This window comes from Lycium ferocissimum, chromosome 2 (genome assembly GCF_029784015.1).
Source record: "Lycium ferocissimum isolate CSIRO_LF1 chromosome 2, AGI_CSIRO_Lferr_CH_V1, whole genome shotgun sequence".
Taxonomy (NCBI): domain Eukaryota; kingdom Viridiplantae; phylum Streptophyta; class Magnoliopsida; order Solanales; family Solanaceae; genus Lycium; species Lycium ferocissimum.
The window spans coordinates 39,667,570-39,794,535 of record NC_081343.1 but is presented as its reverse complement, the minus strand read 5'-3'; the positions used below and the strand labels follow the sequence as shown (position 1 = coordinate 39,794,535).

General features: G+C 36.5%; 7 protein-coding genes, 1 long non-coding RNA gene and 1 pseudogene across 12 annotated transcripts; 7 read left to right on the top strand and 2 right to left on the bottom strand.

Moving 5' to 3' along the window:
- The first annotated feature begins 17,375 nt into the window (after positions 1-17,375).
- On the top strand, positions 17,376-25,026 carry LOC132037006 (protein FLX-like 2). The gene is made up of 5 exons (XM_059427441.1): positions 17,376-17,565; positions 18,798-19,380; positions 20,467-20,612; positions 20,719-20,819; positions 24,227-25,026. Exons 2-5 carry the CDS (start codon positions 18,818-18,820, stop codon positions 24,797-24,799), a joined length of 1,383 nt encoding a protein of 460 aa, XP_059283424.1. The 5' UTR covers positions 17,376-17,565; positions 18,798-18,817; the 3' UTR covers positions 24,800-25,026.
- A 919-nt stretch (positions 25,027-25,945) lies between these two features.
- LOC132036989 (uncharacterized) lies at positions 25,946-32,644 on the top strand. Of its 3 annotated transcripts, none has more exons than XM_059427422.1 (8): positions 25,951-26,283; positions 26,383-26,531; positions 27,449-27,582; positions 28,581-28,722; positions 29,996-30,133; positions 30,222-30,776; positions 30,961-31,140; positions 31,312-31,674. In XM_059427422.1, exons 1-8 carry the CDS (start codon positions 26,244-26,246, stop codon positions 31,447-31,449), a joined length of 1,476 nt encoding a protein of 491 aa, XP_059283405.1. In that variant the 5' UTR covers positions 25,951-26,243; the 3' UTR covers positions 31,450-31,674. The 3 variants fall into 3 exon arrangements, with proteins under 3 accessions (XP_059283415.1, XP_059283405.1, XP_059283397.1); XM_059427414.1 differs by lacking the exon at positions 31,312-31,674 and adding an exon at positions 32,096-32,644 and having other exon boundaries at positions 25,960-26,283; XM_059427432.1 differs by lacking the exon at positions 30,961-31,140 and having other exon boundaries at positions 25,946-26,283.
- A 6,283-nt stretch (positions 32,645-38,927) lies between these two features.
- Positions 38,928-42,954, top strand: LOC132036979 (protein trichome birefringence-like 19). The gene is made up of 3 exons (XM_059427404.1): positions 38,928-39,356; positions 39,461-39,822; positions 42,115-42,954. Exons 1-3 carry the CDS (start codon positions 39,032-39,034, stop codon positions 42,883-42,885), a joined length of 1,458 nt encoding a protein of 485 aa, XP_059283387.1. The 5' UTR covers positions 38,928-39,031; the 3' UTR covers positions 42,886-42,954.
- A 14,603-nt stretch (positions 42,955-57,557) lies between these two features.
- Positions 57,558-61,668, top strand: LOC132047583 (protein trichome birefringence-like 20; annotated as a pseudogene).
- A 7,222-nt stretch (positions 61,669-68,890) lies between these two features.
- On the top strand, positions 68,891-73,462 carry LOC132036966 (protein trichome birefringence-like 19). Its single transcript, XM_059427388.1, has 2 exons — positions 68,891-69,530; positions 72,497-73,462. Exons 1-2 carry the CDS (start codon positions 69,042-69,044, stop codon positions 73,295-73,297), a joined length of 1,290 nt encoding a protein of 429 aa, XP_059283371.1. The 5' UTR covers positions 68,891-69,041; the 3' UTR covers positions 73,298-73,462.
- Positions 73,463-74,330: 868 nt separating this feature from the next.
- On the bottom strand, positions 74,331-76,053 carry LOC132036973 (uncharacterized). The gene is made up of 3 exons (XR_009409723.1): positions 75,361-76,053; positions 75,136-75,234; positions 74,331-74,502 (listed from the first exon to the last, which is right to left on the bottom strand). It is a non-coding gene; the product is annotated as an uncharacterized LOC132036973 (long non-coding RNA).
- A 28,610-nt stretch (positions 76,054-104,663) lies between these two features.
- LOC132047581 (uncharacterized) lies at positions 104,664-105,719 on the bottom strand. The gene is made up of 2 exons (XM_059438607.1): positions 105,465-105,719; positions 104,664-105,257 (listed from the first exon to the last, which is right to left on the bottom strand). Exons 1-2 carry the CDS (start codon positions 105,717-105,719, stop codon positions 104,664-104,666), a joined length of 849 nt encoding a protein of 282 aa, XP_059294590.1.
- A 5,458-nt stretch (positions 105,720-111,177) lies between these two features.
- On the top strand, positions 111,178-119,446 carry LOC132036946 (probable isoprenylcysteine alpha-carbonyl methylesterase ICMEL2). Of its 3 annotated transcripts, none has more exons than XM_059427377.1 (11): positions 111,178-111,550; positions 112,942-113,018; positions 113,747-113,816; positions 113,887-113,967; positions 115,320-115,394; positions 116,159-116,260; positions 116,837-116,974; positions 117,547-117,612; positions 117,718-117,861; positions 118,038-118,128; positions 118,723-118,758. In XM_059427377.1, the coding sequence occupies exons 1-11, from the start codon at positions 111,312-111,314 to the stop codon at positions 118,741-118,743; spliced, it is 1,104 nt and encodes a 367-aa protein (XP_059283360.1). In that variant the 5' UTR covers positions 111,178-111,311; the 3' UTR covers positions 118,744-118,758. The 3 variants fall into 3 exon arrangements, with proteins under 3 accessions (XP_059283360.1, XP_059283352.1, XP_059283345.1); XM_059427362.1 differs by lacking the exon at positions 118,723-118,758 and adding an exon at positions 118,810-119,446 and having other exon boundaries at positions 111,183-111,550; XM_059427369.1 differs by lacking the exons at positions 113,747-113,816; positions 118,723-118,758 and adding an exon at positions 118,810-119,446 and having other exon boundaries at positions 111,179-111,550; positions 112,947-113,018.
- Positions 119,447-120,567: 1,121 nt separating this feature from the next.
- LOC132036935 (transmembrane ascorbate ferrireductase 2) lies at positions 120,568-124,075 on the top strand. Its single transcript, XM_059427351.1, has 4 exons — positions 120,568-120,714; positions 121,837-121,885; positions 123,276-123,475; positions 123,601-124,075. Exons 1-4 carry the CDS (start codon positions 120,571-120,573, stop codon positions 123,904-123,906), a joined length of 699 nt encoding a protein of 232 aa, XP_059283334.1. The 5' UTR covers positions 120,568-120,570; the 3' UTR covers positions 123,907-124,075.
- Positions 124,076-126,966: the final 2,891 nt, after the last annotated feature.

The window sequence follows — 126,966 nt, the reverse complement described above, 5'->3', positions numbered from 1 at the left end:
GGGGAGATTGAGAGTGACAGAGAGGACTCGAGGTTTCTGCCGGAGATTGTGAGTGTTTGTTGCCCGAGGTTTCTTGCCGGGAACGATGGAGTGTTCGATGCCCGAGGTCTTTGCCGGGATCGTGAGAGTGTGCTCGTGATCCGAGGTTATATTCCGGAGCGAGTGGTACATGGACTTCGCGGGTCCCCCATGGGTCATGACTATGAGGCATTGCCATAGCATGTGTGTACGGGAGTGGAGTGTGAGAGGTGACTATTGCATTGCATAACATTTACATAGCACGACATTGCATTGCATAGCACTCCATTTGAATGGTCATTCATGTCATTGCATGGCACATTCTCTGATTGATTCTTGATTTGTGAATTACTGAGTTGTTGTTTGTGAGTATTTATTTTAAAGGCTGGATGGAATCGAGGTTTATAGAATTCTCCCTAGGCTTATAATCTGAGATATTGAGATCCCTTGTGACTATCGTTAATGCAAGACTTTCTCATGTGCTAGATGTGTGACTGTGTTTGATTACTTATCTGCTTACTTGTTAGTTGCTTCTTGTTTATATGCGTGAACTAACCATTGTCGGCCTATGATACCTACGAGCCTTGTGTTGTGCTCATACTACTCTTCACTCCTTCTGGAGTGTAGAGTTATTTTCGGCGATGTTCGGAGTCTCACGACCGTTTCGAGGCATTCGTCAAAGGCGTTTGGGTGAGCTATTTGAGATATTGCAACCCGAGTCATTTTGTACGTCTTCGGAAAAATTGGAAACAGTCGGAATGGTAGGAATTAAGGTTTTAATTGATTCTACTTAGTGTGCATGGGATGTTTAAGGAAAATATTGACGCGAAAATATTTAGGAAGGTTAAGGACATTGTAATGTATTGATTTTGTTTGGTTCATAAGTTGGTTATGAAAATTTAGACGTGGAAATATCGGAAAAGACTAAGGGCAAAATTGGAATGTCGAAAAATAGTTTCATGAATTACCAAAGTATGGGCTAAGGAAATTGGGCTTGGAAAATTGACAAAAAAAAATAAGAACAAGTTGGCCCAAGGGACAAGAGTGGCCGGCCCAGCTATGGTCTTGGCCCAAATCCATTAAGCTAGTCATGTGAGCTAGCATGTGACAACAACCATTTATTATATAAGAGGTGAGGTTCAAGAAAATTCAAGAAACAAAAGGAAAAAAAAAAGAAGAACAAGAGCAAGAGAAAGGGGATGGCATTCGGCCATGCCCCTCAAATTTCAACCCCATGAAATCTCTTCCCAAAAATTATTTTCTTGCTATATTCCTACTAATTCAAGGTCCCTCTACAACGTGGTGCAATTATTTCGGAAGATAAGTCGTTGGTTTTATCGATTCAACACTTTGGACAAGTGAAGAAGATTGAAGAAAAAGGTAAGAATTCATCTTTTCTAATTATGTTTTGAAGGTTTGTTTGTGTTGTGGAATATGTAAATGAGTTGAATACATGGAAATATGGAAGTTTGTATGGTATTTAGATAGGTATGCATGGCCGTGTATGAAGCTATGTTGTATGGTTGAGATGAATTGAATATTATGTTGTATTTTAGTTATGGTGATTGTGGAATTTGTATTGGAAGTGAAAGATGGACAAAAATTTGATAAGGTGGAAAATTGGCCTATGGCCGTGTGGTACATGGTAGGAAGAAACATGTTGGATTTATTTTGTTTAATGTGTTAGTTGCGTCGTCATGATCGTCGCAAAGTAAAGGAAGCATGTATGAGTTAAGATTGCATGAAAATAAGATGTAGAGAATTGCGTCGTATTAATGTGATTTTATGATATTAAGATAATGAGGTTGTTGGAGTGTAGATTATTGTTGTTGGAAATGAATTAGTGTGTAGGAAGTGTGTTGGGATGAGTTGGTTGTGTATTTAAGGATTTTGGATCGATTATGGAATTATTGAATATTGGATGTAAGGTTTGAAATATTCTCGGCTTGTGTGTAAATGATTTCAAATTAGTATGTATGTATGGAAATATTGATGTTGACTTGAAATCGTGAAGTTGGAATGAAAGTTATTGTATTATGTTGGGAAGTGGACTAGTTATGTTATATTGAGTTGTATTGTGATTGTTGATGTTGTTGTTGGGTTGTTGTTGATTGTTTTGAGCCGAGTTCAATTCTCGGGGTGTCATGTTTATAGGGGAAGTGCTGCCGAAATTTCGGTAGCCAAATAGAAACCAAAGATTGAAATGTCCATTTGCATGAATAGTAACTGGTAAGAATGACCATTTGCAGATTTTCGACGAAATGGGATTTGATCTTTGGCGATCGTGAAGAGCAGGAAAGGTATGTAAAGCTACACCTATTCTTTGTTTGGCACGTCCTAGACCTACTAGGCCGAAAACAGACCTTCGGGGATAATTCTGCTCTTAGAAATTTGAGTTTGATTTTTAGTACTATTCATTCAGTATAATTGAATCATAATGCTTTCTTTGGGATTTAAGAATGCTTCAACCTTCGTATCTTTTGCAAATGAATCCGAACCGCTTTGGAACTTTCTTAAATAACTTTATGGAGTCCAATGATTGAAATTTATGTCCGCCACCTCAACGAACCGAGGTGGGCCCCCTATTTCCGATTTACTCTTTTGTATTTACGATTTGTCTTCGAGCGGCTTTAAGGAATGTTTTAGCTACTAAACAAAAATCGTTTTAAATATTCCATTAAGTCCTATGAAACGTTTTGACATGTACTTTGGCTCTGAACGTTCTGTTCTGACATAATCCACCGTGATGTCCGAAAGGTACGTACTATGACTCCGTCCGATTTCACTAATTTGATTTGCCATTTGATCCGCCTCATCGAGTCTCTGGATATGTAAATGTTATTTTTATCGCATTAGTTTCTCACTACTCCACTCGTGGATGCCTCAATGTTTCCCACACCGAGCCCGGCCGGATATGTTCTCAAGCGTATGTCTCCGCATTGTTCGCCGCGTCCCGGTGTGAGGGGGGCGTATATACGTACATGGGTTGTGGTGTATGATGTGCCATGTACGCTTATTCTGATATCTGATTATGTGATCTGATGTGGCCACTTGGTATGTTATGATTTGTTCGGAGATATTTCTTACTCTGAAGTATGCTGTGTTGGCGCGGGACCGAAGGAGCGCCCGTTCTTCGTTCACCGAGTCCCATAGCGGGGCCGGCTTTGCATATGTTTTCTGCATGCATTACTCATGATATTTCTGGTATGTATTTTGATCCCCTATGTATCTTATGCCTCCTCCGCACGTTCGTTCGATTTTGATTTTATTTATTACGTTCTCTCGCTTTACATATTCGGTACATTTTCCGTACCGACCCCTTTCTTCGGGGGGTCGCGTTTCGTGCCGCGCGCACGCATTTACGATCGATTTGTGGAGCCGCTCGCTTAGGTTATCTACGTCACTGTGGAGTGCTCCTTTGTCCGGAGCCCGTATTTTGATATGAAATTTTCGCTACATATGTATGTGTTTATTCGGGGTACGGCGGGGCCCGTCCCGTCATATGGCTATGTTTTGTTCTCGTAGAGGTCCGTAGACATGTAGTGTGGGTTCGTATATGCTCGTGAGTGTTGCGTACGATTATGGCTTATCTATGTTTTGTGACGGCCTTATCGGCCTTCGTGCGTCATGCCCGCCGACTCCCGTTAAATTATTATTTCGCTTATTTGTAATATTTTGCTAATTTAGGTTAAGGTACGTACGAGTGCCCAACTAGGGCACGTGTCGCGGCCTACGGAGTTGGGTCGTGACAAAAGTGGTATCGCAGCGGTTAGGTCCTCGGAATGTCTACGCACCGTGTCTAGTAGTCCCGTTTATGGTGTGAAGCGCGCCACATTTATAAACGTGAGGCTACCGGCATCTAGGAATTGTTGACCTTCTTTCCGTCTTAGATCGTGCGATAGAGCCAAGTCATAGGAAATAAAATTCCTTGCGTGAAGCTTTACATACGGCGGAAAATGGTAAGTGGTGACGGGAACGGTCACACGGTAAGTCCGAATATATTTATTCCGTTACCCGAAATAGAAGATTCGATGGTTAGAATGGAATACGAGCTCGTATATTCTCGTACGGTATTATGGGTATTTAACGGCGTACGGATTTCGAGTAATAAGAAATTGCAAAGGTGACTACGAAGGTCAAGAAGGGTAAAATAGTAATTGTACAAGAAAGGACGTGTTGTGAATATGCCTCGGGATCCGTAAGGCCTCGTATTATGTAATAAAAAGATCGTGTGTGGAAACGGATGTAATTGTACCGACATTAAAGGACTCGAATCTGTCGAAGTTGCGAAGTTAAGCGTGCTCAGGGGAGGAGCAATTTTAGGATGGGTGACCCCCCTGGGAAGTAAGTGGAAAATTTTACAAACTTGGAATTTAAGGGGATAAATGGAAGTTTGGGGTAACCTAAAGGAAACGGGAGTCTGTGAAGCAGATAGCACCCTTACAGAAGTCGCGCAGACCGGAGCAGATTAATGAGGAAAAAGAAAGAAAGCGCAATATCGCTTGGAAATCAAGGTAAATCAAGGTAAATTTAAGTAGCGATTGTGTAAATGTTTATAAGTAGAATGATAATGAGTGTGTATATATGTATGTGTGTATATATGTATGACTTTTTCCGGTGATTATGTTGGTCGAAAGGCGAGTCCTAACGACAAAAAGTTGCCACTAACGGAAGGCATTACGAAACGGAACATAAGGGGTGAAGAGAAAGAAAGTACAGTATAGCCTCGGGATTTGTATAGGCTTGAACAACGTTGGAATTATTTTGTGGGATAGTCGATAATAATCACGTAGGTGTGTGTGAAAGCGTACGATATTCTGCATACAATTGTATCGGTAGGTAAGTAATTCCCAGCCACCGGTGCTACGGTGTGGGAAGCCGGTAATCGGATAAAGACATTGAAGTTCGAGTAACAAGGAAAGATATGGTACAGGTGTTGTAAGATAAGTTGCTACTCTTTCCACTATGGATTAAGGTTGGGAATTGAAGTATTGGAAGGAATTAAGGACAAGGAATATGATTAAGTGAAACCTTCGAAGGAGTTGACAGGCAAGGTAGGAAATCATGGTGTAACAATGAGGAAAGTAAGTTTGTAATCAAGCGAGGAGTATAACAAGACAAGGAAATTTCCGTAGGTCCCTAAGGTAGTAGTAAAAGTAGCTTAACCCTGATCGCGACTCTGTATGCCAAATTTCTGCGCTCCCCGACCTCGATGAACTCTGTCTATTATACCTCTATACTTCCGACTCCGACTGCAAATCCGTCTGATACATCTCTGTGCGATTGACTCCGATTATGAATTTGTCCGACATACGTCTGCACGTCTGACCTCGACTATGAATCTGTCTGGTATACGTGCCGGTACGCCTAATTCTGATTATGGGAATGCTCAATGTGCTTCTGTACGTCTGGCTTCGATTTTGAGTTTGCTCAAGACAATCGTCGGAACATGATTCTGTCCGTTGTACCTTCGTGCTTCTGATTCCGGATACGACCTCGTCCGACGTCCGTTTGATCCTCTGACTCCGACGCGGATTCCGTTCGCCGTACACCCGGTTGGAGACCCCGAACAGCCCTAATAAGGGGGTGGCGGAGAATGACAGAGGAAGTTAAAAGATGAAGGCTCTTGTAAGTGTTCCGATCAAGCTTAAGTATGTGTGCGGAAAGATAGAACCCTCCCCGAAGTGCTATGAAGCCCCATAAGGTCAGTTGAACATTCGAGGACGAATGTTCTAAAGGGGGGAGGATGTTACACCTCGCATTTTGTACGTCTTCGGAAAAATTGGAAACAGGTCGGAATGGTAGGAATTAAGGTTTTAATTGGATTCTACTTAGTGTGCATGGGATGTTTAAGGAAAATATTGACGCGAAAATATTAAGGAAGGTTAAGGACATTGTAATGTATTGATTTTGTTTGGTTCATAAGTTGGTTATGAAAATTTAGACGCGGAAATATCGGAAAAGACTAAGGGCAAAATTGGAATGTCGAAAAATAGTTTCATGAATTACCAAAGTATGGGCTAAGGAAATTGGGCTTGGAAAATTGACAAAAAAAAAATAAGAACAAGTTGGCCCAAGGGACAAGAGTGGCCGGCCAAGCTATGGTCTTGGCCCAAATCCATTAAGCTAGTCATGTGAGCTAGCATGTGACAACAACCATTTATTATATAAGAGGTGAGGTTCAAGAAAATTCAAGAAACAAAAGGAAAAAAAAAGAAGAACAAGAGCAAGAGAAAGGGGATGGCATTCGGCCATGCCCCTCAAATTTCAACCCCATGAAATCTCTTCCCAAAAATTATTTTCTTGCTATATTCCTACTAATTCAAGGTCCCTCTACAACGTGGTGCAATTATTTCGGAAGATAAGTCGTTGGTTTTATCGATTCAACACTTTGGACAAGTGAAGAAGATTGAAGAAAAAGGTAAGAATTCATCTTTTCTAATTATGTTTTGAAGGTTTGTTTGTGTTGTGGAATATGTAAATGAGTTGAATACATGGAAATATGGAAGTTTGTATGGTATTTAGATAGGTATGCATGGCCGTGTATGAAGCTATGTTGTATGGTTGAGATGAATTGAATATTATGTTGTATTTTAGTTATGGTGATTGTGGAATTTGTATTGGAAGTGAAAGATGGACAAAAATTTGATAAGGTGGAAAATTGGCCTATGGCCGTGTGGTACATGGTAGAAAGAAACATGTTGGATTTATTTTGTTTAATGTGTTAGTTGCGTCGTCATGATCGTCGCAAAGTAAAGGAAGCATGTATGAGTTAAGATTGCATGAAAATAAGATGTAGAGAATTGCGTCGTATTAATGTGATTTTATGATATTAAGATAATGAGGTTGTTGGAGTGTAGATTATTGTTGTTGGAAATGAATTAGTGTGTAGGAAGTGTGTTGGGATGAGTTGGTTGTGTATTTAAGGATTTTGGATCGATTATGGAATTATTGAATATTGGATGTAAGGTTTGAAATATTCTCGGCTTGTGTGTAAATGATTTCAAATTAGTATGTATGTATGGAAATATTGATGTTGACTTGAAATTGTGAAGTTGGAATGAAAGTTATTGTATTATGTTGGGAAGTGGACTAGTTATGTTATATTGAGTTGTATTGTGATTGTTGATGTTGTTGTTGGGTTGTTGTTGATTGTTTTGAGCCGAGTTCAATTCTCGGGGTGTCATGTTTATAGGGGAAGTGCTTTGCCGAAATTTCGGTAGCCAAATAGAAACCAAAGATTGAAATGTCCATTTGCATGAATAGTAATCGGTAAGAATGACCATTTGCGTATTTTCGACGAAATGGGATTTGATCTTTGGCGATCGTGAAGAGCAGAAAGGTATGTAAAGCTACACCTATTCTTTGTTTGGCACGTCCTAGACCTACTAGGCCGAAAAAACCTTCGGGATAATTCTCGCTCTTAGAAATTTGAGTTTGATTTTTAGTACTATTCATTCAAAGATAATTGAATCATAATGCTTTCTTTGGGATTTAAGAATGCTTCAACCTTCGTATCTTTTGCAAATGAATCCGAACCGCTTTGGAACTTTCTTAAATAACTTTATGGAGTCCAATGATTGAAATTTATGTCCGCCACCTCAACGAACCGAGGTGGGCCCCTATTTCCGATTTACTCTTTTGTATTTACGATTTGTCTTCGAGCGGCTTTAAGGAATGTTTTAGCTACTAAACAAAAATCGTTTTAAATATTCCATTAAGTCCTATGAAACGTTTTGACATGTACTTTGGCTCTGAACGTTCTGTTCTGACATAATCCACCGTGATGTCCGAAAGGTACGTACTATGACTCCGTCCGATTTCACTAATTTGATTTGCCATTTGATCCGCCTCATCGAGTCTCTGGATATGTAAATGTTATTTTTACTGCATTAGTTTCTCACTACTCCACTCGTGGATGCCTCAATGTTTCCCACACTGAGCCCGGGCCAGGATATGTTCTCAAGCGTATGTCTCTGCATTGTTCGCCGCGTCCCGGTGTGAGGGGGCAGGTATATACGTACATGGGTTGTGGTGTATGATGTGCCATGTACGCTTATTCTGATATCTGATTATGTGATCTGATGTGGCCACTTGGTATGTTATGATTTGTTCGGAGATATTTCTTACTCTGAAGTATGCTGTGTGTTGGCGCGGGACCGAAGGGAGCGCCTCTGTTCTGTTCACCGAGTCCCATAGCGGGGCCGGCTTTGCATATGTTTTCTGCATGCATTACTCATGATATTTCTGGTATGTATTTTGATCCCCTATGTATCTTATGCCTCCTCCGCACGTTCTGTTCGATTTTGATTTTATTTATTACGTTCTCTCGCTTTACATATTCAAGACATTTTCCGTACCGACCCCTTTCTTCGGGGTCGCGTTTCGTCGTGCGCGTACGTACGACTGATTTGTGGAGCCGCTGCTTAGGTTATCTGCTCAGCTGTGGGAGTGCTCCTTTGTCCGGAGCCCACATTTTGATATGAAATTTTCTGCTACATATGTACGTATTCGTTCTGGGTACGGCGGGGCCCTGTCCCGTCATATGGCTATGTTTTGTTCTGTAGAGGTCTGTAGACATGTAGTGTGGGTTCTGTATATGCTCGTGAGTGTTGCGTACGATTATGGCTTATCTATGTTTTGTGACGGCCTTATCGGCCTCGCGCGTCATGCCCACCGGACTCGTTGGATTAGTATTTCTGCTTATTTGTAATATTTTGCTAATTTAGGTTAAGGTACGTATGAGTGCCCAGCTAGGGCACGTGTCGCGGCCTACGGAGTTGGGTCGTGACACTGCTCCTCCACCAACGGTGAAAACATATCCACTCGTGGATTTAACTTCAGATGATCTGGTGATCCAGTTTGCATCGCTATATCCCTCAATTACTCAGGATATTTATTATAATGCAAAGCATAGTTTTGGGTGTGTTTCAAATACCCCAAGACTCGTTTCATTGCCATCCAATGAGTTTGATTGGGATTACTCGTGAATCGACTCAGCTTGCTAATAGCACATGCTATATCTGGTCGTGTACAATTCATAATATACATCAAACTTCCCAAAACTCGTGCATAGTCCAATTGTGAGTCACTTTCACCTTCATTCTTTTGAAGTGCAAAACTTACATCAATTGGAGTCTTTGCAACATTGAAATTTAAATACTTGAACTTATCAAGTACCTTTTCAATATAATGTGACTGTGATAATGCTAGACCTTGTGGAGTTTTATGGATCCTAATTCCTAAGATCAAATCAGCAACCCCTAAGTCTTTCATGTCAAATTTGCTAGCGAGCATACGCTTCGTAGCATTTACATCGGCAATATCTCTACTCATTATCAACATGTCATCAACATATAAACAAACAATGACTTCATGATTTGAAGTATTTTTAATGTAAACACATTTGTCACACTCATTAATCTTAAATCCATTTGCCAACATTGTTTGGTCAAATTTCGCATGCCATTGTTTGGGTGCTTGTTTAAGTCCATAAAGTGACTTAACAAGTTTGCACACTTTCCTTTCTTTACCTAGGAACCACAAAACCCTCAAAGTTGTTCCATGTAAATTTCTTCCTCCAATTCTCCATTTAAGAAAGCTATCTTGACATCCATTTGATGGATTTCAAGACCATATACTACCGCAGCTGCCACTAACACCCGAATAGATGTTATCCTTGTTACCAGTGAATATGTGTCAAAGTAATCAAGACCTTCTTTTTGTCTATAACCTTTGACCACAAGTCTTGCCTTATATTTGTCAATAGTGCCATCAGCTTTCATTTTCCTTTTAAAAATCCATTTTGATCATAAAGGTTTATTCTAGGAGGAAGATCAACCAATTCCCATGTATGGTTGTTCAAAATTGATTCAATCTCACTATTGACTGCCTCTTTCCAAAATGCTGAATCAGAAGAAGACATTGCTGCTTTAAATGTTTGAGGCTCATTTTCAAGCAAGAATGTCACAAAATGCGTCCAAAGGAAGTAGATATCCTTTGACGTTTGCTACGCCTTAGATCCTCTTCACTTGGTTTACTTTCCTTTGGTTCTTCTTGCGGCCGTTTAGATCTTTCACTTGACGACTACATTCAGTTTTTTATACGGATAAATGTTTTCAAAGAATTCAAGATTATCCGATTCGATTACCGTATTAACATGAATTTCGGATTGTCCGATTTGTGAACCAAAAACCGACAAGCTTTGTTGTTTGTAGCATAGCCAATAAAAACACAATCCACAGTTTTTGGTCCGATTTTTACCCTTTTGGGCAAAGGAACTTGGACCTTTGCTAAACACCCCCACACTTTGAAATATTTCAAGTTGGGTTTTCTTCCTTTCCATAGTTCATATGGAATAGATTGTGTTTCGCTGTGGGGCACTCTGTTGAGTATTCGATTAGCTGTAAGGATAGCTTCCCCCCACAAGTTCTGCGGTAAACCGGAACTTATTAATAAAGCATTCATCATTTCCTTTAATGTTCGGTTTTTCATTTTCGCAATTCCATTTGATTGTGTGTGTAGGGGGCAGTAGTTTGATGAATGATTCCATATTCTAAATATATCTCTGCAAAAGGAGATTCGTATTCTCCATCCCTATCACTTCTAATCATTTTTATCTTTTTATTCAATTGATTTTCCACTTCGTTCTTATATTGCTTAAATGCATCAATTGCTTCATCCTTACTATTAAGCAAATACACATAACAATATCGAGTGCAATCGTCAATAAAAGTTATAAAATACTTTTTCCCACCGCGTGATGGTATTGACTTCATATCACATATATACGTGGGATTAAGTCTAAAGGATTTGAACTCCTATCAATAGACTTATATGGATGTTTAACAAACTTAGATTCAACACAGATTTCACATTTTGATTTATTACACTCGAATTTAGGCAATACTTCTAAATTAATCAATTTTCGCAAGGATTTGTAGTTGACATGTCCTAAACAAACATGCCATAAATCATTTGACTCCAATAAGTAAGACGAAGCTGAATTCTTATTAATACTGTCAACAGCCATTACATTGAGCTTGAAAAGGCCCTCGGTGAGGTAGCCCTTTCCTATGAACGTATCATTCTTTCTTATTACAATTTTCTCATTAACCAAAGACGCACTTAAACCCGTTTTTGACGAGTAGTTCGGCTGAAACTAAATTCTTCCTAATTGTTGGAAGGTGCAGAACATTGTTGAGAGTCAGCACCTTGCCGGAAGTCATCTTCAGAAGTATCTTCCCATATCCTTCAACCTCGTCGTTGCGTATTTCCCATAAACAGCCTCCTCTTTGGGTCCGGGGAGCATAGGTTGCAAATGCTTCTTTTACAAAGCGCAAACATGTCGAGTAGCACCGAATCAAGCCACCACTCCTTTGGGTTTCCAACCAAATTGCACTCCGATAGCATTGCACACGTATCATCCATGTCATCATTCTTCTCCACCATATTGGCTTGTCCCTTTCCCTTGTCCTTTTTCGAGACGACAACTGGGGCTTTGGGCTTGCCTTCCCACAATTATAGCAATTGCCCTTGAATTTTTCTTGTTTTGCTCCTTACTCTTTCCAAAAGGTTTCTTCCTTTTCTTATTCTTTGGAGCAGCTTCTTCAACGATGTTCGCTCCCATAATCATTGAATTTCCACGTGACTTCTTTTCAGCAATTTTATTATCTTCCTCAATCTTCAAGCGAATGACAAGATCTTCCAACATTTTCCTTACGCTTGTGTTTTAGTATAGTTCTTGAAGTCTCTCCATGTCTCTCCAGAGGCAACTTCTCAATCACAAAGCACCACTTGAAATGCCTCGTCGATCACCATACCTTCAAAGAATAAGGTCATGGATAAGGACTTGGAGTTCTTGAACTTGGGTTCCAAATGTAGCTTTCCGTCCGTCATCTTATAGTCAAGAAACTTGGCAACCACGAATTTTTTCAAGCATGCATCTTCGCCTTTATACTTCTTTTCGAGTGCAAGCCATAATTCTTTTGAAGTTTTGCAGAACCGTAGACATTATACGTATCATCATCTAGTGCACTAAGGATGTATCCTTTGCACAAAAAAAAATCTCGTATGCTTCCAAGCCTCGCAATCATAAAACGCCGGTTTCGCATTCCTTCTTCAAGAAAGGGTGAGGATTTTCATTTGTGAACTTCGCATGCCTAGAGTAGTCACGAAGAACATTCTTTCTTGCCATCCTTTGAAGTTGATACCGTAAAACTTCCCGGTTTCTCTGCCGGTGCCATCGCGTGTGCAAAGCTTGGACGGCTTGACGATGCAACATTTGTCGCCCAACAATCACGCCAACAAGTTAGTACCAACGTAGTACCAAATCGCACCGACAAATTAGCCCATTGTGAGCATTAACATCACTTTCTGTTTCCATTCTTCACCGTCAATAATTGACAAACGTTTAATAAATGGCAAATGAAACAAAACAAGCACGTATAAGATATATATATATATATATATATATAATTTTTTTTCCTTTTTCCAGAATCTGTTTCACGATGAAGTTTTTATGTTCTTCAAATCGCGTCACTGTTATGAACTTTAATAATCCAACGAAGTTTTTATGTTCTTCAAGTTGGACTAGAAAAATTCCAACGGAGTAGAAAACCAGAAGGTTTTAGTCTCCAAAACAGAATACAGATTAAAATATATAAGCACTAATTTCCTTAAGATTGTTATTAAATCTGTATTGCAAAGAATACTTTGAACCAGTAAGTTAGACTAATTCCTGAAACGTAAAAACGAATTTGTCCGCTTCGCAAAATCGTAGAAAATGAAATTAACGAAACTCGAAAAAATAATATGAACAAAGATATGGAAAACCAAATCGAGCCCACTAAATTCACAGCAGTCCTTAAGGAAATTATTCCCCTCAATGTACCCGAGGTTTTGGAATCTTTCCTCCCAGGATAGAACGATTTACTCACCAAAATAGCGGTACAACAAATTCTGGTGACTACGAACCACTCGAAGGTAGTATATCACACGAGAGTTTTTAAGAAGTGCAGAGAAGGAAGAAGATGAATATCAGAAAATTTTCGTAAGGAAAAATTCTGAGGATCAACAGAAATATATAGGTTGTTTGGGAAAAGGTTTGCAACTTTTCAGAAAAGTTTGCAACCTTTCAGAAAAATTCCGTTGAAAAAACAGAGGGAAATGTTTTAAATTAATTCGGGAAAGAAAGAAAACGGGTCGGGTCGCGGGTCAGGATCTTTAATTAATTAATTAAATAATAATTAATTAAATAATTAAAGGAAATTTGGTCCAAAAAGATTATCAATCAATCAGATCATTTGACCAAATCCAAATCCAAATCCAAATCCGGTTCGAGCGATTTACGACGCGCGGGGAGACCCTCTTCTTGACCCTTTAGCAACACGAAGGAGTGCTTCTACTTTTAAGAGAGAACTTTTCTTTCCACCACCTATGAGGACAAATGCTTATTTCATAAAGCAAGAGGGAACAACTCATTTTTCCCTCCACTTCTTTTCCCTCCATTTCCCATTCAACCTATCAATTAAACCCAACACCCCCCCCCCCTTCCCCCCCAACCCCCCTTATTTTTTTTAGGTTAAAAAAAAATGATACCAAGTGGTCATTTTTAAGTTGTGTCCATTAAAAGAATGTTTTGCAACGACTGACTTTATTTCAATTAGCAACCCAGAAAAAAAAAACATTTGATAGCCCTTACTGGCCTAATAAGTTGAGGTGTCAAAACAGGCTGGTCCAGTCTAACCCAATCCAGTCCTACAGGGTCAAAAGAATTATATGGGCTAGCCCTTTCAACCGAAAGGCCTGTAAAATGACAGTCTAATCCAGCTCTAAGCGGGTTGTGTGGGCCAGGATAGGCCACCCCTTTAAGTTTTTTTTATTCTTTCGAAATAGCATTCTTTAAGTAATTTTCAGTACAATTTGAACAAGAATTTTTTTGCAACCTGAAATAAAATCCTCTACCACCCCGTTCTTGCACGAACTCTTATTACAGAAACAAAATAAATTACTTTATTTGTTCCACAGTGCAACCTTGTAAACCCGTTGAAACTATTTTAAATTGAACCTGATGGTGGTAGTTTCTCTTCTTCTCTTACACGAATGGTTAGAACCAGCTGCCATAGCCAAAACAGTAATAAGATTAATATTGCTATTCATATTGAAGTTGTGGTAGTAAGACATGATTAACAAGCCCGTTGATCAATCGACTAATCCATGATTAGATTGACTAGCCCCTTTTCTTACCTCCTGGATTGAATAGCATTTGTGTGTTATCAAGAATTGATCCTCCACCAGGTTGAGGTTGAAACGAATAATCATCGTTGCCCTGTGGGTTCTTTCGTCGCAAATCCAAGTCACATACAAAAAAAATTAAACATAATATAGTTTTTAAGACTAAAAAGTATAGTTCCAGTTTTTAATTTACTACTTAGTAGTAAGTACATTTTTTTTCATTACTTTTAATCTTTTCGTCTAATTTACTCATATTTTTTAAAAAAATTAATTAATTATTCTTTTCTGGCTTCAAGGGCTGGCCGCAGCTCAACCCTTGAGGCTGACGGGCCAAGAGAGGCTAGGCTATTGAGCTTCACTTCTAAATGGGTCAAAGAAATCTTAACCCAACCCTACTTAAATAAAGAGTTGGGTTGGGTGGGCCAAGCCCATTTTGAAGGCTCTAAATAAGGTCAGGGAGAAGTGCAATATTCATTTTTTGCGCCCCTGTTTAAAATTTAATCAGGGCTTGCTAATAATTTGAAGTCTAGAAAGCATTTCTAGAAAGATATTGTCCGCTTTTCCTCCTCCTCCTCTTCTTTTTTCTAGCTTCTTCCATGCTTATATTATATCGTTTTTTTTTTTTTGGTTGCACACACAAAAGAGAGACTGAGCGGAGAAACTACCTCATCGAAAGTTTTAATCAATATATATGTGTATATAATCTGAAAGAACTAGAATATACCTACATATATTATATATGACATGACATCGCTTAGCACTAAGTACTCCATGGCTTGCTGGTTAAACGCCTCGGTTAGGTAGCATTAAACCCAAGTTTAATTGCTAAAAAAAGATAGCTCTTGGCAAGACTCGAAATGGCTCTTTGGATTTGAACCCTAGACCCTTTCCCCAAAACATCAAACAAAACCAATCAACCAACGTCCACTTTGAATAGTCGTTAGACACTAAATAAGTTTAACTAAATTTCAACTAGATTAGTAATGCTAAACCTAAAACCGTAATGTTCAAAAAATTATTCATTCTTCCCTCTAATTTGTTCAATTTATTCTTTTCTTTAAATATTGACACCGCTGACAATAAATCCTACGTACGCCACTGAGCATGAAGATCACTCTTTCATAATTCAATCATACGATTAAAATAATACATAATTAACCTTCAAGTTTTGAATGGAAAACATGTAGGGATACAAAAACTGAAATTCTGAAGACGGAGAACAAGGATGCTGTGCTTAACGGAGGAGAAATAGTTCAATTTAAAATGGGCAATTCGCAAAATTGCCCTTCTTTTGGGGTGGTCTTTAAATTTTGCCCCTCATATTTGAAATCTTTAAATTTTGCCCTTCGGTAAAACCTATGGGTTCTAAGTTCGAACCCCCACACAGTCAAAATTTTAAAAAAAAATTCGCAAGGTAGAGTTTAAATTTCGCTATGCCCCCACCGCATACACTTGCGAAGGAATTACCAAAGTTATGCGGACCCGAAGATACTTATGCCTTATGGGCGGATTGGATAAGTATGCCGGTCCGCATAACTTTGGTAATTCCTTCACAAGTTTATGCTTGGTCCGTGATAACTTTGGTAATTCCTTCACAAGTTTATGCCGGTCCGGATAAAAGTTTGCCCATTAAAAGTATGCCCCCACGCATAAACTTGTGAAGGAATTACCAAAGTTATACGGACCCGGCATACTTATGCCAAGTCTGCCATAAGGCATAAGTATGCCGGCTCCGGCATAAATTTGGTAATTCCTTAACAAGAATATGCCGGGTCCGGTATACACGCGACCCAAACCTTGCCTTGTAATTTTTTTTTTTAATTTATGCTTTAGCAGGGATTCGAACTCAGAAACTCATGATTTCTGCGTGAACGCTTAGAGTTGCAATGCGAAGGGCAAAAATTAAAGACCAGCAATATGAGGGGCATAATTTAAAGACCACAAATATAAGGGGCAAAATTTAAAGACCACCCCAAAAGAAGGGCAATCCGCGCAAAAAAATGATTTAAAATGGATACAATGGGCTTACAAGGTTGCACTGTGGAAATAACTGGAGAAAGTCAGCTGATGAGTTAGTTTGCAGGATTGCCTTCGCCGGGGTGGTCTTTAATTTTTGACCCTCAAATTGGTGGTCTTTAACTTTTGTCCTTCACTAAAAATCTCTTAGTTTCGGGTTCGAACCCTCGCTCAATAAAAAATTTTAAAAAAATTTACAAGGTAGAGTTTGGATTCGCAAGGCAGAGTTTTGAGGCAAAACTCTGCCTCGTGAATCCAAACATCTGTCTTGCATGTTTTTTTTTTTACGAAATTTCGTGTTCGAACCCACAACCTCGGGATTAAGTCGGTGCCAAAACTTAAAGCACCACCAATCGAAGGGCAAAAATTAAAGACCACCCCAAATGAAGGACAATCCGCGCAAAAAAATGAGTTTTAATTCTTGCAATTGAGTCCATTTCATGAGATGAAATTTCAAATCATTCAAAAAGGCATAATTTGGGATTCCGAATCATGATTTCAATTTTCTTAAATGTAAACGTTGACCCATAAGTTTGTAGTTTGTAAAAATAGATTCATAAGTTAGTATATATATATATATATATATATATATATATATTTAACAATCATGTTTACCAACTATTTTTATCAAATATTAAAAGATCTACAAGTTTGTAGTATATTCGTAACATAACAAATTTACTCTTACGAACCATGTAAGAGTATTATATTAAAGAGTAGTTACGCTACAACTCATTTAATTTTTTTATTTTATTGAATTAATTAGTTTGATCAATTGATATTGTTTTTTTTTTAAAAAGTCGTCTAGTAGCGTATTAATTTTATTACGAACTATGACTTACTCATTGGTAAGATTGTATAAGAATTGAGAAAGTTTTGGTGATTTTCACAACTCATAGAGTCTTTATGTCTATAAAAAAAAAAAAAAAAAACTTAAGAAATCTAAATTACATGTCCAAACAAAACTTTAACTTTAAATCATCGTCATTTCATCTCATAATTTTAAATCATGTTCAAATGACTCCTTTAGTTAACTTTATTATTTTAAGTTTTCCTATTCCAGTTTAGTCCTTGACTCCTAATTCACGTATATTGGCTCCTAATTTCATTCAATGAAAAAATATTCTAGTTAGCCCTAGTTCTTCTCTTTGCGTAGTCGTAGTGTAGCTTTATCTTTGCATCAGCAAAAATCCCTCTGACACACGAGCTCGTTCTCTCCAAAGCCCTAATTTTTTATGATTGCTCCGATTGGAAGCCCTAATTGAAGCAGATTTCGAAGCCCCAATTTGTGTAAAGGTAATCAAGGCTGATTACCTTGAAAGAACCTTTTTCTTTCTGTTGTTATAAAACCTTGTACTTTGACAATTTTTGGTTTATGTAATGTACAACTTTTTCGTGTCTTTTCTAAATTTGGTTACGCATTTAGTTTTGCAAGTATGGTTGTAGTTATCATTTATCATTATATCTGTGTAGTGCATTTAAATTGTGAATTTATGGTGCACTTATTCTCAGCTTCACTGCACTCATTGATGTCTGTTTTAAGTAAAAAAAATTTGGTGCATTTGTTGCATAAGTTTGGGAGAAAAATCAGGTGCATTTGAGTTAATTCTGGTGCACTTATTTATGCAGCAAAGTGCGTTTTTTTGGGTAATCAAGAGAAAGAGATGAAGAGAGAGCTTATGTAGAAAATTAGGGCACGGGGTTTATCGACCAAAGATGTTATGAGTAATTTCTAATTTCATTAGCTGCAATTTTGATGAATGCTTTTGACTGGGAATAGTCTTTACAGGTTATTGACTGTACCTGTTAAGAGAGATATATCAAGGACCAAAAGAAAGTAGCCCCAATAGATTAATGACTATTTTGGTCATTTTCTCGAACAAATATCAAGTATAAGGATTATGGTTGAGTTAATTATCTTGTGTGAAACAATGTATATCAATCTGATCATTTGGGATGTTGTGTTTTGCTATTCACATCCAAGGTTGTTGAATTGTCTGTGAATAGTGGAGTATTGTTGGATGGTTGATTGAACTAATTTTCGTCAACCTTATACTATGAAACTTGGAGGTATAAAGCTGTTTTTTTTTTTCTTTTTCTTTTTCCCGGAAATAGGAAACATATAATTTTGTGGCATTGTTTTCTCAAGTCCCGGGAATGTAATAGTTTGTCCTGGAGAATTGTCTGCTTGGCCTTTTAAAGTGAAGGAGATGTAGCATGTTGACTACTGGGATTTTGACTTTTTAGAGTTTTTGGATTTGCTAACAGGTCAGTATATGGGTTACGTGCTATAGGAAAGAAAGAGACGAACAAATGCGGTGTCAATTCCAAGTGCTTCATCTTTTTTTTTTTTTTCCCCTTTTTGAAACCATGTGGCAATGCTACTTTTGGTTTCCTGCATTCTATCATCTCCAGATATCCTGTGAAACAAGTTTTATCTTTCTTGATTTTTTTGATAGACTGTATTGAAATTTGAGACTCTTTTGGATGCCTTCTAAATGCTTAGTAATTGTACATCTTGTTTACAGGTTCCTGGTACGATCTCTCGATGGGAAGCAAAGGTCGAGGGCCACCTTCCAACCTTCGGCGTCCACCTCCTGGCCCCGGCATGATGTATCCTGATTCTTTTGGTCCTCCTATGCGCAACCCACCACCAGGTGATTTCCCTCCTTTTGACAGGCTACCTCCTCCAGAGATTATGGAACAGAAGATTGGCGCCCAGCATCTTGAGATGCAAAAACTTACTACAGAAAATCAGAGGCTCGCTTCGACCCATGTAACTTTGAGGCGAGAACTAGCTGCTGCACAACATGAGCTGCAAATGTTGCATGTTCAGATAGAAACAATCAAGGCTAACAGGGAACAAGAGACTAAAGGCCTTACAGAAAAAATCTCTAGGATAGAGGCTGAACTTCAAGCTACTGAACCTATCAAAATAGAATTGCCGCAAGCACAAGGTGAAGCTCGCTCTTTGTTTGCAGCAAGGCAGGAACTTGTTGCTAAAGTGCAAATGCTGACTCAGGATCTTCAAAGGGCTCACACAGATGTGCAACAGATTCCTCCTTTGTTAGCTGAGCTGGAGAGCCTAAAAAAGGAGTATCAGCAGTGCCGGTAATTCTTTTGATAACTCTCTACTTTATTGTGCTGAAATGCAACTGAACAAGTAAGGATCTTCTGACGTAATTAGAGCTGTAATGGATGTCCAGATCCTGGTAGGAAAAGTTACACTTTGTGCTGAGATACATTCATATTACACTATCCTTTAGAAACCTTTTAGTGTACACCATTTGTTACTCCGAAAATTCAACAACGTAAATAGTTGTATACTTGTATGTCTTTTTTCAAAAGTAATGCTCTATGACTCCTTTTTGGGCCTAAATATCCTTAAAGATTAATGAACTTCCAATGTATATGCAGGTTGATTTAGGGACTTCCAAAATATTAAAACATCTAATGCTTCTAGCTATTAGTTGTGAACTTATATATATATATATATATATATATATATTTGAAACCGGTAAATAGTGATATTATAAATGAAAACAGCCGAACACTAAGACTATGCCTGTGAATTACGTAAAACATTATATACCAATGGAAAATTGTGCTCTCTCTCTCTCTGCAGGGCCCATGACCCGCTTCACCCCACCCATCCAGCCCGTTGTGACATGACTTGCTAGTTTTGCACCTTCTATTTTCAGGTCCAAAGCTAATATGAGCAAATCTATCCACCTGTGAATTGGTTCTAATATGAGTTTTCCCCAAGGATCATAGTTCTGAATTACCCATAGGTTTTTTTTTCTTACCAAGCCGACATCATAATCACGGATCAGATTCCCTCCGCTAAATTAGAACAGAATTTTTCCAGCTGAATGACGTGACAAACAAATCATCATGGGGCGAGTATTTGTAGAATCATATGGTTATGTGGAGGAACTGAGCAATCTCTCACTGTAGTAGTCACTACACAAATTTGATTAAAGGATTTAACTCAGTGTGGGGGTTAGTTCATTTTAGACTTATAGTAGTTATTTGAGGTTAAATGATTTAGGAGGCACTTCAAGGATGTCTACACATAGCTTATCATATGCAAGCATTGGAGAGGGGAGAGGAAGTAATTTTTGGTAATGCTTTTCAATGGATGCTAACTTCTTGTTTGATCGAATGATGTCTGGTATTGCGTAATTCGGTTGACAGGACTACCTATGAGTATGAGAGGAAATTGTACAGTGATCATCTTGAATCTCTTCAAGTGATGGAGAAGAACTACATGACTATGTCCAGAGAGGTGGAAAAGCTTAGGGCTGAGTTAACCAACACTTCTAACTCTGACAGACAAACAGGTAGTGCATCTGTTTAGCCGCTTCTGTCTTTTTATTTTTTTATTATTGTACTGGACATAGTAGTTGCTGAAAATTTATTGTTACGTTTATGTTAATATGTATGCAGGTGGGCCATATGGTGGTTCAACTGGATATAACGAGAATGATGTCGCCAATAATTATGCTATAGGACAAAACATCTATGCAGATGGCTATGGAATTTATCAGGTTTTTAATCTGTTATTCTTCATGTATTCGTTAGTTCTACGTTTATTCTCTCTGAGTTGAGGAAGTTGAAGACTTATTATGTAGTTTTAGATGCTATCTTTATACTTCAAGTTCTCTAAATTTTGTTGGTCAGAAACTCAGAATTGATCTGGTGGATATTGGTACTGTGCATGTAACTAGTCAGTTTACCTGCACTTCGCGCGGTTAAAATAGAAATGTGAACTTACGATATGATCTTGCTATAAATTTATCGTGATATAACTTATAAGATTTTAATGTTTATACATAGAAATATAAATATTATTCCAATTAATTCCAAAACTCTCCATGTCACCTGATTCAAACTATTTTAGTTAAAATTAAAGCCTAAGAATAAAAGATATTTTTTATCTGACAGTCGATATTGAATTTCACTAATTTTCAAAATATAATGTTCAAAATTAATAGAAAGTATCGATTAATGGACTCCAACTCCAACCGACACCAAAAATATCATTTTATCTATAGACTACAAAGAAAAAGAACGAAAAACAATTTTATTAAATCCTCAAAATAAAGAAAAAAGGAATAAAAGACTATCATCTAATTGAAAAGAAATTAAATTATCGGAAAAGATTAAAGACACATCGATGAAGGTCAGCATCATGAAGCTTAGCCTCAGATTTTTCAGCTGGAAAAGTTCTTTGTTGATTGTAATATATTCATTCCCTAACTGCTTTCGATATTCACGTGCCTCCTCCCTCCCTATTTTCTAGGATAAAAGGGAAGCCCGGTCCACTAAGCTCCCGCTATGCACGGGAAATATTGTTAATAGTCATATTGATAGATAATTAAACTGAGAAAAAAAGATCATGCAACGTTCAATTGAATGCTTAGCAAAAATGCTTAATCCAACATTAGAAGTCAAATAAAGAGTCAAAGATCATTGACTAATAGTAAATGATTACTGTCCTCTTACGCAAAGTAAAATGACACTTCTGTATTCATGGAACAAAATTAGCTTCTCCTCAAATAAAAAAAAAAATTATCTCCTCAAAAAAAAAAAAAAAAAAAAAAGAAGCTCCTTTTGAAACACCACCTTAGAGAACCTCCTTTAATTTTTTCCATATTGGTGACATGACATATTAAGTGTAAATTATATTCCTAGTTTCTAAATAGGTTTTACTTTTTACTTAAGTGAGGAAAGCTCCAAAAGCTGATAAAATATGGCAATAGTTATCAATGACATAATTAATCCATTAAAGTATAATTAATTACTTTCCATTCCTAAATCTCCTACCCTATCTTTATTTTACTTATTATATGCTAAGTTGCACGGACTCTTTACTTTCAATGCCGTACCTGTGTCAGATTCTCCAAAAATCCACTACTTTTGGAGAATCTGGCATGCACCCGTTGACATTTTTGAAGAGTCCGAGCAACATAGATTATAGTAATAATTTTATAATTCATTATCAAAATTAATATCCTCCCTTCATTATGTCAAAAATGTGTTTGCCAAAAGTGCTGTATAGTTTCAGTAAATTTTCCCAGAACATTTGAGATTAGCTAGAATCAAACTGGCCAACAAAATAACTAAATATAATCACATGGAAAATAATTTATGTAGGATATTCCGACATGTTCATTGAGCAGGAATTATAATACTGTCATTCTAAAAGAACACGAACTTTGCTAGGATATATAGGAGTTCAATATTTTCATTAAGGGATTCAAAATATACAGAAGTAAACATACGAAGAAGGCAAGGGGATTCAAGCTCCACCCATGGATCCACTTATGATATCAAAGTTTGATAGACAGTTGGACACATTGACAAATACAGATGCTAACCTATATTTGGGAGTTTAGACTGCGTCTTCTTAATCACCAACTCACAACCACTAAATTATGGTACAAATTTCAATAGTAAGCCAGCGAAACAGAAGAATTTATGTTATCATCTTGTACAACTGAAAAAAGGAAAAGAATTTTAAGTTGTAGCGAATTTTGTGCGATCCCATATGATAATACTTATTAAGACAGGACAATTTCTGTAAATAGTAATCTTCAGAGAGCAACGCAAAGGAAGAGATACAAAGAAAGCATCCTGTATCTCGTTGATCTTAATATTATACTATAATATATCTTAAGCTTCAATTTTTATCAGATAAATACTAAAGACAAATTCATACCACTTATACAAAAAAGCCTATCAAATTACAGCGAAAGAAAAATTGCCTTTAGCAGTTCATAAAGATTTGGCAGCATCTTGATCTCTAACTTGATTGTGTGTAGTGATAAGTTTTCATGAAGAACCATATTAAGAAGAGCAAGAGGAAGTTTTTTTTGCTGGCAAGTGAAAGAAAGAAGAGCGAAAAAGGAATTGAAAAGAGGGAAGCATTATGAAAAGAAGAGGAGATTACGTACGTCTAGTATGGACGAAAGCATAGGAAGAGATATAGGGCAGTTAACAGTTTTAAAAGAAGTAGACCTCTGGAAAGGAAGTAATGTGTGAAATTCTAAAAGACAGGACTTTTGGCTTCTTAAAAGTTAAAACAAAACAAAAAGAGGGGAAAGTAATGGGAAAAAGCAAAAATAGGAGAAAAAAGATAAATGTGTTTTCTAGTCTTAGGAACTGCCACATCACCTCCTTCATGTCCCTGCTTTATATTGCTATATAAATATAGATCTTTGTGTTCTCTTTTTTGATCAAAACTATTTGGTTTGAAGATACAAAGAATGGGAGAACGGGGGAAAAAAAACAAGGGGAATGGAGCTGTGAAGTGAAAATTTTAATAATTAGTTTACCTACATAGATTTTGACTCTTAAAGCCAGGGTGAACCTCTCCTCTAACATTAGCAACTCTTTCTGATGAGTGCCTGAATAATTGCTGTGGAATCATCACTCATGGATATTTTAAATTTGAACTTCCTTTTCCATTTGAACATTTATAATTCCTAATCCACTAGTTTATTTGGTTGTCAGGCGAGCCATCTGAATTTGATTGATGTAGAGGTAAAAGGAAAATTTCCATTAAAAGCACTTGGACGTTTCTTGAAACCACGTTAAGCCTTTAAAAAGAATAAACTAGATTGCTGCAATAACACATTTGATTGTTATCTAGAACTATCTCCTAACCAAATAGTGTAATTCCAAACTTGCTATTGTATTCATTCTTTTGCCCAACCTATTTTGCTGAGTAGAGATGTATGGTTCATTTATTTGAAGTCCAATAGCATGAAGTTCAAAATAAACGGATAAGAGGACTGAAGTCTCTTTATCAAATATTAAAGAGAGATTGAAGTCCCTTGTTTCACCGGAACTGTGTCTCCTGTCTAAATTCTGGATTAAATGAATGTTCTTCTTCATTATTATTTGTCGCGAGTGCCAAAACCTGACCTTATCTCTACATTTTACATGGCAGGGCAGAGGCCCCCTACCAACAGGGACTAATGTTGGAGCAGCTGCTGCGGTTACATCTCCGCAAGTTGGAGCTCAGTCTGTGCCTCCGTCAAACAGGCCACCTTATGATGCATCAAATATGTCCGGTAATGATGCACAAAGGGGAATCAGAGGACCCGCTGGACATGGTTATGAAGCACAAATGGGACCAAGTGGTCCTGGCTATGATGCACAGAGAGGATCCGGTTTAGCAGCTTATGAAGCTCAGAGGGGGCATGGATATGATACAATGAGGGGACCTGGGTATGATGCTCAGAGGGCTGCGGGTTATGAAGCTTACAGAGGACCTGGGTATGATGGATATGGAGCACCTGTTTATGATGCTCAGAGAGGAGCTCGTTATGATGTGCAAAGGGGAGCCAGTTATGATCCCACCAAGGCCTCCAACTACGATGCATCATCCAAAGGCGGTGTTGCAACTCAAGGACAGGTAGCACCTACGGGAAATACCCCTCATGGTCAAGCTCCCTCACCTGGTCATGTTGGTCCTGGGTACGATGCATCAGCACAAGGTGGAAATCCAGCACGTAGATGATTTCAGCTCCAGTTTTGTGTTAATTCTTGAGGAATATTATTTATCTTGAGCATTCACTTCAATTTTACTATTAGCAGTCTCCCTAGAGATCTATTCACTGCATGAAGTGACTTGAGGCTGGTTAATGCAAAAGAAGAAAATCTTGCTTGTAGATGAGCTGCGTAGTAGGTTCAAGTTAACTATATTTGATCTTTCTTTTAGGAGTCTCTACGAGTTCATATTTCACATTTAATGATATTGTCTAGTACCATATTGTCTAGTACCATCTAAATTGAGGTCGGTTTACTTGCCAAAAAAGTTCACAGAAGCTGATGGTGAGCCTTGAGCTCAACAAGTTATGCAGTGAAAATGGAAGCTCTTCTGGGCAATCTTTTATTGTGCCTAATACGTTCTCTTAGGCATGATAGTGTGTTTTGAAGTAGATGACATTGAGTAATGCTTATGGATGATTGGTATATTTGACAATAGATATCTCTAGTTGCTAGTCTTGAGAAATAGTTGAATCTATAAACACCAGAAAATTGTACCAGTAGGAAATATAGTGAATTTTCCAGCTAGAGATTGGTAATCAAATTGGAAGACATTGCACTACGTTAGTGTTTGTTGCTACTTGTCCTTAAAGTTTTGGTTGGATTTTTTTTGATATATATTCCTGTAAACCTTCATGCAAAGATGCTTTAGATGTCGATGTCAATGGTGTTATAATGATTAGAGTTGCTTTAAGAAATTCTCTCTGAAGAATACAGTATATATACGACCATTTCTCCTTTATTTTCACTAATTTAATCATCCATCTGAGAATGTTGCTCTCTTTCGTTAAATATAAATATTTGATCTAAAACATATTAAAACTCAAGTCTTCAAATTTCCTTGGCTGTTTCCTAGATAAAATTTCCTGTGTATAATTTAAGCTCATTCTTCATATATGGCCATGCGGACAAAAATAGTACTAAGAGGCAGTCTAATATTCACGACGTGACAATTCAAATCGCAGTGCATTTAAATGCTAATTTAGGTGATCTCATGCTCAATGTTTGCATAATTGGTATTCCATACCTGTTGTCAGCTATGCGAAAAATGGTACTAATTGAGAAAACATAAAACTTTTGTCTAACACCATGGGAAAAGAAAAAGGGGTACTCATGTACACTTCGGCCATCTAGTTTACCAAACATAGCCAAAATATACATTGCCTGTACACTTTGGTCGTATAGATAGTGTATATGCATGTATAGTATACATATATACTTTATACATGCCTATACCCTTTGTCCATATATTGCAAATTAGATGGCTGAATGGTGGTATTTGATTATAGAAGAAAAGTCTTACTAGAAAGGTCGGACCACGAAAAACCCGAAAATATATTTTCATACTTTGATTCAAAACCCGCGTGCTTACAAATTCAAAAATTTGCCTTTCCCGGCAAAGGCATTACGCTTCCATGGAAGAAGAGGAGGATGCGAATCAACGGCATAACAAAGGTAAAAATCACTTTCTATACTTTGCGAAACATCATTAATGTTCTATATAGGGTTCAATTTTATACAATATTTCTGAAATTCATATTCATTTGTACTCAGTGCACGTGCGTTTACCGATCCGAGGCATGGAATCAGTAATAGCTACAGTGAGTGGATACCATGGTACGGAGCGGTTTAATCTCATCAAATTGATAGATAAGAGCGGTGCAAGTTATGTCGGCTCAATGAACCAATCGATTACTCATTTGGTATGTGAGGGTTTCACTATCCCAATTCAATTATTTACCAGAAAGTTGAAAAATGTTTACTCTCTTTGTTATGTAAGAAGCTAGGAATTTTATTGAAGAAAGCATTAAACATTTCGTGCTCCATCCGTCCCAATTTATGTGTCTTACTTTCCTTTTTGGTTTGTCCCAAAAAGAGTGTTTTTTCTATATTTAGTAAGTTGAAAATTCAAATATCTTACATTGCACACATCTTTAATTTAGGATTACTAGATTCAAAAGTCTCTTTTTAATCCTTAAACTTTGTGCCCAGTCAAATTAAAACACTTAAATTGGGATGGAGGGAAGTATTTCATTAATAGTGGAAGACAACATAGCATTTTGGTTCAACAAATCGCGACACTATAGTCCCCAAAAAAAAGGTATTGCAAGAAGATTTTTGGGGGCAATGGATGGTCTAATGGGCAAGAAGCCACAATTATAACCATGGTATCACAAAATTAATCTCGGTGTCTATTGTTGCCTGGTTGGACCTTCACTATGTGTGAGGAAACTATCTTTAAATAAATCTAATTATAAGTATAATCTGCTTAGGTTGATTTTTTGTGCTAAACCTGGAGGTTTGGTGGTTTTGTTCACCTTGTGAGCTGCAAAAAATAGACATCTACCGAAATTACTCAGACAACCGTTCTGATTTTCTTCTTTACAAGGTTAAATGTTCTGCCAATTGGAGTATAAGAAATACTATATAAGTTTCTGCTGCCCCACCTTCAATTGGCGTGTCCTTTGGGTATTTAACTGTTCTTTTCTCATAAATTCGGTGTTTTCTGCCAATATGGTGCCATAACGTGAGAGCCATTCCTCAAGATAATGCTTAAATTTAGACAAGTTGTTTGGTGAATCCATGTGGTGTTAATGTGTATGCTGCTCCTGTTGGTTAGGTGTGTTGGAGATTTGAAGGGAAGAAATATGAGCTTGCCAAAAAGTTCAGAATATCAATAATCAACCATAAGTGGGTTGAAAATTGTATTAGCGAAGGAAGACGTCTTCCGGAGGCTCCCTACACATTTCAATGGTATACTCCTTCCGTTTCACTTTGTCCGGCACTATTTCCTTATTAGTCCGTCCCAAAAAGAATGGCCCATTCCTATATTTCCTTAATGAGTAGCTTCTATGGCCATACTAATGTTATGACATGTTTAAGGACACAAGTTATAAAAGGTTTATAGCCACACAAATGTTATTAAGACCGCAAGCTTCGAAAGTCTGCCTTTCTTTATTAAATTTTGTGCCAAGTCAAAACTATAACAAACAAAATGAAATGGAGAGAGTTTAATACTGGCTTACTGGTTACTGCAATGGTTTCCTTTTTAGGTTCTCTTGGTTTGCATAACTAGTGTTTATTTTTCCTGGCAAACTTTTTTGGACTGGACTTGATCTTTGGGTGCCTGTTGCGGGAAGGTGATCCTCATAGCAAGCGCAGGCCATTTCATTTGAAGAAAACTAGATAAAATAATATGAAATTTTGATAGAGAATGTTTTCATTATTCTCCAAAATCTAGATTACTTTTGGACTAAAATGTCATGTTCTGCTGATGCTATTTACTTGATGAGATCTCTATGCTTCCAGATGTCTACTGACATAAATATTTCTGTTTAGTCATCTAATGGCTGTGAATCAAGAAAAGACAAAAATTTAGCTAATCAATATCGTTTGCGCTTATAAATTTCTAAAGAGAAAATGTATATGCATGACTACATTATCCTTTTCAGATTTCTCTTGAAAAGTCTATCTGCAGTATTATTTCATTCATTCTTCTCAAGACAGAAAATTTAGCTTGTAGCAGTCATTCCTATTTCTTACTTCTGAAGTACATCAGACCGAAATATCTTATAATTTATTAACCAACATTTGATTTATTAGCAGAATGTAGCAATTTCTTTCTTTGTAAATTGCCTGTCTGATAGCTACTGTATTGCTCATCTGAAAGTTGGTTGTATAGCTTGCTTACTATCAATTATATCTCCAGTCCTACAGCTGGAGTCTTATCCCTTGGCATTCATTATTTGCAGCGGCCAAGAGGTGGGGCCGTTAATGTTGGATAATACACTTTTTAGAGAAACTATACAATCGAATCACTCCAAAGAACCAGCTATTCATATTGAATCTGAAGAGGATTTCAACTCTTGGTCGGATTCAACTTTGTTAAAAGAGGTGCATTCATTTTTCGTCAATGCTCTTTATCATTTTCATAAATAGATCTCGTGGGTAGTTCAAAGTGCATTTATTTAAAAGTTCAAGCTCAAAGATGTGCCTTTGGGTTGTCAATTGAACCACGTTAACCTGCTGTCCCTGGATATATGTTTCAACTTTTGCAGTGCAAACTTCATCCTATAGCTAACTTTCGTCCAGTACAATTTTTATCGATGCATGCCGTAGATGTTGTATGCCTTGGCTAGTAACTATTGTAATCTATGTCATTTATCAAAAAGAGTTAGTGCAGTGTAGGTCGAAGTTGATCATGCCCCAACCTCACTTCAGTATGTGCTTAGTCTGGAAGCTCTTGTGCCCTTCCGATTTTAATTCATGTCTCAATGTCGTGAAATGCGGGGCTCTTTCAGTGAGACGGATGAGAATTAACAAATGCAGTGGTCAAATAATGTAGGTAGGGATGGCAACAACTCAAACAGTTTATAACAAAGTGCTATGTAATATAAAATAGGAGACCGGTCTAGTGGTAGCAGCTCAACATCTTTGTAAATTGTGTACTGAGTTAACTCCTTAAAAGCACCTTTGCATTCTTAAAATAGTAGCCACCTGGAACAACTAACTCTATGTTGCTCTTCATTTATTTCCTTTCTCCTTAGTTTTCTGAAAACAAACTAGTTTCCTTTATTCTTTTTCTTTGCTTTTCGTTTCTCTTGCCTTTATACTTGGACTCAATTATCCACCATCTTAATGGCTTTCTTGCTCAGAACTTTAAATTGTTAGCCTTTATGTGGCTGGTTACTGCAGTCTGTTGCTCTGGAATTTTCACGTAAAATGGATTTGTGTTTTGGAATAGAGATGTTCTTACTTTACTTTGTTCCATCTATTTCAAATGACTCATACAAGTTTCAAGTTTGGTGTTGATTTTGGTCTGATTGAGCAGTAGACAAAAAGTTCTTTTTCTTCTTTCAGTAAAAGGAGCTGAAGGTCAGTTGTCAAATCTAAAATAAAAGAATTGGAAGAATTTTCATCGAACTAGCACCTCAATTTTGGTAATCAAGGAAAACAACACGTTGATTCAGTTTAGTTCAAGTGTGCATATGTACTCTTAAATTGCATTCCGATTTAAAATATTACTTTATAGAAATGTTCGTCCAAACTTCTCCATGACTCTACTTATTGGATATATATTGTACTGTAAAATGTGTGCCGAAACATATCTATATAAAACCATTATAAAACACAGCTTCATTTCTTGCTTGTATGGTACTGGTTGCAGAATTTGTTTCCTGAGATGGGTAAACACAAGGATAGACCAAGGAGGAAATCAAATGCCAATATTACGAACAAGGATCACCCCTCCAGCAGCAAATATTGTTCTGATGAGCACTCGTTACAAGGCTCACATAGGACAGAGGTAATAACAATTATGACTGTCATTATTTGATGCATTACTTTCCAAACTTTAATTGATACTCTTCTTTTCCTATTTTTTTTTCGTGTAGATTGAAGAACTGAATTTTCCCTCTTCAGCATCGCTTAAACCCAAGAAGAGAAGTTCTGAATTTTCAGAAACTTCTCGCAGAAGTCGTAGATTGGTGAAGAAGAACAATTATGGCGATCCTGTGGAGATTATTCCGTGTTCAGATAAACAGAAATCCCGAATACCAGCTCGTCAGGAACCTGAATCTTCAGCTCAATTTTACAACTTGGATGTTGAAATGCCTGAAATCTCTGTGAACAACAGTCATGGATCTTGTTTTAGCTGCTATGAGTCGGAGCCAAGTAGAATAGACCTAGATGGTATTGAGGAAACTGAAGTTAACAGACTTCTTAGTTTACATGTCGAAGGTGCCTCGTCTAACCTCACTGGAAATCAACAAGAGCCATGCCCAGCTGTTGATGGGGTCCAAAATGAGAGTGATAATATGTGCAAATTGTCTACATCAACCGCATTATCCTGTGTCATATGTTGGACAGATTTTAGTTCATCCAGGGGGGCGCTTCCCTGTGGTCATCGTTTTTGTTTCTCATGCATCCAGACGTGGGCCAATCATATGGTAAATCTTCCTATCTGTCTTTTCAATTTTGTCTGGTGGAAGTTTTCTTCTCATTTCCAATTTTGGCATGTCATCGTGATGAGATGTTATAATTTAATCTGTGCATGCAAGTGCAGCTTCTGATTCTTGGATGTTTCTTTTTTGTTGCAATTGATATTTACTTTCCACAATGCCTTCATCATAGGCATCAAGCAGAAAAGTTTCAACATGCCCTCTGTGCAAGGCTAGTTTTGTTGCCATTAGAAAGGTTGATGATGCAATTCCTGCTGATCAGAAGATATACACCCAAACTATTCCGGACCACAATCCAGAAATGGACATATATATACTTCCCGTGGGTGAAACACCAAGATTCCCTTCTAATGTAAGTTCAATGACAGTTTTCATTCTATTCTGTATGGTGGAGAACATTACCTCCTGTTTGTTTGTGCTGTAATTGATGTGAATATCTATATCTCATCATTGCCATCCAAGAACATGTATTACCATAATATTGGTTACCTTTTCTGCATCCATGTGCCTTCTCTTCCTACAGGTGCAGACAAAAGTCGGATGCATGAATAGCCTATTCCCCTTTTGGTGTAATGAGTGTGACTGGGACATATTAGTTTCCTGTATCAAGCTATTCAATGTTATAGATCAAAGTAGGTTCTTACTTCTGATGCTCATCTGATTCTTCATAATTTGTATTAAAAAGCTGCCCTCACACTGTTGTTGAAGCATGGTTACTTATGGAACTACCTGTCCACAGCCGACTTAGGGCTGTTCCCTTTGGCACTGTAGACTTTTCTAAAACCAGTAACCAAGAAAACAATTTTACGCTTGAAAACTTCTATCTAGTTAATATAGGTTGAAGCCAAAGATGTAGGTTAAAGTATCTCGTTTGCAAATACGGAACGAGATACAGCCTGAATGTTGGAGGTCACACCTGCCATGAGTTCCATATGTATTGTCATTGTCTATCCTTAATGGCTGTTGTGGTTGAAATACGCCTTAAGTAAAATGAGTAACAGAGTGGTACATCAAAAAACTGCTCTTTAGGGCTAGTCTCGGTAGGATTGAATGGCAAAACAGCTATGTTATTTATTTCAGTGTGCGATACCGCAACATGAAAAGACTCTAGAATAATTTTTTTCATTGCAGTTGTTTATTCTACATGTTCTGATGATTTCCGTGAGTTGCTTTACTTTTTTCCTAAAGCCTGTGTCTGTCCAAACATTCACAAAGAAGAGAAGAACAGGAGTGAAGTATGTTATGTGTTTGTATCTTGCGTTTCAGTTTGCCGAGCTCACTTTTATTTGTCGTTTCGGTTTATGTAGTCATCAAGAACTCCGGTCTGTTGTCAATGCTCTTGTCGAGAACCAGAGGACCTACTAGTCAAATGTCATCTCTGCGAGACTCTCTGTATTCATTCCTATTGTCTGGATCCTCCATTGTTTCCATGGACATGTATGCACTGCAAGGATCTACAGAGGCTTTACCGTCGTAGCTGGTAATTTGCATACCTGGAGGTATTCATAAGCTGATCTTGAAACTAGAAGATACCATAGGAAAAAAGAAAAGGGAAAACAAGGTGTCAACCTCCCACCTCTTTGAAGTATAAGGATAGGTTGACTCAGGAGGTGTGAGACATGCTTGATTCACTTGTAACAGTACGAACGATGGAAATCATTCGATGGACAAAGCTCCTCAGCTAAGGCATCATTTTTATTGAGTATTTACAACATTTTTCCTTCCCGAAGTCTAATACTAAAAACTTAAATCGTTGGCTCATGATATTTAGCTCTTGTTTTTCTGCACAATGACCAGACCTTGTTATTATTCTGAAGCTAATTTCATAAACTAATGCAGAACACTAAATTGGTCCCTACTGGCATCATACAATTTGTGGTGAGTAAATCATTTTTTCATAGGTTGGTCTCTTTTTCATGTTCTTTAAACTTGAGATGACAAAATGTTGCACTCCTTGGCCTTGCTCTCTACAAATTTTCCTGTACCAAGTCAATCAATCAGCTGAGGATCAATCCAAACTAAATAGGATTTGCTTTACGAATCTTATCTATCCGTGTCATTTTCCATGCGATTATTAGTTTGTCATTAATATTCTTTTAAGACTATTAGATGTGTCCAGAAACCTAACCCTTTGTTGTTTTTATCTAGTCTCGCACTTATTCTTGAATGACATACAAGTTTCTAAACCTAGCGTAAGGATAACAACTGAGTCTTCTATTTAACCGTATATGGAACACTATCTTCATTTGTCTCTGATCTCAGCCAAGTGCGCATGATTTCAAGGTTATACTTTTCTTGGATTTTGAGCGACAAAAAATGTCTTTTTGAGACGATTAAACTCCATGGTTTTGGAAAAGACCAACTGGATTTGATGTGATTAAGGAGTCCGTGACATTTCGCACCCTTAATGTGTGCTCTATTTTGTGATTTTCATGCTATTTTTTTTTTTTTTTTTAAATTTTTATTTTTATAGCTTGCACCCTAACCTCTTCAACTTTTTGCAAAACTGTAAAACTACTCTTTTTATAAATAATACATGAGGGCAAAATGGGGAATACAAATAAAAAATCTTTTTAGCTAAAATTTATTTATTTTAGCGTAGAAGTATAGATGGAACTGAAACTCTTCCCGCCATCTATCATTAAAACGTGGGTGAGATTAGATTAAGCTTTCCAAGCGTAAATATCACTGAAGACATCATCACTTCTTAATTATCCATGGATAAAAAGCAAGGAGAAATTGAAAGGTCCATCAAAGAAGAAAATATTGAAAGGTAAGAAATTTAGGGTAGATTCAGTATGAATCTTCTTTAATTTGTCATTGGAGAGTTGAATTGCCAAAACTTCTTGTTTGCAAACCAAAAAGGCAGGTTTCCATGTCTATTAAACCGTCAAACAATTGTAGATGGTGTCATGTAAAACAAAAACAAAAATGATCAATTCATTTAAGTTTTTACTCTATTTTGGATAAAATTAGCATTACTGAAAGCTACAAGTGTTTCTCTTCAATTTAATAAAGCATAATGAAAACTAGGATTAATTGCACATCACAGTGCAAAGTTTCCAAATATTATATTCATCAATTCGATAGAAGACTAGATTGGCATAAAGATATAACAATATGTGGAATTATAAATTTGTGAAATTGAAAGCTAAAGAATGAAAACATCATCTCTAAATTCCCTTGAGGATGTTGTTCCATTCTTTGGAACAAACTGAACAAAAGTACTCAAGGAATCAATTGTGTTTTTTTTGAGTCGTTGTTTCCTAACTCCATCACTTGATTTCTACTCTGCAAAGAAAAAATATACTCCGACTTGTTAAAGACTTGACATGTAGTGGAACTATGCTATTTTTTAAGTTAAAAACAATAGATGTTACCTTGTACCCTATTTGCAGTGGAACGAGACAAAAAAGAATTGTTTAAGCTTTCTTTAGATTGAATATCATTTGTTTTTTATTATTTAATGATTTTTTATTTGTATTCCCCATTTTGCCCTCATGTATTATTTATAAAAAGAGTAATTTTATTGTTTTGCAAAAATTTGAAGTCAAATAATAATAAAAAAAAGACAGGGTGCAAATCACAAAACAGAACACACATTAAGGGTGCAAAATGCCAAGGACTCGTGATTAAGCGATCACTGTATTGGAGTTCTTGACAACTGTGAATGAAGTGTGACATCTTGGCGAGTGATATACGCCATAAAAATAGAGTGCTTTGCTGGCAACATGAAACTGAAGTGTCATTTCCAAGATTTATGGTATTGAGAGTTTGTTACAATAACTGCTGACTGCTCCTTAATCCTTCATTTCCGGGACTTTTTTCTACTTCCATCTTTAAGCTCACCATATAATCTCTCCAACCCCATCATCACGAATCACCATTTTTCTTTTAATTACGTGCAAAGCAAGAACTAACCAGCTGAATAAATACCAATTCAAGATCTTAAATTACTGCGAATACAGAAAAGTCATTGTATTCACTATTTCATTTAGACAGTGAGTGTAAACATAATAACAGGACATTTTAAACCAGGATAATGGTTTAAAAAAGGTCCCTAGACCATTGGAGTGGTTTTGCCCTCTGTTAAGAAAGTGTTTGTTCCTACCCTTGTCATTATCAAAGTGGCTCGAATTACCCTTATGGGCTAATGACAGTAGCTAAAGAGAAAATTTAGACCATTTACAAAGTTCTAAAGAAAATTCTACCATTCAGAAGAGAAAAAATGAATGAAAAAGGGTTGCATTTCATGCAACGAATAAAGGCATAATTGGTAATCGTAACTTGCAAAGAGGACCACCTAATTTGTTTGTTTATAGAGAATGAAACCACGTTTTTCTCCTTTGAATGAATCCAGCTGTAAAAGAATTCAAAAAAGACATGAATAAAAGAAGGTGAAAGTTGTTAGTGTTACTCCTACTATTTACCATGGGTCGACCGATGCAATCTCTTGCCTTGCGCTTCTTCCGCCTATACAAAAATAAAATTAAAAAAATTACAACTAATTATAATTTTTTTTTTCCAGTAATCTATCACTAAATAGCATGTAGTTAATGAATTAACGATGATTTTTGTTATTTAGCCATACAATTTATCCGTTGCTCATTTTTGCTTCTTTGCTTTTGTAGTGAGCTATAGGAATACAAGAAGTTTGACCACGTATCGATAATTAATTGAATGAGCAATTTAACTAGGAAAGTTGAATAAGCTTTATATTATCAACGAAATTTAACTGAATATAAAAAATTATTTCTTGTAGATTAATAACCTATTTGGCTAAGTTTTCGAGTAGCCAAAAGTGTTCACTTATTTTTTCTTTTCAAAAAGTGCTTATTTAAAAAAAATTGAGGCGTCAGACCAAGTTTTTGAGAAAAAATAAGTGTTTTGCGTGGATTTCCCTTCAAAGGCATTGGTCTTTAATTTTTGCCCTTCGCTTAAAAAAGTGACCGAAAATACTTCGAGATTTTAGGTTCGAACCCCCGCTCAGTCAAAAGAAAAAAATCGCAAGGCATGACTTTTGCGAAACTTCTGCCTTAAGGTCTCACATTTGCCCAAAATTAGGCCTATTCGGGCAAAAGTTAGGCCTTAAGGCAGAGGTTCGTCTTAAGGCCTAATTTTGGGCAAAAGTTTGCCTTAAGGCGTAACTTTTGCCCTAATAGACCTAATTTTGGGCAAAAGTTCATTTTTTTTCTTGTGCAGATTACCCTTCAAAAGCACTGGTCTTTAATTTTCCCCCCCTCAAATTAGTGGTCTTTAATTTTTATCCTTCGCCTAATATCCCTAGGTTCTAGGTTCGAACCCTAACTCAGTAAAAAAAAAAAAAAATCACAAGGCAGAGTTTTGCATGCAAAACTCGTTTGCAAAGCTCTACCTCACATGCAAAACTCTACCTGCAGATAGAGTTTTGCATGCAGGCAGAGTTTTGGCATGCTTGAAGGCAAAACTCTACCTTAAGGTGGAGGATGATATGATCCTAGTAAGCTCATGGACGATTATGAAAGCTAAAACCCGTGTTAGAGCTTGGGATGTGCAATTCCATGGCACACACCCTTGGAAGAGGAAGATGGGGCCTTTGGAGGCCATTGAAGAGCAAGCCACAAGGGTGTGGATGATTGCTTGGAAGGGGCATGGATATGAAGGCCCATTCCGATACCATGGTTTAACTCAACCCAAAGCTAGCTCATGAAGAACGAACTGCCAAACGAAATGAAGAGATCGCAATTCAGTAAAAGATCAGCTTGGGACTAGAGATTTTCTAGCTAAATCCGTTATTTGATGAAGTATTAAAGTAAAACAGTACAATACTCAATGGATAGTAGCTATGGGGCTTGTGCAAACATGGCTAGAAGTGCAATTCATTGCTAAGGAGTGCAATTTGTGGCTAAGAATACAATACAAGGCTAAGGGTACAATTCGAGGCTATAATTGCAAAGCATGGGCTTGTGAAGCATTGAAGGACCCATGTGGGTTATTTCCGCAAAGTGCCACTTTAGGACCTTTGTTGTACTAAGCTTTACTATAAATAGTTTCCTTAGTCTTCATTTACAATGAGCTTGAAATTTATGATGAAACTCTTATGAGTGTGTTTTCTCCTTATATGGAGCTAGTTTAGCTAGGATTAGCTAGTATTAGGATTAGTGGGTGGAATCCATTAACTTTTATCTTGAATCTCTCTTGGATAATCTAGGATTAGATTTCCATGTATGAGTTTAAGTCTCTTCTTCCTTGAAATGAATTCATCTTATATTGTTGATTAATAGGTGTAGGTTTCCTTTCCTATGTTGATTAGTCACAATTGTAGTTGATTAATTCCCTTCTTTCTTCTAAATCTCATTTCCTTTTCTTCTATTCTCATCTCTAAATTTCTATCTATCTTAATTTCCGCGTGTTGAGTGCTTGATTCGGTGTTTCACAATTCGGATCGTATCAGTTTGCCTCAAAACTCTACCTGATTAGGCAGACTGCAAACTCCACCTTAAGGTAGGGTTTCAAACTCTGCCTGAAGGTAGCAAAATTCTGCTTTGAGAATCCAAACTCTACCTTGCGATTTTTTTTAAAAAAATTTTGACTGAGCGGGGGTTCGAACCAGAAACTAAGGAGTTCTAAACAAGGGCAAAAATTAAAGATCACCAATTTAATGGGAAAAAATTTAAAGACCACCCCAAAATAAGGGCATTCTGCGCGAATTGCCCGCAAAAGTTTGCCATAAGGCAAACCCTTAAGGTCTAACTTTTGTCTGAATAGGCCTAATTTTGTTACGAAACTCTTCCTTGCGATTTTTTTTTTACTGAGTCGGGATTCGAACCTAGAACCTCGGGGTATTAGGCGAAGGACAAAAATTAACGACCAGCAATTTGAGGGGCAAAATTAAAGACCACCCCCAAATAAGGGCAGTCGTGCAAGTTGCCCAAAACAAGTAACTTTTGCCGAGAAGCACTTTCGAAATATTACAAAGCAGAAAGTAATGTTCTAATATTAGCAAAATTATTTTTCAAATTGATTAGTCAAACACAATTACTACTCTTTAAAATTACTTTTTCTAAAAGCACCTCTAACAAAAAATACTTTTCAGAATAAGCAGATTTTGAAAGCTTGGCCAAACATGTTATAACTTATTTTAATAATATAAAACACACATATATATATATATATGAAATTTAAACTCATTGAATAGGTGCACCACGCAGTACGCACTAACTGGACCACGGCCAGATGGCTCTTTCCTAAAAACAAAACCCCTCCTATATATGCCTCTTTTCTTGATTTCCACCATTCATTTTACTTCATCCAATTAAAAAATTGTTGAAGAAATTCTTTAATGTTTTCGGTCCCATTGTCGATTGAAGGAATTGATTGATCAGACGGAAAGGAACAAATCCAAAGGACATAATACATGAATGGGAGTATATTAGCTTTTATTCTGCTTTTCTTCTTTCAAATCTTTCTTTTTATTGATTCAAAAAAAATCTTTCTTTTTATTACATGTAGTGTTATGAGTCATAATTCCAATTAGTGAATAACTATGATTGTAAAGTTGGACGTTCTTTACTTCCCTGTTAATTGTGTAAAAAATTAAATTCAAACTGATCTATAGCTACATAATAGAAATGGAATAATAACGTTTTTCGTTCCACTTAATCTTATTTGAAATGGAATTAATGAATATTAATGTTTAAACATGCAAAAAGAAAGGAAAAGATCCCATATGATCTCTTTGTCTAACCCAAAAGGAAAAAAGCATGATCTGAATGCCCAACAACTTTTGAACTGTGCCTTTTTAGTGAGTTCCGCTATTTCATATGACTTCTTTCCTTTTGTTTGTTAAAAAAGTTCATATGTTTTCTACATTTAAAGACTCTTTAATTTTAAATTTAACAAAAATGTCGTGCCACATATTTTAAAATACAGGTTTTAAATGGTACGTTTGGCAATTGATACGTGGCAAAAGTTTTTTTTTTTTTTGCGTAAACTTTATTCCAAGTTAAACACACCATATAAAATAAAAGAGAGCAGTATTTTTGAAAATAACAAATTACAATATTGATATTATCATAATTAGAAGGAAGCCGGCTATACGAATTTCCTCACTTCTAATAGTCCTAAGTCAACGCATGGCCATCATTTGTTAATTACATTTAGCAAAACATGCACACATAAAAGTTCTATTTTTCTTCTATCGCTTCTTCACTCACAAGTCACATCTCTTTTCCTTTTTCTTTCTTCTCTCTCTTTCTTTCTCCATGAATTTCCAAGATCTTGAGCTATCATTAGGGAAACTACAAACACGAAAGAAAAATGCTACAAAAATTGCTCCATTCGTTGCCCTTGCTATCTTGTTCACTATCATCCCCATATACTATCCTTCTATGCACCATAAAAAACTCTCACAAGTTCTTTCTTCTTCTTCTTTGGGACCACTTTCACAAGATAACGTATTACACCAATCCAATAATAGTAGTACAGAAGAACAAAATGAAAAACTCATAGCAGCATCACCACAAATTAATCTGACCAAAAGTGATGCCTCAAATTATTCGGTGGCGCCTCAAGCAAGTAGTGGCAGAGGTAAGATTTTAAGTTTATCGGTTCTGAAATCTTGAAAACACAGTTTATTGGGTTCTTGATAAATTATTCATACATATTAAGAGAATTTTTAAACGCATATACAGAATTTGAGTCAAAGCTACAGGATTCTACTGAACCCGTAGAAGAAGCTCTAGCTCCGCCCCTGCAAGCAAGAACTAATGGTACTGAAAAATGCGATTTGTTTTCGGGGGATTGGGTTGAAAATATAGAAGGGCCTTATTATACAAACAATACATGCTTTGTAATTCAAGAACATCAAAATTGCATGAAGTATGGGAGGCCTGATAGAAGATTCTTGAATTGGAAATGGAAACCGGATGCATGTGAGCTGCCAAAATTTGAGGCACATCAATTTCTAGAACTTGTTAGGGGAAAATCACTGGCCTTTGTTGGAGACTCAGTTGCAAGAAATCATATGCAATCATTGATATGCCTCTTGTCCAAGGTAAGTTAATTCTCATGATCTTTTGTCCTTTAATAACAACCCTAAATCTGTAGAGTATTATTTCTTCTATGTTTTGTCTTGTTCTTTTCATTTGGTTTGGTGGGGGTAGGCCGGTTGGTTAATTTACTATTCACGACTTCTTTTAAATTTAAAATTTTCGTTTTATCTTTAATCAGTGATGGAATTAAAACTAAGAAGATGTTTAATTAAATCCATTTCACCTAAAAATTATATTGCGCAAATAGAATTAAAATATTTTCTTTCCATATATATATGAATTATTGAATCCCTTAACATAAGAAAATTTCTAATGTAGTGGCAAAGTTAATTAAAAAGTCGATTTAGATCACAAATCTAGGTGTAGATATTTGCATTTTTTTAAAATTCCTTGTTAGAACTTCTGATTCTATCACTGCTCTTAATTATAGTATATGTTTTTATAGCTATGACAGATTTAAGATCACAAATTTTAAATTTATTTTAACGGGCGTTTGAATTCTTTGTATGTCTTTAAAATTTAGTGACCGATCAAACACCACTCACGGAGAGATCAATTCATTCACGCAACTTCTTTATTGTTTCTAATTATAAGAATTTTTCCATGCTTTGACAATAATGACTATTAATTAAATGTCGACCACGTGATTTTGGAGTGCATTTATCTCTTAATTTCTGTTCTTCTGAGACTTAATTTTTATTACATAACTTCAGTTTTCACATGCAATGAGGATCTAAATTAAATTTGCATCTCAAAGCTTCGTCTCATATATTCTCAAGTGCTTATGTGCAAATTCTTGCCTTTTTCTACGGCTGACAATAGGGAATTGAAGACTGGAACTTTGTAATTAAATATAGTATATCGTAAATCCAGCAAAAAATAATTAGAAGGTCAAATATACAGTCTGGTTAGACTACATGCAAGCCTGCTGTACTATATATGTTTTTTGTTGACTTTACAGTTCTACGTTAATATTGTGTGACACATTTTAGAGTTGACAATGCCTTTCCAGGTCATAAAAAACATTAATGTGCGTAGTAAATTACGGATCTAGAATGTTTAGTTTTCTTTTCTATCTTCTGCATTAGTTTCCTCACATTGACTCGAAATTGAAAAGTTTCCTCACAGTAGCCTAATTGTAATTTAATAACTATTTTGCTTAGGAACAAACCAAACTAACAACTGATTCACTAGCTAACACCTAATTATTCAGTATTATAATCTACGCACTAATGATATATTCACTTTTAATTTTGGTAAAGTAAAACTTTCGTTCACTAACATTTTTAGTAAACTAAAAATTGTCATTTCACTAGTATATTGTCCAAATTTCCTTACATTACATTCTCTTAAATTTACATACACATATTACTACCTTATGAAAAAACATAATTAAAAATTCAAAGGAAAATTTATTTAAATTAAAAAGTTCAATGATTTTACTCCCACCTACTAAAAGAGAAAGAAAGGAAGAAAGAAAGATTAAGGAAATATTTGACTAATGTCTTTTTGCACTAAGTGAAAACTTTACCCTCAGGTATTTCTACTTGATCTGTTTGAAAAGTTAGATCTGGACAACAGTAGGAAACTCAAACAATTAGGAGGAGGAAAACAAAAAGCAACTGAAGTTGCATTTTGCCTCCATAATTTACAATTTTCACTGTAACTTCTTTAGCTAGAAGGGATGAGCATATAATATAGTAATAAATGTACTATTATGATAAAAACAATGACATATCTAAATTCTGGCAACACAAAAAAGTCCAGTTTATATTATGAGTTTATATGTATGGATAGCAAAATGAGTTCATAATGTACATGACTTAGAAATTGTGGCAAGATTAGCCAAGGGTCGCAGTCCAAATTAAATCAACAAGTTGCATGCCATTGCCAACTACACAAGGTATTCGATTTTGATCTTGATATGTACTGACAACTCCTAGTTTTGATACACAATAAAGTGGTCCTTCTATAATTTGTGCATGTTATATTACAAACTCATATTCAGTTTAGTGGCATTTCTTTCAGCCTCTTTAAAGGTCAAACGAAATGTAAAGTAACTCTGGTCTCATGGATTATGAAATTAGCCTTATTCACCTTCTTTATAAGCGTAGGTAAACAAGCGTCTAGGAAAAGAGCATAATCAAAATACTTGGCTAATTATATTTTCAATTTCTGAATGTTTTGATGAAAGAGCCTATTGCTTTTTCAAGAATTTTGTTTTTCCACCCTTATGACCTTATCACAGTAGTTCGTAAAATACATTTAATATTCTATTGTAATTTTGGTTTCAGGTTTTATACCCCGTAGATGTTTCAAACACGACAGACCAAGAAAACAGACGCTATGAATACAGAGATTACAACTTCAACATGTCCATATTTTGGGCACCCTATTTGGTAAAAGCAAATAAAACCGAACCCAACAATATATATCAACCTTTCAATTTATATCTCGATGAACCTGATGAAGCCTGGAGCACCAAAATCCAAGATTTCGATTATGTGATCATCTCATCTGGCCACTGGTTCAACCGTCCAGCTATATTTTACTTAAACCACACCCTCACTGGCTGCCTTTTCTGTTCACAACCCAATGTTAGCCAATTGACATCTTTTTTCAGCTATCAAAAGGCTTTTCAGACGGCTTTTCGGGCCATTAATAGCTTGAAAAATTATAAAGGTGTGACATTTTTGAGGACATTTGCACCATCTCATTTTGAAGGTGGGGTTTGGGATAAAGGAGGAGATTGTGTTAGGACCATTCCATTTAAGAGGAATGAAAAGGTGTTGGAGGATTATAACTTGGAGTTTTACAATATTCAATTGCAAGAACTTAAGGTTGCTCAAAAAGAAGGGGAAAATAGAGGTTTGAAATTTAGGCTATTTGATGCAACACAACCTATGTTGTTGAGACCAGATGGTCATCCTAGTAAATATGGACGGTGGCCCAATCCAAATGTTACATTGTCTAATGACTGTGTCCATTGGTGTTTGCCAGGCCCAATTGATGTGTGGAGTGATTTCTTAATTGAGTTGTTTAAAAGGGAAGCAACAGATAGATAAATTTGCGTAAGCACTTTACTATCTTTTGGATTAACAATTTTTACTAAAGGAAATTTCTTTTCTTTTCAATTATTATTCAGAATTGTTACTTCGTTGTAGTACAAAAAGGGGTAATTGCCCTAGAAGAAGGAAAAAATTTGATAGTAATAGTCAAGTTCAATTGCCTTTTTGCTAAAGAAATTTCTCTTTTAGACTATCTTTTGGATTTTGACAATGGTTTATGCATAAAGCAGATATTTTTCAGACACAACTACTTGTACATTAAAAGTATGAGCCTACAAATTCAAATCACATGAATGTATGCGTTAGATACAGTCCCACTCTTATATGTATAAAAAGTTAGTAATGTTATAAATATTATTTATTATTATGGATGTCTATCTTTAGGAGAAATATTAGGGTTAGTGACTTTAGGATCAAGTCACTTTTTCCCGATAAATATAGAGGTTCTCCTTCATTGTAAATAAATCCCTCAAAAGAAATAAAAGAATTTTCCTCTCTTCTCTCCTTCTCTCCAAACGGTAAGATGCAAGTCTTATGTTGAATTTTTACATATGTTTGGTAGACAAAGTTCTATATAATTAGAATTGTTTCCAGTATGCGAAGTTTCAATCTTAGGATGTATATTCCATTTTCTTATGTGTTTGATTCTTATCTTCGGGTAACGATGCACGTAGTTTCAAATTCCATGTGATACTTAGGTTTTCCCTGTCTCTTAAAATGGAATCATTTATGAATTATGGTTTTTCAGGAATCAGATTTCTAGATACCTTGACGCATATATAATACAACATGTATGCTACAAAGAGGGAATTATACATATATGATTGGTCTACTGCAACTTAAGAATTTTTTGCGCGGAGTGCCCTTCTTTTGGGGTGATTTCTTTAAATTTTGCCCCTTATATTTGTAGTCTTTAAATTATGCCCTCATATTGCGGTCTTTAATTTTTGCGCTTGGCATTGCAACTTTGAGCTTTCGCGCCGAAATCATGAGGCCCGAGTTCGAACCCTCGCTCAAGCATAAATTAAAAAAAAAATCGCAAGACAAGGTTTGGTTCGCGTGTATGCCGGACCCGACATACTTTTGTTAAGGAATTACAAATTTTATGCCGGACCCGACATACTCATGCCTTATGGGCAGACTTGGCATAAGTATGCCGGGTCCGGCATAACTTTGATAATTCCTTCACAAAGTTATGCCGGTGGGGGCATACTTTTAATGGGCAAACTTTTATGCCGGACCCGGCATAACTTTGTGAAAGAATTATCAAAGTTATGCCGGACCCGGCATACTTATGCCAAGTCTGCCCATAAGGCATAAGTATGCTGGGTCCGGCATAACTTTGGTAATTCCTTCACAAAGTTATGCCGGTGGGGGCATACTTTTAATGGGCAAACTTTTATGCCGGATCCGGCATAAACTTGTGAAGGAATTATCAAAGTTATGTCGGACCCGGCATACTTATGCCAAGTCTGCCCATAAGGCATAAGTATGCCGGTCCCGCATAACTTTGGTAATTCCTTCATGTTGTATGCCGTTGGGGGCATAGCGAAATTTAAACTCGCCTTGCGAATTTTTTTAAAAATTTTGACCGCGCGTGGGTTCGAACCTCGGAACCTATGGGTTTTAGGCGAAGGCAAAAATTTAAAGATTTCAAATATGAAAGAAAATTTAAAGACCACCCCAAAAGAAAAGGCAATTCTGCGAATTGCCCACAACTTAATTCCTCAAACAGTGGATGTGAATCCAATATTACGAAATCAAAATTGGAACTTGATTAGGATATGACCACAAAGCCTTTTACTATTTTAATTTAATGATTTTTATTTTTGTGGTATAAAAAAGCAGAGAAGATGGCACACTTAACTCTTCACATCTGTTAACAAGTGACCTTTAATATACTTGATTATGAATTCTAAGTGCTGACAATTGTTGATCCTAGAATTATATAAAGGATTAATCAGATTCATGCATGGTTCGAGGTACTATTCATTATCCTTGGTGATGGTAAATTGTGAATTTAGGATTATGTCTATCATTACATTATTTAACTTGCTTTAAAAGACCTAATTTGTGAGATTTTAGGTTTTGGGAAAGAACTAATTACTACTATTCAGGGGAACATGATAACTGATTATGTTTTATAAGCCTCGTTATAATCAAAATTTATTTATGCATCACAACCGGTGGTAATTTACTTAAAGACTCAAGGGTAAGTCTCGGTACACTTTGATTTATTATGTCATTGGTTGAGGGTAAGACGGTGGATTCAAGTCCATTGCACCAAGAGGATAAGACATCGGGTTCGAGTCCTGGTGCACCATGATGATAAGATGTTGGGTTCAAGTCCAAGCAAATTATGGTCTAACACATCTTTATATGGGTAAGGCATAGCGTTTGAGTTCCAATGCAACATAGTGATGATATAATGATGATCGAGGCAAAATAATAGATACTTTTGATGAAAAAAAATTATGAAGTCCGTTCCACTGAATTTGCTCCATTCCTTGAAGTGAAGGTGGTAGCAGTATATGATAAGTCTGAAAGATGATAAAATAATTATTGTGTCCGTATGAATGAACGTGGACGCGACAATGGACAAAATAATAGGCATCATTGTGGTAATTATAAAAGAAAGAACACTATGGGTTCTCAAAATGATCCTTCAAAAGGTGAAGGTAATTTTTGCCTCAATGTGGTACGAAATATCGTGGGGCACGCGGTTGTCGTGCGACCTAAGTTGATAAATTATATAAATCCTCCATCAAAAGAAAGGAGTACAAAGTGGAGGCGCACTTGACCTTTAAAGTGTTGTTGAGGTGGATCATATGAATATGATAATGGGTATTCTCCCTGAAGGAGATATTTACCATAGACGTCGATGATAGAAGTATCACATACTGTATTACTTAATATTTATTTTTTGTCATGTATGAATTTAAGAATGTCTTTAAATATTCATTTGGTTGCAATGTTTTTGGTCATGATACCAAACATGTCAAGGTAATATTTGATAATACAAAATCAATTAAGGGCTCCAGAATAGCTAAATATTTATCTAGAAGATCATGGCACTAGTAGTGTCCAAACAATATGTGATTATGGAGAATAAATTGAAGGCTCCTGAAGAGCTTATATACTTTTTTGTAATTTGTTCTAGATTGTAATATACGAAGTTGTTATGATGAATCGCATGCACAATAAACTAGAAGTTTATGTTGATATAAAACTTATGTCATAGTAAACCAGAAGTTTACTGATAGCACATGTCATGTAAACTTGGAGTTTACTAATATAAATCATTTTATCAGTTGGCATGGGCAATGTGGCCATCCCGATTCAAATATGATGTGCATATTAAGTATTCGACATAGAAGAACTAGAAGATTCTTTAAGAATTTATTTGTGTTGCTTGTTCTCATGATAAGTTGATTATATCAGCTAATTAATATTGGGATTGAATTCCCTAAATTCTGGAAAAATATAAAACGTGGATATGGGCCCGTTCACCTGTTATGTGATATCTTAAATAGATGCATCGATGAGACAGTCACATGTGCATTTATTGTCAACCTGTCGTTTGACCTATGCAAAGTTACTTGCTCAAAATGATTGAGTTGAGAGCACAATTTTCAGATTATGTAATCAAGATAATTCATCTTGTTACTACTAGTTTATATCCAAGCTGGTTTGGCGTTGCATGCCTCTGATAAATAGCTAAACCATTGCTTATGAGAACAAAGCTTCATGTGTTGGTCTTAGATATTATATATTGTGTACAACATCACTTGTATGCTTCAGACCAATAAATTATGATAAATTCTCCCCTCACAATTGGTTCAAGGTTAGGAACCTGATATTTTCATCTAACAGTTTTTTTTTATGTGTGGTACATATTAATTAATGCACCATGATGCACAAAGATGGATTCCTCCAAATAAGATGGGATATATGTTAGTTTTTCTAACATAAGAGGGAGAGAATAAACGGTGGAATATGTTATGAATTATCATTAGTATGATCCTCATTCAAAAGATAATTCAACTCAAATGCTAGAAGCATTTGCCGACCCAAAATTAATTTCTAGTTTCAGTACCGCAAAATGCTCCTATTAAATTCATGTCCCCGAAGGACGAGTCTACGATGCATGAAGCGTGGTAGACTAATCGGTTACAAACGCAATAATCATCGAAAAGAAAGTGGAACAAATGATCAATGATCATTATAAGGAGGCAATGTGCTCTTGAAGAGCCTACGACATAACACTTCATGAATCCTCATGAGAGGTTAGGTACCTAAAAATAATGGAAGTGATGAGATCTCAATAAGTTATGTCACATTGCGAACCGATACATGATATATCGTCGACGATATCTTTTGTATAATATAGCGCAATATTGTAAAAGATTGTGAGGATCTAAATTCTACGTCTATTAAAGCATGCTAACATAGAAATTATTATCAAGTGAAATGACGCATCTTTGTAAGCGTAAAGCTTATTGGACCTGCTGTCCAGACACCAGAAGATGTCACATATTTAAATAGAAATGATGTTGTCACAGCCTATATGAATTACTTGACAAAATTATATAAAAATTTCTGAAGAATTTTAAATGCCTGAAGCATATACAAGTTGTAGAAATTTGTTCATAATTCTTATATGAATTAAGTTAAGCAAGTTCTATCCAAAGACTGAAGATGCAGCAGCATACCTAGCCCAACTAAAGAGAGGATTCATAAAAGCACAAGACATCTTTCACCAAAGTTGTTCTTCACACACGAGCTCCAGAAGAATAGTGATATCAACGTGCAAGAGATTTGTTCGAGCGATAGTATGACTGAATTATTCACCAAGTCTCTACCAACTGCAACTTTCGAGAAGATGGTGTACAAGATTGAGATGAGAAGATTCAAGTTTTTGGATTGAAGTTCTCATCAGGGAGAGTTAATACGCGTTATACTCTTTTTCTCTATCCAGATTTTTATCCCATTGGGTTTTCCCTTGTAAGGTTTTTAATGAGGCAACCAAATGGTGTATTATTAGAATTGTGTACTCTTTTTTCTTCACTAAAATTTTTCCCACTGGATTTTTTTTAGTAAGGTTTTAACAAGGCACATTATCTATCAAATAGAGGGGGAGTGTTATAAATATTATTTATTATTATGGATGTCTATCTTTAGGAGAAATATTAGGGTTAGTGACTTTGGGATCAAGTCACTTTTTCCCTATAAATATAGAGGTTCTCCTTCATTGTAAATAAATCCCTCAAGAGAAATAAAAGAATTCTCCTCTCTTCTCTCCTTCTCTCCAAATATTATTGTTCTTGCTTTATTACTTTATAACAAGTAATGAATTAATCTATCGGAGATACATGTAAAACAGAGTCCTATTTTTTGTATTGATTTATAGTGGGAACGTCACCTGGGTAAACATTACTTTTCTAGGGCCGTCGTTTAAGTTTTATCCCACGCTTATAAATTATTTACAATATTTAACTAAAGCAGGAAAATGTTGGTTCTTTTTCTTCTTCACTTCCTCAAACTTCAGGATAACGTGTTTTGAAATTTAATTTTTCAACTTAAAACTTTAGTATATTGTGTTATCAAGTTTCACCCTACTAATGAAAAAAGTCACATAATTATGTTTTCTAACAAAAAATCACAAAATTTTACTAATACAAAAGTTACGATTGTCGGAAAACTCAACCTTCCGATGAATGATAATTTTTTACAACATTTTAACTTTTTTTTTTAATTATTAATTTAATTACAGACCAATTAAAAGAGGATCGATCCTACCCAATTTTCTAACCTTTCACCAATTTTTTACCACCTTCGTACGTGTTCAAATGACGTATTCTACACATTCTTTGAAAATCATCGTCCAAAAATTTTCCAAATTTAAAAAAAATACATGCATGTAATGCTTATTGTCTCCTGAGCTCTCTGATTCTAAATATCTATCTCCTTATCCATACATTTTCTTTCCTCTTTTTCTTTTCCTCAGAATCGCATGCAAAATACTCGAACAAATCAACTCTAATCTTTCTAACAACTAAAAGAGTTAATGGATTGGAAAGAATTTAAATATCACATGATTTTAATTTCTAGTGCACTGATAACTTGTTGTAGTAACTATTACTCCATAAAATTCAATTTCTAAACTATCCAATAAAATATAACGCTTTTCAATACACACACACTACATTCCTCAAAAATTGTGTCGGGTCGTGTCTGGTCATTTCAGGTTGGTCCTCTTTTAGTTGGTCCGTATTTAGTTAAAAATAAAATAATAATTAATATAGAGTAAAAACTTATCGTTAGAATTTCCGATAATTGTGACTTTTGTGTTAGTAGGGTGACAGTTTCATAAATTTTCTGTTAGAAAAACATAATTATTTGACTTTTGAGTTAGTACAGTGAAAGTTTTGTAATTTTTCTGTTAGAAAATATAGTTATATGACTTTGGTGAAAAATATCATAAGTATGCGACCACTTATTAAATTTACCCATAATTATGGTAAGAGCTTTAGGAAGCGAGGACAGTAAATAATTTAAGACGCACCGATTTTTCACCTACCAAAATCATACTCACCATTACTATCATTTATTTGGGTTAAAAAATAAACGCTGTTAACACCTAATTTTTTTCCTCCTTTCTTCCAATTTATTTCTGTGGGCTCCTAAATTAGTGATAAATTAAATACCTTAGTTTTCATTGTTGTTGTTGTTGTTGATTATTCTTATTATTATTCATAAAACAGCAGGATCGTGCCGCCGCATGATGCCATCTAGGTAACAACAGTTTTACTAGGTTACTAACCCTGGCGTTGGGGTTGTTCCTACCAGAACAAGTCCAACAAACGCCCTAAAACGCCATCCTCGGCTAAGCGGGCTAACAACAGGACCACCGCCTGGTTATGAACAGTCCGCTTGGGTCAGTCTCTACCTAACCTTGAACATCATGTTTTGGCATGATCATGATACATTAAAGCATTATTACCATGATCGTAGTAGTCTAGTGTGACGTAATTCAATGGAGTATTTAGCCTATAAGGCTAAACATAAACTGATTTAAATAAAATTTAAAAAGAAAAATAAAAATGTTATACCTTAAAGATGAAGGTTGTGCTCAGCATAAAAGGAATTTATAAGAACAAACTTTTATTTATGAAGGAAGATTTTTACCCGGGGGGGGGGGGGGGGGGGGGGGGGGGGGGTCGAAGGCTTGTGCTTGGGGGATTCAAGACTTGCCTCTTCCTAAGAAGAATGATCCTTATATAACGGATCAAGCACACTAAACAACAAAATTAAAATGGCCGACAACATCATGGCCAGATAAAAGTAAAAGTAAAAGTAAAAAGTAAAAGTGGCCAAAAGTGACCAAAAGTAAAAACATAATTAGTACAATACAAATAATTAAAGTTGCTTTATAAAAGCAAATTACTCTTTATTAAAGTAGCAGCCTAGTGGCGGGTCCCACCAATTATCTCATCGGTGTCTTGCCCTTGTCTTTTGTAGAGCTGGAAAATTCTTCCGTCTGGACAATGAATTGGGCCACAAATTGTGAAAAATCTTTGGTATTATCTGGACTTTGAGATTCTCCTGCTAAAACTTGAGTATTATCGTCTTCGTTTTCATCTTCATCATCATTATCAGTGGTATGACCAACAGATGCCATTGATGTATCATAAATAGCTTCCATATTAAGATGCTACATTAAATTGGATTTAAATTCCTCCATATATATTGCTATGAGCTGTTCTGGGGGAATTGCCCCTTTCTTCATCTGAATTTTTCGAGCAATGTGCTCAAAGGGACTAGGAATTTCCTTTTGTCTGGAATTAATGGAGTCCTTATAATGTGCAATAGTAGTCTGAATCTGATTTATTAAATCTTGTCCTGGGATAGTTCCATCCTTTGATTTTTGAATCAATTTTTTCCAAAATTTTGTATAAAAAATTATGTTTAAGCAAGGCATATTTTGCGGGGTATAACCCACTTCTACTGACCATTTCATTATCCATGGAATTGAAAATTCAATGAAGAAAAACATATTAGAAATTTCTTCAGAGAAAGTGATATTATTTTCCAAATCTATAATTTTTGGAGGAACATCAACCCATTCAGTTATATAAACTTTTGAAGGGTTCTGGTAGAGATTTTACGGTTGGACCATAATGGATCCACCATTGATAAAACCAATTTGGAATGCCCTGTTTATAAACATTGGCACAGATTTTTATAAACCATGAGTGTTTCCTATTAGGATTCTCATATAGGAAAGCTTTATTAAAACTTTCAACATAATCCCAATAATTAAATTTAACTGGGACCTTTTGTTCTGGGTGGATATAATCCCTGTCCTTTAATGGACTTATTCCCCATTCATTTGGAGAAAATATCTTTTTTATGATAATTTTTGAAAAGTTATAAATCTTTTTGCTATTAGCAGGATAAAAATGCTGGAATTCAGCTGACCCTGTATATGAAAGGATCATTTCATAATTCATCCGATATTTATAAGTCGGAGTAGCGTATGACGCTGTATCAAAATATCTTTGCATTATTTTCCAAAGTTCATCTTTCCATTGGAGATCATCATTTTCAAGGAGAATTATTAACTCGCGATGAATATTTTCTTTGTATGAATCAGTGTCCTCATTATCATCAGCTGCGAGAGCACTGGAATATGATGGAGGCATATTATCCCCTTTTTTCTGTGCTTCTATGAAAGCAAGATATTCAGCATAAGTGATTTGTTTCTGGGTATTACCAGAAGTTTCTGCAATATTGTCGGCTATTAGCCTTTTGTTACCCATTTGGGCAAGAACAGTGCCTCTGCCCGTTCCTTTTTGTCCTCTTCCCCTTCCTCTATTAGAGGGAGGTGTCAATGTGGGCCTCATCCTGCAAATGAGAAAATGACACGATGAACTTAAATATTCTCTAATGAGAAAATAAGGGAGACTATTATCTGATCCTTTTTTTATAATGTATCTCAAAATCAAATAGTGCTAAAAGAGCTTGCCATCTGTCAAACATTTGTTTGGAAACGTCATGTTTGCAATCTTTATTAAACATAAACTTAGCCGCTTGGCAATCAGTTTTTATTAAAAACTTTTGGTTATATAAATCACCTTGAAATTTAAGAACACACTTAACTATAGCAAGAATTTCTTTTGCTATAGTAGCATAATTCTTTTGACTATTATTCCATTTGCCCGAATAGAATTGGACTAAATATTCTTGTTTATCATTTGGAGAAAGTTGCTTAAGAATTCCTCCATAGTCAATATCAGAGGCATCAGTCTCAATAATTATTTGCCAGTTAGGATTGGCTAAAGTAAGACAAGGAAAATTATTAACTTTCCCCTTGATTTTTTGAACTGCTTGCGTATGGGCATCAGTCCAAGGCTTTGGAATTTTCTTTAATCTATCATATAAAATAGACGTATCTTTTGCTAAATCTTTATAAAATGGTGAAATATAATTTAAACTTCCAAGAAACCTTTGAAGTTGAGTTTTATCAGTAATAGTATCAGGGAATTTAGAAGCAAATTCAATACTTCTATTGATAGAAATAATTTTTCCTTTTTCAATATTATGACCCAAAAATCTGACTTTTGTTTGAAAAAGAGACATCTTTGGTTTAGATATAACCAAACAATTTTGAATAATAATTTTCTTGAATATATCAAGATGTTTGAAATGCATTTCAATAGTATTTGAAAATACTAAAATATCATCAATATAAACAATGATAAAATTGCTATAATCCATAAAAATATCATTCATAATTTTTTGAAATTCTGAAGGGCCATTCTTTAGCCCAAAAGGCATAACACTCCATTCAAATTGTCCAATTAGAACATTAAAAGCAGTTTTATATTTATCTGCTTCGGCAATTTGGATTTGCCAATAACCTGATTTTAAATCAAATTTAGAAAATATAATCGTATTATAAAGACGATCCAATAAATCCTTTTTATTGGGGATTGGATATCGAATCCATTTTAAAACTTTATTAAGAGGTTTATAATTTATTACCAATCTTGAAACTCCTCGTTCCAGTTCAGCATGTTTATTAACATAAAAAGCTGTGCATGACCATGGAGATTTCGAAGATCTTATAAGACCTTTTTGTAAAAGAGAAGAATCTCTTTTTTGCATAATTCAAAATATTCGGAATTCATTTGACATGGTCTTGCTTTAGTAGGAATATTATTTTCAGAAAAAGATTCTACATATGGAAGAGTGACAATGTGTCTTTTCCTGTCCCAAAAAGCATTAGGATGATCACTGCAAATTTGCAAAGAAAATTGGTTTTTTATAAAATCAATTTTTCCCTGTAATTTAGGATTTTGCAAAATATCTTCAATTTGAAGAGTATAAATTTCTTGTTTAAGACAATTAATTTGTTGATATTTATTCATCAATCTATCTTTAATTTCATTTAAAATCCTTGAAAAATGTTCAGTTATAAACTGGAATTTAACCCGTTTTTCTTCATAGGTTCCTATAAAACCTTTATCATCCATCCACTGAATAGGAAATAATTTATGGATGAATGGTGTACCCAAAATGACTTGGTTAGAAATATTTTTTACCAAAGACAAATTGTCAGGGATACATACTTTGTCTTGGCAAATATAAGCTTTGGGTAATTTATAAGTAATACGCATTTTTTGGCCACTAGCGGACCGTAAACTATGAGTAGTTTTTGAAAATATTTTGAAGGAATTAATCCTTCTTGAATATAGCTTAAATTAGCTCCACTATCAACTAGAGCAGTAAATTCTTTTTTGAAATTATAATCAATTAAAAGAGTAATTTTTATAAAAAATTTAAAAGAAGTAATAATGTCTAATTTTGTCAAAAAACTGGAACTAGGATTTCCACTACTTCCTTCTTGTTCCGTAGCCACAGTTTCTACGGTGTTATCAACTGGTAGGTCTTCTATGGTGTTATAAACTGGTGTTTCTATGACTTGCTTTCCTTTTCCCTCTAGTTGCGAGACTCTATGATCTAGAGTGGTTTAGTGTCTCTTAAGGGTGGAAATTTCTTCCTTAAGGTTATGAACCTCTCTTTCTAAATCTTGGGTGGTTGCCGGTGTACTTATGATATTCCGGCGTTCTTGGAGAAGTTTTCTAACTTCAGCCATAGTATAAGGTCCTGTAAGTTCTCTTATTTCTACAGCAGTTGGTTCTTCTTGGGGTGCTGTTTGGAACCTATTTGATCTATAATTTGAGACCTAAGATTCGGATCCTTAAAATGCTTAAGGAGGTCAACAAGGCTATTACCATCTAAAACATGAATACTACATTCACTAAAACTGGGAAATAAGTTTATAAAACTCATCATCTTCCTTAGTTTTAACACAAGGTTGCCCTATTTGGCATGGTTGACACTCATCGTCTGAACTGGTTGAGATATAACTCTCTTCATCTAATACCCTTATATCTTCATTTGAAGAGGGGTTAGAAGAACTATCACTCTCTTTTCCAGAATCATCCTCGGTTCTGGGTCTGAATTTAACAAAATTTTATATAAAGATTCTCTAAGGTCATCATCTATGTTAAGGGCCTTAATCTTTTCCTTAACCTTACAATTCTTATAATAATGACCTACTCTGCCACACTTATAACAGGCTTTTGGGTTCTTGGATTTAATAAAACTCTTTCTTTCTTTAAAAGTCTTTTTACGCCTAGCTTTTTTCTACAAGCGCTTCTCCTTCCATTGTTGGAAGTCTCTATGTTTCTTCTTATGCCTATGAGGCTTCTTAGAAGATTGTGGAACCTCCATACCGAACTGTCCACAAAATTCTCCTAATTGTTGTCTTTCATTAAGACCATGACGCTTGATTTGCTGATTGAGCCTAATTTCATTACATAAGGCTAATCCTTCCTGCATACAAGTACCAATTAATTTATCATAAGTATAAGAATTATAATCAATACTTCTTTCCCCTTTCCTAAGAGCTTTTCTAACTCTTTTGCAAAAAGAGGAGGAGTCCATCTATAAATTTGGACTTCCGAGAGTCATTACTCTAGTAATTCCACGACCCTCCAAAGAAAAAAACATCTTTATACCACTAAATGAGGTTAGGGTCTTACATCTAAGGTTTTAAAGCATGGTACGAATAGATTCACTATTATCTGTCCATCTTCTTGAAAAATGTTCAACAATATTAAGAACTAGTGTATAAAAAGCGCATTAGCAACGCGTGCGTGATTGTCACCTTCTTGTTTAACAGCGGTTAGAATTGAATGACGCTGTGTTAGGGTTAAATAATTATCCCACCAACCTTTTAATTGGCCAAAGGAAACCAGCTATAATCATATCTGCAATAACCCTTTCAAAATTTTTATGAACTTTGCAGATAGTGTTGTACATTAACATCCTATGAATGGTACAATAAATCTGACATTCACTATAACCGTCCATATTCCATTCATAAATTTCCTTACCACTATAACTGTTGGAAATAACATGTTCATGCTCCTCGAATAAAACGTCTTTGAGGAGTTGGGCGAGGATAATAGTACATCCTCTGGGTAGGCTTAACAGCATAATATTCATCAATTTTAGTAATAGCTGATGCTATGCGAGCCTTATAATCAATATCAGACAAATATGTATCATCCTCTGCTATTAAAGGATTGATCTTTAAACCTTTAAATTTTTCATCAAAAAGTTTTTCTAATTCTGATAAAGGTTTCAATTTAAATTCATGAATCTTAGGAGGAGGCTATATGCTTGGAGTAGCCACAACTTCCTTCTGTTTTTCCTTATCAGAAGTAGAAGTCTTATTAAGACAAGTTAAAAGTTTATCAACTTTTTCATGTAGTGAAAATATTTGTTCACCTAAAATATTCATATAAATATTAGAATAATTTTGCTGTCTAACCATATTATTAATATATTTAGTTATGACAGGTAAACTATCGCTTTCAATTAATTTTGAAAATGCTGCGAAATGCAAAGTTTTATCATCTTTGCCTATTTGAAAAGACTGTTGTGGAGGAAATACAGTATGAATGACTTCTCCACTAGTCAATTTATAATCCCTTTCGAGAACAGAAATATAATTAGCAAGATATTTTGCCATAAATCAAGGCACAAAAGATATAATCTTATTTGCTGTGGAAAGATCTTTATAAAATTCATCTTGAAAAATTATTGTTTCCTCAGGTTTAAAACTTTCAAAAAACCATTTTCTAAATGGTTCCCATTTGGGAGTATATAACTCTTTACTGATTTGTAATCTTGCGGGTGATCCCCGACTAAAATCAATTTTTTGGACTTGATCCATCAAATACTTGAAAAATCCATGTCTGACTCAGTTAATTCTGGGTCTTTAATACCAATTACAATATTATCCTGGTTAATTTTCAAATTACTGATCCTATTAGAATCAGTATCTCTTATTTGAGAAGTAGATGCTCTTGATGGCGATTGCAAAATATAATCAACAGGAGATATATAAGATCTACAAGAAGACATAGATCTAGGTAGACTAGATCGAATACTATTATGTTCAATATCTTCTAACAAAGATGCAGGTTCATGAAATCTCAATTTAACTGTCTCATCTGGGATCTATTCAACTTCTGAAATTTCAGTAAAAACATTTTGAGGAGGTGTTGCTCCTTCAATGACCCACTCTTTGGGAAAACATTTTGAGGAGGTGTTGCTCGTTCAATGACCCACTGAAATTTCAGAAGTTGAACAGATCCCAGATGGGACAGTTAAATTAAGATTTGGGGATAACCAAGATCGAAGCGTAAGAGGTACGTAGTTTCATATTTACATCACTTTCATGTGGAAGTATTTTATGCAGTTATTGATTTGCAACTTCAGGAGCTCAATAATCGTTTTGATGTTGTGACTAGTGAATTACTCCTTGGTATGGCTAGTTTGAATCCCGTCGATTCATTTGCTAATTTTGACAAGAATAGGGTAATGAAGTTGGCCGGGTATTACAAAAGTGAGTTTGGGGATAACCAACTTCGAGATCTCAGTTACCAGCTTGATAGTTTCATTGTGTATGCTTGACAGGGTGATAGCAAGTTTCTTAACTTGAAGGGGATTAAGGATCTTGCTATTGTGATGGAAAAAACAAAATTGGATCAAACTTGGTCTCTTGTTTATTTACTTGTGAAGCTGACATTGGTTTTACCTGTTGCCACTGCAAGTGTGGAAAGAGCATTTTCCTCAATGAAGTTCATAAAAAATGATCTACGCAATCGCATCGGTGAAGAATTTCTAAATGGTTGTTTAGTTTGTAAGTTAGAGCGTAAGGTATTTGCAACTATAAGCAATGATGCTATTATGGATCGTTTTCAAAGGATGAAGCCTCGTCGAGTACAAATGTAATAGAAGGGTTGTTTAGTTTTTTGGATTTTATTAGCTCTTTAGTCTTATGATAGGCCCTTGGATTTGTCAGCTCTTTAGACTTATGAAGGTTTTTGTTATCTTTCTATGAGTTAATATTTCCTCTTCTTTTGTAACTATGCATCTCTTTGATGCCATTGTAATTATAAAACAACTTACTTCTTAAAAAAATGTAATTAATTATCTTTTGCTCGGGAAGTCGATGACCCCGTAACAATTTATATCTTATCTTAAGGCAATGGTGAACCCATCCTCATGAAATCCTGGATTCGCCTCTGGGTGAATGGGTATAAAATCCAGAAGGGCCTTATTATACAAACGTGTCATGTAGTAATGCAATTGATCTGCAATCTCAAAATTGCCTGAAATTTGGAAGGCCTGATACACACTTCTTGAAGTGGAAGTGGAAGCCAGATGCATGTGAGCTGCCAATATTTGAGCCACGTCAATTTCTTGAAATTGTCTGAGGAAAATCTCTGGCCTTTGTTGGAGACTGTTGTAAGAAATCATATGCAATCATTAATGTGTCTCTTGTCCAAGATATGCTTTCATTTGTCCTTCAAAATACATAGCTAATTCTTCTTGTTTAATTACTACTAGTACTAGACTAGATCTATGTTATGCATGCACTTTCTTTCTTGTTTCAGCTTTACATTTTCATGTTTCGTCATGATTTCGTGTTTTATTACCTTACACTGGCGCCTGGTTGTTAGTTTTTAATTACTCCCTCCGTCCCAAAAAGATTATCCTCTTTTGACTTGACATAAAGTTTAAGAAATAAATGAAGACTTTTGAAATGTGTGGCCCAAAACAAGCCTTAGATATTTGTGTGGCTGTAAATCATCTCATAAAGTTAAATTGTTTCTAAATATAGAAAGAGGACAATCTTTTTGGGACAGACTAAAAAGGAAAGGAGGACATTCTTTTTGGGACGGAGGGAGTATTTTTTTTGGTTATGCATCGTCGGGGTATTTGAATATATGTTTTAGCATGTAATGACCTAAATTGATTAGTGGGAAATTTGTTCGAAGAATCCAATGTGTAACGACTAATAATTCTGTTATACATAAAAAAGTATTCCCTCTATCTCATATTATTTGTCCACTTTTCCCTTTAAATGCCCTTTAAGAAATCATAAATAAAGGTGTAGTTTTACTATATTGCCCTTATCTCTCTCCATTAAATATGACTCTAATCAATATTGGTTACTTTCAAACAATTAATGTTAAGGGCAAAATAGAAAAAGATAATTAATTCTATCTTAATTTTTTAAATGGACAAATATTTTAAAATAAATATTTTTAATAATGTGGACAACTAATATGAGACAGAGGAAATAACAACTTAGGACGCCTAAAAGTGAAGGGCGAGGTTGAGACTAGGCTACCCTTATGGTGGATATTTAGTGACCCAAAGGCTAGGAAGGGCGTGGACAACGAAATGCTTGAGCGAGTTGGAAATAAGCCTAGATCCTACGATTCCGAATAGGGCAACCATTATTTTGGAATTATTAATCGTACTTCTTATGGAAAATTACTTGTCGTACTAAAACTCTTTTTAATTGAACCAAATTTAATTTGAATTTACACTGGTTTTTTATCCTAGACTAGAAGATGCGTTTTGCATTAATTCACATGCTTGTTTAGCGCAATAAAAATGACGCTAATGCGAATTTCAAATATTTTTCATCTTAAGAGTTGGACAAAGGCAACAATTATGCTTCTTCCACTGCGATGACAATAGATTTTAGAGTTAGTATGCAATACCTCTTAGGTCTAGAAACATTAATAATATGTAGTTTAGGGAAGACGTACGTTCTTTAGTTCATCGAGGTTATGCTTCTAGTCTACTTTCCACTTTATTTTAATCGTAAATTGGTTCACACATTTAATTTTTTTTTATTTGTATTCTTATTTTATCTTCAATATTTTTGATAATGTGAACAATTAATATGGGTCAGTCGAACGAGTATATTTCAATATGCTTGGTTTCGGATACACCTCATAGTGGGGCTGTGAGTGTATGGTTTTCATAGTATAAAATGTGTGAATTTTTTGATTTTAAAGTAGAGGGGATATTCAAACATTAATAATAACCTAATATCGACCTTAGCATAGACTTCGGAGTGGTTGATGCAAATATTCTTCAACCTTGGAATGACACATATATTTGATACTCTACAGCCGGCATAAACATTATCTTTTTTTTTTCCTCATGCGATGTCCGGTATTCATATTGAAGGCCGACAAATTTGGATTCCTGCTGAGTAGGGCCTATTCGTGGGAAGTGCTCCCTAACAAAGATTTTTTCAATATCTAGGGCTCGAACTCGAGATCTCTAGTTAAGGGGGAGCAGCCTCATCTGCTACACCACATTCTTTGGTGGTAACATTATCCTATTATTTCCTTTGCTGTTGTCAGTGGCGGATCCAGGATTTTATCGTCGTGGGTGATCACTTCCTTTAACATAAAGTTGCTACCAATCACATAGTATAAGTGCATCCGAACGCGACCATGAAAGTTAATAAGAAACCTACGATTAATATATCCTTACCAAAAGAAGACTTCTAGCGTGTTGTACTTATACCCAAAGTCTCTAGCTCTAGTGTGTGCTCGCTACGAATAAATATATTTTCAGAAAAATAAGTGAATATCTTAGTTATCAAAATACTAATCTTATTACGTTGTTTTTTTTTTTTTCCAATTTAAATTCGCGATCGACCAAGAAGTTTTAGGAAGAAGGGTTTCTTTGGTGTTTTCTTTCTAGAAACCTACTAATGTTTTTATGATTTAGTTAGTGAATGAAATATAAAATAGGAAAAGTTAAAAAACAACAAAGAAAAGGTAAGCAAAAAGTGTGAAAAGGTATAAAAAGAAGAGCCAACGTTATTAAACATAAAAGAAGAAGTTTCAGTTTGCGTTTTTTCCATTAAAAAGAAAGATCATTTGCCTTTTTTCTATTTTAAAAACGTTGCAGCATGGTTTCGAACCCTCGCTGGAGGACAACAACGCGCTCAAACTTCAACTTCAGAGCCAAAGCACCCAACAAATTTTTTGGCTAGTGGGTGCGCACGATTGCAATATATCCAATTTCCAGTATTTTCTATATACGTATACAAGTTTAAAGTGGAATTGATGGGCGATACAGAACCCGTGAGTTTTCGCGATGGTTCAAAAAATAAAAAAGTAAACATACGGAAGTTTAAGGTTCAACATCTATTATATTTACATAAAAAATAATTTTTAACTCGTAAAAGTAGTATTTTTTTTCCTTGAGTGTGCCTTCGACGAACACCCTCGGCTATATGTGGCTCCGCCACTGTCAATGGGTGTTCGAGCACCTGAAATCTATATGTGGGTCCTCCCCTGACTGTTGTTAGCCCTACAAATATTATGAGGATTAGTTTATACATATAGCGTAATTTTGCTTTAATGACATAACGCAGTAGGTCACTTACCTTACCTTATCTTTTAACTCATCTGGCCTTGTCACATGTCGTTGCCTAAATACCTCTTGTATTACCTGATAGGAATAGTATAAATAGACTTTTGAACTCCAAAGTGGGTAAAAGCTAAACTCAATAAGTCAAAGTAATTTTTCTCAGGTTGCAAACCCTATTACGACAGAGGAAATGAAACACTGTGAATACAGAGAATACAACTTCAACATGTCTCTGTTCTGGTCAACCAATTTAGGCAGAGTAGAAAACGTCGCTTATTTATATCTCGATGAATTAGACGAATCTTTGACAACCAAAATCCAAACCTTCTATTATGTGATCATCTCCGCTGACCGTTGGTTCTTTCATCCAGCCATGTTGTACTTAACCATCACCTCGTTGGTTGACAAGACTGTCTCGAGCCCAACGTTAGCCAATTGACATCGTATTTCGGTTATCGAAGGGTGTTTCGAACCACTTTTCGTGCTATTAACAACCTCAAGGACTACAAGGGTGTGACAATATTGAGGACATTTTCAACATCCCATTTTGAGAATGGAACTTGGGACGAAGGGGAGATTGTTCAAGTACAATGCCGTTTAGGAGGAACGAGAAGGTGTTGGAGGATTATAACTTGGAATTTTACAAGATTCAATTGAAAGAACTTAGGATTGCTCAAAACAAAAGGGAGGAAAAGTGGTTTGAAATTTAGATTGTTAGACGTAACACGACCCGTGTTGTTGAGACCAGATGGTCATCCTAATAAATATGGCCATTGGTTGACAAAATCGAAGATTGCAATGCCTAATGACTGTGCCCACTGGTGTTTGCCTGGACCTATTGTCGTTTGGAATGATTTCTTACTAGAATTAGTGAAAAGAGAAGGTAGACGGTGTCGAACAATGGCCGATAGACGCTATTTCTTCAAAAAGGGAGGTAGAAGATAGATCATTTGCACCTATAATTTTAATTCATCTCTTATGTTTTAATGGGTTGTGCCTTTTCTAAACGAGAACCCCTTTTTTTATAAGAATTATTTAGGATCATTATTTCGTTTAAATAATATAATCTTTACGTTGTGAATGTGATTTATTCTATAATAGCAAATTAATTAGAGAAAATACATTAGAACCCCCTAAACTATACTTGTTTTGTTGCTTCCGTACTTAAATTATTGGGTGTTCAAAATACTCCTGAACTACAATCTTTCATATTTAAAACTCCTATAGAGCCCAAATGATACGGAGAGTGGCTTCACCCTCTTCGTGGCAGGTTAGCACCAAAAATTAGTCTAAAAATTGTTACACCTCGAAAATTGTCGCGTCGTTTGCGTCGTAAGTAAACTAACGTAAGCTCGGAGAGGTCATGGAACTCTTATAAGGTTAAGGAACAATTTTAACAAGTGTTAAGTAAGTGTCTAAAGGTTTCGGGATCAAGCGAATCAAAGAAATAAAGTTTGTTGAAATTTTGAAAAACTTGATAGAATTTTGGACAGGAAATTCTGGTCCAAAATGAGGGAAGTGTATCTCCTAGAATATGAGGAGTTTTGGAATGCATAACCTATGTAAATTGAAGTTCATTGAGTCTAGTTTCCAATGCAACAAACTTTTCATCGATATGATATCAGAGTAGAAAGTTATGGGCGTTTCAAGATAGGTCGTCAGATGGTTCTCCGGGATAGAGCCATTTGGAAAGTCGGTGGAACCGACCTTCAAGGGGTATAAATACCCCCATTCCCCTCATTTTATCATCATTATAAACTCTCTTGAGATTTAGAAACCTCCATAAACATTTCTTAGACACTTATAGCCCCTTAGATCAAGAATTCAACAAGATTACACTAAACTAGTTCATGAAAAGTGATTGTTTTTGCTTCTACTGATGTTGTGGTGAGTTTGGTCTTGAAGCAAGTTGTGTGAGTTGAAGTTATTCAAATATAAGGTATGTTCTTCATCTTGACTTAGATATTGAGTTGTTTTTGGAGGATTTTAATGGTTTAAAGTGAAGGAAAATATAGTATAAAGGGAAAAGGGTCAAAAATACCCCTCTACTTTGGAAAAAGGGCTAAAAATATCCTCCGAACTTATTTTGGGTCAAAAATACCCCTCCCATCCTTAAAGTTTTCAAATATACCCCTGCCTTGACGGAAATTATCCCCCAAAATAATCAAAATTATTTTTTAAACCCGCTCCATCATTTAAACTCCCGACTAAATAATAACCCATAAGATCCCCTTATTCCCCCGAATATGTAGGTTTGAAGTTTGAGGGAATTGAGAGAATAAGGGGATATTATGAGTTATTATTTAGTTGGGTCGGGTTTAAATGATGGAAGCGGTTTAAAAATAATTTGATTATTTTGGGGATAATTTCCGTCCAGGGTATATTTGAAAACTTTATTGATGGGAGGGGTATTTTTGACCCAAAATAAGTTCGGAGGATATTTTTAGCCCTTTTTCCAAAGTAAAGGGGTATTTTTGACCCTTTTCCCTAGCATAAAGGTTGTAGTTTGATATGTTGATGTTGTTGGCTTATGGGCTGATTTTCGAATAAAGTCTTGGACGGATTTGTATATGTTTGTCATGTAGTACCTTGATTATGTTATTGTTGATGTTGTTATTGATGTTTGGGAGCTATTTTGAAATTGGTTGGAGTAGATAATAATGAAATCTTTGTCGATTTCGTTAACTTATTAACTAGCTAAGTTTGAGTGTGAAAAGTATTCCTATGGCTTAATTGTTGTATGAATCATCTTGGATGTAGATTTGCGGGCTCGGAAGGTAGACTTTGAGTGGCTAAGTAAGCAGCAAGGTATGTTAAGGCTGTCCCTTTCTTTCCTAAGGCATGATAATTCAATTGCTTTGAGCTTACACAAAGTATGTCCATAATGATTCCTTTCCTAGAAATATTAGAAGCATATGTTCTTGATGTTCTATGATATTGTTGATCCTTATCTCATGATTATTGGTTATTGATCTCATATTATGGCTATTGATCTTATTATTTATGTTGATCTCATCTTAAGATTATTGTTCCTTCAAGGTGAGACATGTCCATGATAATAGTTCCATAATCATAATCGGAGGTTTACCGACCTTACATCACTTTGATAGAGTCATAGCTTTTATTTGCTCTCGTATATATATATATTATATATATATATATGTAGCTATTTTCTCACACCGAGCCGCGCTATAGTCGGCCGGGTACGACACCTATTGTGCAACCACTGATCAGTTGGGTATTTCACACCGAGTCCCGAAAGGGCCGGGTATGTTTCACACCGAGTCCCGAAAGGGCCGGGTATGTTTCACACCGAGTCCCGTAAGGGCCTGGTACGTTAAACACCAAGTCCCTTAAAGGCCGGGTACGTTAAACATCGAGTCCCGTAAGGGCCGGGTACGTTAAACACCGAGTCTTGAAAAGGCCGGGTACGGTATGATGATGATAACACCGAGCGTATATGGCCGGGTATGATATATATATATATATAGCAAGCATGCATGACATCCGCCTTAAGAGGCATTCAGAGGTACAGGTTGATCTCTCTTATCTTATATTATCTCCATATTTTCATTATGTTGTTATTCATGCCTTACATACTCAGTATATATTTCGTACTAACGTCCTTTTGTTTATGGACGCTGTGTTCATGCCCGCAGGTAGACAGAGAGACGGTTCAGACTCTTAGGCTGCCACTCCACTTGTTCCGGAGTTGCAGTCCAATTGGTATGATCTTTTTGTGTATAAATGGGTATGACGGGGTCCTGTCTCATCCTTATTATGTTATGCACTCCAGTAGAGGCTCATAGACAGATATGCACAGTTAGACGTCTTATGGTCATCTCGATTTATATTCTGTTATATCACTACTACGAATAGCCGTGCCAGCATATGTACTTGGGATTAGCTTGATGACGTATGTACATTATGTTTTGGACTTATGTCCCATACAGCCTATGGTATCTACGAGTTAGCATTATGGCCCACTCAGGAATGACTAAGAGATGCATATATGTGGTGCTCAATAGGTTAGCTCCGGGTGCCCGTCATGACTCTCCGGTTGGGTCGTGACAAAAATAATAACCATGTGGCATTTTTTTTAATTAATTAATTGTTCTTGTTTCTTTTTGTTCTTTTTTCTTTTCTCTCTCTTGTTTTCTTTTTCAATTTTCTGGATTACTTTTTTCTTCTTCTTAAAAGCGCTATCACTTTTTGTTTGAAACCCTATTATTTTGGATAGTTGAAGGGATTAATTTTTTATAATTTAGTTTCTATATACTTCCTCCGTCTCAATTTATGTAGAACTTTTCATTTTTTGAGAGTCAATTTGACTAAACTTTGTAGCTAAATTGGATTAGATTAACTTAATATTTTAAGATTAAAATTTATATATTTGAAAACTGCATGAAAAGTACTATAATTTGCAACTTTTTTCATATCAATTTGGTGAAAAAATACATCTTAAAATGTTGATCAAAGTTCATGCAGTTTAAATCTCGGAAAACAAAAAGTGCCACATAAATTGGGACAGTGGGAGTATAATACAAGTTGTTTGATAAATTAGAGCTTATTATGAATTTAGATCTTTTAAAAGTTAGAGGTTTTTTTATACTATCCTTGATTCTACATTTTAATATTCCTATTTGTTTCATTTATATTAATCTTTTGTTTTGCTGCTATTTTTGGAATATGAGGTTTTAACTATTTACTGCTATCAACAAAAGTTATTGGGTCTCAAAGAATAAGAAGAAAAGAAATCAAGAAAACTGAATAAGAAAACTAGAGAGAGAAAAGAACGGAAAATAAATAAAAGTAATTAATTAATAAGCCTTAAACTGGAAAAAAAAAATTACACTAGAAACAAAGAAAAATGCCAGATGGCCAGAGGCGAATTTATGTATTACAATTGGGTCACGTGAACCCATAGTCACTCGACTAAACTCGATATATTATGTGTATAATTCTGAAAAAATATATCTAATATTAACTGAAGGAACACATGATCAAACCAGACCGAGTGGAGCACTGGTTAGGGGATGGGTTTAATTCCTCAAGGTTGTGGGGGATCGAACTCAACCTTCTGCACTTTTTTGTTTATTGTTTTATTTCTAAAGCAGCCTTTAACTTTTCTTTTTTATATCATTTCTAAACCCTTTTTCTTCTTTAGTTCTAATTACCCAAAAGGCTAAAACTTTTTTCTTTTTTATATTATTTCTAATTACTTTTTAGTCTTATGATAGGCCCTTGGATTTGTCAGGTCTTTAGACTTATGATAGGGTTTTGTTATCTTTGTATGAGATGATATTTCCTCCTCTTTTGTAACTATGCATCTCTTTGATGCCGTTGTGATTATAAAGCTACTTCATAAAAAAATGTAATTAATTATTTTTTGCTCACTAAGTTATATCACTATAAAATTTTATATATTATCTTAAAAGTAATGGTGAACCCATCCTCTTGAAATCTTAGATTCGCCTTTGCAGGTGGCTACTGTTTTCGGGCAAAAATTTGGCTCTCAACATGCAAAAAAGAGAGTGAAACCACTAATGCTACTTGACCCTCCAGGGGGGATTGTAAGTACAATAAGTTATAGTATGAACACCAAATAGTTTAATTAAGAAAGTAACAAAATATGTATGGTTCAGGGTGGTTTAATGTGCTTTTCCAACTATTTATCATTTTTAACTAATTGAAAAATGATTTCATGAGAATTAGTTAGAAAACGATGAATCTAGTAATGGTTATATATGGTTAAGACGCTAGTATTAACAGGTTTAAGTTTAAATCACATCAAAGTATAGGTGTGTCCTATGATTTTAGTATTCCCCATTAGTACTATGGAGGTTATAGCGTACTTAATGCCTGGATTCAAAATAATAGTACCAATTGAATCAGTTTTGCAAACAGTGTCTTAATTATGAATAATTTTGAAGGCTGTTAAGTAAAGGCTTGAAGAGACATGGATTAATCTTAAGAGTGTGTGGTCCAAATAGCCGGAGAAGAAATAAATTAATTTCAGATGGAAAAAAACATGAGGAGGAAAAACATATTAAACATTCTAAAGTTGAATAAACTGTAAACAAGTATCAAGATTAGTACATTTAGCTACATAAGTAATGCAACATATAGAGTACTCGAACAGAACAAATGAAAATTATAACCACTCATATTCGTAAAACTTAAGTATATTCGTCACAGCAAAAAAAAAAAAAAACATGGAAAATATATACAACAATCATTTCTAAATAAAACAATACTCCTTTTGTCCCAAAAAGATTGTATTAGTTTGACTTACATGGAGTTTAAGGAATAAAGGAAGACTTTTGAGATATGTGATCCAAAACAAGTCTTAGATTTTTTTTGTTATGGTCAGGAATCATCTCATAAAAGCTTAAATTGATTAAATATAGAAATGTATCAATTTTTTTTTTAATGGTAACTGAACGGTGAAATAAACATATCTTTTTAGGACGGAAGGATTACTAAATATGGAGAATGTTTGGAAGAAAATGAAATGATGCTGGATTGTCTAGGGAAAAGGGGCTACACTGATAATAGTAGAGTTTAACTATTGTATCGCCGACAGTAGAGTGACAACGAATGGTAACTACTAATACTATTAATAACAAAGTTGATATGGTAATCAAGAAAATAGAATAAACTAAATAATTTATTGCAAAGTGTGTGATGAATGACGATTCATGATGAGTATGATGTATGACTGTCTACAATATTTCACACTCTATTCTCAAAATTTCTAATTAGAGTGTGGAAATCGAAGAACTAATTATGTACACAGAAGATTAGCCAAAGCAAAAGGAAACCTTACTGCCACATTTATTTATACTGATTCCTCAAAATAAAATCAATTATAAATTTTTCACTCTCAAGTTAAATGGTATGTATACTATACTAAAGCATTAACATTATGCCAATTGCCAAATGCCACATAAATGTTTCAAAACACGAAGAGAATTATGAAAGATTTTCCTTTATAACATGGAGTGATTGTCAAGATTAATAACAATGATGTATATATACTATAATTGCTTTCACAATTATGTACAAATTAAATTAAAGACGTGCATACCAAGTGTCATGACTTCAGAAGTTCAATAGGAGTAATTGTTATGTAGATTATATGGTTACTACCGGAGGCGAATTTATGTATAAAATTGGGTCACGTGAATTTATGGTCACTCGACTAAATTTAATATATTATGTGTATAATTATGAAAATATACCTAATATTAACCGGGCGAATACACGATCAAACTGTATCGAAGCGGAGCTACTCGGTTAGGAGGATCAAACCTAACCTGCTGCATTTTTTGTTTTTCTTTGTTTTACTTCTAAAACAGCCCTTACCTTTCCTTTTTTATATTATCTCTAAACCCTTTTTCTTCTTTAGTTCTAATTACATCTAATTATGTTTTTTTTTCTAATTATCCAAGTCCCAAAAGGCAAAAGAAATATGCTTAAATGAAGCAATGCTAAACCCATCCTCTTGAAATCCTATATTCGCCTCTGGTTACCACGTACTTTAATCTGCCACATAATATGTACAAAAAATTGTTTCTTATTCCTCTCATGATCTGCCAGACTTTTGATCGCATATATATTTCATGGAAGCTCAAAGGCATGAAGCTTAATTAATTACATTTAGATATAAATAAGTGAATTCTAATTAAAGCATCCGTAGTAGACTGCAAACAAGTTTTTGCTTATTTTAGCTTGAATGAAATGTTAGTAACAGGAGACATTAATGTATTAAATTATGAACAACTGAAGTAATTAATTACTACTAATTTACTCTTAAAGGGAGAAAGTAATGTACTATTGAATTAAGTACGAAATGGATGTCTGTTAAACTTATTTACTTTTGATTAAAGGTGAATTAAGTCTGTATATGGTGATTTGACTAATTAAATCGAGAAAATCTTGTCGCAATCTGTAGCCAGATTATGTAAATAATTTTCTCTGTGCTAATCAAATCAATATTATAGAATTCAGAAGAGTTAATATATAATTATTGCACTCTATTTTTTCCAATTATAATTATTAATATGAGGGTGGTTAAGGATTAGACGTGAACAGGCACTGAAAGAATCAGGATAGGGTCACTAACTCATTATTAAAAGAAAAACACATAGGATCCAAAAGTTGCATAATTGCAAAGACTTTGGAGTTGGTCCAACTAAACCTTATAATTAGTGGCTAGCACGTATATTGTATATCACATATATGTGTCAATTTGTAAATTTTCTCCTTCCTCTCCCATAATCCCATTTCTGATTTTTCTTTCAATTCTCCAAAGTATGGAGCTTCCCTTTTGGAGAAACTCCAGTACAGCTCAGAGAATTCCAGGAATTTGCTTACTTCTTGCTTTAATATTAATAATTCTTAGTCTTCTCCCCCTTTATCACCCTTTTTGTTGGTACCCTGCGAATTTAGTCGTAGACCATTCTTCTAAAACACCACCACCATATCATACTAAGGACGAAAAAATAAAAATTACTGAGGAGGAAGACACGTGTGATGTATTCATTGGAGAGTGGGTTCCTAACCCTGATGCTCCATATTACACGAACACGACATGTTGGGCTATCCACGAGCACCAAAATTGCATGAAATATGGGAGACCTGATACTGAATTCTTGAAATGGAAGTGGAAGCCAAAAGGGTGTGAATTGCCAATTTTCAACCCGTATCAGTTTTTGGATATGATGAGGAACAAGTCTATGGCATTTATTGGAGATTCAGTAGGAAGAAACCAAATGCAGTCTATAATGTGCCTCTTGTCTCGGGTAAGATAGTTTTCCTCTGCTTAATTCTTTGATTTTGCTTAAGATACTCCCTCCGTCTATTTTTATTTGTCATGTATTGACTTGACACCTTTATTAAGGAGTAAGCAACCTAATGATTGAAATTAATAAAACATACTCCCTCTCGATCAAAAAGAGCATTCACTTCCATTTCGACATCCCTTAAGAAATACTAACTCCTGCATAAAAAATAGGGTAATTTGACTAAACTGTCCTAATTAAATAAAGAATTGATTTGATCACATAACACTTAATAAAAAGTAAATATGAAAAATAAGATTAATTTTTTCTTGATTTGATAAGTTTTACACTCTTTTTTATCCAAGAAAATAAGCGCTGTTTGACTTTTTTAATCTGGAGGAGATATATTTTACAAGATGCGCAACTGATAGCATTTCTTTAACTCATCACCAAGAATTAATAATAAGGATAAAATATGTATTTAAATGGTAAATTATTTTTTGATTTTTCAAATTATACAAGTAAAAATGGATAACTATTTTTAATATATAAAACAAGTAAAAATGGACGGAGGGAGTATTTGCTAATTCCTGCTTGTTTAATATCCATAAATTTATGGTTTTCATTAACATGAACTGATCATGGATGGTAGCATTGTTCAGTTGACCCTCTTTTTTCTTTTTTAATTTCACTTGGCTTGTAGTGGACGAAAGTTTAGGTGAAGTTATATTAAAGGCTCATTACAGCACCAAGACTTTTTTGTCTCTGCTTTTAGTCATGTCGGGCATTCGAAATTTATTGTTCCATTATCATGTTTCCTATTGGATAGGTTCACTAAAATGCTCTTATCAAAAGATATTTTGTTTTTGAAACTCAAATCTAAAACGTTTGGTTAGTTAAGGATTAAAAAAAAAAAAATCAATCATTCCGGCTACCGCATCGTTGGTGGTTACTTCTCCCTCCATTCACTTTTACTTGTCATGTTTCGCTTTTCATAGTTAATTTGACTAATTTTTAAAGTTAAATTGAATTAGATTAATCAAATATTTTAATATTAAAAAACTATACGAAAAATATCATAAATTATAATTCTTCTCATATTAATGTAATAATAAATACATCTTAAAATGTTAATCAAATTTTATTAAATTTAACTTTTGAGAAGCGAATCATAACAAATAAAAGTAAAAAGGGTGTATTAAACAACAAGACTTATGGGTCGGATATGATTGTCGGAAAGGAAGTTGTGAGAGCCAGCAAGAAGTACATATAGGGTGTGTTTGGTTCGGGAAAAATGAGTAACTTTTTAGTTATATTTTTTGGTTTGATGTGTAAGTGAAAAAGTCACTCTACAAAAATTTATATATAATCTAATCAGTAATAAGAAAAATTATATTGAGCTGAATATTTTGGAACTAAAAGGAGCGTGGGCTGTTGGAATAATTGGTGGGATTATAAGGTGTGAATGAGAAATGAGAAAATGTATTTTCTGGAGTGCATCCAGAAGGCACATTTTGGATTGTACCTCTCTATTTGATCCTTTCATTACTTATAAATTCAGAGGCATTGCCTCAAATTTTATAAACAAAAATCTAAACTCTTTCTTCCTCTAAATTGTTCTCTGCATTTGTTTTCAAAACAAAATTATAATAGAAAATGCGATTGATTTGTTTAATTTGCTTTCAACGTTTCATGTTTAAGGATCGCTATGCCATCCACATGTATCTCCTTCTTATACTGGGAGGAAGTCATCTATAACATCGGGTACAGTGAGAGAATTAAATTTTTTTCGTTTTATGATGAGAGGAAGTAATCTATAACCTCGGATACAGTGAGAGATTTAAATTCTTTAAGGACACATAGTAAATTATGTGGATTCGGATATTTTCAATTTTTATGTATTTTACGTTTTTTCAAATTAATTCAAATTTTTGATTTACTGATTTTGAACATAGATTTACAAATAATAATTTAAATCGCGATATATATTAGCTGTGCGCTTGTGACATGAGACTGTCGGCCGTCGTAGCAGATTCAATCAAATTTCTCTTTTCCCATAAGATCATGGTAAGTGTTCTCGATGGATACTTTTGCAATTATTTCCAACTTTTACAAAAGAGTAATTAACTTTAAGTGGAAGCATATAGAATGCCAGCTTAAAGTTTGTCGTATTGTATCTTTTAGTCGTGTTCGATTTGTTCAAATAGTATGTGACGAAAAATACTTGGCTGGCCTTGACTTGATCCCTTAAATAATATGCTTAAATAATGTCACATTATGACAGCTTGTTAGAGAATCCAATCCTGACGTGGGTTCCTATTTCTTAACCTCTTTCTTCGTCAAGAAATGTTAAGAAAGAAAAATATAATTGTCCCTTTCTGCGTCTCTATAAATTTAATGATTTTAGGTATCATCCCATTTTAAGGAAAATATAAATTTGAAAAATACTAAACCCGAATTACACAATGAGATAAAAGTTCGGTAGTTAATCTAAAGAAATTTCACTTTCAGACACAAAAGTCAATACGCCGTAATCCCCTTCCCCTTCCCCTTCCCCTACCTGCCTATGTAATAAGGGAAAAAAAAAAAAAAAAAAAAGATAAGAGGTTCGGTGTTGTGTTAATGTTGTTAAGTACAAGAGCAAATTTGCACATTAAAAGCTACTAATAAAAAAGAAGTTAAATATAAAGTGTATGAATACTCCAAATAATGTTAGACGTGACTTAAAATGAATAGTTTTACACTATTAAGAGTGTCTTTAGCCTATTTTAGCCCAACAACTGAAGCATGAAAAAGACCGTAAAACACGACAAAAAAATTAACAATATCACACCAAGTTAAGAGTGTATTTCCAAGTTAAGAGCGTATTTCAATTAACTTAGCCCAACAATCGCAAGTGCTTGGATGTGTTTCAAGAAAAAAATATGGTTAAAACTAATAGCAAGTCACTAATCCAACTTTTTAATCTAATTATTTATGTTTTACAGGTGGAATATCCGATTGATATTTCTTATGACCAAGATCAAAATTTCAAAAGGTGGAAATACACAACATATAACTTTACCCTAGCAGCATATTGGTCACCCTTCTTGGTCAAAGTTAAAGAGTCAGATCCTGATGGTCCTAGCCACACAGGACTTTTCAATCTTTATCTTGATGAACCTGATCCAAAATGGACTACCCAAATTGCACAATTCGATTATCTGATCCTCAATTCTGCTCATTGGTTCACAAGGTGCAGTGTTTACTACGAAAAAAATCAAATAATTGGCTGTCGTTACTGTGGACTCCCAAATGTTACTGAAATCCCAATTAATTATGGCTATCAAAAAGCAATTAAAACAGCTTTAATAGCCATAAATAGTTTAGAAAATTTTAAAGGTGTTACTTTTATTAGGACTATTGCACCCTCTCATTTTGAAGGTGGTGAATGGAATAAAGGTGGAAATTGTGTGAGAAAAGGGCCATTTAGAAGCAATGAGACAAGTTTGAATGGTGTAAGTTTGGAATTTTATAGGACACAAGTTGAAGAATTTAAGGTTGCAGCTGAGGAAGGGAAGAAAAAGGGTAAAAGGTTCAGATTATTGGACACGACACAAGCAATGTTGTTGAGACCAGATGGTCATCCTAGTAAATATGGACATTGGCCAAATGCTAATGTGGTTTTGTATAATGATTGTGTACATTGGTGTTTGCCTGGTCCTATTGATTCTTGGAGTGATTTCTTGCTTCATATGTTGAAGTTGGAGGGCAGGAGAGCTCTTGAAGAAAATCTTCAACTGAAATAAGGGGTAAAAAATGGCTACCCTGATTTTTTATTTATTTAATTATTTAACTTGCTTGTTGTTTTGGTTCATTTTAAAGAGGAATAGCATAGCCATCAATGATTGACTTGGAAATAGTGTAAAGAGGGTACTATCAGCATTGGAAATTGACAGAGGAGTTCAGGCGTGCTTTATGGAGTAGTATGGATTGGTATGACAAAAAATGATGTCTCTTTTCATTCTAATTGAATAGTAGGTAATTTACCCATAATTAACCTCATTAAGCTTATGAATGGTGCTTCCCTAATATCCGAATAAGACAAATAACATAAAGGAAGATTTTTGGAAAGATTAAAATTATTTAGAACAATATTTTCGGACATAAATTAGAAGATTTGGTATTGTAATATGTCTCGAGAAGCTCTGACAAATAATTACGAAAAGTATTATGCATTCATTCTAAAATGTAGCTATTTCAACCTCATTCTTAAATATGTAAAATAGCTGTCATTTTTTAAAATAATACGATATATGATACTTGGCGCTTAATTAAACCAACACAAATTTATGGGTCGTGTTTTAGTTTAATTTAGGACTTAGCTTATGTTGGTTTGATTAAACGACGCGGACCTTTAATTGAAGGCCAAGTGTTATATCTGGTATTATAAAACCTTCTGAGACTTGATCAACCATTTTGTAATGGCGATCATAAATGCCGTTACCAAAATGAGCTTTCCGATCCAAAAATATCAGTCATTTTTGTACACCATATTAATACCCTTAGTTGTCAATTTGCAAATGCTATAGAATTTTAGAATCTTTACACCCTTAGTTATCAATTTCGGATACTTGGAGTGTATTTCAATTTGAATGTTTATATTGAAACTTAGATAAAATTGCATAAGAAATAAAACAATAATTCTTGCATAAGAAATAAAACAATAATTCTTGGAGTCTCCATATCTCTCTTCATCCTCTTACTCATTCCTAGACAAAAGTAAAAGATGTTTTCATGAAAATTTTCGAAGAACAGACAATTCTTGAAGAGGCTTTCTTCCCTCAAAATTGTGTAGTTAAAGATTTAGCCTGTAATGAACATGCTCAATCTTATGTCCAACTTAGAAAGTTCTTCTTTAGCCTCTAACTACACTCTACGAAGGACGTGACTTTCTCTTCTGATAAGAATTGTCAAAAAGGATCAGAATATGGAAGCCATACTTCTGAGAAGCCTGCACAAGTAAATGGAGGACATTGAAAATTCGAACTCAAGCATTGTTGTTAATCCACATCCAGACATTGGTACACAACTTCAAGAAGGGAAAAAATTAAAGAGTCAGAGGCGATTTGGTACTACAACAATGACTAAAAAGAGGTGCATGTGATTAAAAATGATTAATGAAATTCCAAAATATCTTCAAGGGTGGGATGAACAACAACAGTTGCTTCTACCTTATTTTTTATTTACAAACTTGTGCTTCAATTGGAAGAAGGCATAATAGGTAATCCACAAACTGAAGAAGTCCTTTTATTCTTGAATCACCACCTTTCCAGACCCAAACTGATGTTAATACATCATAATAAAGAGAGCTAACTGTCCTTTTATTGAACACATCTTACAGAAAAAGAATTTCCCTGTGTGTATAACTTATTTTCCCCTTGCTCAAGGAATAAAATCTATTTTAAACTCATAAAAGGTAACGAAAGGATAATTGAATCCTTTAAAGTCTAGAACAAAAGGTTCAAGATTTTTCATGCAAGGACTAAACATGTGTGACAACATCTCTTTCTAAAGTATGACTTCAAATAAATAGCTTGGATTTGTAACTTAATTTTTATAAGCAGAAATGCATAACAATTCATACTTTACATTGATTGGGATATGACAGCAACTCCCTAATGCCCGTTACCACATATAATCCACGGGGAACAAAGGATTAGAACATTGATTAGACATCATGTACCTGGAAAAGACACACGAAGGATAGAATATTAATGGAGATGACAACTGGACTTACGGATGTTGCATTCTTGATTAATGAAAATCATATCAAGAATACTAAGAAACAGGGCATGTGGTAACGAAATACCTCTTCTAGAATTAATTTCTTCAAACAACCAAGCAATTTGCTCTCATCTCATTTTCAAGTGAGAAAACAGTTCATAGAATCTAATCCCGATAGGATTTTTGGGCCTGAACGTATAACTTCTTGTGTCATTCGTCACTTTGACGTTCATTAATTAAACTTCATTGAGCAGCTACAGCTAACTCAATAACAAAAGTAGAAGAAACAAATGTATAGGTGAATTTGTTAGTAAATGCGGGTAATTTCATTCCTTTGCAAGGAAAATAATTAAGAAGAAGACGACGAATGGAGAAACTCACTGCTCAATGTTTTCATGCCCTTTTGTTCCTATGCCGACCATCTTCATTCAAACAAAAATCATGTCCTTGACTGAACATGAAATTGTAAATGTAGATTATACAAGTTAACAGTCACAACATATTCAATTTCTATTTTTACCTGTTTAAGGGTTTAAAGAAAGAAGACGATTATACAAGTTAGCGATCACAACATATTCATTTTCCATTTTTGTCCGTTAAAGGGTTTAAGAAAAAAGAAGGACAAAAGAAGAAGTCACTCTCCCCAGTTATTCAAGGTAGTTGTTGTTTTTTTGTCCACACCTACATAATTAGATCAGGATGTTAGTTGAACCATTTCGAAATATAAATTGAACAAAAACATTAGTTGTTGAACTGAGAGGGTGAAGATGTTACATGTTGTAAATATATCAAAAGAACATTATGCGGTAAAGATTTACATTCAAAGAATTACCGACCTGCATCTATTGATTAAATGACACCCTTTCCTAAAGTAGTAGGCAATGAAGACAACTAGATCACAATTGGCTAGCAATTTAATTCTGAACAGTTCCGTAAAATAAGAGAATATCAGGAAAATTTCACCTAAAAAAATAATGGATCTTAACGGGAAATTTTTTAGCAGTGTATTGATTAGAAAACGACAAGACAACAACAACATACCCAACGTGAAATAAATTGATAGATAATGTTAACTTTCAATATGCACACCTTAAAAAATAATGGCAGCAACTTTATTCCCACAAATTTGGATACCTTAACGTTACTGGCAAGTAAAAAGACAGGGAAACTGAACAATCATATTAAGTTGAACATTAGTAAGTTTACTTCCAGTATAATCATAGAACCTATACATGCTGCAAATATGAAATGAAGACCCTATACTCATGTTTGTTTGTTTGTTTTTTTTTTTTTAACTCATTTTATCTTGATATAAATCCCATACTCAAGGCAAACAATGTGCAAACTAAAACTTCTTTCTTTTATAGACATAGTAAATGAGCACCCCAGAACTATTTTTTTGTGAAATTTAGAGTAACGTATATGCAGTAAAGGTTACTTTAAAAGAATTAGTGACCTGCATCTGTTGAGAAAAAAAAAACACTCTTTTCTCAAGTCGTGGTCTCTCTGTGCGGCATTTTGTCGAATGGTTTATGGACGTCAAAGAAAGCAGCCATTTTTTGACATAGTTCCTCTTCATTGTTGTAGTGAAAACTCAGACAGAATTAAACAAATCAAAGGCATGTAATTGGAACATGAGAAATATAATGGAGATGGCAATGAGGAAAGAATAAAGAGGAATTCAATAAATTGGCAAAAAGTGAAGCAAGAGAACAATAGAACAGAAAAAGATGAGAAGGAAGAACATTTCAGAGAGAGTGGAGGGAAAGAATAAAGCAAAAATAATGAAGAATCGGTTTTGTAATCATTGCCGAAGTTTGTGGGGGTGCCATGGGTGAAGCAGCATGAGGCGTGCGCGGGGGGGCCTGCTTAAGGGTGCAAAGTTTTTTTTTTCCCTCAAAATTCTGTAAAAATAGATAAATACAGGCCCTGTAATTCTGTGATGCCACGACAGCGGGCTGGTGTCCTGCTTATATATGATTTTCTCAGATTCATACTAAGTGGTGATTTTAGTTTGAGTACACCTCAAAGAAACTACTTGCATTCACTTCTAAAAGATAGGAAGCAATTTCACTAATTTACCCTTAGTTAAATGTCTTGATAAAAGTACTTTCTTTAGTAATTTTTATTTGTCCATAATACTAAGAATAAAATTTTACTTTTAGTTGTTCATTTTAGCGTACAAGAGAAAAATAGTCTCTTTGTCATGTTTACCCTTGACACTAACTATTACTCTTCCCTCTAGTTCAACTTAGTTTTTAGCATACTCCTTATGGAAATGCGAACTCCTAAAAAGTATATTTTCTCCGTCCATTTTTACTTGTCCTGTATATTAAAAATAATTATTCATTTTTACTTATTCAATTTGAAAAATCAAGAAATAATTTACCATTTCATACCTATTTTATCCTTATTGTTAATTATTAGGTTGGAAAGTTCAATGAATTCTTAGTGCCTGCACAAGTTTTAAAGTATGTTTTATTGATTTCAATCATTAGATGACTTAGTAATAATTAGGGGTGGTATAATAAGATTATCATTCTATTTATGGCTCCTTAAAAGGTGTATCAAGTTAATACATGACAAATAAAAATGGACAAAGAGAGTAGGTATTTTGATTAAAAAGGGTCAGATCTGCACTTCAACTACAACTATACGATATTGTGCGCATATACCCATCGTTTAAACGTTGACCCATGCATGCCCTTACCGTTACCTTTTGGGTTACTCGTGCCCTTGATTTAACGGAAACCCGAAAAAAATATTGGAGGGCATCTTTGTTAAGTGTCACATATTATAGGGGCATATTTGATCTATTGAAATTCCTGAACTACCTATTGTATCAATAATTCTCAGATTTTTTTTATAGTGCACTTTATGCTATTCAACGATATTTTGGTATTGCATTTTGAAACTCCACGCTTTACTCTCTTATTCTTTCACTTGTTTATGAAATGTTGGAAGCTTCGAGTTCTTCAAATAGTTGTGGAAGGGTTTGTGGATGTGAAGTTGCTGCACTACATCTCACATCATGGACTCCAAATAATTCTACTAAATTTCTGTGATGCGTGAAATTCGTGAAAGGGCCAGACCACATTGAATATTATGTAAGAAACCGTATAAATGCTTAAAATGTAATATTCTCTCTATTATTATTATCAAGATTTCAGCACTTTGGGAGATGTTTTTTCAGGTGTCATAAGTTTGGTGTAAGTTATCTCATTTTCCTTGTAATTTTTTTTTTTTTGTGGCAGATTTGTAATGAATTTTTTTTTACGTTCATGTTTTGTTGTGGCAGTTGTTGCATGCGTTACCGTGTAGATATTGGGACTAGGAAGACGAAAATTCCCCAGAAAGAAATATCTAGGTCATCAACAAATTGAAAATAAAAAGGATGTTATCATTTGTTTAAAAAAAATGAAAAGGGAAAATGGTGCACTATTTATGGAAACAATCTTTAAAAGATGGTTGTAGAAATATAATTTAGATGTAATGGTGAATGGATTGTAATTACAAATGTTAATGCAATGATATTTTGTGCCTTATTGTTGTTTTTGTGCCATAATATTCAAAAATTTCAATAAATTATACATGCCCCTATACTATGCGAAACTAAACAAATATGTCCTCCAATATATTTCCATTAAATCGAGGGTACGAGTGACTGCAAAACATAATGGTAAGGACATATCTGGGACAACATTTAAAATAGGGGCAAATGCGTGCAATATCGTATAGTTGAAAGGCAGATTTGGCCCTTTGCCGTTAATTAAATAGGAATTGGGATCCGGTCGCTTAAACTTAATAAGGTAAAATACGAAAAATAGAATTAATTCCATCTTGATTATATAATTAGACACTTATTTTGAACCAAAATAAAAACGTAAAGTGGACACTTATTATAAACCGGAGGGATTAATTCTCCAAATCATTTCCCAAGATTTTTTTAAATGTTAGTAGTCACGGATATTATAGTAAAATATGCATTTCATTTATTATTTTCTTAAAGGAAATGCAAAGTACATTGTGGATAAGTAAAAGTGAACGAAGGGAGTAGATCTTTAATGAATTCTTGATTATGTAAAACTCCATTTATTTATAAGGAAGAAAAGGGAAAAAACAAGCTTTCTTGATTTTATGAAACCCCACTTATTTTAACAAAAAATAATAATAAAGAGATGAAAACATCACTTATTATAAAACGGAGGGATAACTAAAAATCAAGACGGATTGAGAGAGACGGGTGGTTGCAACTAGAGGCGAATCCAGAATTTAAATTTTATGGGTTCAATCTTAAGATTTTTATCATTGAACCCATTATATTTTTAAAGTTAGGAGTTCATATCTACTATTTATTACAATTTTAATAATTTTTTACACATAAATTTAGGCTCCGTGTTGAAAGTTTGGGGTTCAGTTGAACCCCTACCTTGTAGGCTAGATACGCCTCTGGACTTGCAACCTGCAATTCACTCTATGAATATGTACTTATATGTGTAAAAGAGCCCCTACGTGTATTTCAAGTAGCTTAGGGAATTAGTTAAAAATAATTTAAAGATACTTTTAACATCATTGTTCGTTTTGGACCAGACTCGCAGGTCCGACACATTTTCCTCTACAAAAGCCTCACTCTATTAATAGTATTTAACATCTTATAATTAGCTTACTTTTCTTTTTAATTATCAATGTGAAACTTTGTCATAGGAGGTCCATTATCCCAGAATTGAATTTCGACAAATACGATTGGACCAAAAGGTTGATCCCAAACCGATTTATGAGCCAAAAAAAAGAAAACGCGTGTGCGTATGTGCGTGAGAGAGAAAAAGAGCCAAAAATGTTGAAATATTAGTCTGGTTTTTTCTTCTACTAGTTGACCTAGTCTTTAGGAATTAATTATGTTTTTTTTTTGTTTGAATCAGTCCAGGTTGTTATGATTTTTAGGGATAAGTGGAGTAACGTGTTTTGTTTAGGAGTCATGTGTTTTCTGGTTTTTTGGAGTTTATTTGCTTTATGCATATCATGGACTGATATGGGTGCTATTTTTTTGGTATGTTCTGTTACATATTTGCCTATATATTAGTCTTGAACCTTTGAATGAAAGCATCAGTTTTCTAGCCATTATTCTCTTCAGCCCTTACGTATCTTTTTTTTCTTCTTCTTCTGTTTCCAACAGTGGTATCAAGAGCTAGGTTATCCTGAGAGGGAAAACAAGTGAGGCGACGAAAATTTCTTTCATCTCCTTTTACATTTAACCAATGGCCACAGAAAATAATTTTGTGCGAATATTCCACGCTTTGATGGTCAACATGATCATTGGAGCATGTTAATGGAGAATTTCATGCGGTCGAGAGTATTGGCGGGTCATCGAAAATGGAATTCAGCGACCCGACAATCGCAGCACGGCTTCGCGCATTCACAAAAAGAAGAACTCGAAGCTAGAAAGCTAAAAGACACAGAAAGCAAAGAACTATCTCTTTCGAGCAATTGATCGTCCCATCTTGGAAACAATTCTTTGCAAAGAAACTTCCAAAGATATTTGGGATTCTAAAGAAGAAGTATCAGGCCTACAAGGGTGAAGCGTGCGTAATAGCTTTGAGAAAGGATTTTGAAACACTAGAGATGAAGGAAGGAGAATAAATACCAATTATTGTGCTAGAACAATGAAATCCCAACGAAATGCGTTTCCACGGTGAGAAGATAGACGATGTTGCCATTGTGGAGAAGATTTTGTGCTCGCCGACACCAAAATATAATTATGTGATGCCTTTCCCCGATCGAAGAGTCAAAAGATATAGATGCACTATCTCTTGATGAATTGCAAAGTTCTTTCTTGGTTCATGAACGAGAAGATGAACAAAAGTTCCACGAGACGGGAGCAAAGCATTGAAGGCTTCTACTAATACTTATTCCAATAACCATAGAGGAAGGGGTAGAGGTAGAGAGGCGAGCAAGAGGAAGAGGAGATCGTGGAGGCGGAGATTTCGGAAATTTCAAAGCCAACAACGATCAATTTCAAGGCAAAGGCGAGAGGTCGAGACCATGACAAATCCAAGGTAGAATGCTATTGATGTCACAGATTTGGTCATTATGCATCAGATTGTTATACTAGACTGCCTAATGATAAAGAAAAGGAAGAAAGTGCCAATTTTGTCGAAAATAAGGAAGTAGAAACTTTGTTAATGGCTGTCCAAGATGGAATAAAACATGAGTCGGATATTTGGTATATAGATACTGGATGTAGTAACCACGTGTGTGGAAGTAAATTTTTTTTTTCATCTCTAAATGAAAATTTCCATTCCACTGTGGCATTTGGTCTTGTTCTACTATTGAAGTGATGGGGAAAGGTGATATCAAGATTAAAACCAAGAATGGTTTTGTTGAAACAATCTCTAATGTGTTGTATGTTACGGACTTGAAAAGCAACTTACTTAGTGGCAGTCGAAAGCAAGAGAAGGTTATGTCATCACTATTAAGAAGGGTGAGTGTGAAATTTATGATCTGTGAGAGGAGCTATTGCGAGGTTCAAATGAAACTGCAGTTTATTTCCGCTAAAGATTGATGATATTCAATCTTGTTTGATGGCGAAGTCAAGGATTCCTCGGTCATGGCATTTTCGTTATGGTCATTTGAGTTTTGGAGGCTTGAAGACACTCCACCCAAAAAACATGGTCACGGCGCTTCCTCAAATCACTGCTCCTTACAAAATCTGTGAAGAATGTGTTGTTAGCAAACAACCTCGCTCTCAATTTCCTAAAGGGAAATCATGGAGAGCAAAGGATGTTTTGGAGCTTGTGCATTCAGATCTTTGTGGTCCAATAAGCCCAACATCCAATGGAGGTAAAAGATATTTAATCACTTTTATCGAAGATTTTTCAAGGAAAATTTGGGTTTATTTTTTGCAAAGAAAATGCGAAGTTTTTTTCAACATTTAAAAGCTTCAAAGTTCGACAGTGTGCAAAAATGAAGCGAGAAAAAATATCAAGACTCTCACGACCGAGTCGTGGTGGCGAATATTGTTCGAAAGAATTTGAAGGTTTTTGTATAGATCATGGCATTCGGAGAGAGCTTACGGTAGGCGTATACACCACAACGAGAATGGTGTATCGAGAGAAGAAATAGAACCATCCTCACATGGTGAGAAGTTTGTTGGCAAGAGGAAGCGTTCCAAAACTTTACGGCTGAGGCGAAAATTGGAGTATTCATATTTTAAACAGAAGCCCAACTTTTTCTGTTCAAAATATGACACCGGAGGAGGCATGGAATGGGAGAAAACCAACAGTAGATCATTTTAGAATTTTTGGATGCATCGCATATGCTCATGTCGCAGATCAAAAGAGGAAGAAACTTGATGACAAGGCTGAAAAATGTGTTTTTCTTGCTGTAAGTGAATTTTCCAAAGCTTATAAATTTTTCAATCCATTGACAAGGAAGATTGTTATCAGTAGGGATGTTGTTTTTGATGAGGAGAACACTTGGGATTGGAATGAAGGCGGACTTACCCAAGTACTCTATGATAGTGACGTTGAACCGAGAAATTTTGACTGCTTGCACACCGAAAAAATTCGGCAACTTCGACAAGATTCTTTAGAAAATGAAGAAACAACTCGATGCATTGGGCGTATTAGAAGAGAACTCGCTTGGATGGAAGATTATAGGAGGTAACTAGAATTGAAGATCCAATTACTCACTTTGCTTTGTTTTCAGATTGTGATCCTACGTCTTTTGAGAGTGCCGTGAAGGAAGAAAAATGGAGAAAAGCAATGGATGATGAAATTAATGCCATTGAAGCGAAATGATACTTGGGGCTGTCGATCTTCCAAATGGACAGAAAACTATTGGAGTAAAATGGGTCTTCAAAACGAAGTTGAAGGAAAACGATGAAGTTGACAAGTACAAGGCACGTTTAGTGGCTAAGGGGTACAAGCAAGAATACGGGATCGATTATACAGAACTATTTTCTCCCGTTGCGAGGCATGATACAATCAGATTGGTAATTGCATTGGCGGCTCAGAAATCTAGGCCTATTTTCCAGTTAGACGTCAAGTCGGCATTCTTACATGGGTACTTGGACGAAATTATTTGTTGAACAACCCCCGAGTTATGTTAAAATTGAAAATGAGCATAAGGTTTACAAATTGAAAAAGGCCCTTTATGGACTAAAACGAGGCTCCTCGAGCTTGGTATAGTCGCGCATTAGGGGTATTTTCTAAAAGTTGGTTTTTCGAAATGTCATATGAGCATACACTTTTTTGTTAAGATTGGGGATCAAGGAAAAATGCTCATTATTTGTTTGTATGTTGATGATCTTATATTTACTGGAAATTGTGGTGTGATGATTGAAGAATTCAAGAAGTCAATGATGGATGAGTTTGAAATGTCCGATCTCGGATTAATGCATTACTTTCTTGGCATAGAAGTAGTCGATACGATGACAGGATCTTCATTTCTCATAAAATATATAGGAGAAATTCTAGACGAGATTTTAGATGAGGATTGTAATCCCGTTAACACTCTACGAGCTTGGTTTGAAGCTACACAAAGATCTGGTGGGAAGAAGGTTGACGGACACTTTACAAACGGGTTGTGGGCGGTTTGATGTATCTCGTACCGCAATGCCCGACATAATGTACTCGGTGAGTTTAATCGGTAGGGTATATGGAGAATCCCGCATAAATGCATTTGTCGAGCGGCGAGAATTCTCCGTTACTTGCAAGGAACGAGACTTTGGGGATAGTTTATAAGAAGAATGAAAAGTCCAAGGTTGCTCGGTTATGCGGCGGCGACTATTAGAGTGATCAAGATGATAGAAAAAGCACTTCGAGGTTACTTTTATGTTCGGTGTCAGTCTTATTTCATTGTCGGCTAAGAAGCAACCAATTGTCACGTTGTCTGGTAAGACGAGTTTGTTCTTTGATCGGCTTGTGCTTGTCAAGCTATTTGGTTGAGGAGACTTCTAGAGGAGTTGAAATTCAAGCAACCAGGAGCTACCAAGATCTTTTGTGACAACAATTCGGCAATCCAACTATCCAAGAATCCAGTGCTACATGGAAGAAGCAAGCACATTGATGTGAAGTTTTATTTCTTAAGAGATCTTAGCACTAATGAAACAATTGAATTGATCTATTGCAGGAGTGAAGATCAGGTTACGGATATTTTCACCAAGGCCTTGAAGATGGAGTCATTCATGAAACTTAGAAGGCTGCTAGGTGTCTGCACAATTAAAGATGTAAACGTGACCCAGCAAACATCAGTTTAAGGGGGGATTAAATATTGAGTCTGGTTTTCTTCTACTAGTTGACCTAGTCTTTAGGAATCAATTATGTTTTTTTTGTTTGAATCGGTCTGTGTTGTTATGATTTTTAGGGATAAGTGGAGTAACGTGTTTTGTTTAGAGTCATGTGTTTTACGGTTTTAGGAGTTTATTTTACTTTTTGCGTATCATGGGCCGAGTGATATGTGTGCTATTTTTTTGGTATGTTCTGTTACATATTTGCCTATATATTAGGCTTGAACCTTTGAATGAAAGCATCAGTTTTCTAGCCATTTTTCTCTTCAGCCCTTACGTATCTTTTTTTTCTTCTTCTTCTGTTTCCAACAAAAAAATGGACAATCTATAAAGAGCAAAATCTACGTTAAAACTTGAATTCGCCTGACTCATTTTTGCAAATGGGATAGCAAGTAACAAAAGATAAACAAAACTTATTATGGAAGATTAGGACGTTTGCAGCAGTCAATTATATGTGAAATCTTCCAGAAATTGAATTTAACAATCTTCTAGCAATGTGTACCAGAACTAGCTAGAAAGTGATGGTGATCAAAAATATTTTGTATTCTTGATGTGACGTTGCGTTTACTTAACAATGACTATCACGCAAAGCACAGCCAGAACAAACACCCTCCCCTCATTTAACAGCCAAGAATTCGTTAACCTAAATAACAAAATCATCCTTAGGCCTTAACGACCACAAATACCTACGACCCACACAGCACATAGTATTTGGACAGTTGGTACAAGTACACCCATTTATTTTTGGCTTGAATCATGTATAATAATAACAACAATAACAATAACAATAACTATGCATATGAATTCCAAATTAATTGGGCTAGAATTATATATAACCAAATAATTTTAAGACCGAATCCATATTTATATACTCCAGTCTATATATACTAGAATGCAATTACATGCAATGAAAAATGTTCAACTGAATTTTCTAAGTCAAAAGTTATATTGGTTAAATATAATAAAAATAAAATCTATTGTATATACATAAATTATTTTATTTCTTACGAGAATTTTCTAATGTAAGGGTAAAGATGGTTAAAGAATTGTCGTAAAAGTGTCCACTTAGCCTTTTTATTTTGGTTCAAAATAAGTGTTCACTTACATATCAAGAAGAAATTAAATTTATTTTTCCAGATTTACCAATATTTACTCAAGGCAATATAAAAGGTAAGAGTCTTATTAATTAAGGGTAGTTTAGTCAAATACCTATTTTTTCTAGAGTTAGTGTTTTCTTATAGGAGTTAGTATTTTCTTAAAGAGTGTGAAAAAGTTAAGTAAACACTTATTTTGAACAAGAGGAAATAGTATATACGAATAAATACAGTGGTAATCATTTTTTTTTCCTTTTTGAAAGAGAAATAACAAGAAACTAAAGATTTAAATCCCAGCGAGAAATGAGACTCCAACTACATCTCCTATGAAAGAAAAAAAATCTTTAGAGCGCACATAGTAATGTCATTCAAAGCGATACAGTGGTAATCGTTGCTCACAAATCTTCACACTCTATTAAATAGGAGTACCATTAAGTACAAAAAAGTACTCCCTGTCGCAAATTATTTATGGGAATTTTCTTTTACATGTTCCTTTAGAAACATTCATTAAGAGGTATTTTTGATTAATTTGCTCTTTCTTAAAGTACATGTCTTAAGATATAATATCTCTTCATTTAATATTTATTCTATTTATGTGTCATCTCTTCATAATTGAGGTATTTGTAGTTTTAAAAAACAATTACGACTAGAGCAAAACGGGAAAAGAATACTAAATTTTGTCTTGAACTTCTAAAATAACAAATAACAAGACAACTATTTTTAGAAACCACAATAGATAATTTGAGACGAAGAAAGTAGTATTAAATACAGTAACACTAACCTGGTTTACTCATAAATCTTGATATTTCATACCATTAGCTATAAAGTAGTAGTGATAAATACACCTAAATACAATTATACTTCGTACTGGCAAAATATTAAAGGTGTTTATTACTCTTCCGATTGTTAATAGGTGTTCACTTAGCTTTTTTATTGTAATTCAAAATAAATATTTATTTAGATAATAACAAAAAAAAAATTACTTTTTCAGATTTGCCTTTATAAAGTGTTAAGTGATCAGATTTCGATGTAAAAGACAAATATTAAGAATAATTTAATCAAAATATCTATTTTTTTATAATAATTAATATTTTCTAAAGGAGGTATGATAAAGGTTAAGCGAACATTTATTTTGAACGGGAGGGTGTATTTCCTTTTCATTTCACCAATTTCATCTTCATTTTAACCGTTGAAACCAATTCCTCAAATAACGTTACCGAGTTATCAACCGATTTTTATATAAATGATTCATCCCGCCTAAGTCCACAATTTCCAACACGGACACTCACCTAGAAAAATCACGCACTTCTTCTTGTCTATTATTTTCCCTTGCATTTTGACTGAAATCTGAGATCTCCCCTTTCTTGTTATGGAGATGGAGAATAATAAAGGGGATGATAATTCACAGTTATTACCTAGGGCTTCAACTGTACCTTCAATTACATATACTAATAACAATTATCAAAGGAGGAGAAAGCCAATAAGCAAGACTAAGGGCGTGTTCGGTATGAAGGAAAATGTGTTCTTGGAAAATAAGTGAATTTCTACTTATTTTCTCATATTCGTTTGGGTAGCGGAAAATAAGTGAATTTCTTACTTATTTTCTCATGTTCATTTGGTTGGTAGAAAATATTTTCAGGAAAATACCCACTCAAGCCCCACAACTTCACCTCAACCCCACCCTCCACCCCCACTCCCAATTTTTTTTTTTTTTTGAAGTATTTAATTTTTTTCTAGATTTTCTAAATCACCACATCCCCCCCCCCCCCCCCCCCCACCAAGCAGTGGACCCACACCAACCCACACCACCCACCCCCACCCTTAATTTTTTTTTGGAGGGTGGTGGTGTCGAAGGGGGTGGGGTGGGCAAAACCAAAAAAAAATCGAGAAAAAATAATAAAGGAACAAGAATAATTGTGGGGGGGGGGAGTTAACGCAAAATAACCAAAAAAAAAAAAAAATCAAACCGTTATAAAATAATAAAGAAATAAGTGGGTAAGAAAAGAATTGGATCTTGGTAGAATGAGAGAATGGAGAGAGTTTATATTCTTGAGGGATGAAATACAATGAAGAGAACCTCTCTATTTATAGGAGAGAATTGACTTGGCCATCACAAATGTTTACCGATAATCATAATTTATAAGTGGGTATAGGATATGTCTTGATCTTGGTATGTATGAAATGGAGAGAGTATATATTCAAGAGTGCTCTAGTGAAAATAAAAGCTATATAATCGCGATGGACAATATGGAGTACTTGATGGATTAAATCACACTATAAACTTGAACAAAACAAATTGGCAGTTAGAAATCGGAAAGATTGTATATATATGATCTATTCTATTACAAGTGTTCTTGGAGAAGTCAAGGGGCAACCCTCTCAAGGGCGAGGATATGCCTATTTATAGTGTAACTTCTTCAAGTCTCGTCGTGGAACCAATAAACTAATAATTTCAAGGGGACGGATACGACGGATTTGGTGGGATTGGACGACGGCGGCAGTTCGACACACGTTTGGCGGTCGACCGGCGACGTGACACGGCCACACGTAGTTCCCATTCACCGGTTATTCGGACCAACGGCCGTTCGGGTTAACGGCCACGAATGCTCGAACCGAGGATGCGGCCGTTTCGATCACGGGGGAAGACGACCTCGTTCAACTACGGTATAGCGTTTTCTCGAAAAGGACCGGGCGGCAGCACTGGTGTGTTCCGTCCCTCTTCCATCACCGGTTCACCTTACAACCGGTCGGGATCATATCCGGTTTTCCCGTATGCGAGATAGCCCCTCACTTCTTTATGCCGCGCACCGGCATAACGGAGTGAATGACTTTGAAACGGTGATTCGGCCGGCTCGTTCTTATCTTCACATTTTGGCGGGAATGGTTACGTAACGCCACCCCTCCTTTTATCGGCCACGTGTCCTTACCGGACGACCCGCCTCGTCAACCGCCTTTTGCACGTCGTTTCAAGTCGCCTCTCATTAATAATGTGGGACACGGCGTGCGTCCCCGATTGGACTTGCTCGTGGACCGTTCCCCTTCCATGCCTATATAAAGCCCATTATCTCTTCATTTTACCACTTTCACGCTCCGTTCTTCTTCATCCCCCTCTTATCTCTGCATTTTCTCACATTCCCCATGAACTGTTGTCTCTATATTTGACTCGCTGTTTGATTCACCACCTCAAATTATGTGCAAAAGAGTTGATTTCGCCAATCGTTTTGGTTCGAGTGTTGCTGCTTCGTCGCCCCTGAATTACCAGTTTCTTCACTTTCCTCAAGTTCTACTTTCGAATCCCCTTTCTTTCATACTTCCAAGATGTCTGAATCTACTTCCCATGGTGCTCCACCGATGTCACCGGATTCCGGACCGTTTCCGTAGAATCGAGCTCGCGACTTCGGATATTATACGGCCAAGTTCGGTTTAACAAGGATCTCGAGGTCGACAAGCCGTCCTCTGTTTCGAGACGGGGGATACGATGTGAGCGATACCCTCATCGATTACCGAGGAGAAACTCGATGTAGTCCGGGCACGGCGGATGGGACACCGCCGTGGGGTTTTGCCCGGGCTCGGATGGATACATCAACGATCACCGAGAAGGGTTCTTGTTCGTATATACCTACCTTTACCCTCGAAATCGATCCTCCGATTGATCCGGTCATTCTTGATATGCCGGACCTATGGTGTGACTTTGGCACGGATCGGCCCGATCGTTTGGAGGGATCGTTGCGTGTCTCCTGCTATTAGCCAACAACGCCGAGAAGGAATTTACGGCTGAGCCCACTTGATACGCCCGTACTCCCGAGTCTTCGGGGGCGGCGTAATAAAACTTGTCAGCGCGGCCCGGAACCCGTTCTTCTCGAAGATGGACGAGAAGACGGGACACGGGCTGGTTGAGCGATATGTCCGAGTGAAAACCGGGACATCATCCCCACCGACTACATGCCCTTCCCGGAGAAATGGAACGATAAGCGTAAGTTCGAATCTTTGGGCAATCGTTTTTTCGCATTTAGTCATTCTTTTGCCATTCTTCGATCTCGTTGTCTCATTGCTTTCTCTTTGCTTTTATTCAGCAACGGATACGTTCCTCCCCCGTTATTCGCGATCTGAGCGAATGGGTCACTGCGCTCCTCTGCCAGTACCCCTATGAGAATCGAACATGGGCTCACCTGTCTCGTGGCCGGTGGGTGGCGCAAAATCATGGTAATATTTTTATTCCCTTTCATGTTTTGTTGTGTTTTCCACTGTCCGTGGCCCTTTGAATTCGCAACCTTCGCTACTGCTTTTGCCTTTCAGGTTTGCCCAAGGGCTCGGTGGCCTCGAGGCCTGAATCGGGAACCGCTTATCCTGCACCGCCATCCGAGTTTGACACGGCGGGTTCTTCCCGTGTTCTTGACGATCTTTCTTGCAAAAGAAAAAGGACTTCGAAAGTCGCCGACACGAAAAGGAAGAAGGCAAGGAGCGTTGCCGGCCTCCGAGGGAAGAGGCCGAGCCGACATCATCGTTCGGAGAGTCGGCTCGGTCCCTCGTAGCCCCAATACCGGAGGAGGCGGTCTCCGTTCCGCCCCTTCCTTACATCGGCGAAGGTCCGTTTGTTCTGCTCCACATTCAGGTGCGGAAGAAATACTTTCTCACGGTTCCTCTTCGGTCGATTGACTTTGTCGACATTTTAGGCGAAACTAGCCGGAAGATATATGCGGAGGAAAAGATTCGGAGAAACGATTAGCTTCTTTCGAGTCCGATAAAAAGGGCAGCTATAGAAGCCGAGGTCGAAGCCCTACGAGAGGCGTTCGTCGGTCTCCGGGTATGAGCTGCCGAAGTATTTGCGGAGCCCCCCGGCAACCCGCTTAGAAAAATATTGGTACGCTCCAAAGCTCATCCACCCGGCTCTGCGTGTGGATGATTTTGACGATATGTTCTCGGGGACTCCTCCCGCTACTTGCGAAACGGCGGGCTTCGGTCGTCTTCGCATTCCTCGGGCCGCGAGATCGGCCCGTCGGGCCTCCGAGTCTGCAGCGCCGGGGATAGTTTGGTGAACATTTTCCCGGCCCGAACGTGGAGCCAAGGAGAACCCGATCAGCGGTAATCACCGTCTAGGGGGCCGCGGAGCTTCTTATCTCTCGTCCGGTGGGCGTGGCAAGCTATTTGCGTCCCCTCGTCTCGGTTCGGACGGACGCGAAATCGCCGGACTCTTTTGGCGGTGCCTTGACCCTAACGAGGGTATGCATGCGGGCAACGGGTAAGATTTTTAGCCACTTTTGCTCATTTTATTCTCGAAATGCCATCCTTTCTTCGCCTAAGTTTTCGGTTTGTTTCATCCATAGAGCGTGGTGTGGTCGATGAGGCCTTCGCCGTGCCCGACATGAGATAGACGATCTCGGGACGAAGCTCGATGCCCGGGGGCCGAGAGACGGAGAGAAATATAAACACCTTCTTCGGGAGAAGGAGGGAGGAGGTAAAACGGGCGGCCGTGCCGGCCGACGCCGCCCGAGCTTGATGCGGTCAAGGAGGAAAACGCCGTTTGAAGAGTGATGCGACGCCATGACCGATTATAATCGGAGCCTCGAGGCCGACAAGATCGCTCTTGCCGGATAAAACCCAATTCTCTATGCGGTTGGATGAACTCGAGGCCACGGTTTCCCAACTTCGGGGGCTGGATTCGGTGAAGGCTGATGCTACGGGTTTGTCCGAGAGGAACCGGCAGCTCGAGTCGAGGTCGTTTTTTCAATGAGCGCGACGGGGTATTCGAGGAAAAGCGAGGAGCGGGCCGGATATGTGAGGGTATTAAAAGCGAACTCGAGGGGAGATTAAAGCTAATAGCCGAGCTTAAGGCCGAGGCGGATGCGGCCAACCATATGAGAGATGACCTCGAGAGAAACCGGCTCATTTGGAAGCCAAAGCTTGGCCAAGGCCGAGGCCGATTTCGGAGGAAACTTGGAAAAGAGTGGAGGCGGCCGAGAGACTCGTACCGCTATTATCGGCGAGTACGAGAAGTGGAAGTCTCGACGTCTCACCCTCGAGCAAGTTGAGCACGGCATCGAGGATCTTTCGGCCCTGATATTTGAAGCCAAAGGAATGGAGGAGAAGGCTAATCGTGCTCTCGGGTCCGAGTCAGACGACTCCGAGCGGACCGAGTCCGAACATTCATCCTCCTTTGGTCATGCCGGATAGTGTAGGGCCAGTACTTTGGCATCTATCTTTTATTTTTTGTCTTCATAGGACTTTTATTTTTCTTTTGATGTAAAGAATATCCGTTTGTATAAATGAAAAGTGCATCTTTCCTCGCTTCTAGCGTTCAAATGTTTGTCATTATTTTTGCTGCGATCGTTGGTCCGTTTTCGGGACAAGGTGACTCGTGGTCATTGATTCATCATACCCGTTTGGATTTTTTTCGGTTCTTCGAGGGTTCGGTTGTCTCCGAATTTCGGGGACCGTTTTATTAGAGTCGACATTTTTCTTCGGCTCTATTTCGGGGCGTGTCTTTTCGGCCTTGGCTAACAAAGTGGCGACCCCGTTTGGGGTCTTATCGAGTTTTTTGGTCGATTGCCTTTGCTATCTTGTAGAGTATAATTTAACGGAAATTGCTAACTTTGACGACCTTTTTGACAACTTTGCTTTTGTAAAACGTTTGTACGTATGAGAGTTTTTGACTCTTTCTTCCTTTGCCGTAGCAAGTGTAAAAATGGGACACGATTCATTATGATCGTTTGGTCCTTACATCGGAGGCTATGGCCGATGGCCGGGCCTTAGTTTTGCCGTAGCAAATTTTGGATGGGATACGATTCATTATGATCGTTTGGTCATACATTGGAGGCTATGGCGGTGGCGGGCCTTTGTTTTGCCGTAGCAAATGTTGGGTTGATCAATGTTACCTTCGGTATGGGCATAGTACTCCCCGGCCGATCCGAGCCTTGAGGTCGGGTGAGTCTTTGTTCGTTCTTTCCTCGCATTTGTTCGGTAACACGTTGTACTTGTTACCTCGTTAAAAAACCTTGTCGGAAAACCCTTTTTTAGGACAAAACCGTACTAAGAAAAGAGTACGACACGTGTTTCGTGCCTAGATCTAATTTTGCATCTGTTCTCGACTTCCGCAAATGAGAAAAAAAAAAGTTAATGAGAGGATACGGGCCATACCTTAACGATATTATCTCTTTAGATGAGCCACGTTCCGGTTGTTGCGCGAGATGTTGCCCGTCCATTGACTCTGGCTTGGTACGATCCTTTGCCCGTTACACCGGTTATCTTGTATGGGCCCTCCCGGGGCGGACCTAGCTTTCCTTCGTTGGGGTTCTTGGTGTGCAAGGTAACCTTTCGAAGCGACCAAGTCCCCAACTTGGAAATGCCGCAAGCTCGATCTCCGGTTGTAGTATCTTTCCATTCTACGTTTTTGGGCCGCTATGCGGATAGACGCGCGCATTCGCGTAGCTCATCCGCGAGGCCAGCTTCACGGCCATGGCTTCCTCGTTCGACTCCCCGGTGGTATACCGAAACGGAGAGTCGGTTCACCGACTTCACGGGGATAAGGGCTTCGGCCCCGTAAACCAACGAGAAATGGAGTTTCGCGGTGCTCGATTTGGATGTGGTTACGTAAGCCACCGACTTACCTCCGTGATACGTCTCTCCAATGGTGCTTCGATGCTTCAAGTCTTTTCCTCGGATTTTTGGATTATTGTTTTGTTCGTGGATTCTGCTGTCGTTTGCGCATGGGTGATACGGGGTTGATACGATTTTCTTGATCTTCAAACCTTGAGGAGGCGTCGACCTTGTCGCTTCACTTAATCGGGCGAGGGCCGTTATCCGCAAGTTATCTCGGCGGGGATGCGAAACGGCAGATGATGTGATCCCGTATGAAATTGATGACTTCTTTTTCTCTATTTTTTTCAAAGGCCTGCGCTTCAACCCATTTAGAGAAATAGTCGGTCATAAACAAAATAAAACGGAGCCTTACACAGTGCCGGTGGTAACGGGCCCCGATGTCCGTTCCCGTTTCATGAAAGGACGGGGTGAGACCCGCGTGCGGTAACTCCCGGGAATCATCGGGGCGTGTTTTGGCACCCGTCACACTTTCGGACGAAATTCTTGGAGTCTTCATCCATCCGATTCCAATAATAACCGGCCACGATGATTTTGCGGACCGAGCTTCGACACCGGAGTGGTTGCCACGTTCCTTCGTGGACCTCTCTCAATACATATTCCGTTTCGCGGGGCCCAAACATTTAGCCGGGGGGCGAGAAAAGATCGTCGATACAATTGACCATCTACCAAGCAAAATCGGGCTGCCTTTGTCCTTAATGACCGCGATTCCTTTGGGTCGTTCGGGAGCTTGCCATCACCCAGTAGTCGATGTACTGTTGAACGCCAATCCCAAGTTAGGCCCATTGTGTTTATCTCGGCATGTCCGTTTTCTATGGCCGTGTTTGATAGGTGCACGTAGTACCGGGGTTGATTTCCTCCCCCGTCGACCGAGGATCCCAAATTTGCCAAGGCGTCGGCCTCGACGTTGTTCCCTCGGTATGTCTTTGCACGGTCCATTCTCTAAATCGGTGAAGTACCACTGGGCTTTCGAGGTACCTCTGCATCCGTTCGTCCTTGACCTCGAAAACACCGTTCACACGGTTTGCGACCAAGAGCGAGTCGCATCGAGCTTCGATGAATTCGGCTCCCATACTCCGACCGGCTCCAAACTCGCAATCATAGCCTCATACTCGGCTTCATTGTTAGTCAATTTAGCGGTTCTAATTGGATCGTCGAATGATATCCCCGGCTGGACTCTTAAGGACGATTCCCGACCGAACCTTTGAGGTTCGAGGCCCCGTCCGTATGCGAGTCCAAATGCCGTGGTTTCTCCCGAGGTCGACAGGTTCCTTTTCGACCTCGGGGACCATAGCTGGGGCAAAGTCGGCCACGAAGTCGGCCAAGATTTGGGATTTGATGGCCGTTCGAGGTTTATATTCGATGTCGTAACCGCTAATTTCTATAGCCCACTTTGTTAACCTACGGACAGCTCTAAGTTTGTGCATGATATTTTTCAAAGGGTAAGTGGTCACTACACGTATAGGATGGCATTGAAAATAAGGTTTGAGTTTTGCGGAGGCGCTTACCAATGCTAATGCCAACTTTTTCCAAATGAGGATACCGGGCTTCCGTATCCCCCAAAGTTCTACTCACATAATAGACGAGGGAATGCGTGCTCGATTCTTCTCGGACCAAAACGCCACTTACCGCTACTTTGGAGACACTAGGTAGAGGAAAAGCGGCTCGTCGGCCTTCGGTGTGTGCGGCAACGGGGGGCTAGTCAAATACCTTTTCAACTCCCGTAGAGCCTCTGACACTCCGGTGTCCAAACGCAAGTCGTTCTTCTTTACCGAGCAAGAGAAAACGGTGACACTTGTCGGAGGACCTCGAAATGAAGCGACTCGGCGCGCTATTCTTCCGGTGAGCCTTTGCACCCTTGATGTTGTTCACGACCTCGATGTCTTCTATGACCTTGATCTTATCCGAATTGATTTCAATTCCCCGGTTTGACACTATGAAACCCAAGAATTTGCCGGACCTTACCCAGAAGGCACATTTTTCGGGTTAAGCTTCATTTGTATCTGCTAGGAGCACATCGAAGGTTTCTGTAAATGCTTTAAATGGTCCTCCGTTTCCGGGGACTTAACAACCATATCGTCAATATAAACTTCCATCGTTTTCCCTATTTGTTCTTCGAACATTTCGTTAACTAGGCGTTGGTAAGTTGCACCGGCATTTTTTGTCGAAAGGCATGCGTTATAACGATGAGTCCCATAACGGGTAATGAAGGATGTTTTCTCTTGATCCTCCGGGTGCGTCCGGATTTGGTTATACCGGAGTAAGCGTCGAGAAAACTTAACATTTCATGTCCGGCCGTGGCATCGATCATTCTATCGATGTGCGGCAACGAAATGAATCCTTCGGGCACGCCTTGTTTAAATCTTTATAATCGACACACATCCGAAGTTTATTACCTTTTTTGGGCACCACCACCACGTTAGCAAGCCAATCTGGGTATTTTACCTCCCGGATGGAACCTATATTTAAAAGCTTTGTTACCTCGTCTTTGATGAAGGCGTGTTTTGTCTCATTCGTGGGCCTCCTTTTTTGCTTTACCGGGGAAAACTTCTCGTCAAGTGAGTTTGTGTGATGCTATTTACGGCGATATACTGTCATATCTATATGCGACCATGCAAAGCAATCGGCGTTAGCTCGAAGAAATTCAATTAATTTGCGCACGAGCTCCCGCGGTAAGCCCCCGTGCCCGAATATACCTTCTGTCTCTAAGAACTCGAACGAGGATGATCTCGCTCCCGGTTCTCATGGTCGATTTGGTTGCGTCCGAGTCGTCCGGCATGACAAAAGACCTAGGTATCCCGAAGTCATCCTCTCCGTACACCGGATCCGCCCCGGTATTCTTTGATTGCTATTGGGGGCTTCCCCTCCGGTCATACCCCTTTCTTCGTGAGCCGGTTCTTTAGGCCGGGGTCGATTCCTCTACGGTGAACATCTCCTTTGCGCGCGGCTGCTCACCGCGGACGGTTTTCCTCCCTCTAGGGTGGGGAATTTCGGCCAATTGATGCGGCGTTGAGGTACCGCCCTCGTGCTATGTATCCAAGGTGTACCAATAGCGCATTGTACTTCATATCCCCTTTGATCACGTAGAACAAAGTTTGTTGAATGGCGAGCTCAATGTTCGCGGCGAGATCTCCTTTCGTGGTTTCGCTTGCCATGTTGAACCCGTCGAGTACCGGGTTGCCGGTACGATCCGATCGAGCGCTCCAATCGTTCGACCACTCTCCATCGAATGATGTTAGCCGAGCTACCTGGGTCAATCAAAATACGTTTAACCTTAGTTTTAAAGATAAGTACAAAAATTACCAACGCATCATTGTGCGATTGAATGATGCCCTCTGCGTCCCCGTCGTCGAAAGAGAGAGATGGAACCGCACGGTAAATGATCTCGGGTACGTTTTTCCCGAACAATGGAAATCTTTGTCCACTTCATTACCGAAAACCGAGGGATGTCAATACCCCCGACTATCATATTGATTATATGCTGGTGTTCAACTGGTTCGACCCTCTGACGAACTTCCCTTTCCTTATAATGGTTTTTGGCTCGCTCGCTCAATAGATCTCGGAGGTGGCCGTTTTTCAACAACCGGGCTACCTCCTCTCTCAACTGGCGGCAATCCTCAGTCTTGTGACCGTGGGTCCCGTGATATTCACAAACCATGCTCGGATCCCGTTGCCCGGATCCGTCCTTAGTGGTTTCGGCCACCACATCCGGGACACGACCGATGGCCGAGACAAGATCCGAGGTACTGACGTTGAAGTTGTACTCCGAAATCCTTGGAGGGCCTTTATTGCTGGCTGAACTTCCGGTATCGCTTCTGAACGAGAGCCCCCGGCTGTTTAACGGGCGCGCGTCCAGCTTGCTACCTCGACCTGAGAAGTGACTCGGGCCTTCCCTTGGCTTTTCCGACCTGGAATTTGATCGCTCCGGGTGCGAGTATGGCCTAAACCTTTCTTTAGATGATTCGGACTTCGCTTCATAACCCTTCCTCGGCTTCTCGCAGCCTCTGTCCGCCTTCAACTTCATCGGGGAGAGCTCGAACTGATCATCCTCTACCCGAATCTTCGATTCATACCGATTGTGGACATCGGCCCATGTTACTGTACCTCGTATTCCAAAGAATTCTCCTTCAACTTGACCGAGAAACCGAGCTTAGCATGTGAGCCCTTTCGTGAAAGCTTGCGCGGCCCATTCCTGCGGCACCGGGGTAATTCCATCCGTCTCCTCCGAAATCGGGTCACGAACTCCCTTAGTAACTCATCGTCCCTTTGAGTTATCCGGAAGATGTCGGCCTACGGCCGCACCTTGATGGCACCGCGTGTGCCTTTACGAAGCGTCGACCCAAGATTTCGAACGAAGTGATCGAGTGCTCGGGTAGATGGTCATACCACGTCGGCGCTCCCGACGAGTTTTCCCAAATTTTTTCTCTTAAAGAATACCGACTCAATTTCATCTTCTTCCATATCATTGCCTTTTATGGTGCAAGTATATGAGGTCACGTGCTCGTGCGGTCCGTGGCGCGTTGTACGGATGTGTCGGGCATTTTCGAACCTCTTCGGATCGGTTTCGGGGCCGCGCTGCGTGGAAAAGGCCTTTGATGTACCTTTTCGAATTCGGCCCCTTCGCAGCGCGGAGCCCGGTATCGGTCCACCCGAGAATCGTATGTCTCGACTCTCTTCTCGGTCGAATCCACCCGTTTTGCCAAAGTCTCAAGCATCTTCAGACCTCGGTGGAGGAACCGGCCGAGAATCATTACTCGACCATCCGTGGCTCGTTCCTTCCGCCCCACCGTACCCTTAGCCTTTTCCGGCCCAAATTCTTCCCCGTGTCCACTTTGCAACGGCAATCGCCATTCCTTGCTCGACATTGTCGCTTCTTTGTTCCGCAACATCTCGAAAATCGACGCAAATTAATGCCATGTTTGGTGCCTCCGGTTCCCTCGGCTTTGGGTCCGAGACAATGTAACGGAGTTATGAGTTCTTAGAGGATCGGTGGCCGGTAGGCGGCATTCTCTTGATCCATGGTGTTTTGTCGGTTGAGCCCCTCCCTCCGAGCTTAATGGGGTTCGGGTCAGCGAGATTTGGTAGTCCCCGTGGTTCGCTCCCCTCATTTTCTGCCACAATTTCGGTGTTATTAACGTGACCGGATTGTCCGACGTCAGCCATAGGCGTTACGATTTAGATGAGTTTGATAAAGATCAAGACTAAGAACTATTATCCTAGCCCCACGGTGGGCGCCAAACTGGTTTACCCCGAAATCGGATAATCAATTGAATTTATAAGTGGGTATAGGATATGTGCTTGGATCTTGGTATGTATGAAATGGAGAGAGTATATATTCAAGAGTGCTCTAGTGAAAATGGCTAATAGCGGCGATTTGTTTGCGAATATAATCGCGTATGGACAATATGGAGTACTTGATGGATTAAATCACACTATAAACTTGAACAAAAGCAAATTTTGGCCGAGTTAGAAACTGAAGGAAAGATTGTATATATATGATCTATTCTATTACAAGTGTTCTTGGAGAAGTCAAGGAAGCAACCCTCTCAAGGGGTGAGGATATGCCCTATTTATAGTGTAACTTCTTCAAGTCTCATGCAATTGTGAACCAATAAACTAATAATTTCAAGGACAGATCTGCATGATTTGGTGGGATTGGACTGACGGCGCCGTCTGACACACGTTTGGCAGGTAACTGACCGTGACAGCACGTCACTGGCGCGTAGTTCCCATTCACCGGTTATTCGGACCAACGGCCATTCGGGTTAACGGCCACGAATGCTCGAACCGGAGGATGCGGCCGTTTCGATCACGGGGAAGACAGCCTCGTTCAACTCTGGTATAGGCGTTTTCTCAGAAAAGGACCGGGCAGCATCCGGTGTGTTCCCGTCCCTCTTCCATCACCGGTTCACCTTACAACCGGTCGGGATCATATCCGGTTTTCCCGTATACAACAAACCCTAACAAACCCTAAAATTCCTCCTAAAGATAGACATACAATATTATAATAATATTTATAGCACTCACCCTTGATGTCTATTTCGATAGATAATATGCCTCATTAAAACCTTACTAGAAAAAAACCTAGTAGGAAAAATTCTAATGAAGGAAAAAAAGTACATATTTCTAATAATATACATTTTGGTTGCCTCATTAAAAACCTTACAAGAAAACCCCAGTGGGACAAAACCTTGTATGGAAAAAAGAGTACAACATGTATTAACTCCCCCTGATGAGAACTTCAGTCCAAATATTTGAGTCTTCGCATTCCAATCTTGTGCACCATCTTCTCGAAAGTTGTTGTTGGTAGAGACTTGGTGAACAAATCAGCCATATTATCACTTGAACGAATCTGTTGCACGTTGATATCACCATTCTTTTGGAGCTCGTGTGTGAAGAACAACTTTGGTGAAATGTGCTTTGTCCTATCTCCTTTTATGAATCCTCCCTTCAATTGGGCAATGCATGCTGCATTATCTTCATATAAGATTGTGGGTATTTTATCACATTTCAAACCACACTTTTCTCGAATGAGATGTATCATTGACCTCAGCCACACAACTTCACGGCTCGCTTCATGAATAGCTATTATCTCAGCGTGATTTGATGAGGTAGCCACAATAGACTGCTTCGTAGATCGCCAAGATATGGCAGCACCCCCACAAATAAATACATAGCCTGTTTGAGATCTAGCTTTGTGTGGGTCAGATAAATACCACAATCGGCATAACCAACAAGATCGGGACCGCAATTGCTAGAATAAAATAAGCCCAAATCGATAGTCCCCTTTAGGTACCTCAATATGTGTTTAATTCCGTTCCGGTGTCTCCTTGTAGGAGCACAACTATATCTTGCTAACACATTAACCGAAAATGCTATGTCGTGCCTTGTGGTATTGGCAAGATACATTAGTGCACCAATTGCACTAAGATATGGTACTTCAGGACCAAGAATTTCCTCATTCTTTTCTTGAGGTCGGAACGGATCTTTATTCGCATCAAGTGATCGAACAACCATCGGAGTACTTAATGGATGTGCTTCATCCATATAAAACCGTTTCAACACTTTCTCTCGTATAGCGCATTGATGGATAAAAATGCCATTTGTCAAATGTTCAATTTGCAAACCAAGGCATAATTTTGTCTTTCCAAGATCTTTCATCTCAAATTCCTTCTTTAAATAATCAATTGCCTTTTTGAGCTGCGCAGAGTTCCAATAATGTTTATGTCGTCAACATATACGGCAAGTACAACAAACTCGATATTACTTTCTTTATAAAAACACATGGGCAAATTGCATCATTTGTATAGCCTTCCTTCAACAAATATTCACTAAGGCGGTTATACCACGTGCGCCCGGATTGCTTCAAACCATACAATGATCTTTGTAATCCGATTGAATACATTTCCCGAGACTTTGAACTACATGCTTCAGGCATCTTAAATCCTTCAGGGATTTTCATGTATATTTCATTTTCAAGTGATCCATATAGATAGGTCAACCACATCCATCAAATGCATCTCAAGTCTCTCATGGACAGCGAAACTAATGAGATAACGTAACGTTATTGCATCCATAACGGGGGTATGTCTCTTCATAATCAACACCAGAGCCTTTGTGAAAATCCTTGTGCAACAAGGCGTGCCTTATATCTTTGTATCTCATTTTTCTCATTTCTTTTTCGCACAAAAACCCATTTATAACCAACGGGTTTAATGCCATTAGGTGTTTGGACTACGTCCAAAAACTTCCCGTTTGGTAAGCGAGTTTAACTCGATTGAATTGCCTCTTGCCACTTTGGCCAATCACATCTTTCTTGGCATTCTTTAACGTAGATTGGGGTTCAAGATCCTCACTATCTTGCATAATTCTTGTTGCAACATTATAGGCAAAGACATAATCCACATTTATTTCCAATCGATTCAAATTAGTCCCAACATTAATTGGATTAATTGATATTTCCTCATTTTCTTGAGTCTCAGGCTCATTGATTTCTTCAAGAATATCAGTATTGTTCAAATCTTGAATTTCTTTATGAGGTTCTTTTGTAGTGTCATCTTGACCATTTATTTTTCTTTTTCTAGGATTTCGATCTTTAGAACCCAATGGTCTACCACGCTTCTGGCGTGCCTTCGACTCATTTGCTATGACACTAGTAGATGGTCCTACGGGGACATCAATCCGAATTGGGACATTCTGCGGGGATATGTGATTTGGTAATCCTTTTCAAATCAGAAATGCGTACGGCATTTGATTTGCTATTTTACGCAAGTGAATAATCTTTTGAACCTCTTGCTCACAAATAGAAACACGTGGATCAAGATGAGACAATGATGAATTATTCCACAAAATTTCCTTTTTATTTCATTATTCTCTCCCCCTAATTTTGGGAAAATTGTCTCATCAAATTGACAATCCGCAAATCGAGCGAAGAACAAATCTCCGGTTAATGGTTCAAGGTAGCGAATAATGGAGGGCGATTCAAACCCAACATATATTCCTAATCTTCTTTGGGGACCCATCTTGGTGCGATGTGGTGGTGCTACAGGCACATATACGGCACATCCAAAAATTCTTAGATGGGATATATTAGGTTCTTGACCCAAAACCAATTGCAACGGAGAAAATTTATGATAGTTTGTCGGTCTGAGACGAACAAGTGTTGTTGCATGCAAAATAGCATGACCCCAAACAGACGTGGGCAACCTCGTTTTCATGAGTAATGGTCTTGCAATCAACTGCAGACGTTTAATTAATGACTCTGCAAGGCCATTTTGAGTGTGAACATGAGCTACAGGATGTTCAACTCTTATCCCAATTGATAAACAATAGTCATTAAATGTTTGGGATGAAAACTCTGCAGCATTATCAAGGCGAATAGACTTTATCGGATTATCAGGAAATTGTGCCCGTAATCGAATTATTTGTGCCAATAATTTCGCAAACGCCGAGTTGCGAGATGACAGTAGGCACACATGAGACCATCTAGAAGAAGCATCTATTAGGACCATAAAATATCTAAATGACCCACTAGGGGGTGAATTGGTCCACAAATATCCCCATGTATACGTTCCAAAAATTCAGGGGATTCAAACTCAACCTTTGTAGGTGATGGCCTAATAATTAACTTGCCTTGATAACAAGAAGGGCAAGAAAATTCATTGTTTAAAAGAATCTTCAGGTTCTTTAATGGATGCCCATTTGAATTTTCTATAATTCGTCTCATCATTATAGATCCAGGGTGTCCCAATCGATCATGCCAAAGTACAAATGTATTGGAGTCCGTAAACTTCTGGTTTACGACAGAATGTGCCTCAATTACTCCAATTTTTGTCCAATATAAGCCAGAAGACAAAGCAGAGAACTTTTCTATAACAACTTTCTGGCCAGAGACATCCTTGGTGATACCAATATATTCAAGATTCATCTCATCCATTGTTTTAATATGGTATCCATTTTGACGGATATCTTTAAAACTTAATAAGTTCCTTCGGACTTAGGAGAGAACATGGCATCCTTTATAATGAGTTTTGTTCCCTTAGGCAAAATTATAGCGGCTCTTCCGGAGCCTTCAATCAAATTAGTACTACCAGAAATGGTATTAACATTTGCCTTACCCATAAGTAAATGAGAAAAATATTTCTTGTCTTTGAAGATCGTGTGTGTGGTAGCAGAATCAATCAAACATATGTCTTCATAATTGGATTTTAATCCAAACTTGCTTTGAGAATTATTCATATCTTCAAATCACATACACAAGTAAAATATACACTAAATATTAGTAAAGTGGCTCATGCCAAAGTACACAAGCTCACCAATAATGTGAATAAGAATAGTCTAAATAATGTACGGGGAGCAAATAACATAATTAACATGGCAATCATAATTAAAAATTGCCAAAAGTACTATCAATGTACTTAACTGAAAATTAATCATAAATGAGAGTCAATGGAACACATACACACCATATATAGTACTTACTCTATAATTAGGAAAAATAAAGTCTTACAATTGTAAAGCAAATAGGACATATAAAATTTACATATGCAGCATTCTTGAATCACGTGAGATTCTTTTCTTTTCCTTTTCTTATTGTAAAGAAAATAGGATATATAAAATAAAGTCTTACAATATTAGTTTAATATAGATAACAATTGAGAAAGACATGTTTTAACCTCTAAATGGATACAAAACTTAACTTTTAACAACTTATTTTAATTGAAAAAAAATAATACCACTCACAATGGGAGGTGTATTCATGCTCAATGTCATTTTCAAAGAATCATTTATTAACGTATCATTTTTTATTTTTCCGTTATCATACCCTATTTTTATCACCACCATGCCGTAATTTAATAGAAATAAAAAAAAATCATCACCATCATCTTTAACCCACACCCACCACCACCACCATCATCTCCCCACCAATATCCAAAAGAAAAAAAAATCACCACCACCATCTTTAACCCAATTTTCTAGTAAATTATCTGACAAAGAAGTATAAAATACCCACATCCACAACCACCACCATTTCTACAAATTTACCACCATTAGTCTCATTACACTCAAAGGCCATTATTAGTATTATTATTAACAAACCCATTTCTTCCATAACTTTATTTTTGAATCTAAATCAAGTGGAAAAGAAAAAAATGATGAGAATATAGAGAGAAAAAAGGGATTTGTGAAGAAGAAAAGCATTGGGGCAAGGGGTGGGTCACATGATTGAACCAACCAAGAAGCCAGGATAAATCACATTAAACATAATAACATGCATGGAAATTACTACATTAAGCAAGTCTTTTTTTTTATTTTTCACTCTCTTAATTTTTTATTTTTTTATTTTTTTGCCACGTATGCAAATACTAAATAATTGAAACGTAATTGTAAATTTAGTTGCTAAAGTGAGTTTTCACTGAAACACATGCTTTTCCCTATACAGCATATATAATCACGTCACACATTAGATTATTTTCCTTTGTTTTTACTCTTAAAATAGGTATAACAGTGACCTATACAAATTAGTACCACCAGCAATGGGAAAGAATAACATGAAATAACATATATGTGATTTCTTTAATTGCCAACGACATTTGCTGGGTATTAGAATATTAACTTTAGACATGGTCTGTACAAAATATTAACCTTAGACATGGTTTACACGTAATAATTCAAATGGTCTCTTGGCAACAAAAATAAACGTCCTCTGCCTTGTTAATAAGCAAACTAACTTCAATATTAAACCATTATTTAATCAAGACAAATAGATTAAAATTTTGTTAATAACTAACAATAACAATGGGACTAGATCTAAAATTAATACTAATTGAAAGACTAGTACTCATGTAAACAATTACTTTTACATGATCTTTTATTCACTAACTTCTATGACTAGCAAAAATTAAAATAAACAACTCAATCATCTCTAACCACAGAACCATCACCAATCAAGTGATCTATCTTTCCTTCAGGGTGCTCAAAGAAATCTGCTACATCCAAGTGTGTGATGTCAATTTGATTTTCAGAGATAAAATTAGCTTCGGGATTTTTCTCTTTTCTTTTAATTGATGCCTGATAAAGCTCAACCAAGTGCTTCGCCGTACGACAGGTACGTGCCCAGTGTCCACTTCCACCACATCGATAGCATTTATTTTCTGAGCCACGTGCTTCTGGCACTTCATGCCTATCATCCTTCTTTTTCCCCTTTTGGTGGTGATTTTTCTTTGAAGAGTGATTAACACCAGGAAAATAATTTCTTCTTTGACCATTATCACGACCACGACCACGACCATTATCACGACCACGACTATTATCATGACCACGACTGGGGCCACGACCTTTTCCACGCCTAGAGTAGTGGGCATACACCTCATTCACTTCGGGGAGTGGTGCAGCGCCAGTAGGTCGATTCTCGTGATTTTTCATCAATAAATCATTATTTTGTTCAGCCACAAGAAGATGAGCAATCAAATCACAATACTTTGTGAAACCTTTCTCTCGATATTGCTGCTGCAGGAGCACATTCGAGGCATGAAAAGTGGAGAACGTCTTTTCCAGCTTATCAGAATCACTAATTTTTTCTCCACATAGTGTCAATATAGAAGTAATTACGAACATCTCGAGTTATACTTCATAACCGATTTGAAATCTTGTAGCCTTAGATTGATCCATTCGTGTCGTGCTTTTGGGAGGAAGACCATCTTCGTGTGGTCATACCTTTCTTTCAAGTTTTCCCCATAAAACGAGTGGATCCTTAATAGTAAGATATTCAATTTTCAGGTCCTCATCAAGATGATGACGCAAGAATATCATAGCCTTGGCATTTTCTTGGTTGGATGCTTTATTATTTTCTTTAATGGTGTCTCCAAGACCCATAGCATCAAGATGGATTTCAGCATCTAGCACCCATGATAGGTAGTTCTTGCCCGAAATATCAAGGGCAACGAACTCGAGTTTTGTAAGGTTAGCCATAAAATAGAGAAGAATAAAAATAGTACCTTAGCCTTCAAAAATTTCTTGAGACGGTAGAGTCTCGTGCTGATAACGTGTTATAAAATAATAAAGCAAAGAACAAGAATAATTGTAGAGAAAGAGAGAAGAGGGGAGAGTTCTTATTTCTCTTGAGGGATGAAATACAATGAAGAGAACCTCTCTATTTATAGGAGAGAATTGACTTGGTGCCAAAGTCACAAACCCTAACAAACTCTAAAATTCCTCCTAAAGATAGACATCACAATATTATAATAATATTTATAACAAAAACATTTTTTTTCAAAACAAAATTAATTTTTTTTTTGGGAGGGGGGGGGGCGTGGGCGTGGGCGTGGGGGCGGGGTGGGGGGTGGGGTGGTGCAAAAAACAAAAAAAAAATTCAAAACCTTTTTTTCAAAATAAAATTAATGTTATTTTTCGAGGGGGGGGGGGGTGCAAAAAACCAAAAAAAAAAAAAACTTTTTTTTTCAAAACAAAACTAATTTGGGCGGGGGGGGGGGGGGGGGGGGGGGAGGGCAGGGTAGGGTGGTGCAAAAAAAAATTCAAAACATTTTTTTTCAAAACAAAATTAATTTTTTTTAGGAGGGTGGTGGGGGTGGAGTGGTGCAAAAAACCAAAAAAAAAAAAAAGACAAAACTTTTTTTTTCAAAACAAAATTATTTTTTTGGGAGGGGCGTGGGGGAAGGGTGGGTGGGGTGGGGTGATGCAAAAAACCAAAAAAAAAAAAAAAATTGAAAACTTTTTTTTTCAAAACAAAATTAATTTGGGGGTGTGGGGCGGGGGATAGGGCGGGGTGGTGCAAAAAACAAAAAAAAAAAATTCAAAACTTTTTCTTCAAAATAAAATTAATTTTCTTTTAGAGAGGAGGTGGGGTGAGGGGCAGGGTGCGTGGGGGTGGGACAGGAATGGGGTGGCGTGGTGCAAAAAAAAAAAAAATCAAAACTTTTTTTTCAAAACAAAATTAATTTTTTTCTGGGAGGGGTTGGGAGTGGGAGTGGGGTTTGATTGCGGGTGAGGGTGGGGGTGAGAGTGGTTGGGGGTGGGGTGGGTGATTGGTGGAATGCACTTATAGACTTGTTTTTCCTATTTTTATTAGGGAAGTTATTTTCTCCATTTTTGAAGAACTTATTTTCCTAAAGAAAATATTTTTCAAATTTTTTGACTAAACAACATGGAAAAATTTAAAAACATTTTCCGAAAAATGTTTTCTTCCGTACCGAGCACACCCTAAGTCCACACCTCCACGGCTATATCAACAAGGATCTTTTAGCCGTGATATTGGGCACGCTGCTGCTGAGACCTACTTGATTACTTGGCTTAGTTTCAAGCTTCTTAGACATCTCGGGTACCCCCTATTTACTTTCTTCATCTTCTTTATTGCTCTGTTATCATATTTAAATAAATTGTGTTACTTGTCAATTTATAATTTTGAAACAGGCTCAAATAGAATGAAATGGGTATGGAGGCTAGGGTTCATTTTCCTCAGTTGTATCGGATGCTACTGGTCTCTGCTTTGAGCGATTCCATTGAAATAGGAAATTTGAAATAGGAGGCTATAGCTCATAAATATTGTTTTTCGCGTGCAAATCAACATGAGTTGCAACGAGGATTTCAAGATTCTGTTAATTACTGTTAGCTTTGTTTTGAATCCTTTGTGTTATTGGTACATGACTAAGGCCTCATTTGTTTGCATTTATTGGAGGTCTAAATCTGAATGGTTCGGACTTTAAGTCATTAAGTGCATTTGTTTGCATTAAGATCTCAGCACTTATTTCTGAATAGGTCTTAATCATTAAGATCTTGAACCAAGTCTTAATATCATTAAGAGGTATTTTTATATAGAACTTTTTTATCACCAGTTCCAACCTCAACCCCAACCCTCCATGTCAACCCTTTGACCCCACCCACTCTCCACTCCAACCCCACCCCACCACCCACTCCCTCCACTCCAACCCCCACTCCCTACCACCCCACCCCCCACCAATCCGAATCCCACCCCACACCACCCACCCCCACTCCCTACCACCAACCCCTACCCTACACCGCCATCCCCACTCCTCACTATACCTCCTCCCACCACCAACCCCACCCCCACTCCTCACCAACCCCGCCCCCACTATCTCCCACCCCTCAGCCCAACCACCCACTCACCTCTCCACCCCTACTCACCACCCACCACTATTACAAAATATCTCCACCATTACTAGTGAACATAAATGTTTTATTTTTTTAATCAAATAATATTTTAGTTTATTAAATTTGTACTTATTTTCTACTATTTAGTTACTTTTTAATTTGAATTGTATATTTATTATATTTAAATAAATACATTATGCACATTTAGATATTGAAAAACAATCAGTCTTAATCATTCAGTGTTCAGACCTAGAGACAACATCTTAATCATTCAGATGTGCATTCAGATTCAGACGTCTTACTCTTTATGAAAACAAATGAGGCCTAACATTAGTTGGATATGGAATTTTCTTGTTGCTAAGTTTATAAAATTATTTGCACCACTTTTTTAATGAGGGAATATATCTGTTCTAAATCTCAAAGTTGAGGAGTATATTTATATCTTTGCCCTGTAGGATTTACTGGTCAAAGCCCAAGTACTTACCTTTGTGGAGAAAGTTGAAATTACCACAAAAAAAACAATATAAAAGACCGGTTCATCTGGTCGTGGACACCAGATCACACAACAGAGAAGGGAATAAAAATCAGTTCGCATATGGTTGGAGACTCGTGTTGCAAAATTAACCTAAAAGAGTTCGTATAATATATTAAAAGATGAAAGTAAGAATAATAAAGGAATAAAGAGAGACAACAGATGGGAGCATTTTTTATTTCTTCCAAGTATCAAGTGTCTTCAAGTGTGTATCCATATCACATCCTATACCTCTATTTATTATTAAATAGAGGTGGAGTTACAAAAAGGAATTCTTAAAGATGACATTAACCAATTGACATCATGAGAAAGTTATGGAGAAATATGGAGGTGTGAGAATTACTGAAAAAAATTATACAATGGTAAGGAAGTAGTGGAGGATTAACTATACATCATGGAGAAGACTAGTGGACATTCGTATTATCTACTCCCTCCGTTTCAATTTATGTGAACCCATTTGACTGGACACGACATTTAAGAAAGAATAAAGACTTTTAAAACTTGTGGTTCAAAATAAGTCTTGAATATTTGTGTGGTTGTAAATCATTTCATAAAGGCCCTGTTTGGACATGGTTTGAAACCATGTTTGGACATGCAATTTGGATATTTTAAGGAGTATTTTCTCTTATTGACATAAAAACCCCACAAGTTGTGAAAACTATCAAAACATTCTCAATTCTTATATAATCTTACCAAATGAGCAAGTCATAGTTCATAACAAAATTAATACGCTAATTTATAACAACCGACTCAAAATTAATACTGGAAGACCTTTCTAAAAATACAGCATCAATTGATCAAATTTTAGTTTAATAAATAAAATTAAACTATGGGTTTTTTTTTTTACAAAATTAAAATGTTGGTAGACATAAATAAAATTTGGTAGAAGTTAATGAGATTGGTAAATGATTGATGGGGGTAATTGTTAAAAATATCTACCAACTTTTGGGTTTTTTTTTTACAAAATATAAACTTATGGGTTAAATTTTATATTTAAAAAAGTTAAAATCATGATTTCAAACGCATGTCCAAACGCTAGTTTGAAACCATGACATGGCCAAACGCCTACAAAGTGAAATTATTTTTTGGCATACACTAAAAGGAAAATAGATCCATATAAATTAAAACAGAGGGAGTATTACATTTGCAACATTGAGAATATTTTGACAAGATTTTTCACGTGTCAATTTGGATTGCATATAAATTAAAATAGAGGATTGTATTATATTTACAATATTGAGATATTTCCCCTACAAAGCGCATTTTTGCAGATGGACGAGGAAGGAACCATAGTAAACAAGACTTTAGATTGCATATTAACACCATCTTATGGGTCATTTTGTGCTTAAATAAGTCCAAAATTAATTGAATTCGTTTGAACTTAATAATTGAGCGGGTCAATTCGGATTGGACGGATCACCTTTTCTCGGCTGATTTTGCTCCCCTACCTAAAGCGTGCCCATTTTTGCAGATGGGACAGGAAGGAACCATAATAAACAAGACTTATTCTGGACTTGGACGATTAGGACGTTTGCAGCAGTCAATTATATGAGAAAACTTCCAGAAATTGAATCTATCAATCTTTAAGCAATGTGTACTAGAACTAGCTAGAAGTGATGGTGGTCAAAAATATTTGTTATTCTTGATGTGACGTTGAGTTTACTTAACAATGACTATCACGCGAACCACAAATACCCCTACGGCCTACACAACACATAGTATTTGGACAGTTGTTACAAATACACCTAATAATCTTTTTTTTTTTTTTTGGTCATAATAATTTTTGGCTTGAACCATGTATAATAATAACAATAAAAATAACTGTGCATTTGAATTCCTCGAATTAATTGGCTAGAATTATATGTAGTCAAATAATTTAAAGAACATATCTATATTTATATAAGTTTATACTACTAGAAGGCAATCAACGAAAAGGGTTCAAATGAATTTTCCAAATCGGAAAATTATATTGGTTCAATATAATAAAAACAAAATTTATTATAAATAAAAAAATATTGTATATAAATAAATAATCTAATTTCCTTTAAGAGAATTTTCTAATTACATTAATGGTAATGATGGTCAAAGAATTGTTGTAGACCATAGGTTTGAACCAGCTATGATTTATAATAAATATAGTGGTAATCGTTACTCACAAATCTTGATACTCTGTATAATACCATTAACTAGAGAGAAGTACTACATCCTTCTCAAATTATCTATTCTAATTCTTTTTTATACCATTTTTTTTTTATTATATTACCCTTTCTTTAAAGTATATCTTAAAATATAATCGTTCTTCATTAAATAATTACTTTATTTATGTATCGTCTCTCATAATTGACGTATTTATAGTTTTCAAGAACAATCATTACTAAAGTTAAACGGGGAAAATAATACCTAATTTTATTTTGAATTTTTAAAATAACAATTAATTTAAGACAAATATTTTTAAAAATCACAAGGGAGTAATAAATACGCTAACACTAACCTGGCAGTCATAAATCTTGATAATAAATACTATAAAGCTAACACTAACCTGGTAGTCATAAATCTTGATACTATTTTATAGACCATTAGCTATAAAGTAGCTATAAAGTAGTCATAAATCTTGATAATATTTTATACACCATTAAATACAATAATACTCCGTACTCACAAAACGTATAAAGTTTTTTTTTTTTCTTTTCATTTCACCATTTTCATGGTCATTTTAACAGTCGAAACAAGTAACCGTTACCAATTGATGATCAAATTGTCAACTGAATTTTATATAAGTTATCCATCCCGCCTAAGTCTACAATTTCCAACACGGACACTTACCTAGAAAAATCACGCACTTCTTCTTATCTATTATTTTCCCTTTCACTTTGACTGAAATCTGAGATCTCCCCTTTCTTGTCATGGAGATGGAGAATAATAAAGGGGATGATAATTCACAGTTATTACCTAGGGCATCAACTGTACCTCCAATTACATATACTAATAATAATTATCAAAGGAGGAGGAAACCATTAAGCAAGACTAAGTCCACACCTCCACGGCTATATCGACAAGGATCTTTTAGCCGTGATATTGGGCACGCTGCTGCTGAGACTTATTTGATTACTTGGCTTAGTTTCAAGCTTCTTAGCTATCTTGGGTACCCCCTTTTTACTTTCCTCTTCTTTATTTATTGTTCTGTTATCATATTTAAATAAATTATGTTACTTGTCAATGAGACGGGCTCAAATAGCATGAAATGGATATGGAGGATTCATTTTCCTTGGTTTTATCGGATACTAGTGACGTTATATATAGCTCAAAAATTGCCTTTTTCGGGTACTAATCAACCTGAGTTGCAACGAGGATTTCAAGATTCCGTTAATAACTGTTCGCTTTGATTTGAATCCTTTGTGTTACTGGCACATGACTAACATTAGTTGGATATGGAAATTTTCACGATTGCTAAGTTTATAAAATTACTACTATATGTTAATCATAGAATTAAAATCGGATGGTTGAAATAGAGAAGTTCTACCAGAGTGTTATGTGATAAAAGGATGCCTACCAAAATCAAAGGTAAGTTCTACAGTATGATAGTGGATATTGGGCCACTAAAGTCCAACATATCCACAAGATGAGTGCCGCAGAGATGGCGGAGCCAGAATTTCTGCCGAGGGGGTTCAAAATATAAAAAAGTAAACATACGAAGAAGCCTAAGGGGGTTCAACATCTACTATATATACATAAAAAATAATTTTAACCTTATAAAAACAGTGTTTTTTTCTGCCGAGGGGGTTCGGATGAACACCCTCGGCATAGTGTGGCTCCGCCACTGGATGCGGATACTTAGATGGATGTGCGATCATACAAGATTAGATAAGATTAAAAATGACCACATTCGCCTGAAGGTGCAAGTAGCACACATTGAGAATAAAATAGGAGAAGGTCGCTTGAGATGGTTTGGTCATGTCTTGCATCGACCTACAGATGCACCGGTTCATAATTGGACTAGGAGATTTTTACTGTTAGCAAGTTTAAATAAATTGGGTTACTTGTCAGGTTATAATTTTGAAATAGGCCCAAATAGAACAAATGAATATAGAGGATTCATTTTCGTTGGTTTTTATGGATACAATTGTTTCTCTGCTTTGAGCGATTCGGTGGAGCAGAAATTATAATCAGGATAGTAGTGATGTTATATATATATATATATATATATATATATATATATATATATATATATATCTCACAATGTGTACAAATCAACATGAGTTGCAATATAGACTTTAGATTCCGTCAATTACTGTTAGCTTTGATTTGAATCCTTTGTATTGCCGGTATGACTGAACATTTACTTGGATGTGGAATTTTTCACCATTGCCAAGTTTATAAAATTGTAGTTGAGTTGGCATGTTTAATTTTGAAATCAACTGATCTAAATAGGTCTTAGTTTGTGTCCAAGAGCTTGGTTGTCTTGATTGTTGCAACTGTACAAGATGTTGAGGAATTGTCAACAAGATGTGGTTTCTTATTACTTCCTTTATTCAGGTTAGGTTATCGATGGATTACAAGATTTATGGGTCTTGCCTTATATGCAATGCTACTTATGCCTGGTTTTCTCCAAGGTGAGTGTATAAACGGCGCTCTTTTCTAATCTATTCATATAGAAAGAATGAAGAATTGATAATACCTTCTCTCGTGTACGGCACTCGCATTGAAGCTAAGCAATATGTCCTTTGATACACCTTTCATATGTCCAAGAAGGGTTGTTTCTGATATAATTCTTCAAACAGAAGAACCAGAATTGGGGAAACAGCTAATGCGTTCTTTGTTGTGGAATAATGTTATGACCATCTTCTTAAAGAGTTAGAAAGCCGGGTATACATAGTAATGCCTATTGCAGCTGTAAATGAACTCCCTCATATTTCTCATTCAAATGTCCGGCAAGAGTTACTTTTCTAATAGAATTCTTGAAACAATGACTAAAATCAGGCAACTGGATAATGCATTCTTGTTTGTGGAATAATATTGTGACCATTTGCCATTAGAAGCAAATAGCTACGGCAAAGCAGTCATGAAAAATCCTGTTTATTAGTTCCAACATTTCATGCAGCAAAATATTTTTGTCCTAGCATCTCATTTGGGAAAGGGGTAAGGGGGAGGGGGTGGGGTTGTTGGAGGATGGTTAGCATGGAGAGGGATGCCTTTGTAGTCATGTTCTGAGTCACATTGACCTAGGACCCCATGTGATAGACATTTGCAGTGCTTTTTGTTTTTGTATTTGTCTACAATATAATATATCTGTAACTGTCATGAAGGGATCACAGTTAACTTTATCTGTCACTTGTGGCAGTTGCATATTATTATTTCTTTTCACCGCTGGTCCGGCGAAGTGTTGTCTATGGCGATCAGCCGAGGAATAGGTATGTTATTTGTTCTTCTTTTCTCCTTGACCTGCTTTCTGCGTTGACTCAAACCGACATCATGTTGCAGGTTAGACTTATATCTACCGGAAAAGATAGACAGCCCAAAGCCAGTTGTGGCATTTGTAACAGGTGGAGCATGGATTATTGGGTGAGTAAGAGATCTAGATACTTCTTATTTCTTTTGTTTTAAACTTAAGTTCCTCTAGTTCGGAAGAAACAAGGCGTCTAGCATTTAGCTTCTTTTCTATAAGTAAAATCATAAATTTACCCTTAAACCGCTCTAGTGTTGTTAACTGTCCTGTACTTTGTTTTAGGGTATTTAAGTTTCTGCTTCTCTTCATGAGACTGATAAGGAGCTTTTCTACCTTACTAAAACTGCTATTGTATTTGTCACACTTGATGAGTGTATTTGTCACATTGGGTTAAGGAAAAGAGAAAAATGGCTTCCTATATTATCTCAATTTACGGAAATTATTCCTGGTGATGGCTTCATAGTCAACTTTGGAATTTTTCTGTATGGAGGGAGCCCATCCACTAATTTCAGAATTGTGATAATATCATCAAATCACAAGTACCAGCATCGAGGGGCTTGTTTGAGCCCATAAATAGTCAAGTTTCATTCCTTATCATATTGGAATATGGTTGATATATGGGAATGCATAAAACATTGACAATTGCGTATAACAATCTCAGATCTCTTCGACTAGTGTTTACCACCTGGGATAAGGAGGCACTTGATAGTAGCTTCCAAATTCCCGTATTTTCGATCTTACAAATTGACACGACGGACCTTTTGCCTTCTCAAGCTATTTCAGTTGGATAAAGTAAGTCTGGAAGTGTTGCAAGCCTCAATGGATATTTTGTATCCTAAACTGTAATATATAAACTTGGGGGGCTGTGGTATGTGAACCCCATTTCTGCAACTTTCGTCCCTGGTTTTGATGAAAGAAGTACCCACCAAACTTCCTGTCGGCACCAAAACATACCCAAGAAAAAAGGGTGCTTTGAATCTTTAATATTGATATTCAACCCAGCAGAACGCGTGGAGTTTGCTCCCATAACTAATTCGATATACTCATGATGTGTGTAGAAGCACTAAAGAGCTTCTTTACTGTAAGTTGGCATGCTCATCATCGATTCCAGAAAGATTAAATAGGAGGTCTAGAGTACATAGAAACACTAAGACATTAACGTAAAGTGATCTTTCTCCTCACTTGTTACACAAACAAATGCCAACAAATAAGAAACTCTCTTCTCCTCAGATTCTCTGCTGTGATGTTACCTCCAAACAATGATTTCCATAATAATACACATGAGATCAATGACTGGAGCTAAAAACAAAAATGGTTACATTTAGGTACTTCTGAATAGGTATTAGCACTTTTAAGTTCCCTAATTATCTCTCTTTTGTCATGGTATGTTCGATCCTGGATTGGATCTATGACGTGCTTTAGCTATCTGAACATAACATTTATGTTGAAGTCCGTTTAACTCATGCAGGTACAAGGCATGGGGTTCTCTTTTAGGAAAGCAATTATCAGAACATGACATCATAGTAGCATGCATTGACTACAGGTAACTAGTTGAATTCTTAACTTACCTATAGTGGTCCACCAAATGCTTCATCTAATGTGTTTTCAGTATTCTACTGGTTCCCCTGGATGATTAGCTGGAAAGAAGAGGGAACCGCGAAATAACTTTAATAGTAAATCAATAGAACATAATTCTGATTAACATATTCACTTTCTAATAAGCAATCTTAGTTAATCTCTGATTCATGGGTATATGGGACAAGCCCCAATTTTATTTTTAAGGTTTATTCATTCTACATTTCTTTGTTCCTAAGTAATAACCTTTAGTAGTCCCTCCAATCAATTTATGTGTCGTACTTCCTTTTTACTCTGTTTCAAAAAGAATGCCACCTTTCGATATTTAATAAGTTTTAAATTCCAATATTTTCATTTTACCCTTAATGAGGCTCGTTATAGGAGTGACATTGCATATTTAAGACCACAAGATTCAAAGGATATTTTTGGTATGTTACACCTTTAGTTTAACACCACACGATTCAAAAGTTTTCTTTATATTCTTAAACTTCGTGCTCAGTCAAACTAAGACACATAAAAATGAAAGGGAGGTAGTATTACTTACCTGAGACAAATAACTTCTATTATTCCAAAAAGATATTGGTGGGGGTCAAAACATCATTATGTAGTATGATGTACACTGCATCAATGACTGCTTTTTCTGTCCTCCCATTTTCTTTGTTTAGCAGTGCCTTCACACAATCAAATTTTCATGTCCATGTTCGAGATGCATAATAAACTCTTTGGTTGCAGAAACTTTCCACAGGGAACAATAGGCGATATGGTGGAAGATGTTTCACAGGGAATCTCATTTGTTTGCAACACCATTGCTGATTATGGCGGTGACCCAAACAGGTTAAACATCGTGTAGCTGATTTGCATTTATAATAATTGAATAACCATGTCCATATCACTATCAAAGACAAAAAGTGATTGAGATTATTTTCAGCATTAGATTGTATATCACTTCGTTATTCTTATTTATGGATGAGAAGGATGTGGGGGAGACAGTTTTTATGGACTCCGATAACTTGATGGACAGGCCTGTTATTCACTATGCAATCTAAGGTGGAGTGAAATAGAAAAAGTGACAGTTCCTAAGAACAGCGGTGGAACTATAGGGAGGCAAAGGGGTTCAATTGAATCCCCTTCGCTAAAAGCCAGACTCTGCAAATCGGGCCAAAAAGATTTTTTCGAATATATATGAACTGTTGAATTCCCTTGACAAAAGGAATGATTCTAGTGTAGTGGTAATTGGTTGGGTTCAAAAATTGCTTTAGGTCACAGGTTTAAATCCTAGGTGTGACGCACTAATATTTTTTGAATCCCCTTGTATGAATATATGGCCCTGCCATTGCCTAATAAGCCTTTCTATACTAATCAAAGACTTGATATTTTCAACTCTCTGATGCTGTCTGTATATTTATCCAGGATTTATCTCATGGGTCAATCTGCTGGTGCACATATCGCTTCCTGTGCTCTTATGAAGCAGGCAATCAAAGAATCTAGAGGAGAAAGTGTTTCTTGGAGCAGCTCCCAGATAAAAGCTTATTTTGGTTTATCAGGCGGGTATGTGGCCAGTTTGTTAGCAAAGTTGTTATCAGCATCATTATTGTTTAATCTAGGTTTGAATTGGTTTCCACATGATTGAAATCAACCAAAAGGAATTTAAAAATATTATTCTCTTTCCTTTCCTTGGCCTAAACTTCTGCTTCTTTGATTAATCATTATACCATGTTGCTGTATCACTCTTTTTCCTTCAGCCTTCTCTTGGTGTTGCAAATTCTTCACCATGTGACCCGCAAGGGTGGCTCAGTTGGTTGAGCATGGGGCTTCCATAATGGAGGTCTCAGGTTCGAAACCCCTGCCTACGACAGCAGGGGATTTGCCTTCTGGGTCGAGCTCGTCGCACGGGGCTTGCCTATTATGGGTTATATCTTCTGTGCGTTTTGCGGGCTATTGCACAGGAGCGGGGTTTACCCTATGCGCACCGAAGGGTAGCAGCAGCAGGTTCCCTTGTCATAAAAAAAATAAAAAAATCATCACCATGTAATTGTCTGCATTTTATGTGTTATCTTCCGTCAGTTGGCACGCTCATAAAGATTTCTTGCTAATTGGTGTCACATTGCTTGATTTGACAGGTATAACTTACCCAACTTAGTTGATCATTTCAATAATAGAGGGTTATATCGCTCAATTTTCTTGAGGTACCCGCTAACAGCATTCTCTCGCAGAACAGGCATAAACTTTAGTCAGCTAAGTTGCCACACTTACCTTTCTGTGACGTTGAGATTTTAACTTGTCATCTACAGTATAATGGAAGGGGAAGAATCGTTGCCAAATTTCTCTCCTGAAATTATGGTACAGGATCAGACCTCTAAAGCTGCTGTGCAGCTGCTGCCTCACATTATCCTATTTCATGGTGCTTCAGATAGCTCCATTCCACCGGATTCAAGGTCTGAATTCCTTCTGAAGAACAATGATGACCTGCCACTTTTACTTTAATGCAGGAAGGATATGGTGTCTCTTTGTGATTCAATCTTGTCTGTTTAATAGATTTTATAAAATAAATGCTCTCAAGTTTGAGTATGAAACTTGTATAATAACATGTGAAGCTGCTCGTTCTGTGCAGTAAAACATTTGTAGATACACTTCACGGAGTGGGAGCTCAAGCTGAACTGATTTTATATGAAGGAAAAACTCACACAGATTTATTCCTTCAAGTATGTAAGCGCTGTATTTTGGCTCTCCAGTTGTCCTGTGTTCATTTTGACCTACATTTTGAGGCTAATGTAGGTCAAAACTCGGAATAGGACCAGTTCAGTTCCTGCAGAGCATTTGACTCTTTTTTTTTCTTTTCTGCAAAGCATGGTCAAATTCAGCCCCAAAAAACATGAAGCGTCTGTTAAGCTGGATTTTGGTTTTTTGTGTTCCCTAAGAAAACCTAGAACTTGGCCATTCTGTGACTAACTTTTAGGACAGGCCACGTTTTCTACAGATTTATGTTTGGTACCCTTTTGTTTGCCAATCTCCAGAGTCAATCCCTGTCATCTTTCTGAACTCCCCAGGTGTGCAGGCAGGGGCGGAGCCAGTAAGGGCCAAGGGGGTTCATCCGAAACTCTTTCGGCGAAATATTACACTGTATATATAAGGTGAAAATTATTTTTTATATATATGTAGTAGACGTTGAACCCCTTTGGCTTTTCGTTTGTCTGCTTCTTTATATTTTTTAACCCGTTTGCTAAAATCCTGGCTCCGCCACTGTGCAGGAATGAAATAGTATTAGTAGATGACTTCTTCGTTCATTTCTTCTGCAGTCCTTTCATCATGGTTGTTAGTTGAATCATTAGGAAAAAGATGAAATTTCAATTTCTTGCTGCAATTTAATGCGTCTTGAACTGCAGGATCCTCTAAGAGGTGGTAAAGATGACCTATTTGACCACATAGTAGCATATATACATGCTAACGACAAAGAAGCTCTGGCTAAGGATGCTATGGCACCTCCAAGAAAGCGGCTTGTTCCAGAAATCTTGTTGAAGTTAGCTCGCAGGGTCAGCCCTTTTTAACTGCAGCTTTTAGTGGTTGAAAAGAAGCTTACTAAGATTGCTGCATACTCTTTTATCCTCCGAATTCATTCTAGGCCCTACCTGTTGCTTGCAAAGACGCTCTTGCTAGGGTGGTAGGATATTCTACCGATTTGATCACGTTTTCGCTGTCAGATCTTTATATTTCAGCTTTGATGAAAAGATTTTAGAAGGGGTGATACCACAGAACCAATCTTCAGACGTAGTTGTACCCTGGAAGCTGTTGATATCCATGCATCTTGTGTTTATAAGTTCTTACTGTGGTACTGTATCCATTCAAGATTTGGTGTACTGTTTCCCGTTTATCCATTGTATATGACCATTAGGTAAACAATTAATCAGTTACACTCAATTCCAAACTAGTTGTGGTCCATTATATGGGTCATTTGTAATATATCCAGGATTCATTATAATTTGGCAATGTTTGGACCGGCTATTGAACAGTGCAATTCTTCTACGTTATTTGGGACTTCGGATTTAAACTGGCTGTGTTTTCGCATAAGCAGTAGTCCATTATATAAACGTTATAATAACAGTTCACTAAAGAAACATGCATTAGATAAATGCTGCATTTATAACATAGCAATCTAAAGAAAATAGAGGGAAATACTGAAAAGGTCGAAAAATTGTATATTTCTGTAAGAGAACTGCTGTGAAAAAAATAATACTGTAACTGGTCGTTTGGTTGCTAGTCAAAATAGTCCCGGATTACAATCCGGACTAATTTATCCCATCTATTGGGATTAATTTATACCATTTTAAGAGATGGTATAAAATAATCCCAGAATCGATTAAGAAGGTAAAGCTGTTATTTTTTTTTATCACGTGGTGGTGGTGTAAAATAATCCGGGATAAATCTATTACCTTATACTCAAACGCTATAAAAATTAAGTTTTAACTCATTTTATACCTCAAACCAAACGACCACTAAGATAATACTTCTGTTTACCTTAACATTAAGGAAAACAAAAACAAAAAGAACTTAAAACATTTTAAGAGGCAGGAAAAACAGGCAGGAGAATCGATAAAAAGCTGTTATTTTTTTTTTTTCCGAGGTGGTGATTTGAAAATTGTTAGGGATTGCTATGTTTTGGTTCCAACTCCAAGTGAAAAATAAAGGTTGGACCAGCTTTAGTTTTATAAAAATATATAAACTTGTTTTTTCTCCAAAAACTAAATTCATTTCTTGAAATACGCGAACAACACATACTCAAAGTTAAATCTCACAATGCGGGAGTGTCCAGAGGGTAAAGTGTACGCAAAACTTAAACTATCTCGGAAGATAGGGAAGAGTGTTTTTCGAGCACCTTTCGACTCAAGAAAACACGACGAGAAAAGGTCGAAATACGCATTATAAGCTTTTTGAGCATTCAAAATATTGTTTTTTATTAAAAAAAAAAGAAAAGAAAAGAAAAGAGAAGCTGACGTGGCCTGGTGGGAATCTGTCTTCCCTGTGAAAGTCAAAAGAGTTTGGGACTAATTAAAGTAGAGAGACTGTTAAAGTCCATTTCCATCCCTAACTGTTGACTAACGCGAGATCTAAAACCCTAGATCATATTAAACAGCTCGCATTAATTGTCAATGGCGGTGCCGGTGGTAAGGTTTCCGATTATCCTAATGGTGAGGGTAATCGGAATTGCAGTGGCAGCATTAGTGTTGACGTGGACAGTGCATTACAGAGGTGGTTTAGCCCTCATATCTGACAACAAAGCTCTCATCTTTAACGTATGCTCCTTTCATTTCCCTTTTCCTATTTTGCCTAAATTAGTTTAATAGTATATTGATTAGCCATGGAGACACATGTCATGCACCTATTGGGTTGATTTCTCATGAGATCACTCAACTAACAGTACCTTTCTCCTTTGATTCCAATTTCCTTCAACAAGCAAAGAAAAATTGAGTGACCATCAACTATGCACTTATTGTTTTGCTGCAACACTTGCTGTTTCAGCTCAAATTCTCTAGATATAGATAGTTGAAACATTTTAAATACGTTATATTTGTACTAAATCCACACATATTGTTACTAAGAATCGTAGCTGCAGTGGCACGGGGGCTTAAGTTCCTGGATCCCCCTATGTTTTAGCATGTTGAACTTTTGAATGGAGATGTTTTCTTGTAGAATTTAGCGGGTGATTTTTCATTTTTTTGTTTATTCTGATTGTTCTTATACCTTATCTTTGCTTGCGACTATTTCCCATTTACGTTTTCCTCCAAGGAGACAAATTACTGAGTGTTGGATGAAATGGCCTGAATAGAGAAGAATGGATAGTGTAGATCATGTAGCCGATCCTAACTAGTTTGGGATTGAGGGATCACACAGCTTAAGAGTATGGATTATCGCTAGAAAGTGATTATTGTGATGGGGGTCATCTGAATTACAATAATTGAGGTTAGTTTTTCTGTTAAACATATCGTTTGTGGTCAGGAGAATTTTATCGAGAGCGTTTCTGTTATCTTTACCTATATTACTGCAAAGATTTCCTGTTAAAAGGACTGCTGCAGCAAATGATGCCTTCTTCCAATTTTTTTTTTCCATTGGTTGTGGTGATTGCTCCTGTACCTATTGTTGTTGCCCTTATTGAACTTAAACTGTGTTAATGTTTAAGGAAGTGACTTAGGGTGGACCAATTCTTATAGGATGTGTTAACAAGAAATATCAATCTTCTCACTTCTACTTTTTTTGCATTTTCTACTGCGAAAAGCTACTTATATATGTCCAGATTTATCAAAAAAGATTTATTTCTTACTCATCCTTTGTGTTGTAGTGTCATTCAATTATCAGAGCTTTTGGGAACTGAAGCACGCTTCTTTCTTATTTGTGTTCTTTCATGTTGCCTCGTGCAGGTACATCCTGTTTTAATGGTTATCAGCCTCATCCTTCTAAATGGTGAAGGTAAATATCTATCTTTTTCTTGATAAGTAATGGTGAAGGTAAAGATCTATCAGCCTAAATAATTCTAATCATTGCCTTGTTAAGTGGTCTTAAAAGCAATCTGCTGGAATTAAATGCCTCTACCATGTCTCTGTTTCTTGCTGTTTAGCTATAAAACTTACACATTTTGAAGAGCTACTTTATCATAAGCCGTTGATAGAATTCTGATTTACTGTCAGTATATTCACATACTACTGATTAAATGGTTTTCTATTTTCTCCTTATGTCAAATATATTCATGAACATAATTTAACATTAATCTGTAACCTCGCTCGGCAATAAGACTTGCTATTGAACTTTTTTGTGATTTGTACCCAAGTATTTTGGTGCTTTCCCTGTTGCTCATGGAGACTAGCTCCAAGCTTGCTGGAGTGTGAAGAAACTTTTATTGCATTTTCCTCTATCTATTGGTTTGAGTCTTGCCTTTCTCAAAATTTCCAAACTAACTTTTATATCATATCAATATCATCTTCGGTAGAAATGATTGTCTATCATGGAGTTTCTTTATGACGTATTTGTTATTGCCATTCGCAAGAAAATGTATGTGTTATTGCCCGAGTGAAAATTCCAACAGAACACCATTTGATGAGTGAAATGGCCATTGAATTTTGAGGTCAATTCAGATTAGACATCAATGGTAGACCTTAAATCTTTTGTTTCTTGTATCCCAACTTTCTAAGATTTGATCTTGGATCACAATAATGCTGTGGCTGATGGGTTCTTTTAAGAATCATTGCTACATGCTTGATCATTGCTTCCATTAATAGCTTTGATGATCTTTTAGTCTATTATTTAAGTGGATGTTGGTGAATGACTGTGACGACAATAAGTACTAAATTCTCGGGTCTTCTGGTAAAATTGGCTGGTGAATGACTGCGACGGCGATAAGTATTCTCAGGTCTTCTGGTAAAATATGGCAGAGCGATCTTGCTACATTATGAGTGAATATGCCAAAAAAAAAAAAAAAAAAAAAAAAAGAAGAGAGAGAGAGAAGTAAAGTCTAACATCGCCTCCCCCTTCTCTGTCTTAATGGCTGATGTTCATTTTTCTCGACTTTTAAACAAAGTAATTTCTTCATATTAAGTTTAGTTGGATGTATATTTTGTGTTGGAAGGAACCTGTCTGAAATCGATCTAGCTGATGTTATCTTCAATGTGCTTGTTAAATTGTTGTCTGCACTCTCGGTGACTTGGTTTTGGTTCTGGGGAAAAGTATGATTCTTCAGTATAAAGTCTTGTGCCATTTCAGTTCTTGCATCCTAATCAGAAAACAATTCAGCATAGCTTATGTAACTCTTATGTCACATCTTATGGATTTTGTTAATCTCCAAACTGGGTGTGGATTGCTACAGCTATGCTGGCGTACAAGACAGTCTCTGGAACAAAGAGCTTCCGGAAGTCGGTTCATCTTTCCCTGCAATCCATGGCTTTCTTTTTTGGTCTAATTGGTTTATGGGCTGCTTGGAAGTTTCATATTGACAAAGGAATCGACAACTGGTACAGTCTTCACTCATGGTTGGGCATAGTTTGCCTTTTTCTATTTGGTATCCAGGTACTTCTCTTAAATGCTCCTATGTTACTCTTTTTGTTGTATCCCATTTCCTGTTCCTATGCAGTATCCTTATTACAGTATGTAATAGTGCGTAAATTAGCTTTTCAATAACTTCTTGTGGACAGTGGGCTGCTGGTTTTGCAACTTTCTGGTATCCAGGTGGTTCAAGGAACAGCAGAGCGACTCTTCTACCATGGCATGTCTTTTTGGGCATATACATATATGCCCTTGCTATTGCAACTTGTGCTACTGGCTTATTGGAGAAAGCTACATTCCTTCAAGCAAGCCACATAATCTCACGCTATTCCACCGAGGCATTGCTAGTGAATAGCTTGGGTATCTTGATTGTTGTTTTGGGTGGATTGGTTATTCTCGCTGTTGTCTCCCCAATGAATGGTGTAGGTGACATTCATAGAGGACCAGCAGAATAAGCACGCATCGATGTGAATTTGAAATTTCAATTTTGAGATAGAGGTTATATCAAACTTCATGTATCGAAGGGCTTAGTTTTATTTGATAAAGAGAGAGAGATCTAGTGAAATGTTTATTAAGCTCAAAATATATGATCAGGTAACGTTCAAGAGTTCTGCATTTTGTCTAGTTGATGAGTATTTATTCTCTGGTTCACATCATCTATGACAATTATTTCATGCATCGATGTGGGGATGTCTGAAAAAAATACAGGATGTAAAGATGTACCCGCATGTGGTGTTTATATCAAATCAATAGATGCATGTCATATGTTTGCATATAAATTTCTAACATTTAATCATGATTAATTAATATACATTCTTTAGTCACTTAATCATGATAAGTTAATATGATTTGGTGACATCTGACCAGAGTGTAGAATAAATATTGCCGTACTTCATGTGGAGGAAGATGGCCATCTTTGTTGATTTCATATGAAATTTTTTATCGCAATTTTGTCGGTTTGTCACCTCTGAGAAATACATTCCAAAAAATGCCCTGAGAGGCCATCAAAATCGCACTCTTCATGGCAACAGCTATAGAAAACATAAAACCTGAAGCCATAACAACTCAAAAACATTATTCCAAAATGGATAAAGAAACTGACAGGTGTAAAGTGGAGTATGCAGTTTTCAAACTCCTTATCCTATCAATCTCATAAATGTAATAATTGAATTGTAATCTCAAACTGGTGAAACGACTCCTTAGATACGACTTGCCAGCTAGTTAGCACAGTGAGGACAGAATCATGATATTACACGAGCATTATCAAAAACTATGTATATTAGCATCTTTTAACGCGTTACATTATGAATAGTAAGTTCAATTAGAAAAAACATCCTTTCAATTTTTAAAACTAAAAGGGATGTTTCCTCAAATATGCTATTCAACCTCGAGAAATACTATTTATAATATTTCAATAATAATTTGATTCATTTACTTTATCTCGAACCATATGTAAAATGACTCATTTATGCCATCGCATTATAGGAAATGACTCATTTACGCCAACTCATTAATAACACTATTTATGCTATCGTCCATTACCAAAAATGACTCATCCATGCCATTTTTTATATTAACGCCGGTTTTATAATACCACAGACACGTGGCCTCCAATTAGAGATCTACGTCGTTTAATTAAACCTACCCAATTTTAAATACCAAATTAATAAAAATTCCGACCCATGCACCTTGCCCATCCACAACCATAATCTAGTTGGAGGCCACATATCATATATGGTATTGTAAAACCAAATTTTTAATAAAATATTGCATTTCGATGAGACAGTCATTTTGGTGATCTAATTTACATAAATTGAGTCAACTATCACGCGCGCATAAAACGAGTCATTTCCTATAGTTCGATGGCAACGAGCCATTTCCTATACCGACGAATAAAACGAGCCCAAAACTATCATGCAATACGCATAAATTTGTTCATTTTCGATACTTCTATATTATATGTACCCTTTTCCCTTTTTAAAATTAAAGTATATGCGAGTGTATTAATCCCTATTCCTTTATTATTTTTTTCTTTGGGGAGCTTATTTAGTTACTTTTATTTTTTTTTCCAACACCGGGGCACGCTATTTTTAGTATGTGTGGTATCAGATAATTTCATCAACTTTATTAAAGGACTAGGGATTATCTTGATCAAAAGAAAAGAAAATTCATTGAATCATTTGCTCTAAATGATAGTCAGGTTTGTACAGATAAGATTTTTCTTTGATTCGCCATTGTTGTCGCCAACCTTATGGGTGAAATCTGTCCAATCAGTGTGATTACTACTAAAAGTAGAGTAGTATATTGTATCATTTGATCACTATAATTGTCATGCATCCTTTATCAGGTGCAAACCCCACTTGCAAAATATAATCGATTCTTCCTATAATTTCTGCTTACCATTTTTCTTTGGATTTAACTAATAAACACTCGTAGAGTAAACAGTAAAGAGCTTTCACAATACCAATGTATTTTAATTTGTTATAATTAATTGTCTACTTTATTTCAAATTACCATTTTCATTATATATATATATCAACACTATGTAGTTATTTTTCAGATGATCTGAAATGTAATAGTAATTCTTTTACCGTGTTATCAAATGTTCCATTTTCCATATTTCTTACTATGTCTTATTCTAGATTCACGGAGTCGCCTCACTCCAATTTGAAAAAGGAAACGACTGAAATAATCTTCCCTCCAATGAAAGATAATTTTACGTTTAAAATAAAACAGAACGGAAAAGTAAGAAGAAAAAGAAAACTAAAAAGGTCAAGATATTTAAGAGGGAAGGTGGATTCCAATTTTAAGTGGGCCAACGGTAGCAAGGCTCGGGTGTTTTATGCCTTTTTTTTGCGCGGAGTGCCCTTCTTTTCGGCTGGTCTTTATATTTTGCCCTTCATTTATGCCTTTCTTAATTTTCATTTCGCCACTGCTTAATGAATATTTTTTGACGAAATTACCCTTATCCCATTAAAAAAACTTTCTATTTCGGGCTTGCCCTTTTCTTTTCTTTTTTTGCTTCTTCGTGCTCTCATCCGTTTTTGTGTCCGTGTTATCCGTTCTAAAATTTAGGTACGAATTTGGATATTTTGCTCGCTTCAATATTTGTTTTTATGTTGAATTGATATCTTTGTCTTCGTCGTTTTTATATTTAATTTATCCTTTTCGATTTAAAATTATAGTATTTTTGTTACAAAGTGTCTATGATTTTTTGAACTTTAGTTTCGTTCCCCATGTATATTCGGTTTTTTGAATGTCGTATTATGAATGTCGTAATATGTTTTAGTTAATTTTGATATGCGTTTTGGTTTTCTCTTTGTCAATCTTCGTTTTGTCTCATGAACACTGGTTACGTTGTTGCCGTTGTTTTTGTTTAATAATCTAGGTTTTGTGAAGAATGTGTTTGTCCGAGGCAACGATGTCGGTCCTGCAGTTGTTGTTAAATCAAGTTATGTTTGTTCCGCATAAAGTTATGCTTGTTCCCAAAAAACTTAGAATTGTTAATTTATGGC

Coding starts and splice junctions, on each gene's coding strand:
- LOC132036989 (XM_059427414.1), top strand. CDS start 26,244: ATGGAAGAAGAGGAGGATGCGAATCAACGGCATAACAAAG. Junction 27,583..28,580: donor GCTCCCTACACATTTCAATG/GTATACTCCTTC, acceptor CATTATTTGCAG/CGGCCAAGAGGTGGGGCCGT. Junction 31,141..32,095: donor CACCAAGATTCCCTTCTAAT/GTAAGTTCAATG, acceptor CGGTTTATGTAG/TCATCAAGAACTCCGGTCTG.
- LOC132047581 (XM_059438607.1), bottom strand. CDS start 105,719: ATGGCTAACCTTACAAAACTCGAGTTCGTTGCCCTTGATATTTCGGGC. Junction 105,258..105,464: donor GGGGAAAACTTGAAAGAAAG/GTATGACCACAC, acceptor GTGCTCCTGCAG/CAGCAATATCGAGAGAAAGG.
- LOC132036979 (XM_059427404.1), top strand. CDS start 39,032: ATGAATTTCCAAGATCTTGAGCTATCATTAGGGAAACTACAAACACGA. Junction 39,357..39,460: donor TCAAGCAAGTAGTGGCAGAG/GTAAGATTTTAA, acceptor ACGCATATACAG/AATTTGAGTCAAAGCTACAG. Junction 39,823..42,114: donor TGATATGCCTCTTGTCCAAG/GTAAGTTAATTC, acceptor TTTTGGTTTCAG/GTTTTATACCCCGTAGATGT.
- LOC132036966 (XM_059427388.1), top strand. CDS start 69,042: ATGGAGCTTCCCTTTTGGAGAAACTCCAGTACAGCTCAGAGAATTCCA. Junction 69,531..72,496: donor TAATGTGCCTCTTGTCTCGG/GTAAGATAGTTT, acceptor TATGTTTTACAG/GTGGAATATCCGATTGATAT.
- LOC132036935 (XM_059427351.1), top strand. CDS start 120,571: ATGGCGGTGCCGGTGGTAAGGTTTCCGATTATCCTAATGGTGAGGGTA. Junction 120,715..121,836: donor ACAAAGCTCTCATCTTTAAC/GTATGCTCCTTT, acceptor TGCCTCGTGCAG/GTACATCCTGTTTTAATGGT. Junction 121,886..123,275: donor CATCCTTCTAAATGGTGAAG/GTAAATATCTAT, acceptor GGATTGCTACAG/CTATGCTGGCGTACAAGACA.
- LOC132036946 (XM_059427362.1), top strand. CDS start 111,312: ATGGAGATGGAGAATAATAAAGGGGATGATAATTCACAGTTATTACCT. Junction 117,862..118,037: donor TCCATTCCACCGGATTCAAG/GTCTGAATTCCT, acceptor CGTTCTGTGCAG/TAAAACATTTGTAGATACAC. Junction 118,129..118,809: donor ACACAGATTTATTCCTTCAA/GTATGTAAGCGC, acceptor CTTGAACTGCAG/GATCCTCTAAGAGGTGGTAA.
- LOC132037006 (XM_059427441.1), top strand. CDS start 18,818: ATGGGAAGCAAAGGTCGAGGGCCACCTTCCAACCTTCGGCGTCCACCT. Junction 19,381..20,466: donor AAGGAGTATCAGCAGTGCCG/GTAATTCTTTTG, acceptor TTCGGTTGACAG/GACTACCTATGAGTATGAGA. Junction 20,820..24,226: donor ATGGCTATGGAATTTATCAG/GTTTTTAATCTG, acceptor TTTACATGGCAG/GGCAGAGGCCCCCTACCAAC.